This window comes from Tasmannia lanceolata, unplaced genomic scaffold, assembly GCF_043159265.1.
Source record: "Tasmannia lanceolata isolate RefF3 unplaced genomic scaffold, GAP_Taslan_0.1 ptg000004l, whole genome shotgun sequence".
Lineage (NCBI taxonomy): Eukaryota > Viridiplantae > Streptophyta > Magnoliopsida > Canellales > Winteraceae > Tasmannia > Tasmannia lanceolata.
Genome location: NW_027518681.1, coordinates 3789638 through 3933816, shown reverse-complemented (window position 1 = coordinate 3933816; position 144179 = coordinate 3789638). Strand labels below are relative to the sequence as shown.

The 144179-nt window shown below is 38.5% G+C and overlaps 4 protein-coding genes and 3 long non-coding RNA genes across 13 annotated transcripts in view; 2 read left to right on the top strand and 5 right to left on the bottom strand.

Moving 5' to 3' along the window:
- Nucleotides 1-21590, bottom strand: part of LOC143876067 (uncharacterized) — a 22033-nt gene extending 443 nt beyond the window's left edge. The window contains exons 1-6 of one of the 5 annotated variants that reach the window (XR_013250300.1): nt 21140-21301; nt 15950-16024; nt 15651-15702; nt 15481-15553; nt 15230-15295; nt 1-170 (exon numbers count right to left, since the gene is read on the bottom strand). The exon at nt 1-170 is cut by the window's left edge and continues 443 nt beyond it. This is a non-coding gene — a long non-coding RNA (uncharacterized LOC143876067). The other 4 variants (XR_013250304.1, XR_013250302.1, XR_013250301.1 and 1 more) reach the window with 4 other exon arrangements.
- A 7218-nt stretch (nt 21591-28808) lies between these two features.
- On the top strand, nt 28809-43553 carry LOC143876065 (vacuolar-sorting receptor 3-like). The gene is made up of 12 exons (XM_077377678.1): nt 28809-29395; nt 32377-33069; nt 33211-33299; nt 33526-33595; nt 33663-33746; nt 33862-33938; nt 34011-34092; nt 40474-40556; nt 40626-40692; nt 41196-41324; nt 41414-41523; nt 43124-43553. Exons 1-12 carry the CDS (start codon nt 29089-29091, stop codon nt 43220-43222), a joined length of 1890 nt encoding a protein of 629 aa, XP_077233793.1. The 5' UTR covers nt 28809-29088; the 3' UTR covers nt 43223-43553.
- Nucleotides 43554-46208: 2655 nt separating this feature from the next.
- On the bottom strand, nt 46209-48371 carry LOC143875934 (uncharacterized). The gene is made up of 5 exons (XM_077377515.1): nt 47679-48371; nt 46962-47213; nt 46772-46837; nt 46609-46674; nt 46209-46301 (listed from the first exon to the last, which is right to left on the bottom strand). Exons 1-5 carry the CDS (start codon nt 48369-48371, stop codon nt 46209-46211), a joined length of 1170 nt encoding a protein of 389 aa, XP_077233630.1.
- Nucleotides 48372-61787: 13416 nt separating this feature from the next.
- On the bottom strand, nt 61788-107340 carry LOC143876066 (RING/U-box superfamily protein). The gene is made up of 9 exons (XM_077377679.1): nt 107091-107340; nt 105482-105562; nt 100531-100651; nt 100318-100412; nt 90598-90669; nt 88393-88677; nt 88153-88261; nt 70608-70794; nt 61788-62190 (listed from the first exon to the last, which is right to left on the bottom strand). Exons 1-9 carry the CDS (start codon nt 107112-107114, stop codon nt 62103-62105), a joined length of 1062 nt encoding a protein of 353 aa, XP_077233794.1. The 5' UTR covers nt 107115-107340; the 3' UTR covers nt 61788-62102.
- LOC143875729 (putative mitochondrial protein AtMg00820) lies at nt 63013-67804 on the bottom strand. Its single transcript, XM_077377332.1, has 3 exons — nt 66219-67804; nt 64964-65983; nt 63013-64801 (listed from the first exon to the last, which is right to left on the bottom strand). Exons 2-3 carry the CDS (start codon nt 65145-65147, stop codon nt 64509-64511), a joined length of 477 nt encoding a protein of 158 aa, XP_077233447.1. The 5' UTR covers nt 65148-65983; nt 66219-67804; the 3' UTR covers nt 63013-64508.
- A 4802-nt stretch (nt 107341-112142) lies between the features above and the next one.
- Nucleotides 112143-140913, bottom strand: LOC143876063 (uncharacterized). Of its 3 annotated transcripts, XR_013250297.1 has the most exons (7): nt 140435-140913; nt 133680-133786; nt 131254-131402; nt 128860-129025; nt 128523-128768; nt 119128-119234; nt 112143-112676 (listed from the first exon to the last, which is right to left on the bottom strand). It is a non-coding gene; the product is annotated as an uncharacterized LOC143876063 (long non-coding RNA). The 3 variants fall into 3 exon arrangements; XR_013250296.1 differs by lacking the exons at nt 112143-112676; nt 119128-119234 and having other exon boundaries at nt 128327-128768; XR_013250298.1 differs by lacking the exons at nt 112143-112676; nt 119128-119234; nt 128860-129025 and having other exon boundaries at nt 128327-128768; nt 140435-140912.
- LOC143876064 (uncharacterized) lies at nt 125483-126964 on the top strand. Its single transcript, XR_013250299.1, has 3 exons — nt 125483-125687; nt 125830-126004; nt 126141-126964. It is a non-coding gene; the product is annotated as an uncharacterized LOC143876064 (long non-coding RNA).
- Nucleotides 140914-144179: the final 3266 nt, after the last annotated feature.

Below are 144179 nucleotides of genomic sequence, written 5' to 3'. Positions count from 1 at the left end.
CTAATATTTCCCCTTCAAAACTTCTTGGAACTAATCAGCTTTCTCTTTATATTATAAGCATAATATAACTTCTACTTTCCATTGCTTGAGACACAAATCAATGCACCTGAGGCCCCCTCCAGACCCTCCTAGTTGGCATCTTCATTTGATACATTTTTTCCATTCTTATCCTGCAAATGAGGAAGTAGATTAGGGGTTCAATCAGACAAAGCTGGATATGAGAGATTGATTGAAAAATGTCAAACCAATTCAAAAAGTTTATTTCTCTTTTACACAACAAGAATCCTTGTTTTGGGTTTAACCAATTCCAAAAGTTTATTTCTCTTTTATACAACATTTTTTTTTTGAAAGATAACAGAAATTTCATTGCTACTGTGAATGATACATTGGGGACCAGAGGTCCCGTCAAGTATTACATAGCATCAATAAAGATGGCCAGAAGTATACTTCTAGCCAAGGAGGTAAAAGGGTAACATATAAACAGCAAACAGACTGCATTATATTGAGCATCCCATCGCCCACATCCACTCCCCTATTTCTCTGATCTTCGCGATTAAGAACTTCTAACATCCATCGAGTCAATCCTATGATTAGATTACTAAAGCACTATCAAAACTCCATTAGGCCAACGACCATGGTCACTCAAGCCATAATGGGACTTGTACAATTGATTTTCCCCTCTGGAGTACTTCAAACTTCACCAAAAAAACATGGGGATCAGCAGCCCCTAGCAATTTACAGACGTGAGGGCTACCATCAAACCCAAAATAAACCTTATTACTGATCCCTCGGACCCCACTATAACAACCTCAAAAAATCTCTAAAGCATCTTTTCACACCAAAACCCCGAAGGGACAACCCACCACCTCAGAGATGAAAGCCTCACCATCAAGACTCAAGACTGAGAGCTCCTCATCCGATGGGGTTTGCTCTTCTGATGCTCTCTTTCTTAAGATCATATCATCTAATTTCTGAATCCCCATCTTCTTATCCTCCTCCCAACAAAGGCGCCTTGAGGTTTGTTCCTCCTCCAATAATTTGATGAAAAAGGGGTGCTTATGCAAAGGGGAATGAGATTCTTTAATGATCCACATACCAATCAACCTAAAAAGCGCTTCCGGCGACCTGCTAGCTTCCTCTTTTAATAACTTCCACTGTTGTTTTGAGAAATCCCTAGAAACTTCCCTTTGAGTAGGCAAGTGTTTGGATGCGACTTTCTTAAACAAATCCATTCTTTTCAGAACTTTTAGAGAGGTCTCCATCTCAAACAAATCCACCGGCAACTTTCTCTTTTTGCCATGGAGTGTAGAGGAAGAGCAAGGGGAAGCAGATACCGAATCGCTCTGATTTTCCATTTAAATCCAAGACCCTAAACCCAAAGGAAGCAGAGAAGATCACCCAAAAAAGAACGTATCGCCTCAGAGTGGATACAAAGGGAAGGCCTATAAACCAAATTTGTGAAGAAACTCCCACTATCATGAAGCAGCATTAATTGCGCGGAAGTGGTGCTTCCCAATTTCTTCATTAATTCTTCCTTCAGGTAATAAGATTATCCCTACTGCACTTAAACCATCCTCCAATCCTAAGAAAGCTAGTGTCCTTCATGCTTCTCAACGTGCTAGCCCCATTGCCATTGAGGGGTTGCACATTACAATAACCGCCAAAACCCAACAAACACAAAGACTTTTTAACTTCCCACGCCAGGAAAGTAGCTCCAGGATTAGGATTAGACAGATCTTTTCATTCTTCAAAGACATCCTTTAACATTTTTACATCAATTGGGACTTCTTCTTGATAGTTGCACAAACGGAGGAAGCCAGAATCATCCAAAATGTCCAATTGTTAGGAAGTAAGACAACCCAAGAAGCTTGCTCTTATACCGAGCATGCCACGTATGAGGGCCCACGCTCTTCTAAGTACTGACCATGATTTCCAGAATCCTGATTCAGCCTGGACATAGCTAGATTGCCCCACAAGCTATTATTCCAAGCTAAAACAGGGCCCTGATCTCACGACCCTGAATTGAAACTCAAATGTCCTTTCAGACCAGGCTTGGGAAGCGAGCCTTGCAAATTTCCAAATCTGACCCTTGGAAATTTGAAATTTGAATCCTGATGAGGGGGATTCAGAATGCTAACTGGCCGCCTGGCCTGAAACTCCAGGGGATGCACCGACGTCCTATTCACCAGTGGGGCAATCAACGAAGAATCTCTCTGACCATCTTCAGGGTCCAATTGGGGGCCTCTGGATCCCTGGATGGAGACTCCAAGTCTAACTATGTAACAATGGTTGGAAATCCATAGCTTCACAAAGGGAGAAAATTTTCAGCGAGGGGCATAGATTTTGGCTGATACAAAACACATACATTGATTATCGAGTCCCTCCATTTTAACTTCCATCACCTGCCCAAAAAGATTTCCTGAGGCTTCAACCGTCGAGGACCACACATGTAATGGGATACCATAAAAGTTGACCCATAGTGTCTCAGAGCCCTGAATGTAATCCGGAGACCAATGGGAAAGGGAAGATAAGGGTACTCCCCAGTTTCCGATTCCCAAATCCAGAATCCTAGAGGCCACCTCTTCGGAATAAAAAACAAAAGGATCTCATAATTGGAGAGTAAACACGGGCAAGCGAGGGAGGGAGAATTCCACGACTTTTTGGGCCACTCCCATAGATCCTGAAGGGATCCAGACAAGTCATTCCTTCTACCCACCAAGCATGCCTTTAAGGAATCCATTCTTGTTTCTACCTCCTTGCCAGAAATAGAGATCGACAGAGATCCATCTTCCACCATAGAGGACGAAATTACCTCAGAGTCAGGCCATGGATCAGATTCCGGAACTATTAGGCCTCCAGACCCTGATGTGGTGGGGGATGGATATGAAGGCTTTTGTTTTCGATCCAGGAGGCAACAACGACATTTACTCCGACGTTTAAAATTAAAATAATTGCAGGACGAGCAGGACCAATCCCCCTCCCTCCACCACTGATCAAGCTTTCTATTTCCGTCCTGAGCCACAACCACCGGGCGATAAGCTTTCTATTTCCATCCTGAGCCACAACCACCGGGCGATAGACTGAGGGTGATGAACTCTTCTTCCTCTAAAAGCACCATCGACACCTAGTCCTCCATTTGAAGTTGTAATAAGAACAGGAAGGGCAAAACCAATCCCCTTGTCTCTGATTTTTTGATTTCCAGCTCTTTTGATTCATCTTTTTTCCAAGAACAATAGCCGTGCCATTTGCATCACGCAGAACTCCCCCAATTCCCCCGAGACCAGCACTGCCAGATATGGGAGGGCCCTTTGTATTTTTGGGTTTCTCTTTTATACAACATGAATCCTTGTTCTGGGTTTAATACTAATGATGCAACCTATGGCAAACACATTGTGAGATCCCACATCAGAAAGGGAGAGAGTTTGTGGACTCTACTGGGTAGACGCGTTTTCAGCATCCCCAACGGGCGGGTCCCTGAGGGATGGGTCGGCCACAGTAGTGCTGCTGGAAAACAAAACTGGGGAGGGTAGAAGACCTAGAACCGGACAATATTTACACAGTGGGGTCGGAGCATGACAGTAACCCAATTCAATACTTTCCCCACCCATCATATAACCAACTTTCCATCCAAGTTCAACTTGTTCCCTACAAAACAGAGATTTTTTAACTACTTGTCATCATCCCCCCCCCCCCCCCCCCCACCGCGCCTGCATCCACTTCAATAAAATAAAGTTTCTTTAACATATAATGTTTCTCTACTTAATTTCTAGTTTTAACATATAAAGTTTCTCTACTTAATTTCTAGTGTAGTATATATTTGGGACCAGCTTCTTGATATTATATTAGATACTCTACTTTTTTAATAAATTATGAAGGTACCAGATTTGAAAATTTCCATACAGACTGTAATGCAGTAACCAAAATGAAAAGGAAGGGCAGTTGCAGACTCTGCACTGAATTTAAGAGCTACATTGTAATCTGCAATATTATCAACAATTCCTTAGAGGAAATAAAATTTCCACCAATGTACAAGTAGGTAAAATCCAAAGGGAAAAGAGAATGTATTCTAGATACAACAGCTGATTGAGCAGCACCAGTGGAGGGGTTTCATTCGAAAATTCACTCGTGAAATATGTGCCATATGGCTATATAGTGAAATATTAGTATTAGATCCATTCTGAAATGCTATTGAAAAAATCAACTCTCTCCCATCACACAAATTCTCCTCTGTCTAGATTTCTTACTAGTGACCAAAGAATTCCGTGTCAGGTGTATTCAAAGCTATCTCCAGATTCTTCCCACTTATCATCGGTATGATGCCTGATTCGATGATAACCACTTCTCAAATCAATCTTGCAGGACACATTCAAACCAACCAGCATGAATAACACATCATCTAACCTTGGAATTGGGACCTTGTACATAACGGTCATCTTATTAATTGTGTGGTTGTCTATACACATTATCCATGAAGAAAGACATGAAACTTCTTTCTTCTAAGGAAGGTACAACATCGGCTCTTACTCTCTCGCACCCACGGTTTCAAAATGCTGATGCGGGTCAAAACGCCGCCAAAACAAATCCTTATCAACTCGGCACGACGAGGTAGAGTACTCAAATGATGCGGCTGAGTGCTCGATTGATGCAGTCATAACTCAGGAAAATCAAAGGAGTTTTGATTGACTTTATAGGGCAAAATGCGGACTCGGACAAGAATGCAGGCAAGGTAAAAGTGAGTCGACTCAGAGGAGTTTAAAACTATGCTTGAACCAATCCTTTTGCAATCAAGTCTTCTACCTATCTTTTCATCTCAGCCCAATGGTTATGCAGCATATATGCTCTTTAATTTTAAGCCGCTCCGGATACCAAATCAATGGCGTGTTGTATACTCCTCATTCCGCAGTCCCCTTAGTATCTTCACTAACAAACTCTTGAAAATCCTTCAATAAATTTTGAATTTCTATTGAATAACTTTTGCTCTAAACATGTTCTACAATCCTCCCAATCAGCATATAAACCACTCTAGTTTTCTTACTTTCTTATCCAATTGGGGAGCTGAAAGGAACCCATAGAACTTGTCGTCCTTAGGTGCATTAAAACAGTCCTCCTTCATAGGTTAGCTTTTTTCCTTCTTTATGCATGGTTTTAAATTTCCACCGAAAAGACATGAAACAACCGAAATGTTTCTGTTACCATCCCCACCGAAATCAACACAACCGAAATGCACAAACCAAAATCTTAAGTGCAATTGTGGTATACTATATTAGTATGTATTACATAATTATATTTATATGAATTGCATGAAAAATGTGGTGCATGTATTATGTATAAATATTTTTATGAATTATATGTGAAATTTGGTATATGCTAAATTATTAGACATGCGTGACAATGCATGTCATTGTGTTCGACGTTTTTAAACCATTATGGATTGTTGCCTTGCTTATGTGATGGCTTCGAAGTGTGTATTTGTGCTTACTCTAGCATTTCTTGAAGTTTCGTTTTAAAATTATATCACTTGCACATGCTTCCATATGTTTCATTGATTTTACGGGATTTCCACCAAAATGACCAACCGAAACCGAAACATTTTCGTGGCGACCAAAAAAAAAAACAGAAACCAAAATTTAAAACATTGCCTTCATATTTTTTTTTGAAAGATGACATGTTTCATTAAGATTAGAATAGCATTAGGACCAGTAGTCCCCCCTGCATTACAAAAGATCAATGAGAACTAGATTGGGCATACCCAACCAGAGAAAAACCTAAAAACAAAGCAAAAACAGTCTTGTATGTTTTCTTCCCTTCGTCGTAACATTATCATGAACAGTTTTCTTTTCAAAATTCCAAACGATTCTTTCTACATCCTCGTTAGGCCCTTCAAAAAGTCCTATTAAATCTTCAGCCGGTTCTCCTATGCCGAGCACTTCTCCAATTCCTCCATGATGTGCTTGATTTGAAAATCCGGCATGTCAATGAGAAGGTGCTCCAGCAGCCGATTCAAGAAGACAGGGTTTTTTCTGCTGGCAATCCTCTCCTCCACCAGCCGGATACCTACGACCTTGTTGGCTTCCCAATTCGACCGTCTCACAGCCCTTTCCTCACTTAACAGCAGTTGGAAGACAGGGTGTTTGTACAACGGCAAATGGGTATCCTTGACAGAGTCCATCCCACAGAGCCTGTACATGGAAAAACATTGCCTTTATAGAATGTATAGGTGTTAAATGTAGTAAGGAAGATCAGATCACGATTAGATAACCAAGACCTACCTAACAGTGTCTAACATGCATCCATTGGTACGACACCACACCAAACCGCATCCTTATAATCATAACCCATAGAGAATTTAACCAAAATATACATAATAATAAGAACTTCAATATCTCTTGGGATCATGTCACCATACAGGAAGGTGGGTGTTTTCCATCTGTGAAGCACGGATGCTTCAAAATGGCTAAAGTACCTGTATTGGGTGCGTATCCGACACGGGTGCGCTCGGGTGCGTCCCGGGTGCGTGTCGGGTGCGCACCCGATCAAAAAACTTTTTTTTTCTAATTTTACGGTCGGGTGCGGTTGGGGTGCGCACCCCGACGCACCCGACACGTTTTTAAGTGTTTTTTTAAAACAAAAAACAAAAAAAAAGCTGCCAATAGCAATTTGGGGGGGGGGGGGGGTTAAGTTACATAAAAGGGTTTTAAAACCCAAAACCCACTCACGAACTCTCTCCCTCACCCTCTCTGTCTGCAACTCTCTCTCTCGTCTCTCGTCTCCCGTCTCTCTCTCTCTCTCTCTCTCTCTCTCTCTCTCTCTCTCTCCCCGCGTCTCCTCTCTCTCTGCGTCTCTCTCTCTCTCAACAACTCTCCTCTCTCACTCTCTCTCGGCCCGGGCTTCTCTCATTTTCTCCTCTCCCTCTCGGTTTCTCCTCTCTCTCCCTGCAACTACTACCGCCGCCTCCGCCACCGTCGGTCATCGGAGCCCTAACCTAACCCTACAAAGGTACTCTCTCTCTCTCTCTCTACTTCTCTCCTCTTTGTATCTCTCTCTACTCTCTTTTTTTATTATTATCTCTACTCTCTTTCTCTCTCTCTTTTATTTTTATTTGTGATTTGCATTATTCTATTTGTGATTTGCCCTAAAAAATAGCCTAAAGCCCTAACCGATTGTGAGTCACATAAAAATCAATTTGGAGCTCACAATCGGTTGGCATAATCTTAAAATGGATTGTGATTTTGAAGCCCTAAACTGATTTTCAGTTTGGAGGTCACAATTGGGAATTTGGGATTTAGGGCTTTGGGGCCTAAAGCCCTAAATCCCAAATTTCCAATTGTGAGCTTTCAGGCCATGTTAATTTGAGATTGTGACATTCAATTGGGAGCCCTTTAGGGCTCAATTAGAGGGGTTAGGTCATTAGGGCTTTGGCCTTTAGCCCTTTACCCTTTAGGGCCATGTTAATTTAAGATTGTGAGTTGTGACAATCGATTGGGAGCCCAAAACTGATTTTAGGAGTAAAAAATTATGTTTAATTTTGACCTCCAAAATCCGTTTTGGGCTCAATTAGAGGGGTTAGGTCGTTAGGGCTTTAGCCTTACCCTTTAGGGCCATGTTAATTTAAGATTGTGACAATCGATTGGGAGCCCAAAACTGATTTTAGGAGTAAAAAATTATGTTTAATTTTGACCCCAAAATCCGTTTTGGGCTCAATTAGAGGCCTTTACCCTTTAGGGCCATGTTAATTTAAGATTGTGACAATCGATTGGGAGCCCAAAACTGATTTTAGGAGTCAAAAATTATGTTTAATTTTGACCCCCAAAATCCGTTTTGGGCTCAATTAGAGGCCTTTACCCTTTAGGGCCATGTTAATTTAAGATTGTGACAATCGATTGGGAGCCCAAAACTGATTTTAGGAGTCAAAAATTATGTTTAATTTTGACTCCCAAAACTAAATTTGTGTTTGTTCTTTTAATAGAATGTCTTCATCCGGGGCTAGTAGCGCCGCCCAAGCCACAAATGCACCACCTTCTACTTCTACTGATGAAGACCTCTCGAAGCCCTTATGGAGGTATGCCACTAGATTTGATAAAGATCCTAAGGGTGGAGGGAATGTGAGATGGGAATGTAATTTTTGTCATAAGAGTTGGAATAGCTCCTCCACAAGGGTTAGAGCGCACTTGTTGAAGGTATCAGGACAAGGAATCGGAGCGTGTCCTAAGGTGAAAACAAATGACCTACTCGGAATGCAAAGGTTGGAGGAAGAATGCAAGGAGGCTATGAAGCAAAATGCTCCCAAGAGAGTGTCATTGCCGCCATCATCAAGTAGTGGATCATTGAGTTGCCCAAGTAGTATGTTTGTCCCTCCAAGTTTTGATCTAAAGAGGAGGAAGACAAGTGGTCCAAGTGGAAGTGTGAGTGCTATTGAAAAGGCATTTAACATGGCGGCCCGCGATCAAGTACATGGCGAGATTGCTCGGATGTTTTACTCCGGTGGCTTGCCATTTCACCTAGTAAGGAACCCACACTATGCGAGTTCATACTCTTGTGCGGCCAACAATCCAATTTCCGATTATTTGCCTCCGGGGTACAACTTGCTAAGAACGACTCTACTACAAAAAGAGAGGGCAAATGTTGATAGGTTGTTGCAACCCCTTAGAGAGACATGGAAGGATAAAGGGGTGAGCATTGTTAGTGATGGATGGAGTGACTCACAAAGGCGGCCCTCATTAACTTTATGGCGGTAACCGAGGGTAGGCCTATGTTTCTCAAGGCGGTATATTGTTCGGAGGAGACAAAGGACAAAAATTTCATTGCCAACTTGTTGAAGGAGGTAATTATGGAAGTTGGGCATGAAAATGTTGTCCAAGTAATTACCGACAACGCCGCAAATTGCAAGGCGGCCGGGCAACTTATTGAGGCACAGTTTTCTTCCATCTTTTGGACCCCATGTGTGGTGCACACCCTCAACCTTGCTTTGAAGAACATATGTGCGGCGAAGAATGTGGAAGCAAATCAAGTTACATATGACGAATGCAGTTGGATAACGGATGTTTCGGGAGATGCTAGCATCATTAAGAATTTCATAATGAATCATTCCATGAGACTAGCCATATTCAACGAGTTTAACACTTTGAAGTTGCTTGCCGTGGCGGAGACTCGATTTGCGAGTGTTATTGTTATGCTTAAGAGATTGAAACTCTTAAAGCAAGGTCTTCAAGCAATGGTTATTAGCGACAAATGGACTTGTTATAGGGAGGATGACATGGGAAAATCGAGGTTTGTAAAAGAGAAGGTGTTAGATGACATATGGTGGGATTCTATCGACTACATACTCGCATTTACATCCCCCATCTATGACATGCTTAGAGAGTGTGACACGGATACGCCTTGCCTTCACTTGGTTTATGATTTGTGGGATACCATGATAGAGAAAGTAAGGGCGGCAATATATAGGAAGGAAGGAAAAAGGAAAGAAGAGGAGTCCAAATTTTTTGACGTGGTGCACGAGATTCTTGTTGCTCGTTGGAATAAGAGCAACACTCCACTTCATTGCTTGGCTCATTCATTGAATCCAAGGTTAGGTGACTTTAAATTTATTTGGATTATTAATTATTTATGTTTATTTCTAAGTTCTAACTTTTGACTTGAAATTTGAAGCTAAATTAGTTTTTTCTTTCTTAAAGGTATTATAGTGAGCAATGGCTTAGTGAAAATGCAAGTCGGGTGCCTCCACATAAGGATGCAGAAATTTATACCGAGAGGATGAAGTGCTTCAAGAGGTACTTCACCAATTCCTCGGACCGCACAAGAGCTAATGTGGAGTTCGCGGAATTCTCCATGAAGTCCGGATTATTCAATGATGTTGATTCCATCAATGAACGGTTCACTATCAAGCCTCATGAGTGGTGGGCCATCCATGGTACATGTGCCCCTATGCTTCAAAGCATAGCTTTGAAGATTCTTATGCAACCTTCATCGTCATCTTGTGCCGAGAGGAATTGGAGCACTTCCTCTTTTGTGCATTCTCTCAAGAGGAACAAGATGACTCCACAACGAGCTGAAGATTTGGTTTTCGTTCATAGCAATCTTCGGCTTCTCTCAAGACAAACTCCACAATATAAGCAAGGAGAGACAAAGATGTGGGACATAGGTGGAGATACATTTGATTCCTTCGAGGATGTAGGGGTACTTGAAGTTGCTAGTCTTTCTTTGGATGAGCCGGAGTTGGAGTCCATTGTTTTTACCGACGGCGTAGAGGACGATGTTGTCGATATTGGAGCTGAAGCCTGAAGCGACTGACTTCTAGGATTGATGATGCATTGATGCTTTATGTTATTTTGGTGCTTTATGTTATTTTGGTGTTTTAATGATGAACTTAATCACGTATGAAATGAAGAGTAATATTAGAATTTTCCATTTTGGTGAATGGTGATGTTATTGTTATTTGATTGCTTTCCTTCTTTTTTTAAAATTTTAATAAAAAATATTATTATATTCAACGCACCCGAACGCACCCGCACCCAAGTTTTTTGGAAAATAACGTACCCGTGTCGTGTCGCACCCGCACCCGTGCTTCATAGTTTTCCATTGCTAACTTCAACTTCTCCATGACCTCGGATACTATGTTTTTGTTGTTGCCACCATCCAAAATGACATTACACCACTTTCCCCCATATATCTAAATCGTGGGCGAAATATGTTAACACGCCGCCAATCTGATGTCATCACTCTCTGAACTACCAAACTCTCATCTCGAACACATAACATAATATCGACTTCTTCTTCATATTGGTCATAAAGAACATCTGGTGGCTCATATTCGGTCAAGTTGACTCTTCTTTGCAGAAAAGCGTAAGACACATGCCCTCTCTCCCCACAAGAGAAACACTGAAATGTAGACCAGCTACGTTGTCGATTTCTTCCCCTTGTCAACCCTATCAAACTCCAACAAATCTAGAATATGTCCTACTTTAAATGACCACGCGATCATTCCTAGGGGTTGTCAGGTCACTCCATAACCCCCAAACAACAATAGAATTCCTTGTGTTTGTGAAGGTAGGTGAACAGTGAACACACTGGTAGAACATCTAGGGCCATAATGCATTACTTTTTCTTCTGCCTGAAGAATATAAAATGAGCATCTTCAAGATTACACAGTTGCATAACCCCCATCTAACCCTGAATTGACGGTTTGAACCCTGATAAGTATCAAGCTGTGAGTTGATAATTACTTTGTGGAAGACAAACCTTACGGACAAATTATTAAACTCCGGTGTGTTTTCTTTTCCACTCATGTCATGTTGCCTTACCCATAGAAATGATCATACAACACTATCATTTAATCCGCAAGGAGAACCATTTCCTCATTTTCATTTTCATATGTTCCCGGATGCAAATTTTTTGTTTCCCTTTTCTGGTTCGTCACTCTTTCACTATCTTCCACCATTGAAGTGCAAATTCCTTGCAAATTTAGTTTAACAAACATCACCTTCCTCTCTTCAGCCATCTATTTCCATTCAATATAAATCTCTAGAAGATTCTCAATCAAGGGAATCTCTGCATTAATCATCCTGTAAAGATCGGCAACCTCAATCTTAACCCCTCCAATGTTTAGATCAAGTAACCTCATTAATAAATCCCACAATCCACCTTGTTCGGGCTAATTAAGAGTTGTGGGACCATGGATAAGGTTTTTATTTTCCATATTACCTTTGTCATCTTCAGATCCACCACATTAAGTCAATTAAGCTTCAAAACGATTAAAACTGCAATGCTAATAACTCTTCCGCATCAACTAAACTTGTGCTCCTATTCAAAAAAAAAAAAAAAAAAACTAAACTTGTGCTCCTGCATTAGCAGATCACAACTAAATTTGCAAACAAAAACGATGCAGGTTGTAAGTGGTGTATAATTAAAACCACAAGGCAGATGGCACTATTACAAAGCCATACTAGATGTCAAGGATTATAATCTGCAATACAGGTTACATTATGACGAAAATTTTAATCCTGTAAAAAAATGATTGTGATGAGAATCATCTTGACTTTGGCTCTTGTATGGTTTTTAACCTCTACCAGATGGATGTTAAAAATGATTTTCAGCATGGACATTCAAAGGAAGATGCTTACATGGAATAGTTAGGGAGTTCTAAAGTTGCAAGTAGAAGACATTTTGTATATTGACTCAAGAAATCCATTTAGACTTAACCCAAGCACCAAGAGCTTGGCTCGACGTGTTTAGTCAAGCTCTTAAGGGGAGTGACTACAAGAGGAGTATGTCTGTTGCAGGGCCAATAGGGAATATACTACTAACTATTTCTTGTTGAACTAATTATCCAATATTGATTCATGCTTCTCAGATATCCAATGTGATGTAGAACTTATAGAAGAAAGTCAAATCAAATCTTCCACAAAATTCTCTGTAACAGAATGACAAAAGGCCTACATTATACAAAAGTGTGGGGAATGTGCTAGAGTGGGGAATGTGCTAGAGGATTCCAAACCCTTGCCCAGGCAACCAACTCTCTCTCTCTCTGAGGAAAATGAACTCCCCTTTTACAATCCCGTAATGCATGTCTGGGGTCCATTCTAAACACACTCAAACTCAAGTAACTCTACTGATTTAAGCGAGAAAAGACCCTAGTACCCCTATGACATAAAAACTTATAAAACACTCCAATCACTCGTTTAACTCTCTGATGGGGCTCATTCATTCAGTGAACCTCAAACAAAAGTTGGGGTTGATGTGGTTAACATTGGGTGTGTTGGAAATGATTGTTTTGCCCCTCATTGTTTTCATGAGGATGGCATATAACTCATTCTTTATTGATTTATTCAACACAACGAGTAGGTATAGTACTGGTTTTAGTCAATGTGGAGGACATTTTTTTTTGAATGGCTATGTGGAGGACATTATATTCACTGGTAATAAGGATGGAGAGATCAGAGGTTCACGGGGATTTATTGATTCAACACATACAATTAGGTATATTGCTAGCTTTAGTCTCTGTGGAGGACATTATAATCACTGGTAATATTGATGATGAGATTCAGAGGTTCAAGGTGAGCACGAGAAAGAAATTTAACATGAAAGATTGTGATGATTTAGATCATTTGGGAGGTCAGAGAATGCTTGAGCAAGATTTGGAATAATTCTTTCTTGAAGTAGGCTTCATGAAGGCATCTATCAAGCTGGACTGGGCTTTATTTATCAAGCACCAAGATAGTTGGCTTAAAATGTTCAGCGAATGCATAGAAGCAGCTAACGCAATGGGTTTTATCAATAACAGCCAAAAGCATTTCCACCCAAACCATAGACTTTCGAGACCCTCGATCTATGCATTTTGCTTTAGTGAAAGAAGCTTCACCAATGGGTTTCATTAATCTATTATAATCAAAGAAAAAGAATTTAATAATAAGAATTCGCCCGGGAAAGGAAAAGTAAGTTGATGAAAAGCAGCTCATGAATTAATTAGGCAGTCCCCATATATTGAATCAGCATAATTAGTGACAAGAAGCCAAAGGTTCAGAATGAAAAAAAGTGTAAAGGGTTCAACATTAATAAGTCCTCCTTCTCTATCCCTGATTTTATCAACTAATATATGGCAGAATTCACGTCTAATGCAAATGGACATCAAGAGCATCCAAATTTTCAAATATTCTATAGGAAGACGGTTTAAACATCAAGGAAGAGGAGACATTTGAATTGACTACTGGATAGCACTGAGAGAATTTCCTTCAAGCCATAATGAGGATGATACTTTCCAACAAGGAAAATTGAAAAGTTAAATATAACAAGTCCCACCACCCAAGCATCCATTCAACAATAAAATTGGTGTGCAAAAATTTTAATATATTATTACAATCTTGTGCAACCACACCCATACTAGGGGCCCTAAGTTCCTCTGCTTTTGCCATTTAAATCAAGCTTTTGTATAACAAAAGGTGGCAATCCCACAAATCTGATTAGCTCAAGGGTTTACTGGACTGTTCATGAAAGCTCAAACAGTTTGCTTGAAAACATAAAACTCCTAAGAAGGATAGGAGAAATGGCCCACTCAACCAAAATGTATTTCCGAGTAGTTCGATGCCACCCAAAGTTCTAGTCCTAAATGCTCTATAATTTTTTCAACCTAAATGTTCTATAACAGTTGAAAATCTAGAATCGCCTTTTTGCCCCTTCTACTCTCCAAATAACAGGTGAGAAAATAACACAAGTGCAAGTATAACCCACTTGTGCTTAGGCAAAAGGGTATAGCAAAAGTAGTTGACCATAATTTCAGTGTCAAAGATCCACACACACAACCCAGTACAATATCCCAACTTGAGGCAAGCTTCAGAGATCACTTAAATTTTTAAAAAAAAATCTACCCAGAGAAACAACAAAGCCTTAGCCGCAGAAAGAAAGGATAGAACCGATCCCACGGTGCTCACATTGCCCAACACGCATCAGGGAGTAGTGAAAAGACTGCCTTAGAAAAACACTGAAAGTCATTCATAATCATATCCCAATGAGAGTAATTCACCCATCTGTTAATGGTTGAAATTGATTAGACGTGGCTTCCACTATCTAAAAGCACAAGTTCACATGATGTAGCATACTAGAATCCACATAACCAACTAGTCATCACATCAGAGATACTAACCCCAGCTAGACCCAAAGGCTGATATGTCAATATAAATACATTGAATAACAAGCAATGCCCCCACCACTAGCCCCACCAAAATTTCAGAATTTTCTTATTTTAAATTGCTACATAAAGACAAAAATGGATTTACATCTAGAGCTATGTGGAAGGCATTACGGAACACGTCGTATGGGATTTTGGGAGAATCACATAATTAAAGCTCCTTTTACCAGCAAGAAGTATACATCCTTTATGCCTCTTTCTCTTCATGACCCCTCGCTCTCATTTGTGAGAGAATGCCAGAACGCATCTTTGATTTGATGAACCCCTCAGTCCAAAGGAACATCGATGCACTTACATTACCAGACAGAATCGCCTTGGTTGAAAGTGAAAACATCATGAAAATATGCAATATTTGCAGCTCCTCATATCAAAACATTAAATAAAGTTGATAATTTACTTGTTACAAGGAAAATGATAGCTTTATAAAAAGGTCAGACAACAATAAATAATAAAAGGTGGACAGCAAGTACACATTTTTTTTTATATCAACCGCAATAGGAATTGAAAATATGTGCATTCAACATTTGATACTAAAGCCAAATGGCATACCTTTTCAATTAGGCCTTGAGATGACATAAGTTCATAGAATTTGCGCATAAGCATCTCTTCTTCTACCTTCATATCAGAAAGTCTAAAATCAGCAAATTATAAAATTGATAAACCCACCCATAAATTCTCGAATGCATGACGAATAGAACTACCAGAATTGCATACCCCACCGTTCAAAAAAAAAAAAAGAACTACCAGAATTGGAACATACTAAATTCCACCAAAGATGTATAGGACTCCAAAAAAACAACCTGAAGTACATGCAGCTCATGTGATAATGACAGATGTGCTTCCATAAGAACTTCACTTTGCTTCTCTAAATGCCTGCATTATATAACACATTGAAATTAGTGTCCTTACTCAAGTAAAATACACAAGCCTCATTGCTTGGAAATACGAAAAGCAATATTTGCAAACTCACTTCAGCATTGCAGTTGAGTGTTTTGCCTCCATTTTCAAATGAAATTCTTCTCCTGCAATGTTAAAAACATATACCAATCATCAGAAAACTGTTAAAATCACTGTTGAGTTTAACAGTTTAAAGATATTTAAAGAAGCTACATATTTGAAGAAGCTACATATTTGAAAAGACTTAGTTTCTTGTATTCAAGAAAATCATTCAAAAACAAGTTACACGATTTTTTTTTCGTTTGTTTTTTTCTTAAAATGACTTAAACACCCTTCCATTAAAATTCAAACCCTAATTATTCACGGTTGTACCTATTTCCAAAACTCATCTCTCCCTATCCAAGGTCTTCCCTCAAAACCCCTTTTCTCCACAAAATATCTCCTCTCCTGTCCAATATTAATAAGGCTGCTCATCTTTACTATTGAACGATCTAATTAGCTGCTTATCAGCATTAAGAAGGTCAAACAAATCATGGAGTTACTTAAAACAAGTTACTTTGTACAATATAATCTTATCTAATCATCTAACTTGGAATCTAACAACTATATATGTATTTATCAAACTATGGGTGTATTGTTTTTTTTCTTTTCTTTTTTTGACCATCATCCAAACTATGGTGTATTGCATGTCGAAATAGCTGAACAATACCTGATCTAACTTAAACAAGCTACTTGGGACAATCTAATCACATCCAACCATCTAACTTAGAATCAAACAACTATATATTTACAGAACAAAGTACAAATGTGTGTGCATGCCAAAATAGTTGAACAATCCTAGACACATCAAAGAAATTTTTCTTCTTTAAATTGCTTGTGAAATTAGCAAGCCAATTAGCATGGTACTTGATATCAACTCTCCCTACTATTGGACCTAAGTAGGTTGCATATTAATGCGTGATACAACACATACAATAGTACACATTCATATCAGGCATCATTGCAATGACACATTTCATTTTCGTTAAATTGAGTTATGTGATCAAAAATAGGTTAGGGTGGGGTGGTGGGACAAGGAAGTCACAGTTTCTCTTTACCCACCAAAACCAACTAATCGCATAGTCCTTGAAGGTGCCTTATGTTTGTTGGAAAAATGGTCGCATTTAGACCCTTTTTCCTGCTAAGTAAATGTAACATATATTCTTAAGAGTAAAGACCACTTTTAGGAAATGGATCTATTCCTTCTTCAACTCTCTCTTTTTCTCGGTGGTGGGACATGGAAGTTACATTTTCTCTTTACTCACCAAAACCAGCTAATCACATAGTCCTTAAAGGTGCCATATGTTTGTTGTAAAAATGGTGGCATTTAGACCCTTTTTCCGGATAAAAAAATGTAAAATATGTGCATTAGACCTGTTTTAGGAAATGGATCTATTCCCTCTTCAACTCTCTCTCTTTCTACTTGAATGTTTTGGATTGAGAAAGCCCATGATTGCTAAATGGCAGGTCGGGACGGACTCTCAATGGAGCATGTACTATTTAAACTAGTTAATGCAGATAAAATATAATAAGAATTTTATTTATTATAAGAGTTTTATTTATAGATCTTTGAAAGAATCCCAGTAGCGGATTAGTGAGGCTGCAATGATATCATTCAAGGAAGAAGTCACTTTTCTCTGCCATTGCTACATGCGGCTACCTTGGTCAGGTTGTTGTGCAGATTGAAGGATCAACACAACGTTACCTTGCGGATTTCCTCTCATCCAAAGTTGTGCAAACATGATTAGATCGTGCACTTGGGAAGTCCTATGGGTCTTGTGGAAATACTAAGTGCAATGAGAGGGATCCATGCTAGACTTGGTGGGAAAATCCTAAGTGCGAGGAGGGGGATCCAAGATAGACCCATTCGTAAAATAAAGTCCATTGGCATGGGTTCTTCACATAATCTGGGTCAGGCTCACGCAGCTGGATCAAGCGACCCGGCATAGTATTTCTGGGTTTTTATTTTATTTTCCTAAATCTAAACACTTTGTAATTTTTTCAAATATGACTTTGGCTCTGACTTCGGCAATAAAGTTCCAAGAGGTCCCAGTTTGTTCATGTTTTGGTCTTATGTCAGCACTTTCAATAGCATCATCATCAATAAGAATTCTGGCATGTGCATCTGAGTGTCAAACACCCTATATCATTTGAATTTGCCTAAATTACTTCTTTAATGCACCAAGCCGCATTTGGATGTGTAACCCATTTAAAATGGACTAAGTTATGTAGTAAGTTTCGATTTTTGCTCTCCACTAGAAAAATCAAATCTCAGTTTTAAAAGTTTGGAAACTACACACACATTGGGGGAATTCTCAAAGGAAAATTTAGGTATAACTTTCGATATTTTGTACCCTTAATTTTGCATCCAACTTTGTTATTCAGATCTAGGTTGCAATACCGACCAATCTTTGGTTGGTTAAGCTTTGAAGGGCACTTTTCTTCTATCTTCTCTGATTAATGTTTGAAGTATTGTAAAGAAAAATTCAGGTATAACTTCCGATATTTTGTACCCTAGATTTTGCATCCAACTTTGTTATTCAGATCTAGGTTGCAATACCGATCGATCTTGGTTGCTTAAGCTGTGAAGGGTTCGTTTCTTCTATCTTCTCCAAGTAAAGTTTGATGTATTATACTTGAAATTCATGTTTGGCACCTCGGGGGATTACCAGTTTACCACCATCTTAAAACCTGGGTTTCTAACTGATGTTTTTATTTTTATTTTTATTTTTCATTTTTTGCTTATTTTTTCATTGACTAATTGCTGATTGCTTATGGTCCATATGCCTGTAAAAGTCTTGTCATTAAAGAAGTCGGAGGTTTTACGGTGAGCTTTTCGTGACAGCATCAAGCCAAGGTCGTTCAAGTGCATCTAAAAGTAGGTAACCTACAATACAATATAGAACTATAAGGAAGCTAAATGTCTAGCACCATGGTTGCTTTATGTCACTTATTTGTTTATTGTTTTGATCAGAATTCAGTGTGTTGGGTATTGGATTCAACAGGTGAGCATGCTGAGGGTGTAATGTTCCATGACATCAAAAGGACGGGACTTCACATTCTCATGGCATTCTTCATATAAGCTCATAGATGGTCAGTACCTTAAATACCCACATTTACTGTCTATGATTTCTTCAATCCATTCTGAACTTGCACCTGAACATAGTCTCAAAACTCCCCCACATCATCATCAACTAGCTCGAGTTGACTCCCTTTTACATAAGTATTTTGCCCTAAACAGCCAATCAAAACTCCTTTGATTCCCGAGCTAGGAACATGTCAACAGAGTATTCATCTGCGTCCACCGAGTACTCATTGACACCGCGCCGATTCGACTAGTGTTTGCTTTGGAGTTTTCGCCCACATCCGCATTTTGAAACATTGCGCATGAACTCGCTAAAGTCCTAAATTTACACAAGTCAAAAACAGCAATATGCTTAACCACAATGGGTTTAGTTTTCCACAGGCCCCTTTCTATTCATCCATACCAAAATCTGAGCCTCAAATCCAAAATCATAAATCCATGGAGTAAAGAGAATTCCAAGATTTAATGCTCTAAACAAAACTACAAGCTCAACTATGAGATGCTCATGAATAAGCCAACAAAAATTGATGCTTAAAAGTTATTGAAGAGGCAAAAATTGAAATGCTAAAGACTAAGACCTAGAGTAAAGAATATTAACCAAACAAAAGTACAAAATCAAATCAGATGCTTGTGAAAAAAAGCCAACATAAATTGATGCTTTAGATTAAAAGGTAAAAATTGAAATGATAATGACTAAGGCCTAGAGTAAAGAACATTAACCAAACACTATAGTCCTACATTCTGAACTAGCACCTGAGGTCCTGAACTTTGAAGCTAGAGTCTTAAATTTTAAAGTCATGAGCAAAAAACATCCATATGATTAACCCACAACGTCCTCAGCTTTCTACAGGCCCCTTTTCTATTCTTCCATCTCTAAAAAAATGATGCATACACAAACTTTAAAACCACTTCGATCAATCCAAAGAGCAAACATAAAATATCTAATATGGCAGTAGTGAATCCAATAAAATACTGAATATAACCAAAAAAAAAAAAAAAACCATGAATCAAAGCAATCTATCAATCAAAAAAAAAATCAAAGACAGATCAATGCCTTAAAACTCTATCAATTAAAAACAGAAAACTCCCCACCTTATGATGTTGCTAGCAAGGAGAGAGAGAGAGAGAGAGATGGGGGGTACACGAACCAGAGAAGATTGGAAGAGAGAGAGAGAGAGAGAGAGAGAGAGAGAGAGAGAGGGACCTCCATTTATAATGATATCCTTTAAAATAAGTCATAACCATATCAATTCTCTTTAAATCATGGAAATGAAAAAAAATCTTGTGAAAAATTTTCCACGAGAAATGTTTTTTCTTGCAATCCTAACAAGGACAAAGTTTTTCCCATATGTGTTCCAATGACAGTAAAACTGACATAAAATAAATTTCCAAGAAAACTTTTACATGGTTTCCTTTTTCACCATAAAGATTTTCTTTTTCGTTGATCCATTGCAGGCAGTAAAACAAGATGTAAAACAACTATAGTGATCCAATGACCACTGGTTTTACATTGTAAAACTTGAACTTCTCTAAGCTGTCTATTTTTATGACAATTAAATCAATGGGCTATGATCATCTTCTCTATAAGATTTTTGGGTTGTGGTTGTGGCCTATCCACAATGGGGAACACTTAATGAATGGTCTGGATCATGCTTATGGGTGGGCCCTACTGGACTTGACTATTTGTTGTCAATCCCTTTGCATGCACAAATGTGAAATTGAATCAGATGGTAAGGTTGCATGAAGCTCGGAGCAGAGAATCATAAAGTTTGGATAAATTTTCTATATATTTGTCAAGATAGAAAAAAATGAAAAGGGCGTATAGAACCCTATAGAATATCTATAAAGATTGAAAAGGAGTACGAGGAGAAATACAATCAATGTTCATAGAACCCAGAAGAGCAAGGAAAATGGCTTTTCTATATATCGGTAATGCTCACAACCCCTTAATTATCAAGATAATTAGCAATCTAAATTTCTTATCGATTAGTTTATGAGATTTTCACAAGATTCAATTAAAATTTTATCTAAAAGTTTATGAGATTTTCACAAGATTCAATTAAAATTTTATCTACAAAAATAATTCATTAACCCATAGCAGTTGAAGTAATAGGTGTAGAAGCAGCGAATCAAGGAGCTCTTGTTAGTGTCATGGTCAATGCAGCAAGCCCCCCAAAATCACCTTTAACTCAAAGCACACTTCATAAAGAGAAGAAAGTGAAAACGTAGCCTGGTTTTTTCTACAAATTCAAGAGGAACTTTTTTGGGAAGCTCTTAGAGGTACTTTTACGGACAGCCCACGCGAGTTTATAAGGTAATATACTGTAAAAGACAGCCGAATTTTGACATCTTGAATGTGGCAGATAGGTTTGAGAGATGAATTTTGACAGAGACTGACATGGGTTGTTGATCCTCTATATCTGTTTCTTAGAACTTACAGGCTTGAGTAGTTGAAGGCATTTTACATGTCTTGGAAATGGATTTCTCAGATTTTTGCTCAACAATCGGCGCCAATCTACTCCAGTATGTTACTCCCGTAGAGAGAGAGAGGCACAAAACCATGAAATAAACTATAAAAAGATACAGAATCAAAACCCTAAGCATCCAGTTTGGATTGCTCACACACACACACACACATACATATATATATATATATATATATATATATATATATATATATATATATATATATAGAGAGAGAGAGAGAGAGAGAGAGAGAGAGAGAGGAACTAGGGCATGAAAGAAACTATAATAAGATATAGAATCAAAACCCTAAGCATTCATAGACATCAAAACCCTAAGCATACCTGAGAGAGAGAGAGGTGGGAGATGGGTGGCTGTTTTAGAACATGGTAACGGGCTCTTACGAGTTTAACAAATCGGAAGATGAATAGTGATATGGTAACTGAGTAGGGGACCGAGTCTGGAACCGAACAAATAGGTTATTCCCGCAATCTTTCTTCAAATGGCAAACTACCTCTCTTGTGCAAGTGGCATGTGGGGGATTTGTTCGGTTCCGCTCCCGGTCTCCATAGCAGCACTCTTTGAATAAAGAATAATTAAAAAAGGGCAGTGATAAATTCACCCCCTTCTAGGATGAATTCACCATATATTTTTTCAAAATGGTGGGCTCATCCAACCTGCTCATTTGATGGGCCACAATGTAAATAGGTTATGCTCTAATAATCATTTCTATAGGATTATTCTTACCGTCCAATCTAAGAGGGATTCACGTTATGGAAACTTCAACAGATCTAGCGGTTGCGATCATCCTATGGAAATGACTTTTGGGGCACAGCCTATTTACAATATGGCCCATCAATGGACGGTTTGAATCATCCTATGGTGTGGGTTGTATAGTCCATTTTGAAAAATACAAAGAGAATTCATCCTAGAAGGAGGTGAATTTTCGCCACCCTTTTAAAAAAATAAGGGATTTCCTAGTGACCATCACAGTAAGGCATGTTATAGTTGGGTTGTTGCATGCGAAAGCAGCCACACAGGCTCAGATTTTGTCTTAGCCATTTAATTCATGTGATGTGGCTGCTCTCACTTGCTACAGCCAGCCATGAAATGCCTTCTACAATGGTCCCTAGCAAATCCCAAAAAATAAATAGGGTTTAGACTTCTTCTTCTTTTTTTGAATAAGGTAGCCAAACTTTATTGAAAAACAAAGCGACCAAGATGGTTAATACAACAAGGAAAGAGGGAAGGAGAAAGAGAGAAAGAAAAGACTAAATAAAAGAACTAAAATACAACAAAGCGAAGCCATTAAGGAGGAAGGTCATCATAAAGCGCAAATACCTCCAGCGGAACACCCGCTCTAGTCAAGCCATCCGCAACCTCATTAGCCGAGCGGCGGATATGCTCAAATTCAAACCACTTGCACTTAGCTAAATCATCCATCTCATCAAATAAATCATTAAATCTCCAAGGAGGTTTTTGAGGACCATTTAACCAACAGATAACATTGGTCGAGTCTCCCTCCACAATAACATTTTCCCAACCATCTCGAGCAACAAGTCTTAGACCTTGATGAACAACCCGCACTTCGGCTTCCGTGGCATCGGTTATGCCAAGGGGGCCCGCAAATGCCCACAAGGTGGACCCCTCAGCATCTCTAAGAACTCCCCCAATACCGGCAGGGCCCGAGTTCCCAAAACTTGATCCATCAAAGTTAAATTTAACAAAATGGGGAGGTGGTGGGGTCCAGGCTTGCAAGATTTTCTTCTTAGTTCCCTCACTATTACAAACCTCGCACCATCTTTCCCACAGATCATAGGCAGAGTTTATGGCAAAAGATGGGAGCGCTTTGGCCTAAGAGATCACCAAAGCGATGACTTTAATATAAAGAAATTGAACATTTTTTGCTTTTCCTTTAAAAATTCTAGCATTTCTTTCCTTTCATATCACCCAAGTAATAGCTAGGAAGCAAATCTTCTAGAGGATCCTGCCCTTACTCTTCCATGGAACCTTGCTCCACCCTAAGAACAAATTCGATAACTTATTTGGAAAAACCCAACAAATGCCGAACCTTTGAATCTATGGGTTAGAGTCGTTGAGGGAGAATGTGGGACTATCCCTGGGAGATGGAAATCGAATGATTCTTTTAAGCACAAAGGTCTCACAATGTGGAGAGAAATTATGGGGTTTTGTAATCTTTTCGAAGAAGGAATGTGATTCCGGGCATAGTCGGGTAATAGAATCCGCTTTTGGCTTTATTTATGGTGCGGGGAGCTTTGTCTCAAGGACTTATTCCCCAATCTGTTTCTGATGTCATCTAGGAAAGATAGTTTGGTTTGTGAAAACTTCGAACGGAGGGATGGAAATATTTGTTGGAAATCACTTTTTAGGAGAAATTTCTTTGACTATGAATTAGAATCTATTGGTAGGTTGTTGGAATTGCCGGAGAGTGTTTACATAAAGCGGGATGAGGTAGATAAAAGGGTTTGGATATGGAACACACATGGAACATTCTCTGTTAAATCTTTCTATAACCACTTGGTGACTAGTCCGGCGTCTTCCAAATTTGCTAGAGTGTGGACATTCCAGTCTCCTGCCACAGTATGTACCTTCGAATGGGCGGCTCTAAAAAAGCGAATCCAGACTGTTGATTTCTTAAGGAGGAGGAAAATTATGATTGTTAACCATTGTGTTATGTGTATGGAGGATGCGGAGTCAGTGGATCATCTCCTCATCCATTGCAAAGTAGCAAGAGAGGTAAATAGGGTTTAGACTTTGAGCAATTATTTGATCAAACTATTACATAGTGGCACCCAGCTTTGGTTGAACTAATGTCGTTTATCCGATAGGCCGTATGCTTGACCTCTAATATTCCAATCAAGTCAATTGGACCCCTCGTATCAACCAATAAAAAGTATTGAAGGGTAACATTGCCACCTAAAGCATACTTCTAGTTGTTAGTTAAATATGAGGAAGTGTAGTTATATCATTGGGATGTGGTTGAGGATAAAGATGGACACAAAAAATGATTTGGGCAACACTTCTCATTCTTGCTGAAAGAATCGGGCGGAGGCGGATTTTAAAGCACCTGCAGAAGCAACCCTAAGGGGCCGTTTGGATACGCTGATTTTAGAATCTTGGATTTCGTCAAAATTGTGGATGGGAGACGAGAGAAAAAAGAGACTAGGCGTCATTTTCTGATTTCTTGCCCTTCTTCCCGACAACAAGACTGCAGGAGATAGTCCCATACTCCCATGTTTCCAGATTTTAGAAATCTCAGCATGGCGGAGAGATTTCCAAAACTTGGATTTCTTACTTAAAATCCAAGAAACGCTATCAGGACAACACACAACAGCTTGATCATGAACCCTCTTTTACACTGTTTTCAAACTAAAACTGGATTCTAAAATCCGCGTATCCAAACGACTCGCTACACAGAATCCGATTATTTAGCCACACAAAACATAGAAAATTTAGAAATGGCTTTTCCGATTAACAAAACAGTTCACTCAATCACATATAAGATTAACAATTGTTACTTGCTTCCTTTAGACATTCGAGAAACAAAACTTCATGAGTTCTATAATACGATCTAGCAGAAAACAAATTGGCAAACCTAGATCTAAAAAATGCTAACAGAAAGAGGAACCAATGTTTAATGGAGAAGTGCTGAAGAATTCAACTACTTCAAGATCCTTCGTGCACAATCAAGGAAGGCAATCAGTATCTTGAGAAAGTTTAGAACTGAGTTCACTCTAGTCTAGCAATAGAACACATTCCTCACCTGTAGCTCCAAGGCTTGTAAACTTGATCTCGCTAAGAAATGATTGTCAGTCCACAATTGTTCGTTGTTTTATAATAGGAAATTATAGTTGTTGGTTTGTTTTGGACTGGATGAATAGATAACATGTGAAATTTCTTTGGACTATAGTTTGAGCAAGAGTTCTATGGGCGAGCTCTAAGAATGGTTGAGTTTTAAAGACCTTCAATGAAAGTTGAAACAAAACGAATGGCAAAATTTTATCTTCTCCAACGTTCTCTTATCATTCTGAAAATGCAAATTAACCGTGGTGAAGTTTACTTACAGAGATTGGATTTGAGGGGAGTTTCGATACTGAGTTCACCAAAGTTCTAGGGAATTCCAACAGTTCCAATAAATGATACAGAGAGAAAAGATGATCCACACTGGAATTCAAGGTTTAGGCATCTGATAAATGTTTCTTCTGAAGGGAATTTGTAGCATGTAAAATTCCAGGACAACACTGTATCTATTGTTCTTCTTTGTGGCTTGTCTTCAGCGAAAATGACTAGAATTCGGTGATGAGACACTAGATTGAGAATCTTCAATGGAACTCCTTGAGTCATAAGGAAAGGACAACCGAATTTTGACGAGAAAAAACTGATGATTTCAGCTTGCAATCTTTTCAAACTTCATGAAATTCTAGGAAGAGGAAATTCTTCTTTGCAAGATGGGAAAACTCCCTCAAAATTTGCAACTGGTGATCTACTTGAAATTCAAATTAAAAAAATGAAAAGCTAGCTTATGAAAGAGAGGGAAATGAACTTATATGTTAGGAATTAACAACGCAGCAGAATAACGATGCAAAGATAAAACGAAAGATCACACATAGATTTACGTGGTTCACCCAACCAGTTTGGTATGGGCTACGTCCACGGTAGAGCGACAAGCCAACGATTCCACTATTCCGAAGAAAAGATTAGAAACCCTCACACCTCTCTATGGCGTCTTCTGATATCACATCCCTTTTAAATGGCGTTCAGCCAACGATTCCACGGGACCGCCGCAGTCAGGGTAAAGTGTACAGTACTTTCCAGATTAAACTGAGATCAGGCTTCACCAGTAACATTATATAATGCTCTTATAATGGAAAATACTAAAATACCCCTACTAAAGGCTATATGACTAAAAAGCCATGAATAATTGAGTAAAAAAACCAAACTACCCGTAGTAACTTAAAATGATAAGAATAGAATTGGAAAATGGTAAAATGAATAAGCTACTCTACTCTTACACCACGGGTAATGAAAAAAACAATGGTAAACCTAGTCTAACGAGCAACCAAAAGGCCAGTATAGAGTTTCATGGGAATGTTGATGAGGGTTGAATGATTAGGGCAAATTAATACCAGAATTTAATTGGTAGAGAAGAATTAAGGTCGATTTCTTCAACACTTACTGTTTTTTGGGTGTTTAGAACGGGCGGAATAGAATCATGGAGAGTGATTAAACTTCTTTCACAGAATGGCCGCGAATTTATCGGCATCATTCTCATCACTTTCATCATCTTTTTTTATTTATTTTTGGTGAAAACCTAAATCCCATTTTAGAAGTCTTTTCCTTTCCTCATAATTTAAAAAGGCAACGGCAGTAACAAATTGGTATTCCATACTACCGAAGTTGGTACTCATCACCAATCCCTGTCTTGATTAAAATTGGTCATTATGTACCCTTCACCAATATCTATGTCTTGAATAAAATGGTCATTGCGGCCAAGCCCACTCACAAGAGGTTTAAGCTATAGCTCGAACCTAAATATTATAAAAAATAGGCTTCCCTACATTGAAAGTGAATTTTTAGTCAAAATTTAATTTTTAATTTGCCAACGAGGGTTGAATGGTTTTGAGATATCACCAAATTTTAATTGGTAGAGAAGAATTAAGGTTGCTTCCTCCAAATGCTGCTCTAAAGTCATAAATGGGAGAGTTGGGTAGAACAGCTTGACCAAAAGTCATCCTCCATTTTTTAGGGAAATGATATCGTCACTGCAATGTTTTGATATTTCCACCTAAGCTTCTTGTCTTTTAGTATTTAAAGGGCTTGTGAGAGTTTTTTGGTACTGTAATAAGTAATGACCCTCTGACAGCCCTTTAAATACCAAAAGACAAGACAAAGCTCCGTCGAAGTATCAAAACATTGCAGTGCTGATATCATTTTCCTTTTTTTATTCTCCATAATAAAAAAACACAGAAGAGTTGCCAAGAAGGGTTAAAGAATGCAACCTAAACTAATGCAGGAACTCAATCTAAGTGATAACATGAGCCAAAAGCAAATTCATGGAGGAAATTGAAGTCTTCTGGTGGACTTGATGACCACGACACTTATAAAAGAAAATGTTAAAACTATTGAAGAAAATCATTCACCATGATGTGGGAGAATTGATAGTAACACTAGTCTGACAATTTCAAGATAAAACAAATGAGGGAATCAACGGTAGCTCTTGTGGACTAGACTACATTTCTTAGACCTGAATGATATCCCACTCTTTTACCTTCCTTTAAACAACTATTATCTAATAATTAAATGTGGTGTTCAGTGATTATTTATATCTGTATTCCTTTATCCTATGCACTAGCTTAAAAAGGGAAGTGTTATTGTACGGGCAATTCCACCTATGTTTGTTCAACAAACATCTTTTACTTTTCTATACATACAGTGCCTAATTTTAACGGTGGCAATATCAACTCCATTCAAACCATTCACCTGTTGGGTCCCAATGCAAATAGGCCGAGCCCAAAAAATCATCTCCAATGTTCCTTACCCTCGGTCATCCGATATGAAGAAGCTTCTATAGTGTGTGTCATCTCTCTCTAGATTAGAGGGTTAGGATCAACCTACAAAGATGATTTACGGGGCACAACCACGAAGAGCTCAACAAATGAATGGTTTGGATCATCAAATAATATGGGCCCCAGTGTAATTTTTTTTTCGAAATTCCTATATGTACCTGCAGACCATATAATAACTACAGTAAAAAAAGGGTAGTTGGATGGTTGTGATTGTCCAATCATGTTATGAGCATGGTTTTAAATTTCGGACCGAAATTTTGGATTTCGGTGGAGACCAACACTGAAATGGACCAAAACCGAAACGGTCATTTATTTCGGTCGAAATTTTGGTTTTTCCGAAATTTGACCCAAAAAAACTGTTATTTTTATATTAATTTAATATTTTACCGAAATTTAATATTAAATAAAATATTTGTTTCAGGTTATGTACCGGATTTCGACCGAAATTTCAAAATTCCATGGTCCGAAACCGGTACCGAAACCGAAATTTTAAACCTTGGTTATGAGGGGTGTATCAATTAAGAAAGTGTTTGATAAAGTAAAATACGGAGTGACATTATCAAAGCAAGGGAGTGTGTATATTTTTGCATACTTTATTTGGAAGGAAAAACACTTACATTTGTTAAGATGCAATTGGATTTATAATAAAAAGGATTGGTCCTCATTCTGGAGAATATGGAGTCAACAACGGAGACCGACCTGATATGGGACACGTGTACGGTAGAGATTGAATGATATATCGTTCTTCTCGTATGCTTCGAGGAAGCTCCCTCTATTTATGACATTACTTATCCTTTCTATTGCATCTGCAACCCTTTAAAGTTTAAACCATTTATTCCCAAAATGACCCTACTCTCAAAATTGAGAATTTGTGACTAGTCCCACCCCTTCAGTGTATTTATGACCAATCTTTTTACACTGCAACGGGTGTCCTACTAGGGAAAAGAGGGGGGGGGGTATATCATTCCTCTTCATTAAAGGGGTGTACTAATAAACAAAGGGACGACATTTATCTTTGATTTTTTTGGGTGACTAATAAACAAGCACAGACCAACTCACCAAAGTCATCAACTCTTTCTAATCACAATTAACAAATGAAGAACAAGTAGAACTGCAAACCGTCATTCAGCTCTAAGACGAAGGCAAAGAAAGATAGCAGCCAAAATCCACCCTTTTCTTATCAAAGAAGAAATCAATACCCAATTCCCCATTCCTTCAATCCCACAAATTTTTTAGCTCTAGGGTTTTATCATCAACACCCCCATCTTGATTTGATTGATAAAAATCACACAATCTTTACTCATTTCCTTTCCTTTGTTGTGTATTTTGCTTTGGAGATGGAGAGCTCAGTTGGGTTTTCATTAGGGTTTCTGGGTCTATTTTTTGGGGCTTTAATTTCACCAATTTGGGCGAGATTCATTGTAGAGAAGAACAGTCTGACTGTGACTTCACCGGAAAACATTAAAGGGAATTACGATAGCGCCATCGGGAATTTCGGAATTCCTAAGTATGGTGGAAGCATGGGAGGGGCTGTTGTATACCCTAAGGAGAACAAAAATGGGTGTAAGGGTTATGAAGAATTAGGGATTTCGTTCAAGGCGAAAGCCGGAGCTCTTCCAAATTTCGTGTTGGTTGATCGAGGAGGTAAATGGGTTTTTATTATTTTGTGTAATTTTGATCTATTGATTACATGGGGTAGTGAAATTTTACTGGTTTTAGGTGGGTTTGGTACTTATTTCAGTTTGAAGGTGTGTAAATATCCTGTTTGGTTTTACAATGGCTGATGAATTCTGTGGCAATTTGCTATTTTTTCCCATTTGCATTTTATGTGTTATCTGTTTAATGCAATTTTTTTTGGGATTTTGATGTGATTCTAATGTTTCCTTTCTTTATTTTTTCATTTAGGCCCTGTTTGGATTGCAGGAATTTTTTTGGAAAAGTCGGGAAAAGAATCCCCACCCCCTCAAAATGTCATGCTTTTCTATTGAATTGAATCACAGTAGTTTAAGTTTAATTTACTGGGAACTTTAGTTTATATTGATATCCCTAAAATTTATCATTTCCCTTTAAATTGTGGAAATAAAATGATTTTCCAAGGGAAATTTTTATTCCTCTTATTTTTTTTTGCTGCAATCCAAACAGGGCCTTAAGGGAGAACTTTTGAAATTATTTTATGAACTTCATGGGCTCATCATTCCTAAAAGTATTACATTGTAAACACTGTACTTGAGAATTGAAATACAAAGCTAAGCTAAAAACAACCTCCAATGCCATTTTTCATTGACACACTTGCATCTTTGGTTGCTGAAAAATGTTACTTTCGTTATGTTTCTGTTGCTTCTGTTGCTTCTGTTGCGGAGTTTTATAGAGCAAGTTCTTTTGTATGTGGCCATTGAGTTTTTTTCATGGCTCTTCCGTAAGATTCTGCCTTCAATGATTGATGATCTTTCATTTCGGGTATTAAGTTGAGATGGAAATCACTACAGTGCGTATTGCACTCTTGGCCGTATCATCCCTTTTTCATAGTGAGGAGAACAGTCTAGTTAATGATCTGACCAATTGAGGGATCTCCATGGGGCTTTCTTTGGTTCCTATTTTGTTTGTTTTACTTTCCATGCAATGGATCTATTTTGGTATTCTTTTGGATTTTATGGATATGTATCCATCTTATCTTATAAATGATAAAGATGAAGTTCGATTTTTTGCTAATGATAAAGATGAGGTTGCATCCATTTATTACCTAAATAAGAAACTTAAATCAATTTTTTATAGCATCCATTAGCTAAAATTTATCATACTATACTTTTTATGCACATGCATGAAAGTCCTTATACTCTTCTTAATATAATTTTTTTGATATGGGCAGTATAACATTACATTTGTATATCCAATTATTTCACAAAAATATTAAGTTTTTAATATAGATCCTCATTTGCATTTGAAGTCTTTGAATTCTATGCTTTGGGTTGCTCAGTCTGGCACTCCATGGTAGATTCTTATTCATACCTCTACCCATGCTGCAACATAGCCAGGAATGTACAACTTTTGGTCTCAGTCTCTCTATTCTCAGACAAGAAAGTTACCTCCTCTCTGTTTTTCTTGATCTTTCTTTGCTTTTGTTGCTCCATGTACTGACCATCTCGGTCCTTCTTTTATGAATACAAGTGGCTACCATTCAAAAAATAAAAAATAAAAAGAAAATAAGAACTTTTATATGGATCTTGTGCAATATTATCATCAGACATCAGTCACTACACATACTTCTAGTGGACAGAAGAAGAGTTGTTCGAAGATTGCTGTCACATAGCACATTATCCAATTTCTCTGACTATTATGAGGACAATGAATTTGAGGCAACTGTATCTTTCATATCAGAATGATTTGCGACTGGGGCATCCTGTTCCTGATTTGCCACTGTCATTTTTTTGTCAGATGTGTTGTTTCTGTCTGATGCTATCAAGCACAATTAAGTGCTTTGATGGTTGGCATATCGACATCGGTAGAAAACCAAACTCTTGTTAGTTCCTAGGTTTATGAGCTCATGAATAGTGGACTTCTGATTTTAGATTGACCTTCTTCATGTTGTAAGCCTTGTCAACGTGACTTGGATTCATCAGGAAGGACAACCAGTCTTGCCCATGCTTGTGACTGAAGTTGCTTTTACTGATTTCACTTTGGAGTTTCTTTCCATTTTATAGACTTCAGGGACAATTGCCCATACCGTTATACCCCACAGAAATCTGTCCCTACTCATCATCCTTCGATTAATCTATATGTCTCTACCCATGACCCACACCCTGTGGCTATATGATAACCTGCAGTCTATAAAATCTACAGGTTTTAAAACCTGCTGTCCCTATCCAAATCCATGCCTTAAACCATGTTCCATCGACCTCAATTGTCCCTGAAGGCCTGAACAATCCAGAAACTACCCTTATGTCAGCCCCTTTCTTTGCCTGCCCAGAAATTCCAAAAAAGTTCCGAAAGGCCTGTAACCTTGCTTTTTTTGAATGATGAAGAATTTCATTAATAGATGAAGGGACGATGGAGATGGTCAATACAAGGAAAGGGAAAAAGGGAAAAGGGGGAAGAAAAGGCCTGTAACCTTGTTATCGACAGTCCCATCTTATCATCCAAACAATCTAGTTAAACCAGTACTCAGGCCCACTATTAATACTTCTAGTCCATTACAACCGGTCCCTAAAATCAGAACTATGAAAACCTGTTACAGATATGTTTGGTTCTGTTTTGTCGGCCCCATATTTTTGAAACTCCCCCTGCCCAATCGTTTACTTGCCCGAGTCGACTCCATTTTACCTTGCTGCATTCTTGTCCGATTCCGTATTTTGATCTACAATGTCCGCAATATTGAGATTGACATTTCTATCTAACCTCATGAGTGTCACATAGCTGCAAAGGAGTACTTTTTTTTTGCAAACTATGATGAAACTCCATTCACTTTCCTTGTATATTATTTTAGATTGTAGGGATATGTTATGAATTGTGCCTTTTTCCCCTTAAATATTGGAGCTATTGAATGCAGTCAATTATTGCTTCCAGTATTAGATCTTTTCTTCAAAGAGTACCAGCTCTAATGGGTTTGCGTGTTTTATGCTTCTTTACAGATTGTTTTTTCGCTCTAAAGGTTTGGAATGCGCAGAATTCTGGGGCTTCAGCAGTGCTTGTTGCAGATAACATTGAAGAACCACTGATAACCATGGATTCGCCTCGAGAGGATGAAGAGGCTGCAAAATATATTCAGAACATAACAATTCCATCTGCACTTATCGATAAAAACTTTGGTGAGAAACTAAAGAAAGCCATCAACAATGGGGAAATGGTCAATGTGAACCTCGACTGGAGGGAAGCGGTCCCACACCCTGACGATCGTGTGGAGTATGAGTTATGGACCAATAGCAATGATGAATGTGGGCCCAAGTGTGACATGCTGATGAACTTTCTGAATGATTTCAAAGGTGCAGCACAGATACTCGAGCGAGGTGGTTATTCGCAGTTTACACCCCATTATATAACTTGGTATTGTCCCCACGCATTCACGGCTAGCAGGCAGTGTAAATCCCAATGCATTAATCATGGAAGGTATTGTGCTCCAGATCCTGAACAGGATTTCAGCAAAGGTTATGAAGGGAAAGAAGTGGTTGTTGAGAATTTGAGACAATTGTGTGTGTTTAGAGTTGCAAATGAATCCAAAAAACCTTGGGTCTGGTGGGATTATGTAACTGATTTTAAAATAAGATGCCCTATGAGGGAGAAGAAATACAACAAAGAATGTGCCGAAACTGTTATCAAATCCCTAGGTATGCTAATCTTTAAAATGTGATCTTTTCTCAATAGGACATTATAATATAGTTCTTGCATTTGAGCAGGGCTGGAAAATAATTGAGGACATCAATTATTCTCAATAGGACAATTTTAATATAGTTCTTGCATTTGAGCAGGGCTGGACAGTAAGAAGATTGAAAAGTGCATGGGAGACCCAAATTCCGATTCTGACAATCCCGTTCTGAAAGAAGAGCAAGATGCCCAAGTAGGTGTCCCTTTATATATATATATATATATATATATATATATATATATATATATATATATATATATATATTATTTTTCTGTGTTTTCTTAAGAACTTTTGGTTGCTTCTTTTTTTTTTCTCCCAATTCTGGTGGATCTGTGGCTTTTAGCTACATCTAATTCTTCTAAGCTGGTATCTGTAACCTCTTTATATATTGCTGTCATATGATGGAATTTTTATCTAGGTTGGAAAAGGATCCAGGGGAGATGTCACTATATTACCTACCCTCATTATTAATAATCGACAGTATCGAGGTCAGTCTTGGAAAATTGTATTTCATTCCATGTCTAGGCGGTGTCTCTTTCTGACATGCAATTGCAGGAAAATTAGAGAAAGGTGCTATTTTGAAGGCTGTTTGTGCTGGTTTTGAGGAAACTACTGAACCAGCTGTTTGCTTAAGTGGTGGTGAGTTTGAGAAATAATATTGGGCATCTAGTTTTTTGAAACTTATAGCTCTTGCAATCTAATGTTTTTATTTGCAGAAAAGGTTTCTTCTGATCATAGAATCTTTTTCTTTCAGATATAGAGACAAATGAATGTCTGGAAAATAACGGTGGTTGTTGGCATGATAAGATTTCCAATATCACTGCTTGCAAGGTATTCTTGTAAATAATCAGCTTTATATGTGTCTGGCTGTTTCTTTTATTGATAGGTGAAGTATTTACTCAGGATACCTTCCGTGGAAGAGTATGTGAGTGTCCCCTGGTTCAAGGTGTACAGTTTAAGGGAGATGGTTACAGTGCTTGCGAAGGTATACTTCTTTTTTTCTCTCACTCTTACTCTCACTCTCACTATTTTGTGTGTGTAGCTCACCATTTTCTCTTCAAGAAACTTGTGAGATGTACCTAGTCATATTTACATGAAGTACATGTTTATCATTCCCAACCCAGCACGCGAGCATGGAAACTTGCTTTTTTTTAATGTTATCTTCTGAATCATGTAGTTTGAGAGAGATGGTTACAATACGTGTGAATGACTCATTTGTTTTTTACTGTTGTAGTCTTAGGAGGCTTTTTGTGCATACTGTTCAAAAGGATAAGAGAGTGTGGCCTTGTCATTCCAAAGCTTTCTTTCCAGTCAAGTCTTTCCCCATGAGACATTACTTCGTTGAAATCCATAATTAGTACCAATTGAGCTAAAGTTATTGAACCAAGCAAGAGGAGACTATTTCAATCCATAAATAGCCTTTTCATAATTTGCACACCTTACCAGACTCCCTGAGCGACATACCCTGGAGTTTGCTTCATGTAAACTTCTTCTTGTAAGTCACTATGAAGAAAAACATTGTTAGCATCTAGTTGCCACGATGGCCGGTCTTAGGTAGCGACTATCGGGATAATACATGCACAGAGTTGTGTTTGGCGATTGGATACCAATTGTTTGGGTGTAACCTTTAGCCACCAATCATGCCTTCATGCATTCAACAGTTACATTAGATAGATACTTAATATTAGTATACACCCATTGACACCCAACTTCACTTTTACTAGCTGGTAACTTGGTTGAATCCCTTGTATGATTTTGCTGAAATGCACTCATTTCACCATCCATTAGAATTAAGTGCATCCTGACAGGTTCGGGGGACGGCAATAGAAGAAATGAAGTTTGCAACAAGGTATTGATTGCACAACTGTTTACCTTTACGAATAGCAATATGGACACTCTAATGAGTATAATCAGCCGTGTAATCCGTAGACAAAGTTGACAGTCCAGTAGGAGGCTATCATGTTCTGTTATTTTCACCTCTTACAAACTTGTAATTGTTTCTTCGCGACAGTGCTTGGACTTGGTATCTCAGGAGAAGAGGCAACATTATCTAAAAGTTGAACCAGGGTTAGTAATGGTGGAGGAGACACAGGGGATGCACAGATTTATTTATTTTTGAATGCTCACAGGGGATGCAAGATTCGAGTTATAGAAGGTGTATCCCCAAAGAAAGTGACACCGATACAAACATATCTCTCCTTGGATATGGGATTGTAACATTGATAATGTTTATGAGTATGGGCCCGAAAAAAATACATTTGACTGCCCATGGATCAAATTTATCTAATCCTAGTCAAGAATGGACAAAACAAACACAACCAAAATCCTTAGGGATAGGAAACAAGTAACTGTTAGGAAAGAGCCCGAAATGAAGGGACTTCTCACATTAGATTGAGTAGGGCATATGAATGATCAAATAACACACAATTAGGTTAACATAGAAAGTCCAATTCATTCCCAAACCTATGTAGAAGTATCAAAAACTATGGTCTGAAGTGCCTTTTTACATAATTTTTAAAAATATATCAAATCTAATCCTCCAAAATATTTTGAAATTCTCATTTAGGGCTAGAATTAAAGATCCAAGTTGAATTCAATGGTTGAAATTGAGTCAATCTGACCATATGATTTTTGATCAGATGCATTCAGAATATTCCCTTTTACGTTTATAGAAAAAAACTCGTTTCAATGGAAATTTTGATCTGAAGGATCTACAAAAATAGGAAAGTTCACTTATCTGATGGTTGAGATCAACCAATTCGATAGTTGGATTCACGATCTGATTGGTTGCCCTAGTTGGTTAGCAAAACCCTTAAGTATAATTTGAACTTTGCAAAGTAAATTCAAAGATCTTAGAAAACTTCACTTTTTTCGGCAAATATCACAATTGATGGTTTAGAATCTTTAGACATCACCTCAATGGGAGAGAATATAGAACGTATAGATCCCAGAGCATCACACCAACTGGACTGAAGGCATCATATCGACGGGCAATTAAGAAATTATTTAAAGATCTAAAGGTGGTATCATAAACAATTTTATGGGAGCAAATTGGGCTCTCCTTTATTCTAATTCAGTTAATTGATGTGCCGACCCCAACTAGTTTGGGACAAAGGCTCAGTTGAGTTGAGTTGACTGAAATAAAGAGCGTACTAACGGTAATGATGGACCCCATTGTCCTAGCTAACTTTTTGACTTCTGTAAGGGATGCCCCCATAATTCTCTCCTACTTGAAAAAGACTTGGTACCGTTGAGTATGGGGAATGAAAGTGGTTGTAGGAGTCATGACCAGCTTGCTCGAACTCTTCTGCAGTGGTCTATGCTCAACAGAGAACGGTTTTCCATTCCATCAAATGAGTTATTTCCATCGAACAGTATTATCTGCCACTCACTTCTTCTAGTAGACATAATCTTATTGGTGAACACATCTTTGATGTATTCTTCGGTGCTGGTGGTAGACACAAAATTTTGTTCATTGGTCTTTGTTGCATCATTGGACTCGTCATTTTCTGTCTCGACCTTCTAGTAGAGATTCACAAGTTTCCCTTTCAATTCCACAGATTATTATCGATAACTTCTTTGAACATTTGTTGACCATTAAATGAATGGTATCCCAAACCTGTTCGGCTCTTCTTTTTCGCAGTCTCTGTCTTTCTCTTTTAGCAATGCTTTAATTTCTTGGACTGAAGTTGCACCTAAAGTAGATTGCATCATTGCATTTTCTTGTGTTAAGGTTTCATCCATATTGATCCTCATGCGCTTCCCTACGACTCTACGCATAGTTTCTAAAGTAAGTTCTTCAATTTATCCTTTCAGTTTAAATTTGACATCTTGGAAAGCATTGATTTCCTTCGCTGCCATATTAAGCTTTAGTAGCTCACTTTTAGCAACCTTTCCATTTCAGACGCATTGAGTAGTAATGCATTCTAAAAGCTTCGATATTGGTGGTAGACAAAATGTTTGTTTAATCCATCTCGATAGCATCATCAAACTCATCTTTCTTTCTCAATCTTGTAGTATAGATTCAAAAGTTGCCTTTTCAATTTGATAGATAGTGTCATCAGAGATTCCTTTGTCATGATAAAGTGTGGAAATTTCGTGGGAAAAGACTCATTTATTGAAGAGTCATTTCGAAATCCCATTCCAACTTAGATTCCATAAAAAAAACTCCGATTTTGTGGTTTACAATTCGGCTCCCGTTTTCCTTCCACGTCAGCAGACAAGGATCCAACAATCCCAGTAGTCAAATGTGCTTTTGGATGAAAAAAGCAACCAAACGTTGTATTGGATTTCAAATCCTGTCCAAATACTTCAAAAATTCCTACTTTTTTGGCAACCAAACAGGGGCTTAAGCAATTGTTATGCACAAAATGCATGGTATTTTGGACCTATTTGGCGCCCCCTTTTTGCAGCCTCTCGGTCCTTTATCAACAATGCTTTAATTTTTTGTTTGTTTTGGAACTGAAGTTGCACCTCAAGTAGATCGCAGTCTTGCCTTTTCTTGTCTGAAGGAATTCTCCTTATCAATCCTCACATGCACTTCTCCATACGTAGTTTCAAAGTAAGTTCTTCAATTTAGCTTTCTCGTTTAAATTTGGCAGCTTTTATTGCGTTGCCATTTTAAGCTTTTGTAGCTCCCTTTTAGCGACCTTAACTTTCCAGGTACTGTGACTAGTAATGTATTATGTAAACTTTGGTAGTGGTAGTAGACACGATTTTTGTTTATCCGTGATGCAAACCCAGGGATTGCAGGATTAATTTCTAGTAATTTAGGAGCAATAAAAGGGCTCTAATTCAGTAAAGCAGCTGACATGCATTCCCAAATCCACTTAAATATAACATAATAATCAACTTCAACTGAGGTTCTAGAAATTCTAAGCTCACTCCCAAATCCACATAAACATAACATAATATTCAACTTCAACTAAGGTTCTTCGTAGAAATTCTAAGCTCTGGATTTTATTCATCAAATTGAATTTAAATAACCTAGACAGCTTGCATGCAATAAATCCATAAACAAACGAGGTAGTTAAATGAAATACAACACACCTTAAATAATGTTTTGACAATAATCATATCTATGAAATAATCTAATCCATGGCTCAAATAATACTTACATGCGGATAGGGTGCGGTAATAGGCAATGAGGTTAGGCTTCTAATTCAAGATCGAGATCGAGAGGGATTTCTTTCTTGATTTTCCTAAACTAGGGTTTATGGGGCTATTGGGTTTTTATATGGAGAGGGTTTGGATTTAAGTGGTGGACAATGGGGTTGTGGTCTATAGGATAAAAGACTTCTTTTTAAAGGCTTTAGATGGATGCCTGTGCATCTTGCAGAGTCAATGTATAAACGTGGCATGTCTTGCGCGGTCTGCCACTCCTCTGGTGCCTTGGCCGACTCTGGATGGGCTGAGTCTGGCAGGGTCCGGGTGGCCTGAAACTGTTGACTAGCCTACTCGACTGCTGGCTGAACTGCTGAGACTGCCATCCTTTATAAGGGCATGCTACTTTCGGTGGAAGGGGACTCTTTAAATGTGATCTGTTGGCTGAAAAAAATCGCAACATCATCCATGGAGATTCGTCAAATATTTTGATGAGGTGATCTGCGAACTCGGTGGCGGATAGTTTGGATAGGGAGGGTGTATCTAAAGAATCTTTTGCTCTCTCTGATTCCCTCCCCCCTTGATTTGTTGTTTTTGTTTGGAATAGTTGTTTCCTTTTCTCTCTTATTCTGTAAGCTGACGATCTCAGTCTTTTCTTTTATAATAATATTTTGGCTACCATTAAAAAAAAAGGCATGCCAGACCCTAGTTCGTTAAATACAGGGAAATTACACACCACTAGCATAATCCACAAAAGTTTTTGATATCATCCTGATAGGCACCTGTTTCAAATCATCATTGTAAGAGCATGAACATACCTTAGCGTGTTTTAGGGGTTCAAACATTAAGGATCCGTCACATCACTTACCTCGATTGAATCAAAAGTCCCTCGGCTCCGATCCAAATCACCTAGCATTTAGAATCACATAAAAATCAAGGATGCAACGTAACATGAGCATGCATATAGGTACGGGCACAAAAAGCATGCAAAAAACCCTCAATTGGAAGAAACCCGGCTCGAAAAGAGGTCTCTTGAACGGTTGACCGGCCTAACTACAGTCGACCATGCAGTGCCTCAGTCACGGTCGAACGTGCTTAGCAATTTGGGGTTTTCCCTTGTGCGTGATTTCTTCCGGTTTCACAAACTTCGAAGGTTTATAACTCAATCACCGCTTGCCCGAATTGAATTAGGCTAGACTCGTTGGACCCTCGTGACGAGAGGATTCCGACAAGTCTAGTTCGCGTGCAAGAAACCCGCTGGACGACGATTGGCGGCGAGACATGGGCAAAAGCACCGAATCCTTACAACATCCTAATCGGTTGCCGGAAATGAACGCGGTTGGTCCCGATGGAAAGCTTAAGGTGCGAGGTTTCACCAGAAACTTGACGGGAATTCTCCGGGTGACGGAACAAAAAGGAAATCCCATTATTCCTTTAAAATAAGTTGTTCCAATGTAAATCAAAGAGAACACATGAGATACAACTTATGCTATGCTTGTTCATCTTCTTACCTCAATTTGATTCTCCGATTGTGAAATCTCCTCTAGGCTCCTCTCTCCCTTGAGTTAGGGTTTCTTCTCCTTGGTTTAGGGCTTCCTCTCTTTCTACGTCTATGATTTCCTCTAAGAGAAATAAAAGAGGAAAATAAATATTTATATGATATTTAGAAAATCTATGCTCCAAATGTAATTACGAAACCTATCCCTCCATTTTTTCAAAATGGCTAAATTGCCCACAGAAACTTCAAAATATTAAATAGGAATTTTAGGGGTATTTCATTTAGGGTCTCTAATAGGTGGGCTGGTGGGTTTTGGGTGACTAAAAGGATGGGGAATTAGGTTTTCTATTGGTGAAGTTTATGGGGAAGGGTTTTCAAAGATTTGGTTTTGGCGGATTAGGGTTTCAAGCGTAGGACTGATGCTTATGTTGCAAACCAATGGCTCACTAGTCATTTTCTTGGAAATTAGTAGGGTGTTGAATGCACCATTTTTTCATGTTTTAAAAGCGGCTAGTGATGTGCCAGGCATTTTTGTTAAGGAAGGTGCTCCGAGGAAGTTTTACTATTGGGCCATTCTCTGCCCCTCTAATTTTCGCTTATTTTTCTTGAAAATTTTTTGCTGTATCATTCCCCCAAAAAAAAAAAAAATTTACGGGAATACTATTAGATTAATTCTTCTCTGACTAGGATTCTCTTTTTGCATATTATTTTACAACACCTTATGACATGTAACACAATTCATTAAATCTTTCCATCATCAAGCAGCAAGTGGGCCTGGAAGGTGCAAGCTAAATAATGGGGGGTGTTGGCAGGCTACTCAAGCTGGAAACACCTTCTCTGCCTGTCAGGTTGGTGCACATTTCATAGTTTATTTTCTAAAAGACTTCGTTATACATTCTCATCTTTGCTGTCCACAGGATATTGGGGACAAGAAATGCCAGTGTCCTCCTGGATTCACAGGTGATGGTGTCAAAAGTTGCAAGGGTAAGTTATGCACTTAACAGTCATATTCATAGGCTATGTCAGGAAAAGATGTTCATGCCAATTTGTGGAAGTAAATAAATTGTATCAATATCAATCACGTAATATTAATCTCAATCGTCTTGGGTAGGTTTTCTGTTTGAGAAACCCCAACTGTGCTTGGAATTACCAATACACGGTTTTAAATTTCGACCGAAATGCTGAAATTTTGGATTTTGGACGGGGCTGACACCGAAAGTACAAATTTCGGTGTCGGCCCGCCCATATTTCAGCCAAAATTTCTGAAATTTTGGCTATATTATTATTATTATTTTTTCCCGTAATCCGAAATTTATGCTGAAATTTCGAATTTTAACGAAATTTGTTTTTTTACCGAATGTCAGCCGAAATTTCGGTTATAGCCAAAACCGAAACCGAAACCGAAATTTCAAACCTTGCCCATACTTACCTACCAATTCAAAATTTGGCAATATTTTCTTCTGGTTAACTGGTTTTGTTGTTGGCAGATATTAATGAATGCAAAGAAAAGAGAGCTTGCCAGTGCCCTGAGTGCAGTTGCAAGAATACCTGGGGTAGCTACGAGTGCACTTGCAGCGGGGGCCTTTTGTATATGAGGGACCATGACACCTGCATAAGTGGGTTCCGCTATTCCAATTTGTGATTATTTAATACAATCTTCCTGCCTATCACTGTTTTGCTTCATATGATTTGGATAATCATGCAGGTAAGAGGGCTAGCGAAACAAAGACGGCATGGGCTGCCATTTGGATCATTTTGATAGGATTGGCTGTCACTTCAGCTGGAGCATATATTATTTACAAATATAGATTACGAGTAAGTTTGCTATGTTTTCATTTTCCCTATCAGGGAATATTTGTTGTTTATTATGCCTCAGATTAAATTCATAGTTAGAATGGAATTTCCATGAGAGCCATTGTATCGTGCCCTTTTAGCAGTTGTTGATTGCAGACATTTTGAAAAGCATGCGTATTGTCCTCATTGAAATCCCAATTAAATAACTGATATGCATAAATGAAATTGGCAAAAAAAGTTTTCCGCCCTTATTTCCCTTTTTTATGTGAATGGCAATTTTATGCTTATGTTCCATTTTTTTACAACTCTGAGTTAATGCCATTGTATTTCATTTGTTTTGAAATTGAACAAGCTCATGTTATTGTGGTTCTTTGTTTTGAGTTTAAAACAATTTAATGTCATTGCATTAGAATGCAAAGGTTCATGATAAATAAAATCTTCTTTATGGATTTTAGTTTAATTTTTCGTGTATATTTGATCTGTCTTTTGTTTCATTTGGATTTTAGAAGGATAGTAAGGCACAAAGAATTCAGTAAACCTTTCATTTTGTCCCAAATTAAGCTATGATTACCTTGATCTATGTTAAGCGTAACACACTCAAATTATGATTAATTTTAAGACAGTTTTAGAAAGCGAAAAACAAAGCAGAGCAGTCAGCTGAAAAATGAAGCAAGGCATTAGTTTAGAACCCAAAGGCGTCTCAATTGAATTTTTTTTTCTTTTTTCAATAAAAAGAGTGAGATTATGGAATAAAAATTTGGGGGAATATAAGGAAAAAGAAAATAAGAAAAAGAAAAATCAGTGATAAATAGGAAAATTAAAAAACCGAGACAATTGCCATTCAAAAAAAACAAAAACAAAAACAAAAACAAACCGAGACAATAATAAAATTAAAAGATCAAGAAGGATCATCAACATTTATTCATGAGATCGTGTATCATAACAATATCTTTATAAAAAAAATCTTTATAACAATATCTTTATACCACACGTTAAAAATCTAATCATGACATTTAATGTTATACAGAAAGCAATTCATCATTCACTGGTTAAGTACATAACATGTAATATTATACAGAATGCAATTCATCATTCATGTATCGTCTAAAATATCCAGTTGATCTTTCACAAATAATTCATATAGAAGAAGCTTCTCGGGGATAGGAATACTCCATAACTTGATCTGAAATGGACCTTTTGTGTTGTGCTGATGAAAATAGTGATTCACGAAACCCTAGAATGAGAAACCAAATCACAATAACTTTGAGATTACAGGTTAGGGTATTTTCTGTTCCATTTTTTTTCCGTAGGGTTCTTTTAACCCTCCTCCCCATGGGTCGTGTGAAGCTTACACTTTGATGCTGGAGACAAATGCTTCACAAGCTTAAGCTTCACTGAAAGTCCTAATGGAAGGTTTTAACCCTACTCCCCACGGGTTCTGTGAAGCTTAAGCTTATTTTTTGTGTTATCTAACTTCAAAACTAAACTCATTAAGCTTCTGATAACTGTGTTTTAAGATACTTGTTCAGATACTTATCTTTTACCCATGCTAAAGGAATTCCAGATGCTGATGTGTTTCTTGCTTGTCTGAGATTTGTGTTTCTTGTATTGGTTTTTTCAGTCATACATGGATTCAGAGATCAAAGCTATAATGGCGCAGTACATGCCGCTGGACAACCAAGGAGAAGTCCCAAATCATGTCAATGAAGAGCATGCCTGAGAAGCAATTCGATTTAAGTCGTTCGATTCCCGTTGATGCAAAGAATATGGTTGTCTTACTATTCACCCATATTTCTCCCTTGAAACGAACTTCTCGTAAGAGTAGGGAGCCTTGCTCTGTAAACATATTGTGGACCAATAAACAAATTAAGCTAGATTAGATCCCCAGAGATTTATTAAGATTACAACCATGTTGTAGTAGAGAGACAGCGCGGTTTTGAACAGTTGGGTTTCAGAAATATCCAATTTCAGCAGTTGTGCAGTGAATGTATAGATTTTGTGGGCTGTGCTTGTATCATGTTTTCTTTCAATCATCTTTGTATTTCTCTTTATGGAAACTTTCTTGATGGGTATTTGATGGATATGCAAAATCAAAAGTATTTCTGTCTGTCTGGTCGAATTTTAAAGCTGTAAGATTAAAGCATCTCCAAATAAAGCAAAACTCAGTCTGAGGTGGACAAAAGTGTTCCTTTGGTACTTAGGCGTGCACTATAACTCCCTTATTGACTATCGTTTTAACACACACTATTTTTTCCTCTTTCTGGATGGCAAATATTTTTCACATGGATTGAATCAAACCAAATTATTTTTTTCTTGTGTGCTCAAACCACTAGGGTTTTATTAATGGTTCAACTCAGCTTTGATCCAGCAGACACGGATGAAGGGATTCCGAGTCAGATTAACTCAGCTGCTGAGGGTGTTGTCTTGACATTTCCCAAGCCTTGACAGGGGAAATAGCTATTTGATCCTACTTGAGAGTCAACTCAGGCAAGTAAGAAGCCTATTGCCATTGCCTTATTAGTGGAACAATGGTTTTGACAATTTTTCTGCATAAGATGTCAATTGAGATCCCATTATCACTAGGGTGCAAAACTTGGGTCCATTTTTTGGAAATCAGGTCGAGCTTTAACCATAAAATCAGGTCGGGTTTGAGTTGATTCCACTTCATTTTTAAGTAAAAGCTTAACCTGACCGAAATTGCGCCCCAAATTTTCACCTTTTTCATAGGTTTCCTTCTGCAAATCTAGGCGCAAAGGAGACCCCCTGGAGGCCTTCAAAATACAGTTGATACCGCGGTTACAGAGACAATGCATGGTGGTGCCTGCTTATTTTGGTAATAGCACTCGTCTCTTTAATTTACACTTCTGATTAGATGTTGATAGCTTTCCTCTCCTTATTTTACACTTTTCTGATTAGATGTTGATACCTTTGGGGGGATTATACAGCCTCTAACAACGGATTAGAAAAGTACAAACAGAGAACTGTCACTATTAAAACATGAGTACCAATATAGTTTTTATTCTAAGATAATGCTAATCCATATCCAACCCCGCCAAGGAAACATATTTTTGGATTCTTGCACAATGACTAGATAAACATTTATTACTCTGAATCTGTTCCATTTAATCCCTCTTTCATTGTGGCATATCTTTCTAGCTAAGGAATGAGAAATCTTTCTCCTGTTACATGAATCAAATGTTTCATTTCATTAGGGGAAAACCATCTCTTTCTCAACAATGCCTTTGTCATTTGATCCAACAGCATTCCATTAGGTAGGAAAAGATTTGATAAATACTGTTAACTTTCGGTTTTTTTGAACAAAACCTCAATCTACCTTTGAATTCCAATTACAGTTTTGATTCAATTGAGGAGTAAGCATATTTATTTCTGGTTTTAGGACCAGTAGTTCTAGAGGTTGACTTGGATCCAAAATTATTTGGCATTTCCCGGATCTAAAATTGACTCCTCCCCTGAAGTAGTTCAGGTTAACAACACGATATTTCTTTTGTCTAATCTAGGCGATATATTCAAGATTATTACATATATACAAAATACCACCTCAATGCATCCTATTTAATTAGATCCGGGATGTGATACGGGTCCGAAGGATGAACCATATATGGACTATTCCAATAAGATTTCATTCTTGAACAAAAATCCATTTATTTATTTATTTTATCTTTTTCATAATCCGAACAAAGGAGGTACACGTTGCACCACGATTTTGAATCAGAAGAGAGATTTCAAGAAATGACAGATCTATTCACTCTATCAATAACTGAAATGGATCTTGTGAAAGCCAGGGTAAGTGCTTGACCTAAGTAAATAATATAAACGGCTTTGACATGAATAATGTCTGTGGTGTAATGTGAATTACACAGCTTTCGTATAGAAGCCCAATAGTTATGATCAAGGTCCAATCCTTTTAACTATTAACTATAGAAGTGGTGAGTTCACTTCAACCACAAGTTCAGAAGTCAACTACATGTGACTGCATTATATTATTTTGGCATATCTTATGTTTTTCCTTTTCAATTATTTTAAAAACTATAAGATATTTCGAAGTATTCATTAAAATCAGGATTATTTTTAAAATACAAAAACTAACTTCTGTTATCCAATTACCATGCTTCCTTCAAGGTTTCATTAACTTTGGCAAGTCCATGGATTTGATTGATTTTGTCAGTCAAAACTCAGGCTCGGACAAGAACTTCGCCAAGGTAGAACTGAGTCGACTCAGGGAGTTTTTAAACAGTGATTTGTATGACTGCTCAATCAGTCCGATGCTGACATTGGATCAAGGTGCAGGATTGGACCCGAGTTGAGGTTTGCTAAAAATTGAATTGGAATCAACCAGAACTGGACCCAATTTTATGGTAAAAGCTAAACCCGAATTCCCAAAAAACAAACCCGAGTTGCGCCCCTAGCCTATTTCCAAACCATCATTCAATAACAATGTATATATTAAGCTTTGATTTCGGGTTAACAATGGCTACAACAGGACTTTATGTTCCAAAAAATGCAACAAATCATGTTAATTGGCCGTCAGATATGATTATTTAATCATGAAGCTTAGTCCTCACAGATTAAAAAATGAATTTATAGTAATTTATTTTGATGAACCCATTACAGATAGCAATGGATTTTTAGTAAAATAGGACTACTTATTAACACCATAATTCCACAACCATCTCTAGGATCCAAAGTCAAAGCATTGCCGAGATCTTCCGATCGAGTCCGATGTCCATTCCGTTGTAAGCAATTGGAGCATACATCCATAGTTCATCAGAGCTTAAGAGCTACAAAGAAAAAGAACAAAGAAATCATCAGATCAGACTTAGGTTTCTTGGTTAAATTACTAATAAAGTAACTGTAATGGTACCTTCCAATATAAAAAATGCGGCGATACGCCAAGTTAGGATTGATTATTTGTTTAAAATACAAACCATAGTTTAGCTCAAAAGAACAATTAAACAATCAATTTTGTTTTTTGAATATTTCAAAAGATCACAAGCTTTCAGGTTTATTTTAAAAGAAAAATCCACAAGACACACATAATTTTCATTTCCAAACAAACTCTAAATTTAAGCTCATACTGTACTTTACCTTAATTTGGAGTTGCAAGAATTTCACATACTGAACTGCTTCTTCAAGCATGGTACTAATGTCCACCTGTCATGTCAATATCAATACAGAAAAGAATAAGTTGGTGATAAAAAAAATCTGGTAATTGAGGAAGGAAAAAACACTTCTGAAGTAGTAAACTTACTTTAGTTCCATTAGGAACCAGTTTCTGTAAGATCCTCAAGCGCTCGTTTATCCTTTCTCTTCTTTTCTGCAGAGTAATTCATAAACCAAATGTGAATTTGCTGAAAGTCTATTGCAGTGGAATTAGATTAAACTTAGTAATGGAAAATTATCATTTTATTAATTTATGGTTATAGAAAGGAGGTAATTACCCTTGCATAGAGGCTTTGAGGATCGGTCGCGGACCCTCTACCAGCTCTTTCTTTCCCATTCAAGTTAAGAGCACTAGACCCTTTAGAGCTGGAACTTACTCCTCCATTTAGCTCTTGGGAAGCGTTCAAATCATCGTCTGAGTAACTGCTAGAGCTGTGCACATTCAAACCAGCATTGCTCTCTTCTTCCTCCTCTAACCTAACCATCTTCTGATTCTTCTTTGATTGTGCATTTTTTGCATTCCTTTGGACCTGCATTTGCATTTTGATGAGATTATAAATCTGTTGTGCAGATGTTTTGTATTCTAGCATTATATAGGATCCTGATGGACTAATGTGTGCGACACACATGCAGGTCAAGCTAGGCAGCTGTATTTTTTCATGATACACTCCATGGTATTTCGGTAAATTTCTTGAATGGTTACATTGATATATAAGCCACATGCGAGGGTTACGGGTAGCTAGATTTTCTTTGGATTTTATTGGCCAAGAAGAACAGAAGTTTTGTAACCCTAAACTGAAACAGTGAAAACTCTTCTCCTGTGGATGTAGGCACACTGCCTAACCGCATAAATCTTATGTTGTGAGATTGTGTTTCTCTGCATCTTGTCTTGATTTTTTTTTGTTTTTTTTTCGGGTTTTCTACAAAAACAAACCATCACTAGAAATGTCTCGAAAAACCAACAACATGAAAATTAAGAAACTTTGTATACTCACATCTCCTGAAGCCCGAGATTTCTTCTTAGGATTCTCAGATGGATTAGTACAGTTGCTATCTGACATGGGATTTTCTGATTCTGCCATCTTCAGTTTCCTTTTGGGTTGGGTTGCGCAATTTGTAGGAAGAACAGAAACAGCTTGTGACTGGTTCACACCGGGCTCTCCCAAATCATCGCCGCTCGTCTCTTCATTTAAGCAAGCAGTGTCTTCAAATAGATTGCTGATATTTTGCTTCTCCACCGTACAAAGATCAATGAACTCGGGCGTATCATTCATCACTGGAATCACATTAGTCGATTCGACCGGATAGTAGTTATTATAGTTGTAAGTGGGAACAAAGAAATCATTACTGTTCCCTAGAGCCCAACTATTTAAACTAGAATTCACACTATCCGAATAATTATAGTACGAATTCTCGTCTCCACCTGCCATGTTTGTAGCTTCATGACCAGACCAAAACATGGGAGGGATCACTAAACTTGGATCGGAATCTTGCTCGTTCGTTAAGGGATAGGAACCAAGCAATTGTGTTATGAATTCGGCTTCATCGGCCGATATCATTCCATTGAAAGAACTCCAATTCATTGCTCCGACAGATTCCATTTTCCTCAGTCGAAGCTTATAGTTAAGGAGATGGTGTAGGAGTGTTTGGCGAAGCTCAACCGTTGAGGAGAAGCTGAGATTAGACATATTTATACCAACTGATTCTAAGAATGTTACAGAGAATTGACTTCATTTCTGTTAACAAAAATGGGATTCTTAATGATCTATGTCTCAAATATCTCTGATAGTTTCAAAATATAGCGATTTTATCATGATATTTTGATGAAATGATAAAATCCCGAAATAATCCCGAGAATTTAAAAATATAGCGATATTTCCATTTGGAGCCGTAATATACTAATATCACAATAATATCACGACATTTTACGATATTCTGTTATTTTATATTTTTCTTCATTTATATATTTTAAAATTATTTTACTTTTAGTATTCATGTTCTGATATAAACCTGAAAATATATCAAAAAAATATATCTATCCCGAGATTTTCCTTTGCCAAGAAATTCCCGAGAACGATATTTGTGACTTAGTTAACGATCAAATGATGATGGGGGAGACCAGAAGAACGCGCAACTACAACTCACACAAGGGTCAGATTCAGGCAATAATAGACTAAAAAAAAGAAGGGCACCCCTTCACGGGACTTAAAAACATCTGACTTCTAAAAGCCTTAAAAAACAGAATCACAAGAGATATAATAATCAGTTAAAGGAAGTTGGATTCAAAGGGTCTTAAGTTAATGATTGAAAGGTGACTAATCCTATGATTAATCAGGGCTTAAACAAAGGTTTAGTGAAGAGAAAGAGAGAGTGAGAAGGAGATTCTACGTTCTGGCAATAGAGAGAACGTGGGGAGTTTAATTGAATATGAAAAGTTGAGGGAATTTTGTTGGGGGGGGGGGGGGGGGGGGGAGTTTTAAAATAGTATGGAAGGACGGTGAGATCGTGGAGAGGGGTCTGACATTCTTAAGTGATCCAACGGGGGACCGTATCCGCAGACTTCGATTCTTGTCTCCTGTTTTGTTAGAAACCTAACCCAGTGGTCCTTGCTCGGATCTTAGAAAAATACCGACTTCATAGAAGCTCTAATTTTTATGGCAAGACTTACAAATCTCTCTCTCTCTCTCTCTCTCTCTCTCTCTCTCTCTCTCTCTATATATATATATATATATATATATATATATATATATATATATGAGGAAAGTGTTTCTAGTCCGGCCGACTAGAGATCATTCTCTAGTCCGCCGACCAAAAACACATGGGTCCCACATATTTGGGTGATGCAAAGCATTCATTTGATGAGGCCTGACATAGAGACGGTGTCCACAAGAAATTAGCTTCATAGGATCATCCCAACCCTATGATTTGTGGAGCTTAAAATGGACGGCTATAAACCGCCACAAATCTGTCCATTTTTTAACTCCACAAATCGAAGGGTTAAGAAGATCCTATGAAGCTGAATTTTTGTGGACATCCTATCTATGATGAGGCCTATCAAATGAATGCTTTAGATCACCACAAAATATGTGGGGCCCATGTGTTTTTGGGTGGCAGACTAGAGAATGATCTCTAGTCGGCCGGACTAGAAACACTTTTCTCTCTCTCTCTCTCTCTCTCTCTATATATATATATATATATATATATATGAGAAAAGTGTAGCTACACATATGTGTAGCTAACTTAGCTACACCGATGGCTTAAAATACATTGGGCCCCACATTGTTTGGGTGATGCAAACCATTCATTTGATGGGCCCTCACATAGATAGGGTGTGCCCAAAAAATCAGCTCCATAGGATCATCCCAACCCTACGATTTGTGGAGGCAAAAATGGACGTGTAAAAACCTTCACAAATCTGTCCATTTTTGCCACCACAATTTGAAGGGTTGGGATCATCCAATGGAGCTGATTTTTTTAGCACACCCTATCAATGTGAGGGCCTATCAAATGAATGGTTCAGATCACCCAAACAATGTGGACCCACTGTATTTTAAGCCGTCGGTGTAGCTAAGTTAGCTACACGTATGTGTAGCTTCACTTATATATATATATATATATATATATATATATATATATATATATATGTGTGTGTGTGTGTGTGTGTGTGTGTGCGCGCGCGCGCGCGCGTTAACCGCGCAACTCGGGTCAGATTGAGGCCAATGCAAAACATTTGCACAAATTTCCATTCAAATTAGTTTAAATTTTAAAATTATATGATGGGTGGTTGTACAAACCTTTCAATTACATTTACACCCCCTCTAGTTTCTGACACATCCACTTCAACCCCTATAGTTTAAAAAGTGACAAAGACATCCCTCTAGTTTCATTTTGTTTAAGGTTTGCCCCCTCAGCTGAAGGTTCGTCCATAGATTGAAGGGTTAGGATGATCTGATGGAGCTGATTTTTTGGGCACACCCTATCTATGTCAGGACCCATCAAATGAACGCTTTGGATCATCCAAATAATGTGGGCCCATACCCGAATCCAAACACTACCAAACGCTTTGGATTCGGGTATGGGCTCACATTATTTGGATGATCCAAAGCGTTCATTTGATGGGTCCTGACATAGATAGGGTGTGTCCAAAAACTCAGCTCCATCGGATCATCCTAACCCTTCAATCTATGGACGAATCTTCAGCTGAGGGGGCAAACCTTAAACAAAACGAAACTAGAGGGGATGTCTTTGTCACTTTTTAAACTATAAGGGTTGAAGTGGGTGTGTCAGAAACTAGAGGGGGTACGGCCCACTCCATAAGATGATCCAAACAGTCCAATTGTTGGGCAAGAACATAAATATGTTGTGCCCAAAAAACTATTTCCGTAGGATGATCCTAACCCTCCAATCTATTGAAGTTTCCATATGTGCAGTCTCCCTTAGATTGAAGGGTTAGGATCATCCCATGGAAATGATTCTTTGGACACAACCGATTTACGTTGTGACCCAACGCATGGACGGTTTGGATCATCTTATGTAATGCACCGTACTGTACATTTTGAAATATATGAGTTTGTATGGCCACCCATCATATAATTTCTCGGTCAGAAGGTTATTAGTTTATTACATTTCCCAAAAAGCTCTCAAAAGCCTATTAAAGAAGAAAATAGAGCTAGTCTCCCTATAGATCGAAGGGCTAGGATCATCCCATGGAAATGAATTTTTTGGGCACAACCGATTTTACGTTGTGACCCAACACATGGACGGTTTGGATCATCGTATGGAATGCGCCGTACTGTACATTTTGAAAAATATGGGTTTGTATGGCCACCCATCGTATAATTTCTCGTCAAAAGGTTATTATATTTCCCGAAAAGCTCTCAAAAGCCTGTTAAAGAAGAAAATAGAGCTGGGTTTGTGGCTTTATGCAAATATCAAAATATGGTTGTGTTGATAACATTTCTCAAACTAGAAATATAATTTTCCTTGTATAAAAAATGGAAAGTAATGATCTATTTGGGACAGCCCCTCTAGTGCAATTATGACTCCTCTTTTACAATAAAGTGGGCTGTCCCAATTATTGAAAGGGTCGAGTATATCATTCCCTATATTTTATTTGGGAAACTTCTCGTTTAAGCGCAGCGAGTCCTCTTGTCACATTTCGATTTTGAACAATGAATGGGACCCACATAAAAAACCTTACCATTAGGTCCATTATGCTGTTGGCTTAAGTTTCGATGTTGAACAACGAATGGGACCCACATAAAAAACCCTACCACCATGCTGTTGGCTTTTCTTTAAGAGGAAAAAAAATTGGGCTTTCTAAAACCAGACCTACACAATATCCAATCCCCTCGGCTCTAAAATTTTCTGCAAAAATCGAGGGGTGGGGGTGTGCAATTGCCCCCCGGACCCCCTTTGGCTCCATCCCTGAGGCCAACCCTAGCCCAACCCGAGATAGCATCCCCTCAACCCTAACCCATTTCAGCCTGAACCTTGGGTCGAGGATGGTCAACCCTAACCCGACTCATACTCTAAATCTCTCAATCCTAACTCAACTCTTCTAACCTAGTTTTTCCAAATCGGGTTGGTTGGGCTAAGGTTAAGCTAGGGTCAAACAATAAGATACCGGCCTCAACCATAACTTGACCTGAAATTCAATTGGGTTGGCTTTTCCCCATCCTAACCCAACCCAACATGAGGAAATGCTAACCCAACTCGAGCCAAAATTGGTTGAACCGGTTGGGTCGTGGTATGTGCATGTTAGTGGTGTATATGGCGTTAGTTAGAATGTAGTTGTTATGTGATTGTTGGTTGTGTCTTAGAGTTGTGGATGTTAGTTATTGATGATGTGTCATGTAAGTGGGGAAGTAGATTGATGTTGTGTACTACCTTTGTGCTTGTATTAAGTACTTGTATTACAATGTAAATGTAGAGAAGAATTTTACAGCAAAGAAAGAAACTTTGACTTTAGGAGAGTCACGATTTCTCTCAGATTGAACCATTAGGAGGTCTGGTTGCATCAAATCGACTATTCCCGCTCTCTTTTTGTAAATTTTTTCTTGTATATTTGTGTTAAGCCACTTAGGCACGTAATGGGTTGAGCCCGACCCAAATTGCAACCCTATCACTCTTGAACTTAGAAAATACCCTGCAAGAAAACATCCCCTGGGAACATAGGAATGATAGATGCAAGGGCGCCCTTGCAATAAGAGACGGAAAAAAGGCGAATGAATGGATCCACGTCATTTTTAGTATCCGTTTGAGAAGGTAAATTCGGTTGGGCCCTTTTCCGTCTCTTTATGCAAGGGCGCCCTTGCATCTATCCTCCCTCCTCGGAAACAATATTAAAAAGTGGGGAAATGATAGAATGAAGGGCGCACTTGCAAAAATCAGCTCCAATGGTGGCTCATTGGTTGGTTTTTGCAAAGTCAACACGTTTTCCACATTTTTTAGGCGCATTCCACTTTTTTGGGCGCTCCACTTTACAAAAATCCACCAATAGGGGTGCCCTTCGAGCTGATTCTTGCAAGCACACCCTTCATTCTATCATTCCTCTAATAAGTGCCTTTCATAACTTTGAAACCTTTCAGAATTTCCTTTCAATTAAGACAAAAGAAGGGAGATTTTGGTGACTAACCCAATCAAGTAAAGAATCCCACACCAAACATCATAATCTAGCTCTTAAATCCGAATTAAGGTTTTTGTTATAAACCAAGATTTCGAAAATCATAACCCTAGATTCGCCCCCAAACCCTAGATTTAATTGGAAGAACAAATTTGATTTACTTGAGATATCACCCGATGATTTTTTATTTTGTCTAGCAGTGATTCAGGCGTGATTTTGGGTCGGATTTCCACGCGTGGGATATTCAGATTTGGGTTTCTCGTGCTCTTTTCTACCATGTTTTTTTTTACTCTCAATAATTTGGAGGATCATTGGAAGGTTAGCTGGCCATTGCACGATCTCTCGACAACTTAAACCCTGAAAATCCTAACGATAATGATATTTCCACCCTCCTTACTTAGGAACCTTCAAGTCTTCAACCCCTCGTTTTTTAAATCATTCATTGTTTACTTTACTTACTTACTAGCCTGTTTCATGTATGCCGTCTTGTTCTTTTCAGCCTTTTAAGTGTAGTGCTAGTTGGGGTGCAACTCATCAACCCGAAAAAAGTCATGTTGCTCGGGTTGATTTTTCCCAACCCGGGTTGAGTTCTTCGGGTTGGTTTCGGTTTAGGGCTCGTGCAATCATAGTGATACCCGACATTTGTCATCATTTTTTTAAAAGTAAGGTTAAAAACTCGGGTCGGGTCGGGTCGGGAAAAAGGGTTCCTCGGGTCATATTGGGTTGAACCTCATCAGGTTGGAACTCGGGTCGGGTTCGTATTAAGTAAATGGTTCCTCGGGTTGGGTTCTGGTTCGCCTCACCCAACCCGAGTTGCACCCCTAAGCTAGAATCTCATTAATTGTCACACGAGGATGCTTTTAAATATAATTATTTAATTCTATTGGCACCCGTAAGATAGGGATATAATGATAAAGGTAAGCAAAAATATATCGGCCCACATCTAGATGTTGACGTGATATACTCACCATTTTGATTTTGCGGAGATAATATATTAGCAATCACCCGAAGAGTTGGCCCCAGCATAGGTTGCTGTATTGCATATTGGATGATATATCCAATATATAGAGATTTTATATATGAGTGTGAGTGAAATACAATATTTCTAAGAAAGTACACTTCGTAGGATGATCCAAACCGTTAATCTGATGGCCACAAGCATAGATAGGCATACCTCGTAAATCATCTCCATAGGATGATCCTAACCTTCCGATTTGAAAAGGGACTGCACATTATAGAAACCACAATAGGGGTTAGATTTTATCCCATGGAGATGATTTATAGGGTATGGCTTATTTACGTTGTGGCCCATCAGATGAAAAGTTTCGATCATCCTAAGAAGTTGGCCCCACTGTACTTTCTGAAAAAATCTGATCTGATATGGGCGCTATATATTGATATCGGCACCCCTTTGATACAAGTGGAAGAATCTATATACAATTTTGATTTTTGACTTGTGGGATAGGGATCATGTGTGTTAGTGTCATGAGGATCCACTAAATCACTTGTCATGATCACACGTGTATACTACGTGGGACCCAAGGCTGATTTTTAAGATGATATCTTAATATTAATGGTTTTGTTATATGGGTGTCACGAGGCCAGATTTGGATTGGATCCACCCATATCTAAGACCCGATCCGCTCAGAGTCTACATTCAGTGTTTGAAATCCATGCCGGTTTGGACTTGGGTGGTCCGTCACATGGGCTCATGCACGTCTAAAGAGAAGCATGTGCAGTTTGGGTTCTAATATAAGTAATGCTCCACAAATTTATAATCTCTTACATCTTATTGATCAAACTTGGAATCTAACATTGTTCCTCTACTGATCAATTTTACTCTCATGTTTCTAATTCTTAATGTAAAAATCTATTGATATAAAGATAAAAGAGATTGACTTTTTTTTTTTTAATGGTATATAAGAGATTATATTCTTAAGAAACGTTGTTCAAAGTAATTTCAAATGAATACTAATTTCGTTTAAAGTATATATAAGTACATATATTGTATATAAGTGTATATAGTATGTAGGCGTATTGGAAACATTTTCCAGTCTCTTCAGTAGATTCCGTTGTGGTGGTCACAACAACCATGAACTTTGGTGTGACAATGACAATGGTACCTGTGGCAAATGTAGGCAGGATAGCAACACCGGCTCCGACCTGACAGTGCCAATAAGAGGGTGCCGAGTTTTCGTTTTGATAAACAGACCGACATACAAATGGTGCACCGAAAATGTGGTCAAGGCAATGAAAAAGGGTTAGACGAGGGGAAGTGCCATGTGGCTAGAGGCCGGGGTGGTGGTGGTGGTGGTGGTGGTGGACGATACATATCTAATATCAACTTGGGTTGATTTTTGGGAATTTTGATTGAACTTTTACCATAAAATCAGGTACGGATTCGAGTAAACAAAGGCGATAAATTTATCAATTTCGTAAATATATTAACTCAATAAAGAAGAATTAATAAATAATGTTTAATTGGAATTGGTAAGAATGCATTACTTGTACATAAGTAATAGAATAAAAAGAGGAATGCTAGATTGAAGGGCACTATATCGGACCATCTCACTAAAGTGCATTTATTATTCCTTTAATTCTATAATTTTTTGTGCCATTATAAAGGCTCTTTGGTGATATGGTATAATGGGTGTGTCTTTCTAGCTGATTTTTGCAAAGGGTGCCTTCAATTTAGCATTCCTCTAATAAAAAATATTTTAATTATATTAAATTATATACAAAACCTTGTGATTATGAGTGGTCCACCCGTTGCAACGTGTCATAGCAAAAACGAGTTTTCAGTGTCGACCCACGTTTACAAGACTATAAACACTGGCATTGAGAAAGGAAAAAAAAAGCCTATTACACGATACTCTTCTCGCTAGCAAATGCTTAAACAAATACATGAGTTGAAAAGACCAAAATAAGGGGGGTGAAAATATCAATCTCACGATGGAACAAAAGCTCAATCTAGCCTGCCTGCACGTTTGGGTTTCTTTGTTTTTTATTTTATTTTATGTTCCATTTTGAGAGCTGTCTCCTGCTTTGCATTGAGAAAAGGCAAAATGAGGGCTTTTAGTATTCTGTATTTTTAATTAATTTTAACATTGCTTTGCAAACAGACACGTGTTTCTTAATTATGAAGAATTCTAGACTGAAGGGAGCCCCTGCAAAAAAGAGGTGAAAGTGCTCTCCTGCTGGCTACACATCACGATCATGCATTAATAACGTCTGAAAAGTCAAACATGGTGGTGATCTGCAGCCAATGGGGGAGCCGTTTCACCTCTTTTTTGCAAGGGCTCCCTTCAGTTTAGACTTCCTCTCTTATTATTTAGCCCTCGTGAAAAATATTTGCAATCTCAAATAAATTTGTGATGGGAGATCTCAAATATTTTTGGGATCTCAAGTAATCAGAACATAATTTTATGATCTTAAAATAATTTTGCTATCACCTTCGTGACGCTCATTACAATTGCGGTCCGCGGGTCCGTTTGTGTAATGGGTAATTTTTGTGTTTTCAGTCTATGTAATGGTGGAATAATTTTGTATCATATCCTTTAATCTATGAGATCTTTGTATAGTTTTTGGACGGCTATGATGCTTTCGAATTTCTTTTTCAATTTGTCTTGGGTCTTCAAAATAGTCTAAAGTGGTATCATATCAGCATTTGTGACTGGATCGATTTGAAAAAATGACGCGTTTTGTAGTTTTTTCAAGACATTAATGGATGCATATCATATTGCTTCTCTATACTTCTTCAATGATATTATTCACTTAAAAAGGAGCATCAAATTCTATTAATTTGGATTGTGGTCACAAATTTATTTGTCACTATTAGAAAATTCTTTGGAATGTGTTGGTAACCATTCCTTCTTTTAGTAGTGCTTATCACCCACAAACCAATTGGCAAACTAAAGTGTTGGCGATTTTCATAGCCTTGTTTGAGCTAATCCTAAGTAGGATCATGCACTACACCAAGATAAATTTGCTTTCAATAGATCCATAGATAGAGGTGGTACAAGTTTAACCCTAAGGTCATCCTTGATCTTGATCCATTATCGAATATAAAAGTGCATCCATTGTCGAACATAGAGGGTAATTTAGTCCGCTTTGATTGCGTTAAACGGTCACCAATGGAGAGGCAGACTGCCTTGCTCGTGCAGGACAACAATGGAAAGAGGTTGTTGCTAACTTTCCTAAGATCATTCTCATGTTCAAGATCGGTTAAGAGTGTGCTACAAAAAGGTATAAGTTCCACGCGGAGAAGCATCACACAAAGGTAATATTTGAGGTTAGAGACTTTGTTTGGGTTGTCCTCACCAAAGACTGCTTCCCGAGTGGCGAGTATGGCAAGTTAATTAAGCCTTGGAAAGATTGGTCTTTGCGAGATACTTGCAAATATCAATAATAATGGCCATCGACTAAAGCTTCCAAGCTATATTCTTACTTGTAATGTATTAAACGTAATATCTTGCTTCATACCATTGTGACGCAATGAAAGAAATAAGTAGACTTGACCGTTGTATCATGACCAATCGCTAAACTATGGTTTGGATCGTACCTGATCGAGTTTTGATTGATGGTATGTGTCTCGATGTGCATGTACAAAGTGCACCAAAAAGTGCCACTAGCGGCTTACAGCTATTTGCACGTGCGTGTGTGCGTCCTATTGCCCTACCATTTGTAAAAGGCAAGTGCTTTTAAATGCTAGTGGAAAGAGTGGAGGGATACTTATTAACCCCTCTCCAATCTTCTCACTTTCGAATGTAGGACTAAACTTTTAGTAATCACACAAGCATTTTTTTCATCCCTTTCACTCATTTTCTAAAATATCATATTTTTGGTTAGAGTTGAATCTAAATGTTGTATATAGTAATCAGAAGTGGGCCCAATTCTCATTGCAATTCGATATCAACCATTGAATCATAATCACTTTGAGGGTATGTGGTTCCTAATAATGCAATCGGGTTGTCTTAACTTTTTACTAAGAGAGATAAGTTTGAGTGTTAGTCTCTTCACTACTCTTTGGAAGCGAATTTCATATTATTAATCCATTCTCAAAATCATTTGGCAGCTATTCCTTCTGTTGTGTTGTTCGTACTAAAAACATGATTAGAGAATATTAGAGATAAGTTTAGTCTTTATTGGTAGATAAGTAATTATTATTTTGTTCATCACACCCCAGTCTCCATGGAAAAACCTGTATGTATATTTAAATAGCGCAAAACTATTGAAATATTTTATATAATATAAAAAAAAAATGAGATTAGTGTTTTTTAATGTTTGACTTTTGAGTTATTATGGGACCATGGACTAATTCCATGTCCGTCTTTTCTATTTTTATCAAATTAAAAAAAAAAAGGCTATTTTCTCAACTTAAAAAATAGGGAAAATTACATTTACACCCCCTCTAGTTCCTGACACATCCACTTCTACCCCTATAGTTTAAAACGTGACAACTAGACCCCCTGTAGTTTAAATTTGTATAAGGTAGGCCCCCTCAGTTGACGGTTCGTCCACAGATTGAAGGGTTAGGATGATCCGATGGAGCTGATTTTTTGGGCACACCCTGTCTATGTTAGGACCCATCAAATGAAAGCTTTGGATCATCCAAACAATGTGGGCCCATACCCGAATCCAAACACTACCAAAAAACACAGTGGACCCACATTGTTTGGATGATCCAAAGCGTTCATTTGATGGGGCCCTGACATAGATAGGGTGTGCCTAAAAACTCAGCTCCATCGGATCATCCTAACCCTTCAATATGTGGACGAAGTGGATGGGGGTGTAGTTGTCACGTTTTAAACTATAGGAGTAGAAGTGGATGTGTCAGAAACTAGAGGGGGGTGTAAATGTAATTTTCCCTAAAAAGTATATGTGGGGTTGCTTATGAGTTGACACTGTTAATTTATTTGAGATCATGTTGTGAAATAAATTAAAATAACGAAATTGGCATAATGTGGGCTACCACATTGTCAGTGATGCGTAAAATGACCACCGATCAAATGATCCTAACCGTCCAATCTGGCAGTTTTTATCAGAAGTGAGACCATCAGATGCCCTGATGTTCAAATCCCACCAACATTCTATCAATCAAATCCGGCCAGTATCCGATCAAATCAAACCACCCATGGGAGATCCAAAGCAATGCCTATCAAGTGAACTGTTACGATCAACCAAGGGTAGGACCCACTATGCCTTTGTGGGCACACCAAATTATATTTCAATTGGACCCACCTGACATTTCTATTGTTTAAAAATGCAGTCCCAACTTTGGTGGGGTGGGCTACAAGTTTGTTATCAGAATACCCAATTCACACATTTGAATTGGAATGCTTGAGCTGTTTGAAAAAGTCTGCTTGGATACAAGGATTTTGTAATCCAGGTTTGTAAAATCCTGGATTTTATAAAGCTAAAAGCTGGATTGTACAATTTTAGGGTTGTAAAATCCAGGTTTTAGCTTGTAAAATTCAGGATTCCCTCATGTTTTAGCTTAAAAAATCCAGGATTTTACAAACCTGGATTATAAAATCCAAGGTCTTCAGTGCCCTCATAGTTTTAAGCTGTTTAGTTAGTTCTCTTTTTAAAGCTACACTACATGGTCTCTACTTGAAAAATAGTAAACAATTACATAAATTAATAGAGGTCAAGCTGATTAATTATTCAGCTAAAAGAACCATAAACAACAATTGAAAACCAATTCCTTTGGATCAAGAAGTGAGTCAAATCACTATATTAATGCATGATACATTCCTGATTATAGATAATACATTTCCGAAAACGGCATTCCTTTGACGTGGCGTTCTACCGAACACTCGCCTGGCTAATATTAATACGGGCACGTTGAAAATCACTAATTATTAGACTAATCATGTTCTTATTTCGCTTCGACAGAGAGGCGAGGATGAACCTGCATGTCAAATGTATGTCAATATATAGACATTTCCAAGCTGTTTTATCAAAATATATTCTCCAATTTCAAGTAAGAATTCACTAAACTACTCTCTTAATTCCTTGAAATTATTATATTAATATATTTGCCTATTTTTACTGTTAATTACTTACATATTATCTATAAATTACTGATAAATAAGGGGGTTTTGCAAAATAAGTTGTCTACTTTGCCTAATTTGCAAAAGAAGTCTTCTAGTTTGACAATTTACATAATTTGTAAAAACACTTGATATAATTTGGGAAATGAAAAAGCTCTTCCCGCCCTTTGACCAATTTTGAAACCCAACCGGAGGGTAAAATTTGTGGGACTCGCCTTATCAAAACAAGATGATGGTAGGACCACTGATGGGCCCCACCATATGCATGTATTTGGTTGGAGATAGTGGGCCCGAATATATCAAAACATGGTGTAAAATGGTTGGCCTCACCCATGCTATGCATGGGAGTAAAATGTTGGCCATATCAAAACATGTGTTGTAAAATGATGAGCCCCACTCGCCCATGCTATCCAGAGGTGTAAAAAATCTACTACAGAAATAATTCAAATTAAAAATTTTCCATTAGAAAGAGTTTCTACTGAAAATATAAATGTTGCCGATGAATTCTCAATAAACTTTCGGGAAATGATATTTCCACACCCTTGATTCAATAATGGCACGACACCCTTTACTTTAGATTTTTCTAATTCGCATTTAAAGGTTGTTACAATTTCCAAAAGGGAAATGATAAATGCGCCCCTTTTCATTACACGGTACAGCCAACTGCAGTGTATGGGGCAATCAAATCTGTTGAATCCGTCCCATGTGACGTACAGCCGTCCCTTTGCAATTATGAGATACATTGCAGCTGGGTGTCCCAAGTAATGAAAAGGGGCGGATTTATCAGTTCCCTTTCCAAAATGCTCCCGACGAACAATTTAAAATTGTAAATGGTAGTGCCATTATTGAAACAAGAGTGGTAATATCATTTCCCTAACTTTTTTGCAAGCATGATCCCAAGAGCTGCCACAACTTGGACTTGGCCGCGACCAATTGCTTCTTGCTTCTCCACGAAACCATCTCACCAACAAGGATACAATAATCAGAAGTAGATCAACGATGTATGACTTATCCAGACCCGGACCAATCCGCATTTGTAAAGGCTTCAATCTTGACATGCCCACACTTTTTGAACAATACTCGTCGGTATTCACCAATCACAAATCATCTGGTGGTAATGTAGTCAAACCAATTGTCCATTGTGTTTAGGCATATGAAGATCTGCTAATAGTGAGGCGGACATATTAGCCATGGACGGGGCGGGGAAATTGGGTTTGGAGTGGTTTGATTATCTACCACCTTGATTTTGTCTTGTTTCAAATCTTGTACACTTATTCTTCATAATTTTTGGTGGACCATCTCAGTCTTCCTCCTCTTTGAATGAAATTTGGATACCATTCAGCCAAAAAAAAAAAAATTGTAGTCAAACCAATTTAGCCTGATTTTATTTTCTAATGATATGTCAACGTTTAAGAAGAAGAAAATCAAAGGAACTAGCTCGTATTTTAGAAATACGACATATTGCTTGTACGAGCATGTATACTTTCAATTACAACAGTAGCACATGCGAGAAGTAAATAAAGTGCGATGGCCGAAGGATAATACCATGATTTATAAGTAATCCTTTTGTAACAGACATTGGATTAAGCTCTACAGCAACAAAATAAAGACGCTGGATGTTCCACTGTACCTCAAGTGGTACACATGAGGGGATGGGGGCGGAAACAAAAGCTTGGTAACCAGTAGTCTCCAGAAAAAGGATAACATGCAAACCCAGATTGAACAAAAGCATCAGATATTCACTGTTGCTCATCTTCCGGTCGATTTGTACCAAGACTGCGTTGTGCCAGTCTGTAATACAAGATACCCATAGTCGCCATACATGCCCTGCACAGAAAAAGGATTCCGTAAATGAGTTTACACGATTTTCTGCTTTTGGATTGATTAAATGATGCTCAAGAAGACCCAAAACCCATGATAATGGGAGAACAAATACTCTAACCAAGACTGCTGGAATCCGCATTGTTAGATCTACATGATGGTTAATAGAAGGGAGAAGAAGTAAGAGAGAGAGAGAGAGAGAGAGAGAGAGACAAACGATGGAGGGAGAAAGTTACATCTGTTGGGAGAGAGAATGCGTTAAGCAATCTCTCCCCCGAAATGCATAATATATAAATATATATATATATATATATATATATATATATATATATATATATATATATATATATAGAGGAAAAGGATTGTGAGCTTGAGCGTTGGAACCTTTTGGTGAGCTTGAGCTCTCAAACCAATGAGGCACACATTGTTAGGATGATCCAAAGCATTCACTAGAAAGGGCCTTACATAGATAGGGTGTGTACAAAAAATCAGCTCCATAGGATCATCCTAACCCATCCATTTGTGGAGGTCAAAATGGACAGACCATTTTTGCCCTTCACTTTTGGAGGGGTTAGGATGATTCAATGGAGCTGATTTTTGGTACACACCCTATCTATGATAGGCCCTTGCAAATGAATGGTTTGGATCCTCACAGAAATTGTGGGACCCATGTGATTGGTGCACTCAAGCGCACCATTCCTTATTAGAGCTTGAGCGCACGAACATATTCCTCATATATATATATATATATATATATAGAAAAGAGAAGGTACTCCCTGCAGTAGATAACTTATCTACCCCCTACCTTAAAATAATAGTTGAGGCCACATTGTTTGGGTGATCCAAAACATTCATTTGATGGGCCCTCACATAGATAGGGTGTGCCCAAAAAATCAGCTCGATAGGATCCTCCTAACCCTATGAACTGTGGAGGCAAAATATGGACAGATTTGTGTAGGCTTATACACGTCCATTTTTGCCTTCATAGTTCATAGGGTTAGGATGATCCTATCGAGCTGATTTTTTGGGCACACCCTATCTATGTGAGGGCCCATCAAATGAATGCTTTGGATCACCCAAACAATGTGGCCCCAACTGTTATTTTAAGGTAGGGAGTAGATAAGTTATCTACTCCAGGGAGTACCTTCTCTTCTCTCATATATATATATATATATATATGTGTGTGTGTGTGTGTGTGTGTGTGTGTGAGAGAGAGAGAGAGAGAGAGAGAGAGAGAGAGAGAGAGTGTGTGTGTGTGTGGAAATGTCACAAATGCCCTTACTGGGGCGACAGTACATTTAACACTCCCCCTCAAGCTGGAATGTATATATCATACATTCCAAGCTTGTTACACAAGTCTTTCAATTTGGCACATCTCAATGGTTTGGTAAACATATCTGCAGATAGGGTAAACACCGTGCAAATTTCACCACTTTGAATTCGATGATGAACGAAGTGACAATCAACTTCAATATGCTTGGTTCGTTCATGAAACACTGGATTCGTTGCAATATGAATTTCCGCTCTATTGTCACAATACAATTGCGCTGGAGATGTCGATGCGAACCCAATCTCTGATAAGAATGAGCGAAGCCATATTAGCTCCCCACTCGTATATGACATAGCTCTATACTCGGCTTCTGCACTTGACTTGGACACAACATCTTGCTTTTTATTTCTCCACGACACCAGATTACCTCCGACAAATGTGCAATATCCTGTCGTTGATCTCCTGTCAGCAGGAGATCGTGCCCAATTTGCATCACTGAATCCTTCTACCTTTTCATGTCCATATTTTCTGAAGCATAGACCTTTGCCCGGCGTACCCTTTAAATATTTGATGATCTGGATGACAGTGGCCCAGTGGAAGGTACGTAGAGCACTCATAAAGCGATTAACCATACCAACTGCAAATGATATGTCTGGACGGGTGACAATAAAATAGATTAGTTTTCCAACCAATCTTCTATATCGATCAGGATCATTCAGCAACTCTCCTTGATCAGGAAGAAGTTTAACATTTGGATCTATAGGGATAGCTGCAGGTTTCACCCCCATTGAGCCCATCTCTTTTAAAATGTCCAACACATATTTCTTTTGTGACAATGAGAGGCCATGACGAGAGCAAGCAACCTCAATACCAAGAAAGTATCTGAGCTGACCCAGATCTTTAGTAGAAAATTCACCTTGGAGAAAGGACTTCAGATTGTGTATGCCAGACTTGCCATCTCCTGTAATTACAATGTCATCAACATACACTATTGGGAGAATAGATCCAGAACTAGATTTGTGGTTGAACACAGAATGATCAACAGCACACTACTTCAACCACGATTTACTGCCAGAGAAATCAATATACGAACCAATGGAATCTTAGCAACTAGCAAAAACGTCTCCTGATAATCGACACTGAACGTTTGAGTGTACCCTTTAGCGACAAGGCGGGCTTTGAGACGCTCAATAGACTCATCTGGAAGGTACTTAATGGCAAATACCCAACGACACCTAACAGTTTGTGCACCAGAAGGAAGGGGAACCAGCCACCACGTTTTATTTGAGTGAAGGGCAACCATCTCAGCATCCATAGCAGCCCTCCAACCCGGATGATTCAAGGCATCTGTAACAGACTTAGGCAAACTAATCGAAGGCATACTAGAAATAAATGACTGAAAGGAATGTGAGAGATGGGCATAAGAAACAAAATTAGATATAGGATGAGCAATAGTACGAGATCGAGTACGAGATGCAATTAGGGAATCATGAATAGGAGAACAAGTACCTGAAAGCTGACAATTCGACTGCGGAGGAGGATCAGTGGGCGGAGATGGCGCTTTTTCAATCGTAGAATGAACGACCTGGCGAGGTCCTCGAGTATAAGTTTGAAGTTCAAAACCCTTAGAAGCCATAGGAAGACCCGTTGGAAGATCAGGAACAGCCACAGGGGCTGGCAGATGAGGATCCATTAGAATAGGAACATGCAGGCTAGTGATGTCAGCAGATAATGGAGACCCTGTGGAAGGCAAATAAGGCTGGTCCTCAAAGAACGTGACATCCGTAGAGACATAAGTCTTTCTAAGACGAGGACTATAACATTTATAACCTTTTTGGGTACGAGAGTAACCTAAGAAGACACTTTTCTGCCCTTGGTTCCAACTTGTCAAGTCCTAGAGATAGATTATGAACAAAGCATGCACATTCAAAGACACATGGCACTAATGAAAATGGATCACCGAGAGGGTACAAGATCGAAAAAGGCGTTTTTGCCAAATAAAGTTGACGAAGGGAGACAGTTACCTAGGAAGCATGCCGTGAGGACTGCATCACCCCAATGAATTTTAGGAACCTTCATCTGAAACATAAGTGTACGAGTCATATCCAGTAAATAACGAAGTTTTCTTTCAGCCATCCCATTTTGTTGTAATGTGTGAGCACAAGATGACTGATGAATAATACCACGGGAGGAAAGAAAATCATGAAAGCCATTAGATACAGAGAAATATTCCTTAGCATTATCAGTACGTAAACAGTTAAATGGACGAGACACTCTACTACTAAGACGAGAAGGGAAGGACACACGATGGTGTTTCCCTAACTCACACGACTCGCAATGAAAAGATGGAACAGGCTGCGAAACAAAAGAAGACTTCCTAAGTGTATCTGCAGGTAGATGTCCCAAACGACAATGCCATTGATAAGCATCCACAGAGGAACGAAGAGCTACACCAGCACCGGCCTGGTAAAGGTAGTAAAGACCATCAATCTCACGGCCCTCCCCAATCCTCGTCCCAGTCTTCATATCCTGAAAAACACAATAAGAAGAAAAAAAAGGAAAAAGTACAATTCAGTGATTTCGTTAGCTGGCGAACAGATAACAAGTTAACAGGAAAGGACGAAACATAAATAACAGAAGACAATTGAAGTCCTGTCGAGATGGAGACAGCACCCATCCCAGAAACAGGGGATGTAGTCCCATCTGCCAGTACGAGGTCCCATAGAAGGGAGAGGTTGGAGAGAAGAAAGAATTGTAGGATTACCAGTCATATGGTGGGATGCTCCTGAATCAATGAGCCATGTCCCAGAAGAAGTACCAGAGAGAAAACATGAAGGATTACGTTTATGGGCAAACGTGGCAACTGGCTCTTTTCCCTTATCCTGAAGACGGATAAGCTCCTCATATTCTGCACGAGGGATAACAAGGGACTCAGATGTAGATAGAGCCACAGGAGAAGAAATACCATCAGAAGTAGCAGTAGAGGCATTCGCAGGCCTGTATGGACGAAGCTCAGGATGCAAATCATAGCAATAATCAACAGTATGGCCATCTAATCGACAATGAGTGCAATGGCGGCCCCCACGACCACGGTCGCCAACATCTCTGCCTCCCCCTGACTCACGACCAAGGTTTTAAATTTTGGTTTCGGTACCTATTTCGGACCCCACCAAGATATGAAATTTGGTATTAAGCTTCGAAATTTGGGTATGAAATTCCGAAATTTAGGCCGACATTTTGTAACATTTATTTATTTTTATTTTTTTAAATGCCATTTTTGAAATTTCCGAAATTTGGTTTTTCGCGAAATATCAAATTTCGTGGAATTTCAGTTTCGGTCCCCACTGAAATCCGAAATTTAGGTTCGAAATTTAAAACCATGCTCACGACCACCACCACAGCCCCGACCACGACTACACCAACCACCATCACGGCCACGCCCAAAGCGACACCACCACGATCACGATCACCTCCACCATATGAAACATGAGTACATCCACCCACTAGAGGCTCACCAGACTGAGGTACCCGCATACGCTGAACACGGGAGAAGGCCTCTGCGAGGGTGGGAAGTGAACCAGAACCAACCATCTGCTGACGGATCTGGAGATAGTCAAGACTCAAAGAATCAAGAAACCGAACCACCCGCATTTCTTCCTGATGTTTTTTGAGAACATCAGGATCAACAGTAAAGGGCAACAATAAGTCAAGTTCCTGAATTAGTACAAGGTAATCACTGTAGTGGGATCCTACAGGTTTATCTCCTGAATACATCGTAGCCACATGTTCCCATATTTCCTTCGAGGACTGCAGATACATCATGTACGTAGCGATATGAGGTCCAATACAGCTCCAAAGAAAGGAGCGAGCCACAACATCATCCTCTCGCAACTAATCATATGTCGAGTCAGTGCTAATCGGAGGAGAGCGCTCAAGAAAACTAGTTTTTCTACGGCCAAGATAAGTGTAGACTGCCATCTTCCACGGGGGGTAATTTGTTCCATCTAGTTTTATTGAAGTCATCTGAAGAGGAGGCTCAACATGGGAATAGCTAGACTGAGCAATACTCGATGAAGAACGACCTTCATCAACCTGGAGAGTAGTAAGTTGCTGAGCGGAGGTCTCCACAGATTCCATAACAAAAGCCGACAAACAGAACAACCAATAGGAATATCCCAATCACCAACGAAAAATAATAAAGAACCTCCACAAGGCACTCAACAACCTCCTGCAATGTCATAGTAACAATAGCAACAAACACCACGAGGCCACAATACCTCAGCCAACAACCAAAAGAAGACAATCACCAACAATAACCACCACAACACTCCCAAGAAGAAACAACCAACACGAGGCTATAACACAGCCAACCATCCACAAATAAATCACCACATATGCGCCAACACAACCATCACCGACACATGCAATAGATGTACCATCCAACCTCATCAAATCACCAACAATATACTAGGTTGCTGATTTAGATCATAGATAACAGCCTGAACCACGCATACCGTGAACCACAAGTTTCGTAATAAGAGATAAAATATGGTTTAGATCATGGGTAAAAGAAGTCTAAGGATTGGAATCACAAACGAAGGGAACACACAAGAAAAAAAGGATTCAGGGCTTGGAGAAGGGAGGCAGAAGATGCTGATTTATGAATAGGACAAAAACAAGGGTTTTGTGAATAGGACAAAAAAATAAAAAAAATTTGGGAAATGGTTGGGCGAAAAAGGAGACTATAGGGTATGGAGGATTTCGTAAAATTTGGGTTGAAAATTCCAAACGGTTAGGGCTGAAATAAAAAACCCAATAAAGGTTGAAAAAAAGAAGGCACGAAGGAGAATAACGAATCTTTATTGTTGATGTGGATCTCTCACACCTTTAGCTCTGATACCATATTAGATCTACATGATGGTTAATAGAAGGGCGAAGAAGTATGAGAGAGAGAGAGAGAGAGAGAGAGAGAGAGAGAGAGAGAAGATGTAGGGAGAAAGTTACGTCTGTCAGGAGAGAGAATGCGTTAAGCAATCTCTCCCCCAAAACGCATAATATATATATATATATATATATATATATATATATATTTTTATATATATTGCGTGTGTGTGTGGAAATGCCACAAATGCCCTTACTAGGGCGACAGTACATTTAACACGCACTCTGTTGGTTCAAATTGAAATCTTACAATTATGTAAGCTCTGATACCTGAACACTTGTGCAAGCGAACATATCATGTCCAACAGAGTAAGGATAATTTTCAGCAGATTATGATCTGGTAACAATCATGTTTTAAACATATGCGCCTCTTTTCAAATGAACTGTCATGCTTTCTTCTTGTTATGGTTGCATGTAAGTATGTAACTAATATGTTCTTTTTTGAAAATCAAGCAGTATGTTATTAATTTCCATCATAGGTCGAATTCTAAAATAGCCCCCCTCTCCTACCGGGATGTACAAAAGACAACTTGTTTCACGTAAAAAGAAAACTTGCTGTCAAGTTCATAACAAAAACCCGAACGAAGGGGTCTTTAACTTAGAAAGTGACAAATCTACCCTTAATATGGTAGACAAGATAGCCATTGAAAGAAAAAAATATGGTAGACAAGATTAAAATAGACCTAATTTATACCTCTGTTATAAAAATCAAAACCTAAACCATTCTTCTTTGTTTCTCTCCTATTTCTATTATTCTTGTTTTGTGAAGCTTAACGTAAAAAGATCACTTGCCGTCAATTTCATGATGAAAACCCAAAGGGGTCTTTGACTTAGAAAGTGACAAATTATACCTCTGTTACAAAATCAAAACCTGAAAAATTCTTCCTTTTTTTCTCTCATATTCTCCTCCCTGCCCCCTCTCAATCTGCAACTAAAAGCGGAAGCCCTAATAGAATTAAAAACAAATATTTATGCCTACATAGGAAGAAATGGGGAAAAATGAAAAGAATTACCATTTATAATAAAACTCTAATAGAATTCAAAACAAATTTAAGGACATTTCAGGGTTTTTTGAAAAAGTTTTTTCCTGTTTTGTTTCCATCTGTCACAAATACTGCCATTTTTTTTTTTTTGAAAAAATTTGTGAGATTTTATTAAAAGTCAAAATCCTATAATAATTACGCAAATGTCGCCAAAAGTAGTCTTCCCCTTTTTTTTCTCTTCTTCCTCTTTTCCCCTGCTTCCTTTTTGTGCCGCTTAGTTGAGGAGGGAGAGTGGAATTAGGGGTATGTGCGCAATTAGCGGTATTTTAGTCTTCTTATCATAAGAAGGGTTACTTTGTCAGTCAGAGACCCTTGCTGTTCTAATTTCCGTCACGAACTTGAGGGAATGCGGAGTTTTGACATTTAACTTCAAATAGTAAGTGGTCTTTTATATACTCATAGGAGAGGTACCGTTTACGAATTCACCAAACGATAAAAGGTCTTTTGTAATAAAAAAAACACCTATATTGTTGTACTTATCCATCCCTTGTGTCTTATCTCATGATATAGGATACCCATATATTTTGGAAAATCCCAAGTCGCATTTCTATTCCGGTGTTCATACTGTACTTGTATTTTCTTCTAACTTGTATTCTCTATGTTTTTAGTTCATTATTTTCATATGAAAACATTTCATCCCTTGATTCAAGTCATAATCATATAATTATGAATCTATATCCATCAAACAAGATGCATTTATAAGCAAGTATCTATCTTTTTCCTTGGCCTGTAATCTATATCCTCTTCTAGCCAATGAGCTGGTTGAAAACTCAGATAAAACGCATCCGTAACAAAAGAGAGATAGATACATGTATGTGTATGCAGGAGAGCATGAGAGAATTTGATATAGTGTCAGCCATCATGCAAACATGGGAAATTCCCCAAATTTCAGCCGAAATTTCGGGAAAATGACATTTTTTTTTCTTCAAAAATATACTATTTTCCAAAATTTTGAAATAAAAAATTAATTCTTTTTTTTTCCTGGATTTCGACCGAAATTTTGGTTGCCGAAACCGAAACCGAGATTTAAAACCTTGATCATAACTAAGCAATGTGAAATTAATGAAGCAGAAGACTCTTCATAGGATGGACACGAGCATGCATCAAGGTTTTTTCTCTGACAAAAAAATATGAAAAGGAAAGAAACTTGAGAGAGAGAGAGAGAGTACATGATTGCCATGGTGAGGAGGATTTTCCTTGGATCCATCCTTGAAGATCTGTGATGGCGCACACGACCTTCTGGAACATCATCTGTAGTAGCTCCATCTTTGCGTGGGGGAGCAGTCACTGGTAGAGTTGGTAGCGCATTAGACCAGAAAGGTAGCAAAAGCCTCAGAAATTTATGACGGAAAGGCCCTGCAATGAAAAAGCCCAATTAGATTTAGTAGAATGATGCATGATTCTGACGAAAGTACCTAAGAAGCCTAAATTCGCAGGTACAAACAAATAAGCTCAGTAGATGATTTATAATAAATTATTCATGATTTTGGTCAGTCCACTAGACAGATCCCTTCTCTAAATCACTTGCATAAATTATGACATCGCACCAAATGTTTTCAGCAGTCTAGACCAAGTTGATGTCTGAATAAATTCTAACAAACTAGATAGATACAATATATTGATATATTTCTCATTCTAGGTCCAAATTATGCATGCGAAAGTAACTGTTCATACAGCAAATTGCAATTTGGGACCCAAGAGGTAGATCCAAGAAGCTTCTAGGAGCTGGATATTTTATTTACCTTTTCAAAGAAAATATGCATATAAACCTTCATGACGGAAGAATATATAAGCATGAAATTCGCTTACATAAAAGGTAACGCAATAAAGTGTGAGCAACTGATTCTACTGATTCTCAAGAAATTAATGAGCAATTGAGCAACTGATTCTCAAGAAATTAATTGCTTTAAAATGCTTACAACAAAAGGCAAATTCATCATACATGAAAAATATTCGCACTTTAAATAGACTACAAAACAAACATGCTGTTAATGTTATCCTATCTTCCATGAGAGAGATGAGGAGAAGAGGAGAAAACATGAGAGAGAGAGAGAGTTATGTTACTCCCCCACACAAAACTAATAATATGTGTGTGTGTGTGTGTGTTGGGGGGGGGGGGGGGAGTATGGTTACATAGAAAAGACAGAAATACCCCCATAAGCAATACGTCCACACTCAACACTCCCCCTCAAGCTAGAGTGTATATATCACACGTCCCCAGCTTATTACGTAAGTCACTCAACCTTGCTTTGCTTAGGGATTTGGTAAACATATCTGCTATGTGATCATTTGACCTCATGAACACTATGCAAATCTCCCCTTTTTGAATCTTGCGACAGATAAAGTGGCAGTCCACCTCCATTTTTTTTGTCCTCTCATGAAAATAGGATTATGTGCTATATTAAGGCGGGCTTATTATCACAGTGGTGTGAAGCAGGTTATGAGTAGGGTAGCCCAATCTCTAATATAAATGACCTCAACCAGATCAAATCGCACCTTGTATATGCCATGGCTCTATATTCTACCTCTGCACTCGACCTGGACACACCATCTTGTTTCTTGCTCTTCCAAATCACCAAATGTACAATAGCAGGTAGTAGATCTCCTACATTTCAACACCCCTCGATCCTCATATGGCTATGTTTCCTGAAGACCAGTCCTTTACTAGAAGCTTTCTTCAGGTATCTCACTATCTGGGTGATTGCTGACTAGTGAGACATTTGTGGTGTACTCATGAATTGACTAACCACACTAACTGCATAGGAAATGTCTGGGCGTGTGACAGTGAGGTAGATCAGCTTCTCAACTAAGCATCTGTATCGGCCTAGATCCTCCAAAAGCTTCCCTTGATCAGGACAAAGCTTGACGTTTGGGTCCATAGGTGCCTCAGCCGGCTTTGCTCCCAGTGGGCCTGTCTCTTCCAACATATCTAGTGCGTACTTTCTTTGTGACAGAGATAGCCTCCCACATGAATATGCTACCTCTATCCCTAGAAAGTATCTGAGGCGACCAATGTATTTGGTGCTGAACTTTCTAAAGGAAATCCTTCAGCCTCTGTATACCTGCACTATCACTCCTTGTAGTAATGATGTCATTTACGTAAAACAGGAAGATCCGACCATCCTTAGACTGAGATATGAATACGGAATGGTCCACAGCACTCTGAGTCATGCCAAATTATAATACTACCTCACTGAATCTCCCAAACCAGGCAGGGTAGACTGCCTTAATGAATCTCATTGAAGATCAAAAGCAAGAAAGTGTGGTGCGGGGGTAGGCGGCAATGGGGAAAATGATGGTGGTAGATGGAAACCAGAGAAAATGATGGTTTGGGTGGGTGGGGGGGCTAGAATTAGGGTCAATGAAAAACTGAAAAGAAAAGAAAATCGAAAAGAAAATAAGAGAAAGAAATAAAAATATGATCTTGATCTTCAATGTTGATGTAGACACATTAATCCTTTGGCTCTGATACCATGCTAATATTATCCTATCTTCCATGAGAGAGATGGAGGAGAAGAGAAGATGGAGAAAACGTGAGAGAGAGAGAGAGTAATGTTACTCTCCCACACGAAACTACTATATATATATATATATATATATATATATATATATATATATATATATATATATATATATATATATATATATATATAGAGAGAGAGAGAGAGAGAGACAGAGGTGTTTCTAAGCACGTGCTTAGATAAACTTATCTAAGCACATGCTCAAAAACACATGTGGCCCACATTTTTGGGGGGATCCAAAGCATACATTTGGAAGGCCCTTCCATGGATAGGGTGTGTACCAAAAATCAGCCCTATAGGATCATCTTAACCCAATGAAAGTTGGAGTGGAAAATGGACAGACACTGTGTGTCCATGTTTCTGCCCATTTCCCCCTCTACAAATGGCAGGGTTAGGATGATCCCATAGGGCTGATTTTTGGTACACACCCTATCCATGGAAGGGCCTTCCAAATGAATGCTTTGGACCCCCCAAAAAATGTGGGCCACATGTAGAGAGAGAGAGAGAGAGAGAGAGAGAGAGAGAAATGAATGCTTTGGATCACCCAAACAATGCGCCCCCACTGCATTTTAAGCCAAGGGAGTAGATAAGTTATCTACTCCGAGGAGTAGGAACTCTTCTCTCATATAAGCTTATCTGAGCTCGAGCTCAAAAACTCATGTGGACCCACATTTTTGGGGTGATCCAAAGCATTCATTTGAAAGGCCCTTACATGGATAGGGTGCCTACAAAAAATCAGGTCCATAGGATCATCCTAACCCTTCCATTTGTGGAGGGAAAATGGGGAGATATGTTGAGAAACAATATCTGTCCATTTTCCCTCCACTTTTGGATGGGTTAGGATGATCCTATGGACCTGAGTTTTTGTAGGCACCTTATCCATGGAAAGGCCTTTCAAATGAATGCTTTGGATCAATGAAGCATGGATACGGGCATGGGGTGCGAGTACGAGTCGTACGACACGATATGGGTACGTGGATACATGATTTTTTTTAAAAGTTGGATACGGGTACGTTGGGAGTACGCTGAATATAATATATTTTTATATTTTATCATATATTTATAAAAATAAAAAATTAAATATTTTGTTAAAGAATTCAAACAATTTAATTGGAGAACAATCAAATAAAAATAACATCATCAAAATCTAATATTACTTCACCAAAATCTAATATTACTTCTAAGCAAGGTTTTAAATGTCGGTTTCGGTGGAAATTTTGGCCGAAATCATGTAAAAATTTGACAAAAATTTCGGGTGGAAATTTCGGTTAAACTTTAGGCCGAAATTTCGAGGAAATCATGTAAAAATCCGATTCAATGTAATTTCGCTTTCGGTCCAAACCGAAACCGAAATATTTCGGCCGAAATTTAAAACTATGCTTCTAAGTTGTTAGGTTTTTAACTACGAGATATATATTATAGATATTTTGATATATTCAACCCCCCTTTTGTTAATTGGCACGACCCCTCTATTGTAAATCTGTAATTTTCGATTTCATTTGAACTGGGTGCGCACCTGATACGTACACAAATATGCACCCGACACGGGTACGTGGGCCTCCGGAGAGTACCCGTGCTTCTTAGCTTTAGATCGCCCCAAAAATGTGGGACCACATGAGTTTTGACGCTCGAGCTCAGAAACACTTTACTCTGTGTGTGTGTGTGTGGAAGAATAGGGTTACATAGAAAAGAAAGAAATACCCATAAGTAATAAGCATAAGTAATAATTATGCCCACTCTCAACCAAGGAAGCAGGATTCGTTCCTCTAGGCGGGGAATCGCGATTCCCCGGAACGCGAAACCGATTCGGGATTCGATTTGAATCCCCGAAAATTGGGAACGCAACCCCGATTCCCAGGTGATTCCCTGCGAATCCCCAGCAAATCCCAACTCTCCAGTGACTCCCGGCGATTCCCCAGCGAATCTCCATCGACTCTCCGGCAAACCCACGATTCCCGCTTCCAACTATCCCCGGAGCCTTCGATTCCCACTTTCGAATCCCGAATCGAATCCCGCTTTCGATTCCCGCCCTGGCAACCTTGCTCTCAACACATGCAATTTAATAGAATATGCTGACTTCATAGAAAAAAGAAAACTGCATATAACTATATCACAAGCACTGTGCTCTGCATGCATCACAGTAGTCAAAAACATCGAAATGCAATTCAACTTAAGACAATGAATCATTGAAACATAATCATTGTCAATTTATTTTTTGATAACTCTAATCATTGTGGATGAAAGAAAATCTTCCCACCAAAAACAAAGGGCGGCCCAGTGCACGAGGCTCCCGCCATTGCAGGGTCTGGGGAGGGCTAGATGCACACAGCCTTACCCCTGCTTTGCAGAGAGGCTGTTTCCATGACTCGAACCCATGACCACCAGGTCACAATGGAGCAACCTTACTGTTGGGGCGTACTCAGCTAGTGGGGACACTAAATGTAGGGCTGTCATCGGACTGGGTGCTCTGACAGATCCAAAGGATTTGAGAATCTAAATGGGTGAGTGATAGACATGTTGTGAGTCCATTGGAGTGTCCCAGGTAGGACATAGACAACCAAACTCTAGTTTGATGGAAATAGACACAAGTAGTGGGTCCATCGAAGTGTCCTAGGTCCAATTGGATAGTAAAAAATGCAAAAAGTACCCATCATGTTTCCATAACCACAGTTATATACGATAGCCTTCATGGTTCAGCACGTATCAGCAGTTTGTCCCTTCAGTAGAAGCTGTCATACATCATTAGTCAACGTAGAGTAGAACCTAGGATACTCCGATGAACGGTCTAATTCAAAATGGATCTTGAACTAAACAGCAAGATTAGGATCCAAGGAATTCTCCGATTAGGATTCGACCAATAAGGATCTGAAAAGATTGTGACCCAAATTTAGGTGGATCCAATCTGACTTCGATCCATTGACCCTCCTAGCTACATGTCTATCAGGAACCTAAATTTCAAGTTCCCTTCAATAGAAGGAAGAAGAAAGAAGGAAGAGAGTAAGAAGTGAAGAACAGAGAAGAGGGCACCCAAGCCCCACGAAATCGGGGATTTGGAGTTCAAGTCTTGCCTCATGACTGTCTCCTCCGCTCATTATATTAATCATAACTTGAGTTACTGAAATATCCTTAAGTGATATACAATGGTGGATGTGTACACGAGGAAATCTACCCAAACTATAGTGATATGAACAAATACAACAGGAACATAAGATACAAAGTCAACTATCTTCCGCACTCCCCCTCAAATTGATGCTTAGGATCAGATAGCATCAATTTGAGAACCAAAGAGTTATGTTGTGCGCCTGTTATAATCTTCACAAAAATATCCGCTAGCTAGTATGAAATCTGAACATATGGAAGGGTGATTCAACCACGTCCACGAGTGTAACACCGGCGTATATAGTGACAATCCACCTCAATAAGCTTTGCCCACTCAACAAAAAAAGGATTAATGGAAATCGGATGGCATTCTTGTTATCTCCATAAAGTGGAACTCAGTGAAGAAACAAGAATGCCAAAATTTGAAAGGTGCACGAAGCCACACGATCTCGCCGGAAGCTAGAGACAGAGATCAATATATTAATTCTGTTGTTGACTTAGAAGCCACATTGTTTCTTGCACTTCTATGAAATCAAGCAATCTCCAAGAAACACACACCATCTTATAGCAGAGCAAGAAGTGCCAGAGTACCCTGCCCAATCGGCATTCAAATAAACAACCAAGTCAAGTGATGATGAGGATGGAAAAAGGAGACACAAGTTGATCATCCCATGTAAATATATGATGATATGATGACATATTTAAGATGCGGTGCATGGACTAAAAAAGCAATGAAAATGAGATTACGGAAGGTAGAAGCAACGGCAACAAGAGTATGGAAGATAGTCATGTTTTGGCAAAATAGTCTCTCATTTTTACTTATACCTTCCTTGGCTCTGAGAACATGCCAAATTCCCTTCAATCGAAGAGGTAAGAAGAGAAAATATGTCACAAATCAATCCACACGAGATCTGGGAATGTGAGTTCAAGTTTTGCCTCACGGTTTGTGTCCACCCCTCTTTATATTAACCATAACTCCATTACCGAAACACCCTTAAGTGATATACAATGATATAAAATGACCATAGGGCACAATTCCCTCTTCTTCTTCTTTTAATGGTAAAGGGCACAATTCCTTAGACCTTACTTAAGTGTTGTCAACAAATTACCAAAAAGACATAAGACACAAGGTCTACTATCTTTCACACTAAAGACAGCTTGAGGTGGATTCAATCTTCCTAACAATGACAAAACTATGCCAGACTCAGTCAAAATGAAAATAGGATTCCAAAACCTCCTTGAGAGTTGGAGATGAAGATCCAAGGACAGTGTTTCAAGCGGAGAACACGATCACAAGGAAACCTCTACCAGTTACAGGAACTTGTGAAAAACAAGCATAAATTTGTAGAAAAAAAATACTGGAAGAGCCGATTCTTTAGGCTTTGGTTGGATGCATGAGCTTGTGATTTGGGTTATATGGTGCACCGGCAAGCTGTGTGCATGCGTCTTCACATCCTTTTTCATAACTCTTAATACTTCTAATATGATAATTATATCTCCAAGTGTCATAATAATTATTTCCCTTGAGGCTAGACTATTGCCCCAAATCCACATTCATTTATTTTCCTTGAGGCTATCGTTGGGGGGACTGCTTGCCCCCCTACTTGTAATTTCATCTGGGTAATAAACGTCAGTTTTTTAAAAAAAAAATCCACATTCATTTAATTTTCAAGTAGAGTCTCCCAAGTTTTAACTTGTCCTTGAGATAAAGTTCTACTTGTAGTAATCTCTCAAACTAAAGAAGGCTGCTATCATATTTTCTAGGGCATAAATTTCCATTGACCTGGAAACATTGTTCTTGAATAATGAAGTGACTTTCCTACTTCTACACTGCAACAATTTTGTGCCGGCTCAAAGAGAAAGTACATGGGAAATAGATCCTTTCAACCAGAAAGCGGACAGGTTAAATTACCAAAGGGAGAGAATTGTTGAGACCAGCATAACTCAATTCATTATTTCCTATTTAAATTAAAAAAGTATCAATTTGGTTAAGAAAGATAAGGTGAAATCTAACAAGTAAAAAGCAGTCTCCATGAGTCTCTCTATCGCCCTTCACCTAGGATCGATCGGTAACAATATATTCAGACTACATTCCAACTCACACCATAAAAAATTCAGTGAGTCTGAATCTCTACCAATGTCCAATGGAAGTAGGAAAGATCAGGCCACAGCGAACCCTAGGAAATCAAATGAACCTCCGTAAATAACAACGGTTGACAAGTTTCAAATTTTTTGGATTCTGTAGATGGAACTATAACGCTATGTCACAAAAATCGTTCTCGGAAATTTCTTGGCAAGGGAAATCTTGGGAAATATATATATTTTTTTAAATCTTTTTAGGGTTGATATCAGGGAAAACAATAAAAATAAAATTATTTAAAAAACATTTAAATATATAAATTTAATGAAGTAGTAAATATGTTGATGTGATTAAGGATATGTATGATGAAGCAGTAACTAGTGTCGGAACTACGGATGGCACCTCTAGTGAGTTTCCAATTACAATAGGGCAACACTAAGGATCATCTCTAAGTCCTTATCTTTATACGCTAGTTATGGATGAACTTACGGTTACGGGGGTATCCAGGATGAGGCATGGTTTTAAATTTCGACCGAGGAGACCGACACCGAAATCGATTAAAACCGAAACGGTCATTTATTTCGGTCGAAATTTCGGTTTTTCCGAAATTTGACCCAAAAAATCTGTTTTTTTAATATTAACTTAATATTAATTACCGAAATTTCGGTAATTTCGACCGAAATTTAATATTGAATAAAATATTAGATCCAGGTTTTGTACCAGATTTCGGTCGAAAATTTGAAATTTCAGGGTCCGAAACAGGTACCGAAACCGAAATTTTAAACCTTGGGATGAGGCGCCGTGGTGTATGTTATTTGCAAACGACAAAGTATTAATTGACGAAACCAAAGCAGGAGTTAATGCTAAGTTAGAGTTATGGAGAACTACTTTGGAATCCAAAGGTTTTAAACTGAGTAGGACTAAGACAGAGTATATGGAGTGCAACTTTAGTAATGTGAGGAGACGGGGTGAGGATGTAGTAGATATGATTGGACAGGAGATACCTAAGAGGGATATCTTTCGCTATCTTGGTTCAATCCTACATAAGGCAGGAGAGATTGAAGAGGATATTAACCACAGAATAAGAGCAGGTTGGTTGAAGTGGAAGCATGCTTCAGAAGTTCTGTGCGACCGTAAAATACCTACCAAGTTGAAGGGAAAGTTTTATAAGACAGTTGTGAGGCCAGCCATGCTGTACGGCTCACCAAAAAGCAACATGTGCATAAGATGATTGTAGCGGAGATGTGAATACTTAGATGAATGTGCGGCCACACGATTAGATAGAATTAAAAAATGAAGACATCCGTAAAAAGGTGGGGGTGGGAGATGCGAATGATTAGATGGATGTGCGGCCACACAAGGTTAGATAGAATTAAAAAATGAAGACATATGAAAAAAGGTGGGGGTGGCACCAATTGAGGAGAAGATGAGAGAGCATCACTTGAGACGGTTTGGGTCGGAGAAGATAAAAGAGGTATACACAATATTCAATAATAAAATAGAATGTCACACTTGACACGGTATAAAAACATGTCCAGGCACCCACATTGAGTCTAACACTTCTTTCTTTTTTTTTGAAAGATGACAGAATTATATTATAAATCATATGAAGCTTACATAAAGTAGGGTACAGGAGTCCCCCCCTTGATTACAACGTATGAGGGCTGCCACGAAAGAGAAAACAAAAAAGTGTTCCTTGTATCAATCCCTTATACCCCCAACCTTCGAGCCTGTCTAACAGGCCGACCAACATCCATTTTCAAAAAACTTTATAAACCTTTCAGAAACCCCTGATTAAAACTTATCAAAAAACTTCTAAAAAAACTTTGTCATCTTCCATCGAAGATATTGAATATGGATTCCCCTTCAAGATGAACATTTTCCAAGATCCGTCAAAAGACCCTCAATCCCAAGCGCAAAAACCTCCCCATCCGACACGATAGGCAAGTCATCCTCAGCAATCGGATCCCTTCTTGCCAAAGCCTTTGTTCTGTCAATCATATCCTCCAACTTCTGAATCCCTACCTCCCTATCCGCTTCCCATCGGAGACGTCTCAGCTTCTTCTCGTCCGCCAGAGACTGGTTGAAGAAAGGATGTTTGTGCATTGGCGAATGGGTATTTTTGACATTGTAGGTCCCTGTTATGCTGAAGAAAGCTTCAGCCCTTCGATTTGCTTCTTCCTTGAAAAGTTTTCATTACCTCTTACGAAATTCCTTAATTACTTCCCTATAAGTTGGTGAGAACCTGGACGCCATCTCTTCATTATAAACCAAGGATTCTAAATTATAGAGAGCCTCCTCCATATCCGCAAGGTCCATGGGTCGTTTTCTTTTTTGCCTGGAAACCAGAGCCTGAGAGGAGGAGGAAGTGGTTGAGGAACTTTGATGCTCCATTTTTATCTTTTTCAATGAGCAGGTAGAGGGTCAAGAGTATAAGAAGTCCTCTGAAAAATCCCGAAACCACCTTCTAATCTTTTTATATATAAATCAGCGCCTAATTATGGCCAATGACCAGAGACCCACCCCCCCTACATCCAGATAGCATGTTGGAAAATCGCTTCTTTCAAATCGAGAGCATTTATGAAGCCGAAATACTCATTCACTCTAGCCTAATAAAAAAGACTCCTTCGACTCCCAATAACTCGAAATAGTAAAATATTCGATAATGCACGCAAAGGCTAAATAATTTTTTTGGTGGATCGGATCCATTTCTGACAAGCCTCTAATCTTCCACATGAAATAATGATTAGCAACACTTGACGAGGGGGATGCCATCTTTGTCCCATCCAAAACAGAGCCTTATTCTGTGAGATCTTCCATTCAATATCATATGAACCGAAACTTAGCACCAGCCACCCCTTTCATCTATTGCCTCTCAATAGACCCTCATGTCTTAGATTTCAATTCTTTATCAATAAAATCCCTCGCTCCCCCAACCCGAGCCTTTGCTTTGACCTAGAGAGACCCCTAGCGATTAATCGTAAAGATTAATCACCCAAGGGCAGCGCATACCCTGGGAAGAGGGAGGGGAAGATTATGGCTATTTGGGATTCGCCTGGGATTTTTATCCTTCAGCTTTTCTGGAAGCATTTTTGTGGAATTTTCCATCTTCCTTTTAGGTAATTTCCATGTGGGTGCCTCCTTAAATGGATTCCGGTAGGATCCAAAGCAGATCCTTGCTTCCGAAACAAGCTAGAGTTGAACTTTTGAGTATTGAATATTTAATCCAGCAGGGCCTAGCCCAGACACCCGAAATTTGAGGATTCCCAAAAGCTTCCTTGAGACCGAACGCCTACTTATTGATTTAATAATTTTTTTGGGCTCAGAGATCCCAAAGCGTAGTCAGTAGCAACTAGGGGAGGCAAAAAAAGAGCATTCTTGGGAGAGGCACCCTGGACATTGTCTTCTATTACTTTTGGATGTTGAAATTTGAATTTTGAATTCAAAGTAACGGGTAACGGGCCCCAGATAATCGTCCCCTCTCCTGCCCAGGCTCCCCAAGATGACCCTCAACAATGGTCGCCAGCGGCCTTCCCAAATCCGGAAGATCCTTTGAGCCAGCGCCGGTAAAGGCACCAGCCCGTCGATCTTAGGCTAGAGTTACGGGGCGACTCATATTTAGGCGAGACAGAGCGAGATCTAAATCTTTCTTGGAGTTCGATTCCAATGGTATCATAATAGTCAGAAATCCAGAGACTAGCAAAGGAACCGACCAGTTTCCATCGGGGAGAAAGAATCTTGGCCGATACAAAACTCATACATTGATTGTGATTCCCTTCTATCTTCACCTCTAGTACCGGACCAAAAAGACTTCCCAAGGCTTCAACCGTTGAAATTGCCTAAGCATGAAGTGGGATGCCATAAAAATTAACCCATAGAACTTCCGCACCCCGAGAATTGTTCTGATTTCAGGCAAAGAGAGAGAATAATTGGTTCCCCCAGGCCTCTTCGCCCTTGGCCAGGATTTTGAAGTCAAGTCCTCCGATTCAAACAAAAAAAGAAATTCATTTTTTGCCGGGGGGCAGGGACAAGGAAGGGAAGGGATATCCCAAAAACTTTTAGCCCAAAGCCATAAATCGTCTAAGGTCCCATTCATGTCTTTCTTCCTATCAGACATGCTTTTAGGGTATTCATCTGCACTTCCACCTCCTTACCCGAGATAGTTAGTGTCTGAATCCCTCCCTCAATAGCTGAATTGATCTCCTTGGAAGCAGGCCACCGATCGCCCTCATTTATGACATTCGTCGCTGAGACTTCTGGGTTAACAGGATTCACAACATTTGCGGATTTCCTGCCCTGGTGACACCAACGGCATCTAACTCGCAAGTTGAGCAAAACCAATCCCCAAGCCACCAACTCGTTACTTCCTTACCTCTCCCTTTGGGATCACCCCCCCACCGAAGTTGTTTATGCATGGAAACTAACATGTGTGAAGCCGGTTGGAGGAAATGATTTCCTTTTCTTTAGTTGACATCGTCGGCATCTGCTCCGCCATTTGAAGTTGCAATAGTCACATGATGTACATAACCAGTCCCCCAACCGCCTTTTTCCAGCCATGGCAACCTTCTTCTCCTAAGTCTAACACTTCTAGAAGTACATTTAAAAGTGTCCAAAGGAGTATCAACACGTGTGGACATGTGTCTCGTGTCGGACATGGCAGGACACATGTGTCGGCAATAAATTCAAAGTGTCGACAAAATTACAGGCCTACGGTGATGATAGGACAATGACGCCAATCTCTTGACACCCATGGCAACCGTCTTCTCCTAAGTCTAACACTTCTAGAAGAACATTTAAAAGTGTCCAAAGGAGTATTGACACGTGTGGACATGTGTCTCGTGTCGGACATGGCAGGACACATGTGTCGGCAATAAATTTAAAGTGTCAACAAAATCATAGGCCTACGGTGATGATAGGACAACGACGCCAATCTCTTGACACCCATCTAGTTGGCTCTCCCATTATCACACACACACAAAGAGAGAGAGAGAGAGAGAGAGAGAGAGAGATGCTCCGTCCCCCACTATGTTCAACCACCTCTCTTCACCTCACCTCTCTTTCATTGGAATCCTTTGACTCCACCGCCAACCTAACCCAAATTGGTTCGATCTTACCACCACCAGCCTCTCCTTGACCATCTCCTCCTCGTCTTTTTTTTTTTTTTTTTGAAATGGTCAATCCCCTCTTTTAATGTACAATTTTTGTGTTGAACATGAGATTTTTACATTTTTATTCTAACTGATTTGCAAGCAGATTATCAGACAATTAAGATCATCACGTTCATGTAATTTCTGCATTTGGCCCATCTATAACGAACAATTAGATAGACAACCCAAGCCACTGAACACGCATACAACAAAGATGACGCAATGCAAGGATAGACTAGGAGAGAAAATAAACATAGTAACATAGCTAAGAGACTCTCTCTCCCCGCAATCCTTCTTCCATTTTTCCTTCGTTTCTTTCCACCATCTTACTGATCCAAGAAAGAGAAACCATAACCCTCTCTCTCTCTATATATATATATAGAGAGAGAGAGAGAGAAAGAGAGAAAAGGGTTGGTGCGTTTAAGCGCACCATTTTTTTGGTGCGCTTAAGTGGTTATAACGCCTCCCATTGGTTCGCTTAAGCGGGACCCAAACATTTAAACGAATGCGAGGCGTTATAACCACTCAAGCGCACCCAAAAAATGGTGCGCTCAACATATTCCTCTCTCTCTCTCTCTCTCTCTCTCTCTCTCTCTCTCTCTCTCTCTCTATATATATATATATATATATATATACACACACACACACACACACACACTAGTAAAAACCCTGTGCGATGCACGGGCCGACAAAGAACTGTACGGACCACATCATAGGTTGATCCAAATCGTCCATGTGATGGAACACAACTGAAATAGGTTGTGCCCGTAAAATCATTTCCATAGGCTGATCCTAGCCCTCCAATCTATAGAGGTTTCCATAATATGTTGTTCCTCTTAAGGTGCCCGGAATTCGTCAATATTTTGAAAGGCATCCTGAATCCGTAGTATTATGTAATATGTTCACAAAAAGCAGTAGTATTATGTAGCATTTGTACCCAATCCGTAATTTTGCAAAGAAAAAACGTCACTATGTTGACTTTGTCCACTTTTTTTATTACAAAAGCATAAAGGAAGGGGGACGGATTGAAATTATGTGGCTTTAGTGGGTGCCTTTGTTAAAAAGCATAAAGGAGGGGGTAGGATTGAAAATATGTGGGTTGAATGGGTGCCTTTGTTAAAAAAAGTGATGTGTAATTCTATTATACTTTTGGGAGAAATTCAAATAATTCTCTCCTTTTCTCTTCTGCTATATATATATATATATATATATATATATATATAGAGAGAGAGAGAGAGAGAGAGAGAGAGAGAACATTTCCTACACACTTGTGTAGGTAAGTTACCTACACACTACCTTAAAATACAGTGGGGGCCCACATTGTTTGGGTGATCCAAACCATTCATTTGAATGGTCCTCACATAGATAGGGTGTCCACAAAAAATCAGATCCATAGGATCATCCTAACCATTCAAACTGTCGAGGCAAAAAATGGACTAATTTGTGAAGGTTTATACACGTCCATTTTACCTCCAAAAATCGTAGGGTTGGGATGATCCTATGGATCTGATTTTTTGTGGACACCCTATCTCACCGTTCAAATGAATTGTTTGGATCACCCAAACAATGTGGGCCCTCACTGTATTTTAAGGTAGTGTGTAGGTAACTTACCTACACAAGTGTGTAGGAAATGTTCTCTCATATATATATATATATATATATATATATATATATATATATATATATGCTTGGATCCCAAAAAGGCGAAGAACAGAGTGCAAGAAAAGGTCTCGCCCTTCAAAGGATTTCTACACAAATATCAAGGTCACCCTTCACATGAGTCACCACCTTCTGCTGCTAGTCTGGCACCACCGCCGCTCTTCCCATGAGCCACCACCTTCTTGGCAAGTAGTCTCTTCCTCCGACCTCTCCGCCCATGTCCAAATGAAACTGGAGAAATTGTTGAGGGAAGACGGTCACATCATGCTGTCCAATTTTGACTAGTGTTTAAGGGGTGATGAGCCCAAAAGGCCAGGAGGTGAACCCCTCGTTGCTGGTGCTTCAGACGGAGATAAGGTCAAGAGCAGGAGAAGAAGAATGAATCAACCTCATGAAGCAATGAAAATTTTCTCCCCTTGATTCTTTTTTTAGGCATTAAATATAGGTTATAATCCAAGACAGAAACAAAAGATCCTAATAAGACCTAAATCCAAACACCAAAACATGCATGAAAACATCTCGGTGTTAAAAAAAGTTAAGCAACCCAAATTAATTGTTGAATTATGCAATGTGTTTTTAATATATTGGTATATGAAGTAGCTCTTTTATAAAGATGTCTCTAGATACACCAAGAAACTAGAGACCACATCCCTTCATCATTTCATCTCTAGCAGACCTCAACTTTTAGAGAACATTGGCCATTTACTCACACTTCTTTTTCACTCTTTTGTGTTACTCAATTTTCTCTTTGCTACTTTCAGCGCACGTTTTTCCTTTCCAACTTTCAGAAGCTCAATAATCCCCTTTTGATACGGAGCAAACCCATCAACTTCCCAATAAGGTTCCTCACAAAATGGACTCTCTTGCTGTTTTTTCCAAGGTTGCCAGAGCGGGAATCGAAAGCGGGAATCGAAGGCTCCCAGGGAAGAATCCTACTCAAGGTTGCCAGAGCGGGAATCGAAAGCGGGAATTGAAACGGGAATCGAAGCAGGAGGCTCCCAAGGAAGAATCCTGCTTCCTTGGGCTTTTTTCTTTCCAGTCAGAAATTTTAGGAGCCAATCACCTTCCGTGATGACATGACCTTTGTTCAACCAAACAAATAGCAAGGACTTCTGCTGCAAAGGAGCCATTTTCAGCTCCCAACTGACTCGGGCTTCTATTTGGAGCCAAAACCCAAATCACTGGAAAACCCTAGTTGGAGGTAGAAAAAACCCTAATGGCAGAAACTCCACCCTCCCTGTTCTACATCTCAAGTATCTTGTACGGCTCCAATTAGTGAGTGTTATATTGCAGCCTGTTGGAAGCCACACAACAAACAGAGTTTGTGGGCTTACTGGTGAGAGGGAATGGGAATATCATTCCCTTAAGAGAAATATGCTACTGATCGTGGCACTAGAGGCTGACGAAGTGGAGATCAGTATTGTCTTTCCACTCTGTAAGTAAATCCATACGTACATCTGAAGAAGCGAATAAATCAGCATTGTCTTTCCACTCCACAAATAAAGTCATACGTACGTATATATTCTTCTAGAATCTAGCATATGAATGTACAAGGTGGTAGACACAATTCAACCATGAGCAAACGCCTCTCAAGACCATTTAATCATAAATTAAAAGGTGGAAGTCTCAAATCAAAACTAGAATCCAATGGCTTTGATAGTACTAGATGGTTCAATTTTTACTTCATTAATAAAATTTCTGTTACCTTTTAAAAAAATAAAAAAAATAAACCAGAAATCTGTCTCCACTCCCCAATGTAGCCAAGGAATATTATAACTTAAGTCAACTCCAAAAAAAAAAAAAAATCAATTCAACAAAAAGGCCGGACAAATCCAACCGCTTACATCTGCTACTCTGAAACACAGCATAGACATGTAGGTATAATGCACAAAAACATTTGCAACTCTAGAACACAGCAGCTCTACATGCATGCATACAATTTGATCATAACACAAGGAGAAAAAACTATGATTGTATGACTAGTAAGGTTATTAACTCGAGGATGTATCATTAAACTACTTTGTAGAATATTGCCCTCTCTGTTTATACGCTGGCGAAACAATTGATCACCTTTTCATCCACTGCAAGGTTGCTCAAGTTCTTTGGGGTCTTATTTTCACACGCTTTGGATTCTCCTGGGTTCCTCCCAAATCTTTGGCTGATTTCATTCGGAGCTGGGAATCAAGTCCTTGGAGAAAGAAAGGCAAGATCCTTTGGAAGATGTGTCTTCTAGCTGTGTGGTGGTTCTTGTGGAAAGAGAGGAATGCGCGAGTCTTTGAAGGAAAGTCTAGATCTTCTTATGGAATTTATGTAAAGCTTATCGCTGCGGTTATATCTTGGGCTCGAAGTCTACCTTTGTTTCGTTTTGTCTCAGCTTTTGATCTCTGGGAAGGGTGGGCAATCATCTGTATGGAAGGGGTCAGCAAAGTGACAATCAGGCAATCCTGGATTCCGCCTTCTCAGGAGCTAATGAAGCTTAATTTCGATGGTTCGTCTCTTGGTAACCCGGGCGAGGCCGGAATTGGGGGTCTATGTAGGAACAACAAAGGGGAAGTCCTTTGGGCTTTCTCGGGTCCTATCGGAGTCGCAGACTCGAATGAAGCAGAGGTTAGAGCCGTACATCGAGGGATTAAGTTAATGGATTCTCAGGCTTTCGACAAAACTATAGTTGAAGGGGATTCCTTAAATGTTATTCGATGGCTTTCGGGTGAGGCGATTCCTCCCTCGAGATTTTTGCCTTTCTTCGAGGAAATTGAGGATCTGACTCGGGGCTCTTCCATTGTGTTCGGTCATGTTAGGAGGTCAGCCAACGCTGAAGCAGATGCTCTAGCCAGAGGAGGTGTCTATGGGACAGCTTTAGAATTTTTTGATTACCTCCCTCCTTGATTGTAATTTTTTCTTTCTTTCCTTGTTTCTTCAGGACCACCTCGGTTCTGTTTATTCAATATCATTCTGCCCTTTTCAAAAAAAAATAACTCCTCCAAACAAGACAAAGAAGTCAAAACAATTATATGGGTTTAAAACAAAGAAAAGTAAGAATAGTCAATCTATAAATGCAGCAAGAGAAATGTAAGCATTCTCATTTAATTTTCATAAGCAGTTAACTCGATTTATTGATCACCCACTTTAATGATTCAACCTTTAGATGTCACAAATATGGGCAGAAAATTAAACATGACTATCAATAGCAGTTCCAACATCAACTCACCCCTTCGAGCATACTTCTTATGGTTTCCATCTTCATCATCTGCATAGTATGAAATTTCAGAATTTTGTCGATCAACAGGGTATGGACCCTTTCTTGTTGTAGCACCGGGCTGCATTGTGTTATTACCATAAAAGGTCAATACCATTAGATGGCTTATTTGCCTTCTTACAAATAGTACAAAGAAGAGGCTTTGAAAAACAATACTTATTTAAACAAATATAGATACAAAAATGCACTTACCCCAGTAGGACTCACACTTTTAATAAACTGAGGCTCATGATCAGATGCGAATTGATTTCCCAAGGAAATGGGACCATCTATCTCCACAATATCTGGTGATGAAACTTTTAAAGTAGAAATTGGATCTTTGATGAATGCAGATGAATTTGAGTTACTTCTGTCCATGCCTTCCGTAGTGGTTACATGCACAAGGGGGTCTGAAGCAAAAGCAGGAGGAGGTGGGCGGGGCTCCGCCGCTGGCATTGAAACCAGATGGTTTCCAAATATACTTTTTTCCATGCCAGTCTGCATGGATGTCAAAAATGAACTTTTAGGGTATAGTTTCAAGAATAACGGCAACTATTAGCAAGACAACTGTCCCATTGTATCAATCAAAACTCAAAAGTACAGTATATCACTGAGATCCACACGGTGTTAAGAAATGGCTCCACAAGGAAAAATTTGATCATCCATAACTCAAACACAATCAAGAAATGAACTATAAGTAGTTGACTTCAAGGTTTTGAAAAGTCACAAGAATGCAGTGGATAGTCATTGGAGTTACTTTACACAAAAAAGCTTTATAAGTTCAATTAGTACACGAGATATCTTAAAATGTCGTCTGCCACAAATTAGGGCAAAGACTGAGATGCATCTCAGAAGATTTAGACAAAGACTTACAGGAGCCGACAACACTCATCAGCAACTCAAAATAAATGTCATCTGCCACAAATTAGGGCACTGCCTTTGTGAGTGTTAGCAAGTTAATTTTCAAACTTCAAATATGGAAAAGTTATTTCCTTCATAGACATCTCCCTAACAAAGTGGCAAGTGACCTCGATATGATTCATCCTCTCTTGAAGCATTGGATTAGAGGCAATGTGTATGACCATGCCTATGCAACATATAACTGCATAGGCATAGTCATATATTTGGCGTCGGCACGTTATCTTCGAACAATTGTTTGATTCTACTCATCGTATGCTTGCACTTCCAAATGTCCTTAATGAGATACCTTTCCTAGAAGACGACTTGAATTCAAGGAGTGTACATGAATTGACAAATTGAAGTAGTGTAAAATCAAATTGGAGCCAAGTCCACAAAGTTGGCCTTATACATGGCACAACTTTGGGCTGAGTATCCATCTTAAGGAATTTATATCTTGTTTGAAAGATCTTTTGAGACCTATTATTGGAATTTCAACATCTCAAGATCTGATCATTTCAAGCCTCAAAAAGTAGCCCCAAGTTCAAAAGCAAGGTGAAATTAGAGCTTTGATTGTTCTAGTTTCTAATTTCAGTTTTATAAGCCTGTATCTCTAGGAAAGTGTTAGTATGTTTGTATTGGATGATATTAAAGGTGGGTGTGTGTGTGTGTGTGTGTGTGTGTGTGTGTGTGTGTGTGTGTTAAGATATTCTATTATAATGTTTTGAGAATTAAAGAATTCTTGCTTATTATTTGTGATGATCATTACTATTGTTCCATTAATTTCTATGCTTGGTTTTCATCTAAACCCAAAGTTTTTGCATCATTTGGTATTACAGCTAAATTGCATCAGAGCTAGAAAAGAATTTGGAGGGAGGGCCCCAAGTGCCAACAGTCCAAGACCTTGATAGGAAGTGGGAAATCTAGACTATGATAGTCATGAGGGAGAAACGAAGTGCCATATTTGGACTTCCTCCTAACATGATTGAGATCAAATCACCATTTCAAAAAATGATTGAGATCAAATCTAATTATAATTCTTTGGGGAAAATGAAGTTGTGGGGAGTGGGTGTGGTCCTCAAGGATTATAAAAGTAAAAGCTTGAAGGTTTTTCCAGTCCGTTAGGAGTGATGGGCATGAACAAAGCTGAAAGTGAGAACTTTACTTACCTGTGTACATATCCACTTTACTTACTGTGTACATATCTTCCATGGTGAAATGGATCATAGGCTATAGGTTAAGTGGTTTCTTCAAATTCATATGGTCATTATATCAAAGCCGGGGTCCTTGGAGATAAATTGACATTATTGGCAAAATTACGAATGTTAATAGAGGGGTTGACATCACACCATTTTTCATGCGAGGAGAGCAACTATTGAGATTTGGACTTTTTAGTTAGAGATTTACAAATAGAGATGTATAATGTGTGGCGCAATCTCAGCCCCTTCCATAATCTTTGATTTCTTTTCTTAATATATTTTGTTGTTAATTGTTCAGAAGAGATTAAAAAAAAAACATAACCTGAAGTATAGCTTCCTTTAGTTTTGAGTGAAGGCGTGATCCTGAATCTTTAACACTTTTAGGAGGCCATATCTGCACCAAAAATCACCAACAAAAATGAACTAATTTATACAAAAACATCCCATGATAATGTGTTGAAGAAACACCACAAACGTAATGAAAAAACAATGTCACATTCGACATTAAGTTAAAGAATCACAACAGGAATGCAAAATGAGGTGCCCTTGTTTGCATGAGATGAAAGCAGTATATTTCTGCGGGGTCTGAACTTCAATCATTTGAAAATTAAGCGATAAGAATGGATTCAAATTTCAGTTTCTGTTTCGGACATAGCTGAAACCGAAATTTCGGCTTAAATAAATCTCAGCTGAAATTTGGAAAACAATCAAAGCAAATTTATTTATTTTTTCGAAATTTGGTACTCTGGCCGAAATTTCGGGTTTCGGTGATTTCGGTTTCGGTCCCAACCAAAATCCGAAATTTCGGTATTTTGGCCGAAATTTAAAACCATGGCAATAATCATTTAATATCGCTACAACATAACAAAAGTGTTTGCGTGAAATGGGCTGTAATCCTATTCAAATTAATTAATGCCAGCCCTCAGCTCAAATCAAATTATAAGGAAACAGAGTTAATTTATGGTTGTTGGATTCTACATGTTGAATATGAACATCTAGGAGCTAATCGCACCCTATAAAAGTCACACAGCATTTTACTGGCTTGAAATGTAATAGCAACTAAGGCAATCTAGATGATGCAGTTCACATTTTAAACCAAGAAACATATATCCCTGCCATGTTAGAGCCTCTGTGGCATGCTCATCTTTATTAAACACCCAAAAACCCCTATGTCAATAGATCATTAGGCCAGATGTAAAAATTAGAAAGTTGAATAATATTCCATCACGGATGCCAAAACACTTCATAGTTGTTTAAATCTATCTCTACAAAGATTAAAATCATATTAGAGCCAATTGGATGGCATATACTACAGATATGTTTTGAAGGTTATAAATAATAAAGAAAACCACATTAATAACATAAAAGAAGGGTTTGGAAATGTTTGATATTAACAACATATAAAAGTTCGCTAATAGTGTAGCTGACAAGATCGCGAGGGATGGTGTATCTAAAGAGGGTTTGGAAATGTTTGATTTCCTCCCACCTTGATTTCTTTGCTGTTAACCCGGACTTGGGGTTGCCATTTAAAGTTGGCATGTATTTCTTTTTCTTTTTCTGCAATTATTTGGACCACCTCAGTCTTTTCCTTTTAATGAATATCTTTGCCATTAAAAAAACAAACATATCAAAGGAAAATGTAAGAAAGAAGCATAGGAATCACAACAAATTTAATCTCCTTGATTCTAGATAGAAGCTAATTTTCCTCTCCACGAATTCGGTTTTGGAAGGATATACGATGCTCGGTTAGGCCACTTCAAGAAATGTTTACCGATTTGTCCAAGGACAGGATAAAAGGAATGGTACAGTTGTTTGGAGTCCGCAATTCAGAAGGAATTTCTTTGATCGTGAGCTCCCATCTGTTGTGGGACTTTTTCAGGTGTTGGAGGAGGTTTATATTAAACACGATGGAGAGGACAAGAGAGTTTGGATCTGGAATACTTCAGGCAATTTCTCAGTCAAATCATTTTATCATCAACTAGTGACTAGTCCAATGTCTTCCAAGGTAGCTAGAGTGTGGACTGTCCATAAGCCTCCTAGGTTGGTGTATTTGGATGGGCGGCTCTAAGGGAGAGAATTCAAACAGTGGATTTCCTTAAAAAAAAGGATGATGCTTATTATTGATCATTGTGCATTATGTCTTGAATCAAGGGAATTGGTTAACCACATCTTTATCCACAATAAATTCGTGACAGCCATTGGGAGTAAGTTACTTGTCAGATTTGGTATGTCCTGGGTCTTTCCAGCTTCTCTTATTGACCTCTCTGGATGGTTGGCTGATCCATGGAAGGAGAGAGGAAAAGTTCTGTGGAAAGTTTCCTTCCTAGCAATAATATCGTTCATCTAGAGGGAGAGAAATGCCAAGGTCTTTAAAGGCAAATATAAGAGCCCACCTTACCTTTTCATCAAGATGATTGCCCTAGTGATCTCTTGGGTAAAAGCGCTACCCAATTTAAGTTTGAGCCGGACTAAGATTTATGGGAAAGGGGGAGGGATATTTGCGATAGTGGTGAGAGCAAGCAAAAACCTTCACAAGAATGGGAGCCTCCTCCACAAGAGTTTGTAAAGCTCAATTTTGATGGGTCTAGTTTGGGGAATCCTGGTCCTACAGGAGTGGAGGATGTTCATAGAAATGCAGGTGGTGAGGTTCTTTGGGCTTTTGCGGGGCTTATTGGGATAGCAAATGCCTCTGAAGCGGGGTTCCGTGCAGTTCATCAAGATTTGGAGCTTATTATGAAATATCAACATAACAAAGTTGTGATAGAAGGTGATGCTCTGAATGCCATTCGATGGCTTAGATATCCTCAAAACCCGCCATGGAGATTTGACAGATGGTTTGATGAAATGAAAGATTGGGTGAAGTCTTCGAAATTTGATTTCCACCATGTTCGACGCTCGGCTAATCAATTAGCGGATGGGTTAGCTAGAGAGGTGTATTGAAGCAATCTTTAGCTCTTTTCAATTCTCTATCCCCGTGATTTCTGATTTTATCTTGTACTTTGATTTGTTGTTGTATTGTTCGCTCTTTCTTGTATCTTGACCATCTCGGTCCTTTTTTCAATATATTTGGTTATCATTTTCAAAAAACGAATCACAAAATTATCTAAAAAATAAGATAATTGATGACCAATTCAAAACTAATATTAAATTTTTTTTATGACATTAAAATTATTTCAGGCAATAATAATGTATAATACAGTTTTTTTTTGAAATGGCAATATAGTATATTGATGAACAGAAAAAAGGAAGTCCTCAAAGATTACATGGAAGAAGAAACAAAAATTACAATGATCTCAAGGAGGGAGGAAATTAAACTATTCTAAAGCCACCTACTGATCTAGCTAGAGAATCTGCATCACTAATTGCAGATCTCCTTACATGTTTAAAAATAATTGAGGAGCCGAGAGTGAAATCTGAAATCTCCTACGCAAAGGATAAAAACCTTCATGGAGGGGCTACCAACCCCAAAAGCCAACTAATTACATTTGAAGAATCACCTTCCACAATCACCTTATCATAAAGATTCTTGTCTAAACGCTTGATACCCTGATAAGCCACTCTAACCTCCGCTTCGCTTGAGTCGTAAACACCAATAGGGCCTGAATATGCCCACATAACCCAGCCGAAAGAATCTCTACACAGACCTCCAATACCTGCCGACCCTAGATTGCCCAAACTAAACCTGTCAAAATTAAGTTTTATAACATCTTCTGGTAGCGCCTCCCAACGCTAAACAATCTGATTATTCCTCCCTTTATCATTGCAAACAAACTGCCACCCCTCCCATAAATCAAAGGTCGAAACAAATCTAAACAAAGGAATACCTCGTGCCCACGAAATGGATAATGCTATGAATTTAATATAAAGCCAATATGTAGATTTAGTTGCCCCATCAAACACCCTAGAATTCCTATTTTTCCAAATAACCCGCCAAGAGACAAGAAGACAAATTCTCCATAAGACCTTACCTTTCTTCTTCCATGGAACCCACTCCCAACACTTGATTAACTCAAAGATTGATTTTGGGAAAACCCAAGAGATCCCAAACCGAACTAGAATCAGACCCCAAATCTCTCTCGCAATTCTGCAATGTATAAATAAGTGATCAATGGATTCTCCGTCTTCCAAGCACATCGGACAATGATCCACTAACCACATACCCCTTCTCCTAAGGAATTCCATTGCCTGTATACGACCACGACTCACTGCCCAACTAAAGAAACTCACCCTTGGAGGGCAGTGAAAATTCCAGACCGTTGCTGAGATAGCAGATGGAAGACTAGGTACTAAAGAGGAATAGAAAGATTTGACGGAAAAAATGCCGGATGTGTCCTGAAACGGCAAAATCAAACTCTTTTATCTGACCCGCTCATCTTAATGTAACAACTTTCAATCAAGTGAAGCAGCTGAGTGATTGAAGCCAACTCTCTATCGAAGAAATTTCTCCTAAAGCTCGGCTTCCAAACCACCCTCATACCTTCCCTATCAAAGCATTCACATACTAAGACTTCCTTATTAGAGGCTACCATGTACAAATCAGGAAATCACTCCCTAAGAGGTTCAATCGAACACCACGCGTCCATCCAGAATCTACCGTATTATAATACAGTTTTTAAAGGTTAAAAAATAACAAAAAATTACTGAAAATAATAAATAGAATAAAGTTTTTTGAAATGACAAGACATTGATTAAAATTAAGTAACAAAGATAAAAATTAAAGAAAATAAAAGGACAGAACAACATGATCGTTCAACGGTCATGAAAAAGACCTCCAAAAGAAAGCAAAATTCCTAGATTACTTATGTTATCCACAAATCTCATTAGCTAAAATGTCCTTACAAATCCATAAATCTCATCGCTTTATGATACAGCTAAAGTTTTAAGTTTGTCATCTAATACATGGAAGTTTAGGGTGTGGTAGGACCATCATTAGTACAGGAAATTATGAAAAAACTTTTTCAAAAACCTATAAAAAAATACTAACTTAAGATGATATTTGGCTAAAATTTTGGCCAGTATAAACTATAAAGAACACATGACCTTTCCTACTTCTTATCTAACAACCAGAGCGTAGTTTCATAGTTTAACCCAAACTCTAATATTTATTTTTTTGAATGGCAAACTCTATATCTATTTCCTATAATAAAATGAAATAGCGTAAGTCTTTATTCCATCAGCGGGGTTAGATATGAGGGTTGGGTTGTGTGATAGTCAAGGTATCTTCTCTAAAAGGTTTTCTTTAGAGTTCTTACATTACCATGGTTCCCTATCACCGTGTGCTAAGGTGAGAAGTGCTTTTGCTCTGCTGGAGTTGAAACCTTTAGTTGAACATGTGCAACAAATAAGATCCTCACTTCTGATAATGTAGAGACATTAGGTAGTCTTTCTATGTGATGTGTTGTGTGGAAGGTGGAAGAGAACATGAATTATGTTTTTTCCATCTTTTCAGTATGTGATGGGTCTTCTCGACAGTTGTAAATCTTTGAAGGATGAACTGGGAGGCATCTCGGTAATAAGGGGGCAAAGAAAAAGAAAAAAAGACCGGCCATAACAAAGCTAATAGAGAAATAGAAGGGACCAAGAGGTAGTTAAATTTTCTAAGTAATGGGAACGCTGAAATTTAGGGGCATATTCATTCCACGAATTGAATCGCTGATTAGGAAGAATTCAAAAAGAGGTTACAAATAGAGAACACAGTCTTTGGTGCAGCATCCAGAAAGTTCCAATAAGATTCATTTTGATGAAAGTCCTTTGACAATCTGGGGGTAGCAAGTACGAATGGGGTATTTAGAGATTTGTACACGAAGTTTGAAGCAAATAGAAGGGTGACTTTGGCTCAGTGAATGGTATGCAGATATCCCATTCGCGAAGCACTTTATAACTCTATAAAGTTTTTATGATAATATTGTGGATTTTTTTCCTCAAAATAAATAACATTGTGGAAGTTTAAGGAGCATAAATGACCTATACATCTGTTTCAGAGATTGAAGTAGTTCCTTACAGTCTAAGAGGTCATCCAATCCATTTATGTCGCAAGGAGATTGAAAATGGACAACCTATTTGAACCAAAAAGATTGAGGGACCTTCTTTATTCACGAATCTAAATATCCTTAATGGGAGCAGATAACTCTTAGAATTGGTGTCAAAGCCGTTAGGGCACCATGAACAAGCCTTCTACATGGAGAGCTAATGAGATTCTCACTAAATTTTGTCTCTCTCGATGGATCTTTGGGAGAAGTTTCATCTTGTGATGAGCAGATTTCAGTTTCAATACGTGCTCGGTTGTGAATCACGTGATGGAAATGGAAAAATGTCAGTTTTAGATGGAATTTTCCGTAGAAATCCTAAATATTACAGAAACGTATGGAAACATATGCAAATTATTGAGATTTAAGATAAAACTTCAGGGAGTTCTAGAATAAGCACAAATACACGTTTAAAACCCATCATATAAGCAAAAGAACCACTCAACCACAAACAATGGTTTAACAACGTCAAACACCTAGTGACATACGTCGTTTCGCATGTCTTATAATTCAGCACATACCACATTTTACATGTAACTTATATAAATATTAATACTTAATACATACACCAAATTTCACATGCAATTTATATAAACATAATTATGTAACACATTGTTATAGTATCCTACTAATACACTTTTGGTTTTGATTTCGATAAGCATTATGATTTCAGCATGCATTTAGGTGTTGATGGAAAAAGAAACAGTGCGATCTTTTCATGTGAATTTCAGTGGAAAGTTTCACCTATGGTGGTAGCTAGGGGGAACTTCGATCCACCCACTCAACTTGTGTCTCTTGGCTCACCATGTATGATTGTTTGCAAGTATCTTAGAAGCAGGAATCTTCCCTCATGGGTGCTGCTCCCGCCTTGGAACCGCGATTCGGCGCTCCTTAGAAAGGAGCATCCAGGAAGCGCGACCCAAAGAGACAGAAACCACTCCCATGACACTCCCAATTTGCTCCTATTACTCCATCAGTCCTACCATCACCAACTTCCTTGAATCAAACTCCTCTAATTCTTCAAAGTACTTATTGGAGCAAGCACAAAGTCATCTTCAAATGGCATGAGGAAAGAAGGCATGAAAATGAAGATGGTTAGAAATCAGTCAAATTACTGCTTTTTGACGCACTTAAATTTTGCAGCATGTGCATAAGATGAGTGTAGCGGAGATGCGAATGCTTAGATGGATGTGCGGCCACACAAGGTTAGATCGAATTAAAAATGAAGGCATCTGTAAAAAGGTGGGGGTGGACCAATTGAGGAGAAGATGAGAGAGCACCGCCTAAGATGGTTTGGGCATATCCAACGTAGGCCTTTGGATGCTCCAGTGAGAAGAAGTGACTTGTGCCAAGTTGATGGAGTAAAAGGAGGTAGGGGAAGACCGAAAACAACTTGGGTAGAAACAGTGAGGAAAGAATTGAGGGCTAGGAACATAACAGAGAACATGACCTTGGATAGCATAGAATGGAAGAAAATGATCCATGTAGACGAACCCAACTAGTGTCAGGAGTAGATTTAATCATTTTGAACCGGGTAGATCCTTTCACCTTCTTCTTGAAATTTTTCTAAAGGATTCATTAGCCGACCCCAACTAGTTTGGGACAAAGGCTTAGTTGAGTTGAGTTGAGTTGAGTTAGAAAAAAAAAAAATAGGGTGGCCCAATGCATGAGGCTCCCGCCATTGCGGGGTCTAGAGAGGGCTAGATGTAAGCAGCCTTACCCCTGCTTTGCAGAGAGGCTGTTTCTGTGACTCAAACCCGTGACCACGAGGTCACAATGGTTAGAAATTACTATTTTTTGACGTACTTGAATTTTGAAAAATATATAAGGAAAATATTACATACACGCTCCCCCATGGCACTCCCAAACTTAAGACTCTTCTAGACCCCTACGCTTCCCCGCCCCTGCTCCCGCCTTCGATTGGAAGGGAAAATCCATGTCTTTATACATAATTACATTTCCCCACCTTCTAGAGAATCAGGATGTTAAGGAATTCAGTTGGCTTCCAAGTACGTATCAAGGATCGAGGAATTCAGTTGGCTTCCAAGTGTGTTTGCTGCCTCCGAAGTAAAGAAGAATCGTCGGATCACCTATTCGTTTATGGTGAGCTTGCTAAAGCGATTTGGTCTGTTTTTGCCAGAATATGGGGGATAGAGCTCATTCCTTTACAGCCTCTTAAAAGCAGGATGAAGGTTTGGTATGAATGGGGAAAGAAAAAGAAATCCTTAGCTGGAATTCTCATGGGCAGCACCCCTCTCTTTATTGCATGGGAAATTTGGAAAGAAAGGTGTGCTAGGAGGATGGAAGGGCGTTTTAACTCAATCCGCTGGGTTCAGTCTAAGATAGTAGAGAATTTAAGAATATTGAGCGCTTCTATAGAGATTCCTCGAGCTCCGAATATGGAGGAAATTCTAGCGCTAGATCTGTTGAAAATCCAGAATCTGGCCCCAAAGCCCCAAAAAGACTCTTGGGTTTGGTGGAAAAGGCCAGAAAAAGGCTTCTTGAAGTTAAACATTGACGGGGCTGCCAAAGGAAATCCGGGTGAGGCTGGAGGGGGTGGGGTTCTTAGGGATGAGAAGGCTTCAGTGATTTTCGCATTCTCATCCTACTATGGTTCAACTTCGAACATGGTTGCCGAAGCAAGAGCTTTACTAGATGGGCTACGTTTATGTTTGGCTTTCAAGGTACGTAACCTCATCATCGAATCTGATAGCAAGGTTCTTGTGGATTTTACCCGCAAGAAAGACTCGTGCCCGTGGTCGATCACCTACTTTTGGAAGGAAATCCTTGCTCATATTGATTATATGCGTCCGGATGTCCTTCATCAGTTCAGAGAAGGCAATTCAGTTGCCGATGCGTTGGCGAACGCTGCTTGTGCTTCCAAAGATTTTTCCTTATTTGGCTCTTGGTCAGAAATGCCTTGCAAAGCTCGAGGAGCCGCTCGCTGCGATGCTTTGGGTCTTCCCAATATTCGGTCCGCAAAGCTATAAGGTGGAGTGTGGGTAGGATCTGCTCTTGTTAGATCTAAGTAATTAGGGTCTGTCCCCTTCTCTCTGTTGTGGCATGGTTTATGTCCCCCTTTTTCTTATTCAATATATTAAGAAGGTGCTTTCTGGAAAAAAAAAAAAAAAAAAGGATGTTAAGGAATGGCCAAATATTCCAAACGGGCAGTAGCAAGAGCTATGATTGAAGAAGCATACGCAGATTTGGGCCTTTTGGCATAATGTTTTTATATGGTGTGCCTATCAACCACAGCTACGAACTAATAGGATCAAATACCTAATGGAAGTTTTCGGAATCTCAAGGACTCCAAACATTTGAAAGCATCTAATCTATTAATAAATGATGGTAGAAGCAAAGGGAACTTTTGACCATCCAGCTTCCCAATGTTCTCTCTGACAATACAGGATCTATGGATTGCAAGAATGCCATCATGGCCAAGGAAAGCACCAATAGGAATGACATTACAGATAGAAAGACAAATCAAGTTTCTGATCCTCCTTGGCCGCCCATACACATCTATCGGATGAAATCAATGACACAATAAGGGGCCTCAATGTATTTAATATTGGCTGATGGTTGCATAACAATGACACTGGAATATACATCGTGTAAAAAAAGATATATTCGCCCCTTTTTTAACTTGGGACAGCCCCTCTATCTAAGAGAGTAGTCATAAATACACTAGAGGGGGCTGTCCCAAGTAAAAAAGGGGGAGTGAATATATCACTTCCCCAAAAGAACTTTTTACCAAAATATTGGCATGTTTGAGGAATCTTGGCTCTACTTTCCAGATTTATAAGCCATACATTTTCCAAATTTGTGCTGCCGATTGTAAATGAAAAGATATGATGTGGGTAGAAAATGTTGTGGAGGCTAGCAAATGAATACATGCTTTTGTACAACCTCAGCACCAGATAAGAAAAGTCAATAGTAAGAGCTAATGATTCATCAACAAGAACAAGAAATGGAAATCGAATGAATAAGATTAAACACAACTTCTAGTTTGAGCTTACAGGAGAGGAACATGTAGGGCACACATATCCTGCAGGTGCAGTGTGAGGAGGAAAACTTTGAATATGTGACACCAAGCAATTTGTGTGCATAATATCTGAACAAAGCAATCAAAAAGAAAAATGTTACATGATACAGTTTGAGTCCACAAAGCTGTCGAGAAACAAAATAATTACAAGTAAGAGATGATCAATTAGATATGAAGAGTCACATACGCAAGCAACCCAATCGAGTTGTTAGAGTATCATTTCCAGCCTCAAGCACCGCCTGACAAGAACAGCAATTAGGAGGCCAATCATACTCTCCATCTATTACCCATTCCGAATAGGTGCGGACCTAAAAACAAAGAAAAAAAAAGTACATCAATATTGATTCCGCAGTATACTGCCCATGAGAAGTGATTCTATTGCAGAACAATGTGTTTGTGCATGTTCATTCAAGTTGTCAGGTGTAAGCAAAATAGCCCATCATAAATAAAGGGCAGTGATAAATCGACCCCATCTCTCTCTCTCTCTCCTCTCTCCCTATCTCTCTCTCTCTCTCTCTCTCTCTCTCTCTCTCTCTCTCTCTCTCTCTCTCTCTAAGCACTGCCCTATATGGGGGTCGATTTATCACTGCCCTAAAAAAACTAATACCAAATTATGTTATCTGAGAGTGAATCTATACATATATTTTGCAATAATCAATAAACTTCCATTAGACTCAATAAGAGAATAAATACAGGGAAATGTTATACGCACTACTGTATTTTGATGAGGGCACTCCTCACTTTATTAAAAGTAAGGTATGGCCCGCACCATAGGATGATCCAAACCGTCCATTAGATGGGCTAAAGCCTTAATAGGGTGTGCCCCAAAAATTATTTCCATAGGTTGATCCTAACCCTCCAATCTATAGAGGGTTAGGATCAATCCTCTAACATTCAGATCGGAGGGTTAGGATTAACCTATGGAAGTGATTTTTGGGGCACAACGTATTTAGGCTGTGGTCCATCTAATGGACGGTTTGGATCATCCTATGGTGCGGTCCATACTCCATACCGTACTTTTAATCAAGGTTTCAAATTTCAGTTTCGGAATGCGTTTTGGTCCTCACCGAAGCCGAAATTTCACGAAATCTATTCAACGGCCATTTTTTCTCCAAATTTATTTCGCCCGAAATTTCGGTAATTTCGGCTGAAATTTTGGGATATTATTAAATGATAGACCATTTCAAGTGAATGGTCCTGATTAAAAGTTACAAAACCCCATATAAAAGCTTGCCGGTAACCCTCTTCTTCTTTTCCGATTTTTTTTTGGGAGAAAATCGCACCCTGCTCTTCCTCTCCGTTCCAAAAAACCAGAGTTAGAGTCTGTTTCACCTACAATGCTCTTCGTCTCGATTTCTGCTCATCCCTTTCTCCTCTTAGTAATATTATGAGAAACTGTCCTCTCTAACAATTTGGAAAGCAAGATTCCCCTTCCACAAACACCACCAATCCAGTTTTTCTTCAAGAGGAAGAGGATGAACAGAGAACAGAAAGGGCCCAACTTTCGTCCCAAAAAATCCGGAAAAGTAGGGAAGAGGGTAACGGGCTACCTAATTATCAAAAATCCAGATTTTTTGGTCAAATCCCTTAAATTTCGGACAAAATTTCGGGACAAACGAAATTTCAACCGAAATTCCCAAAATAAACTACTGTTTTGGGTATATACGATTTCGGTTTCGTTATCAACCGAAACCCGAAATTTCGGATTTCGGTCGAAATTTAAAACCATGCTTTTAATAAAGTGAGGAGTGCCCTCATCAAAATATAGTAGTGCTAATAATATTTCCCTAAATAAAAGCGCCTGATATTTGCAATACCATGTTTTGATAATGGAGCGAACTCGCCATGTCTTTTATTATTAAACCAGCAGTCAAAGGTTATTGCAATTCCTAAAAAACCCTCACAGGCCAATTAAAAAAGAAAACACAAAATGAGTTCGCCCCATTATCAAAACATCGTAGTGAAAGTATTAGTAGGCAGTGACAGTGTGCCACTGAGGAGCTACATATACGCATAACATAATCTTTTATAGAATCTACCACTAAAAAAATGAAAGATTGAATCAACACAGTCAGTTCAGATACAAAGAAGATAAAAAAAATTAGAAACCAAGTTAAACAGAAAATTTACAATAATTTGAACTCTAAAGAAACAAACCTTGAGCCTAGCACTGGATGTCAACACGAAAAGATCGGGAAGCAAACAAATGTGCTATTAGAATCAGAAGTAGATTCCTTTGGATAATAGATGTCTACAAGGATATGAATCAGCAAAAAACAAGCATATAATTGGAGGTTAGATGTTTTCCAGTTTCATAAGTTTTCTGCTCTTGAGCAATCTGATCTAGAAGGAAGGCTTGAGGAAAAGGAGATTAAGGCAGGTGTCATCCACTTAGGAGGGGTAGACCTGACAGCATAGTTTGGGTTTGCCCTGAGTTAATAAGGAGGATTTGACAGAGGTCATCAATTTGGAATTCTGTGTAACAGAATGCGTGAGTAAAAATAAAATGAATGCGTGAGTAAATAATTAACTGCAACCTTTGTTACTCTCCCGATGAGCTAAGAAGTTCAGACCAGTAATTTAGGTAGGCATTCGCGAAGGTGCTTTGCATTAGGATTGGTAAGGTGCTTGATAGTGTAGTCTCCACTCACAAAAAAACTTATTGAGGGTCGTCAGATTTTGGATGGGGCTTAGGCAGACCATGAATACATCGATGCCCAACTAGAGAGAAGACTAAGCGGATTAACTTGCAGTTTGCCCATGAGAATGCTCAGAACTGTGTTGGCTGGAATTCCATGTAAAATGTGTTAGCCTGTAAGGGGCTTTGGGGAAAGGTCAAAAAGTGGGCAGATGCTTCTCCGCAGAAGAGTAAAGCGACATAATGTAAGAGACAACCTCGAACAATATGATTCCTTGGTCTTCGAGCCCCATTTACCACCAGCGAATGAATTTCTTGCTTCACCTTCCAATGCTAGGAATACTATGAAAATATGTAGCATTCTTGTCCCTGTTTCAACCACTTGGATCTAGATCTTGTTTCCATTCCAGCTCCTCCTAAAGTATGATTCCGTTATACTCTTCCTGGAGCAGAGACCTTTTCATGGTTTCAGCAGCTGATAACTCCCTTTCATCATTGATGCACTTGATCTTTTTTATGTCATCTTGGATTACCGCTTTCCTCATATCGACATTTCCAAACACTTCCTTTGCCCTAATTTTGAGTTTTGACTCGACAAATTTGAGTTTAGACCAATCCTCGGGATAGCCGAACCAGTCCCTTCAACTTCGTGCCATCACTCCCGAAGTTTATTTGGGTACGATGGCCAATCGAATTGGAATAGGGATGGACCACACCACCGGAGCTTTGGATCCACGAGAAGGGGGACGGTAATCCGAAATAAGCCTCGGAAATGCAATATGAATAGTTCTAGGCAAGGCCTTAGACCAGATGGGGCAAATAAGAAAACGATCAATGCGGCTTTTACTATCATTCCTCTCCCAAGCAAAATGAGCTCCAGTCAGAGGTAAATCAATTAGAGAATTCCTTCCAATGAACTTTGAAAAGTCAAGCATATCGTGAGAAATCCTAAACCTCCCTATTCTATCTTCTAGACAGTGAGTGACATTGAAATCTCCCCCAAGCACCAGAGGTCAACCATCTGGAACAAATTTGGTTCAGTTCAATCCAGAGATTTGACTGAAGGAAGGCTGTCGACGGCCTATACAGCACAGGAAAGTCTCAAAATCAGTTACCTTCTAGTCTTCTAAGCCTAACTGACACCGAATTTAAAGGTGTTGTTTAGATTAGGAGTTTTAATGTTTTGGTTCAAAATAAAAATCTATGGCTTGTTTAGAAAGTTATTGGTAGGGTTTTACTTTTATTTTATTTTTTTGAAATGGAACTGCTAGGATTTTATTTCCACGATGTTTTGATGGATTTCGTTTTAATGAAACGTTGACGAAATCCCGAAATTTCAGGCAAAATTTGGCATTTTTCCGAATCCAAGTGGATTTTGTTTCGATAACAATAGAAATCAAAATAGTTCGGCCGAAACAAAATATTTCAGTCTAAATTTAAAACCATGGGCATGGTGGTGGGAGGTTATAGTAATAATGACTAAAATGCCCACGATAGAGGGGTGGTGGAATGGTGGGTTAGAGAAATGCAGTGGAGATGAAGAGGGCTAGAACATAGAAGACAACCAAGGGAAAAGACAAAAAAAAAGTTTAAGACCAAACTACCCTTCTCATGTAATTTTTCAAATCGGACATATAAGGTCATTCTTAGACCAATAATGTTTGACAAATTGATACTATATCCATGAAGAGGACGCATTTTTTTGAATGGTCAAGAAGAGGACACATTAGCATATATTTACCTATATATATATATATATATATATATATATATATATATATATATATCATGGTTTTAAATTTCGGCCTTCGGATTTCGGAAGTGACCGAAATTCAAAACCGAAACCGAAATTTAAAAATTTCAGCTTAAATTATAAGTTTCACACCGAAATTTCAAATGTAAACGCATCACCACCATCCAATATGAAGCAACAATAAACATGGAGGAGACCTCAAATGCAGCAGCACAATACTAACACGATACTTCAACCATGGAGCAATTAGAGCATTATGAGCATGGCAGGTCACATGTCCGAAGCAAACCACTAAAATGAAGCATACAGTGCAGCCAGGAAAGTAAACAAGCATTAAATACATTAAATAAAGAAATGTTTGATGGAAGACGTAATGACCTCATGGGTACAAGAAGTAGCCTTTTAAGCATGGAATGAAGGAAAAGTGTAAAAGATTAGAAATCATAATGTATAGGAATGTTTACTGCATGGATATAGACATGAAAAGACCCACATAAAAATAAAGTTCTCCTTAAAGACAATATAGGGATTCCAGCATACGCATGCTAATAAAAAGATGATATTTTAATGTGAAATGCAGATATGAAGTTACATGTTTCCAATTTATGTTGGTATACGCAGTCACTTGTGTCCAATTTATGTTTGGTATATGCAGTCATGTGTTTCCAATTTATGTTTCGTATACTTGTCCAGGAAAGATAGTACATGCATATGCTTATACAAGAAGAATAAAGTTCAGATAGTTACCACACATATTTGGTGCTCCGGGAAACAAATACACTCTCCACAAACAGGAACTTTATCCACAAAGCAATACAGCTTAGTCGCCTGAACCCAAAACCTCCCCAAATATTAGTAATTAACAGAAGTACAAAATCACTATTAGTGATCTAGGAATCAAAACAAATGGGTGCAAGTGATAAATATTTAAACATCAATGTCTGCCACTCCAAGAGCTCCAAAGAAAAATTCAGTGCAACTGCAAACTACGTTCATATGCAATACCAGTATGCATTTTATACCATACTAAGAGGAATGCTAGACTAAAGGGCACCCTTGCAAAAATCTGGTGAAAAGGCCCCCCCATTGGTTGAATGTAACCAAAGTGCATTTAATATACGGCCTTTCATCATCTAATAAGTCAATTAGAATTAAATACACTTAGCTTACATTCCAATTCAACCACTGGGGGCGCCATTTCACCAGATTTTTGCAAGGGCACCCTTCAGTCTAGAATTCCTCTCCTAAACAATACTTTTCCTTTTGAGATTCACAGTTAGAGTTATCAAATATTGACTTAGTAATGACAGCTTAAAGAATATAAATCATATAAAATCCACCACTCCATTCACCCTATTTTCTTCACTCTTCACCGTTGAAAAGGTAAATAAGAGGGTACAGTGATCGCTAGAAGAACAAATACAAACACAAAATGTACTACAATTAGATGGTTTCTGATAACATCAGAATGCCCCTTCAATTGAAACTAATAAGGATGGGACTTGAATGAAAATGAATAGCAGAGAAGTAAAGAAGAATAAGAAGAAAATTACAGCACCCATCTGCATTAGCTGATGATAAGAGTAATTTAAACTTCAAAACCATCATATACGAGTGAAGTTGTAGACAATAAATTCCATAAATCCTTAGATATTCTTAGACTATTATGAATTTTTAAATGCAGATTACATATTGGGCATGAACAAAAAAGTTCGAGTAAAAAATGTTTCCCAAATGGAATGATCGAAACACCATAATAATGTTTCCCATCAATACAATGTAATTAAGCATGATTTGTGACTTTTAGTAGGGTTGGTTCAAAACTTCAAATTATCCTTTTTAGTGCATAAAATAGTAATAAATTTTAGAAATACTTTTCCTCTTGAACCTTTCCACAAAATTCATGCAATCCAAACATGGCCTAAAGAAATTCTACATTCCCTCCCTTATCACCATTGAAATTAAAGCTTAATCAAGCCTCTTATTGGGGCACTTAGCATTCTCATCTATCTAAACTCTAAACTCTAAACAATTGAAATGTCTGATCGGATCAGCGCTGAAACAAATCGGTTTATCTGTGAAAGATACAAATCCTTTCTCTTTGTTTTCCTTCATTACAAGCAACAATACAATTTGAGAAAACACCTAATGATCCATACAAAACAAACACATCTATTCAAAACAAAACAAAAAACCCAATTCAACAATTCCCAATTCCCAATTAAAGACCCACAAAACAGAAATGCAAAATCAGACAAATGGGAAATGAGAGGGGCAAAGGGTTCTGATTTTGACAGTGTTTATTGGAATTACAAAAGGGGGGGAAATTATATAGGAATGGTGAGATTAGGCTTACCTTGCGACATTTGCAGACCACCATCGAATCGAACAGAGATGTTGATAGTTTGAGAAATGGGTTTTGAAGGAAATAAGAAATGGAGAGAGATTTGGACGTAGATGGAGACGATTTAGATGGGTTTGTTAGTGTTCTCGGAGTTTGCCGTGAAAACCCCGAATTTGTTTGATGAATGATAAAATGAAGGGCGCCCTTGCAAAAATAAGCTTCAAGGGCGCCCTTGCTATCCTGATTCGCGCTTGGGATAAGAAAACGGTGGCTTTCTCAGCTCTAATTTAACTATGAGTCTATGACATCATTAATGTGATCATGACCGTTGATTTAGTGTGCATGGAGCAGATCAACTATTTTCGTATCAATGTAACCATACGCTCATGCGTATGGTGAGGCCCACGATTTTACATGTCATGTTTTGTTTTGATGGGGTGGGCCCAATTTTTTGCACCCATGAATAAGAATGTAAGTGTATATAGAAATGAGGGAATTGCTAGCGTCCACTGCAGAAGGCATTTCGCGGATGGTATGTTGCATGTCAGACCACCCACCTCGTGAATGGAGACAAAAGCTGTTGTCTTTATTCATAAGGTGGCTGGCTGGCCTGACATGCGACAGAACAAACGTGAAATACCTTTTGCGATGAACCCTATCAAATCCCTATAAATGATATCCTCATAATCTTGATTCAAAACTTATCATTGATTGTCGTGTGCGTTTTGGTCTTTTACAACGTAATATGTCTTTTCACGTATAAGAGGGGTGTCAATGGATCCTCTTCCTATCAGATCCACCTTTGTGTTAGCCCCAATCCTTTCAAATCTCTTGCACTGTGTCTGTTTGGTTGCCAGTAAAATGTTTGTCCTAGGAAGTTTTTAGTAAAATTTTGTCCCATTGGATCCAGATTCAGAGTGCTGTTTGATTACTACTTAATGTGTCTCAGTCGCGAATCATTTGAAATCGGACCCTAGAAGGTCCTACTCACATTTTACAAAGTTAAAATTCTCATTAGAGGGCAATTGCAAGCAGGACAGGTAGCTGCGAGGAGTGAGCTGCAGTGGCAACAACGTAGTGGTTTAGGGACTTAGGATCAATGGATAGAAAAGGAACAGAAGAGAGTGACTCCAGATTTGAGAGAAGGGTGAATAGGAAAATACCAAAATTAGGAATAGTATAAAAAATGCATATGGCTTATTTTTACTAAAATGCCCCTGAAATAGCAAATAAAGTTATGAAAAATTAGAGGGTATTTTCATAAAATAGTACAATAGAATCGGATTTAGGACTGCCGACGGGCTTTTCTTAGTTGCCTGGATCCGGTAGACTATAATTTCGGATCCTATAATAGAGTTACTCCATGTATCCTAGTACCATGTCTAGATCCTTCACGAGGGTCCATTGACACCCCTACATATAAGGACATTTTGGTCATTTACAACTAGTCCAAAAAATAAACTAGCATGGGTATTTTGGTCGCAAATTGATGGTAATTTGCAAAATTTACTCAAACGTGATGACTCTATTTGCAATTTCTCAAAGTAAATTCTTTTTGCAAATAGAGCAAAGTAGAAGACTTCTTTCACAAAAACCCCATTTTTCGGGAAATGATAAATGCGCCCCTTTTCCATCACTTGGGACGCCCAGCTACAGTGTATCTATGACTGCAAAGGGGCTGATGTACTTAACATTTGAAAGTGAACTGATTGTCACGTACAATGCAGCTGGGTGTCTCAAGTGATGAAAAAGGGCGCATTTATCATTTCCCTTTTTTTCCCGTGGGTGCGTTTGGATTCCCAAGATCAGGAGGTGGACAAAGCATGTTACTCCGATTCCACCCAATTCCGGTGTTCAGTTCAAAAAAAATGAATGGAATCGGTAATGGAAATGGGTAGAAATAAAAACTGGGTGGAATAATAAACGGGGGAATGAGAACAATCACAAGAGATGTATTCTGATTCCACCCTAATCAGAGTGAAATTTTTATGGGATTTTTTATTTTAATTTTTTCCATCATGGGGAATAAAAAAGGAATTAGAATGCCAATTCATATTCTCAATATCGGGAATCCAAACACAGCATCGATAATAGATTCATCTTGCCTAGGAGTGCAACTCCATCTTGCCTAGGAGTGCAACTCGGGTCGGGTTCAACCAGATTTTTGGGCGGGTAAATTGGGTTGAATTTTTTCGGGTTGCGGTATCGGGCAACCTGACCTGAATGGCAACCCGACCATTTTCTGCAAGATTGTAAGCTTTTTTTCACATTTTAGTACTAATTCTAAAATTTTAAATTTTAGAATGCTACTTGCGCTCTCAGTAGTGTTCAATCTACATGGATGCACCTAATTGTTATGTCTGATACACATAGCAATTTGCTCTGTGGGCCAACTCTGAAACTAAAGCATCACTATATCATTGACCATTTCTGAATTTCTATATTGGACGCATTAGTGTCTCAACTAGATGAATTATATGACATCCATGCATATTTTTTTGAGGAAATTGGGTCAGGTCCAGTTGGGTTGGGTCGGGTGGGATTGAGGAAACTGTTCCTTGGGTTAGGTCAGGTTGAACCCCATCGGGTTAGAACTCGGGTCGGGTCGGGTTGGGATAGAAAATGGGTTCATCGGGTGCCCAGAGGCCATATTTTCTGCTGTATTTTTTAAGTGCTGAATCCTAAAGAGAGAAAGCTCGACATTACTTGCTGCAAGAAGTGGAAAACATTTGACACCTAAGAAGATCAAAACCCCACAATTTATTGTTTTCACAATTCCCCTATATGAATCTAAAGAGATACATTGCAACCGCAATTTTATTAAGGGCTTTGCTAACGCATGCCCTAAGGGCACCCGTTAAGTTGCATTGGAAATGATATTTTACACATCTTTTGATAATAAATTCACACAATATGAGTATTTTTATCAAACAACGTGTAAAATGATTGTAAAATATCATTTCCAATGCACGTCAACGGGTGCCCTATAGGCACTAGTTAGCAAAACCCTTTTATTAATACTGCCACATATGGATGCCCTTGGTTCTCTTATGAAATGCCATAAAGCATTTTTATTTTGGGAAATGATATATTATCCCTTTTTTTTTACTTGGGACAGCCTCCGCTTGTGCACAAGAGTAGTCATAATTCATAAATACACTTCAGGGGGCTGTCCCAAGTAAAATAAGTCATGAATGTATCACTTCATTTTTTATTTTTTTTAAAATCATGAATATATCACTTCCCTTTTATTTTAAGCTGGAATGAGTTTGTAGTTGTTAGAGACTACAAACTACAAAACTTGGGTTCCTTTTTACGTATCACTCCCCCTATTTCCTTGCTATTAAGTTCATTCAATTATGTAAGTGAACGTTGGAGTTATTAATCTAAAGAAAGGTTGTTAGTGAATAAAGATTATCTCTGGCTAGTAAAAATTACATTGTGTTAAACAGTAAGACTTGGGTTCCATCCAAGTAACCCAAACATTTATTTTCTTTCTTAAGGCCCTTACTGCAAGAAAAATATTTCTCGCGAATTTTGTTCTTGAGAAAATTTTTTATCTCCACAATTTATAGGGAAATAATATGATTATGGTTAATTTAGAAGGATACTAGGTAAAAGTTGAATAGGGTTAGTTAAAGTTATCTTTTTTTTGTTAGTTGAAAAAGGTAGGAACTTTTAAAAACAATTTCCTTTCAAAACTTTTCCAGAAGTTCCTGCAATCCAAACACTGCCTGATTGCTAACAAGAAGTTAGTGTGTTCGTGTACTAGCTTAAATTGGGAGGGAACTGTATAGATTTTTTTTTTTTTTCTATATGAATTATGGAAAATTTACCGAGTGTGGTATGACACTGACTTTTAAGGCACATTTCGCTACCATGATTTTTTTTTTTCCTAGAATATTAGCTTACCCAATGGTGAGAAAGGGAGGGTGGGTAGGAGAGGGACCGGGTGAGGAGAGGATAAGAAAACCCTCAAGAACAAGGAAACAAAACACCCAACTCAAAATATGATTGATTTTTACCTTCTGTTTTAGCCACTTCTCACTCTCTACTTATTCATGCCTCCTTAAGCTGTCCTCCCACCCGCCCTAAGCCTCTCTCACCATTTGATAAACTAATTTATCATGAGATTAAAAATTCATACGTGCCAAACATGGCCAGAGTGGATAACATTTGGGAACATTATTAGTTCTTTATTATGTATTCAATAAACCATAGTATTTTGACATAGTTAGCAAAACGTTTGTTTCAAGGGATTTGCTAGGGTCCATCGCAAAAGGCATCTCGCGGTTGGTCTGTTGTATGTCAGACCAGATCTCATGAATGCAGACAACAGCTTTTGTCTCCATTCACGAGGTGGCTTGTCTGACGTGCACCACAAAATGACTTTTGCTATGGCCGCTAGCAATTCCCTTGTTTCAAACCATGTTTTTTTTCCTTAGAAAAAAATACACGTTTTGAAAAGGAGCCGTATTTTGCAGTGTTTATCGGTTTATAGCTTTCTTTTGTAACCGTGGTTTAAAATTTCAGTTTCGGTACCGGTTTCGGACACCACCGAAATCAAAATTTCGACCGAAATACAGCGAAACCAATAAAAGACTATTTTATTTGACATAAGATTCGGCCGAAATTACCAAAATTTCAGTAGCTTAGGTCAAAATTTTGATAAAATATTAATTTAATTAAAAAAACAGATTTTTGGGTGAAATTTTAGGTAAAAGCGAAATTTTGACCACCGAAATTTCGACCAAAATAAAGTACCATTTCGGGTATTACTGATTTCGGTGTCGTCTCCAGAAATCCAAAATTGGTGATTTCAGAGTACATTCAAAATTTAAAACCATGGTCTTAACCAATCTGTCAGTTCCATTTTGCCCTCTTGCAATCCCTTGTGATGCATCGGGTTGCGGTTCTAATGCATAGATGGAAATGTATGATAGGGCCCCCTCAATATATTTGCTCAAGAAATAGAAATTGAATAATGAAAGGTGGTGATTGTGTGTGGTAACTACATTGTTCAAACAGAGTAACTTTCTCAAACTCGAGCGATAAGTCACATGGGGGGAAAATAGTAACCCTCTTAAAAGTTTCATTCCGTTTTGTTCATCTTAGACAGTGAGATGTCCTGTTTTGTTTGAAACCACAATCTATATCAATCTATCTATCAATGAGATTTGCTAGGGTACATCGCAACAATTTATATCTATCTATCTATCAATGGGATTTGCTAGGGTGGTCTGTCGCATGTCACGAACACAGTCAGCCCGAATCTAACGAGCAACGACCTGTTCCGGAAAACAAACGAAGCACTACAAATATCACTGACTTACAATTGGCGTAGCCATATTGAGCTGAAGACATCGAATTGTCTTTCTCTTTCGCCCATCAGACCATGAGCACCAAGTGCTCCTCTCGTGTAATAGGGACAAAAATCTTACGAAAAGCACCCACATTGCTCATTGCGCGCAAGAGGAACAAAAATCTTGCAGTATATCCCGGGATCCTGCGTCAACGTGGTAAAATTTGCGAGTGACTCATACTTAGCGTGGTCCGGCTGATGCTGCATAGAGATCAAATCAAGCCCCTTGGACAAACCTAAGAAGAGAGAAATTACAGCATCATCAATTTCAAAACACTTGCTTATTAATAAGAAAACATAATACCATCCACAAAAATAAAAAATAAATAAGAAAACATAATATTTTCCACTCCCCAACACAGATTACAATTCAAAGTTGTAGAAGTTCTAAAAATACAGGATGAATATGGAATGTTGATTGAATGGAATGCTCATATTCAAGTGGGACCTAACAATCTCATAGTAGAATGTTTCTCAAACACTAAAGTACTCTAGATTGCGGTTAAATCCAAATGGTTCCCATCAGTTCCACTAACAAACTATCAGGCGTAGCCAAACCCAAATGGTCCCTACCATAGTAGGATGCTTCTTAAACACCTGCCAGGTCACAGTATCCAATATGCATGCTTGATAGTGGTAATGTCTCCATAGAGAGTACCACATCAAATTCATTATTCATAGGCAGGTTGCTTCACAGTTCCCAAACATCATCAAATGTGGGCCTGATATATCACATGCAGTTTTACCCCATCATACGAAGGCTTCTACCATAACAGATGTGGCTTAGAATTCACCCTAGTTGTGAAAAAATCTATTACACCCACATTCAACCCTCCCAGCTAATAACCTCTACATACAAAGTAGGACATAGCTATAAGATGTCATTCCATTATGAAACTCATATTTAAAAGTCTGAATCTATAAGCCTTTTACAGACGAACCAATGAATGCTAGAAGTGGAGCACCACTATAGTGGGCCATAACATCAGCCTAGCAATTCTAAACAATAAAATGACCTCATCATGAATAGTGTCTCTATCCTTTTTTAAATGAGGGATCCATCATGATATAGCAAGCTCAATTGCAAACACCATAGGATTTAATATGTAAGGAGCATTCATTCAAATTCTAGATGTGATAAACTTACTGTTAAAACTAACTATTATCTTCTCTGTATTTAATACAGAATCATCTATAGCAATCAGTCTAGATGTTGAAATCTGATTTCAAAGCATCTTCAGGACATATGGATAGGAGTTTTTATATGGTGTAAAGCCTTAACAACTATATGGTGGAGGTACCACCTTTGATATTTTATCGAACAGCAGCTCAGGAGCTGCTGTTGGGTGAAGCTGCTGCTGGATCAAATACCAAGGGTTGTACCTCCACGGTACAAGGGCCTTATTGTTGTAAGGCCTTACACCATATAATTTCTCTATGGATAGTACTGCACGAGTAAAAGCCTTTCTGTTGACAAAATTGAATTAGATGCTTCCATTGTGACAAACTGACAACAACTCTTGCTTCTATTTCATTCATAGACACAACTCTCATTAGAGAGCCATCTGCTCTCTTGGAGACCTTGCAATCATATTGCAAACATCACAGTTCACAATTGAAGCCTTAGATCTCTAGCGGAAACAATTTTCAATATGATTGCCCTTATAATAGTAAAAAAAAATTGCGATTGCCCTAATGAAATTTAATAACGAAATAGGGGGCGAAAAAATAGATATTCATGGGTTTGATCAAGAGGGCGAGCCTTGGAGCAACGGTAATGTTGCTCCATTATCACCTGTTGGTCACGGGTTCCAGTCACGGAAACAGCCTCCCTCCAAAGCAGGGGTACGGCTGCATACATCTAGCCCTCCCTAGACCCCCGCAATGGCGGGAGCCTAGTGCACTGGGCCGCTCTTTTTATGGGTTTGATCAAATCAAATTTGTTAGGTTCACAACTAAAATAAATTTCTAATATTTATCCACGATACAGTTTTCAAAATATGTAACTGACCAATTATCAAACACTCATGCACAAAATATATATTTACCATGGATATTTGATAGAGGATAAAAACTCCCATTTGAATCTTTAAACAAAGAGGAAGGAACTAATCTAGACGTAAATTAATAATTTTACCTATGGTCCCAACTATAAAAAATAGTAATTTCACCTATATGCCACATTATAAACATGGACCCTTTCTCATAGGGTCCCGTTTGGTTGCCCCGGTGGTCAAATGGTTTTAGGTAGTCATCAATTACACTTTAAAAATGTTGTTTGGTTGTTCTGTAAAGAGATAGTAAAATGCAGGAAAAGTGAGAGATGTTGCATTTTGTTGCATGTAAAACACTAGTAGAATACTAATCAACCAATGTATGCGATTGAAAATCTAACAAATGAAACCGTCACATGCCCATGAAAAGAAAACAAGAACAAAAATTGATCGTTGAACCACTCACTAACAAAGACTAAAAAATGAAACTTCAGATTACAGATAATGAAGAAATACACATCGAAATTCAATCAAAATTCCGAAAATTCAATCGAAATGGTCAAAACGACAAAAAATGGAAAGATGTAATGATTTGCATTTAATTTCATTTCATTAATGTAGAGAATAATATTTGGTAGGCAATAACATTGAATTGGAAATCCTGGGGGATGGATTCGTGGGTGCAATTTGTGATCACAAAGGAAACATTATTATGTCTTGCTCCGGTCAGGCAGGGATTTGCAATGCACGAATGAAGCGGCGGCTACGGCGTTACTCGTTGGTTTACGATGGTACGCAAAACATAACTTGAGGCCCTTGATTGTGGAAGGCGATTCCACTAAAGTGACTGCATGGGCGGTGATTCGAAGTGGCGGACTGTGGCGTTTGGTACCATCCATTAGACCTCCACAAACGGGGATCTGCGAACGCTTTGGCAGATGGGTTGGCAAAAGCAGGTGTCAATTGGGATGAGATCCTTATCATGAACGGAGATATTTGCGTGGATAATATGTAAAACAGATTACTATTGTATTTTCGTGGGTGACTGCTATTAGATTTCATTTGCGGGGACTACTTGTCCCCTGTAACTGTTATCTATTTTGAATAAAATTTTCGTTACCTTCTCAAAAAAAAAATCATTGAATTGCATATCAAAGTAACTGTATCTTATGCATGGGATGTCAAATCGGCAAGGGATCAATAATACCTCCTAACTTTGTGGTATCGACATGGAGTTCGGGTTCTTAGAGAGAAGACTAGTCATTGTACTTGATTACAATATGACTGGTATTCATATTGAGTTGGAGTTCTTAGAGAGAATGCTAGTCATTGTACTTGCTTACACTTACATAGTACTTCAATATTGGCATTACTGTACCAGACATGTGCGTAAGGGTGTCAATTTTGGCTCGGGCTCGGAAGCTCGCTTGAGCTCGGCTCGGTAAAAGTTCGACTCAAATCCTTAACGAGCCGAGCCGAGCCCGAGCTAGGCCAGGCTCGGCTCGGCTTGGATTTAATATATTTAAATATATATATATATATATATATATAGACACACACACACACACACACTAAAAAGGCTGTCCAGGGAGTGAAAGGGGGAGGCAAAATATGTCACTTCTTTTTTGGAACCCCATTTGTTACTTGGACCACCCCCCATGGTGTAAAAAGAGTAGTCAAATTACACTAGATAGGGCTGTCCAGGGAAGATGAGGGATTGAGGGGTGTGAATATATCATTGTCCTTAATATAACCCGAGCTAGGTAAGGCTCGCGACCCTGGCAGAGCCGAGCTTTTGAGCTTAACGAGCCGAGCCGAGCCGGGCCAAGCTCAGCTCGTTTACACCCCTACATGTGGGGCAACGGATGCCACTAGGTGTACGATGTGATTAAGTGATTATAGATGACTTTCTTGCGTATACGATGGTTTCTAAGTATGTTTTTGTACTTATTCTAGCATTTCCTAAAGTTTCATCTTAAAATTTTATCATTGGCATCTGTTTCCTTGTGTTTCCGTGATTTTACAACATTTCCACCAAAATTTTCACAAACCGAAATATTTCCATTTTTGTGCCGACTGAAACCAAAATCGAAATTTAAAACCTTGGTACCCGAGCTGGACACAATGCGACAAATATATAAGAGGGCATCTCTCACCTTGCCTTTAGACCAATATAGAATAATAAAACAAAACCTTCTCATTTAGCACAAATACAAGGTATCCCTAATGCATCACACTTAGCAGCACCTACACGCCCCAACTCCAAAAAGAGGTTAGTATGAAAGGATCATCCAGGGGCTGCACTCTCATATCCATCCCATGATGCAACAAAAAGTGTGACTCACATCAGCTCAGGCGAAAACCAGGAACGCCTCTGAAGCAGTCAAAGCATCCATCGATATCTCTTATGAATTAGTCCAATCTGAACCAAACTAAGGTCCCACCCAATCCGTCAATCTTCCTAAAGTCACAGCAACACCTCAACCCACTTTCATCAATCTGTGTGGAGCTTAGCATTATGCGGATGAAACTAAAGATCCAGTAGCCAAAGTGACAGAGCAATCTACCCCACCTTATTAGATGAAATGAAGAAGTTGAAGGCCGCGATGATGCAGGTGCAAGGAGTGAACAATCTATTTCTAGATATGGAGGTTGTGTCTTTACTCTGAATCCGGTCTTCCAAGTTTTGTATTTAGAGTTTTAGACCTTCCCAAGTTCAATGATCATAGATGTCCCACATCCCATGTTGGGAACTATGCCAACCTACTAAAGCTACATGGAACATATGATAATGTATTGTCTCAACTTTTTTCAAATGAGTTAACTGATGGCACCAGAGATTGGTTCCACATTATCAACTTGATAATTTATTGTCTCAACTGCTTCAAATGAGCTAACTGATGGCACAAGAGATTGGTTCCACATTACCGACTTGTCAAAGATGATGTGCACGAGTTTGTTAAACACTAAAAATTCAACACCCAACTTGAGATCACCCTGAGAGACCAGGAAATGACTAACCAGATACCCAAGAACATTTCACTGCCTTCATTTCTCGGTGAAGGGAAAAGAGCGCCAAGCTCGGAACCAAACCAAGTGAAGAAGAGCATAGCAGACTTGTAGTAAAGAGCAAAGTACCTCAACACTCTAGGTAACTACCAAAGTGTTCCCTAACATCAAGGCTTTGATATAAGCAGGGCCCCAAGAAAAAGACAGCATCCTCAACAACATTGTGAGGGAGACACCTGATGTAATAGTCCCACGCCAGAAGCGGAGAGAGAGAGAGTTCCTAGGTTATATGTGTAGACCCCCCCATTCCCTGTGTAGACGCACTTTCTGCAGAAAAACAAAACCGGGGAGGGCCAATGATTCCAAAAGCTTAAGCTGTTGGAGAAGGCGTTATTAATCTTTTATACTTTAACACTCCCCCTCACGTGTGGCCCCTCTTTTGGTTTTGGCTACTGCATGTGGATTTTTGCTATCAAGGAGGTTTGAACCAAGGTATTTGCTCAGATACCATGTATTGTAATAGTCCCACATCAGAAGCGGAGAGAGAAAGTTCCTGGGTTATATGTGTAGACCCCCATTCCTTGTGTAAACGCATTTTTAGCGGAAAAACAAAACCGAGGTGGCTGATACCATATTAGAGGAGATACAAGTATGGTGTGCCAGCGTCCTCGGTGGCACACCATACTAGAGGAGATACGGCTCTAATACCATATTTGTAACGCTCCGGCCACGGTGTAGATATTGTCCGGTTCTAGGTCGCAGCCCTCCCCGGTTTGTTTTCTACAGGAAAAACAAAACCGGGGAGGGCTGCGGCCTAGAACCGGACAATATCTACACGGTGGCCGGGGCGTTACACCCAAGTTTAGAAACAAGAATCCCAACAATGGAGCCAAGAACCACACAAACGAGGTGCAGTTAGCCTCGCATGTTGTCACCGTGGTTGAACTGAAAACACCTACTCAAGGGAAACATAACCCTAAGAGAATTCATTAGCTTAGGAATGACTTTAAGCGGCTTAGGAATTCACAACATTAACACCCATTCTTGAAAAAACAAAATACAACTCCCAGAGATTGGGCCACCTCCTGAACCTTTCCCAAGAAGTTACGGTGCCAATGAATTTTGTTTGTTCCATCAGAGATCGGGTCACACTACATATTGCTGCATTAGCTTAAGGCACTCCCTTCAAAAACTTCAAGAGGCCAAAAAGTAGCCCCTCCAACAAAACCCAGTGTTACCCGCAATCTCTTACCACTCCATGTCATCCCTCCACCAGCTTATAAAAATATGGTAGAGCAAACCCAGAACTAAACAGACCCAGTCGCCCTCATTTACTTTTATCAATGAAGGTGTCCCAAAGTCATGCACATCTCCATCTGCACCTTTAACCCTATCATTTCTACCCTCCATGTACGGCCTAAGACACATATTGTCATGTCCCTAGTTATCTTGTCCCAAAGAATTATAATAAAATATATCCAGGAGGTGTGTGACCTATATATAGAATTTACATACAGAACTAACATCAATTCTTAATGCATGTTCTGAAAAACATTTAAAACTACTTACTCCAACTGTTAATGCATGTTCCAAAAAAATCTGAAATGCACAATCTACACTCCAAAGTATAATAACATACATGGTTTTTAAAATGATAAATAGCATCTTCGGCGTAAGAATTCACCTTTAATTTTCCTATATCACCTATTCCATCGATGTAGCAATTGCAATTCACTTCCTTCATCTTCACTCTTGGCACATATGACTTCATCGCACTATTGTCTCCTGTACCTTTTGAGTTGTGAAATTGAAAACAATACAATCGTATGAGCTTCCTAGTTTAGGTTGTTCAAAAATATTAAAATCATGCAAACAAGCAACCAAAAAGAAAGACAATAAACATAAATCAGAAAGCATGAGGAAAAGAAAGGGAGAGATATGAACCAAAAAATGAATTAAGAGGTAATCCAAATTAATTGTCAGAAAAATAGCAATCAACATAGAATAGTCCATAATTAAAAAAAAAAAAAAAAACATGCAATAGTCCATCAGCATAAGGCAAAAGGCAAAAGAGAGATACTTAGAAACAAAGGATAGATAATCAACATAAAAAATTGCAAGAAGAAGAAGCCATATAGAATATATAATTGACAAAAACTATAAAGAGACAGAATAAGAGGTAAATATAATCAACCTCCCACTTCTTGCTAAAAACCATGCCTAACTAATGTTGGAAATTGTCCACTGCTTTACACGAGGTTACATGCCACACAAGTGATAAAGATTGCAGGTAAAGCTAAGAGGGAGATACAGGAAGAAAATTTAAAACAATTGTAAGGATAAAAGGCAAATATAAAGGAGGAATGAGGACAGACACAGCGTCTCTCCCTTTCACTTCCTCCTCTCCACATATATACAAGACAAGGGCCGGGGATAGCTATAAATATTGGTGAAAGTTGGGTTGGGCCAAATGAAAACCATGAGAAGTAACCCACCTATCACCTATGGCCAGCAGTTTATTCAAATAAAAATAAAACATACTCAACTTGGGCTTGGTCCTACATCAAGAAGCCTACAAGCCTAGTTGAACTGAAAAAACAATAAGAAAAAATATTTCAACGTACAAATTTATTTCAATAATAAAAGCTACAATTAAAATGACAATAGAACCCTTACATCAGTGTTAAATTTTCAAAAAACAAATGTCGGAACAACAGGCTGTCAACAATGGCTGCTTGAGACAGTTGATCAGTCATCAAACCTATCGGTAGAGAGTGACCGCTGAAGATTGCTAACTATGTTGAAATTTTATTCCTAAAATAAGTGTGGTCTGACAATGTTGTCAAATGCAAATTTTGCATGACAAACTCACTATATCTTTCAAACCCATCTCCTTTGAACTCTCATCCTTCTTCCTTGACCAATTTCTAGACGCATGTCTTCTCTCTTCTTCTATGGACTGGGTTTCCACACCACGACGATGAAGAAACAACACGATGAAATGGATAGTAGTATGTCTGGTAAAATTCTTGGTTTTCTCACTATAAAGGGCTTTTATTACTAATGACTAGGGATTGATTGTAGGTGTCATGATCACGTATTTCTAGGCAAAACATGTAACAAGCTAGGAATGTATGATATATATATATATATATATATATATATATAGAGAGAGAGAGAGAGAGAGAGAGAGAATTTATATGATGGGTGGCCGTGAAAACACGTGAAGACTAAATATGATCCAAACCGTTCATCTGTTTGTGCCCCAAAAAACATTTCCATAGGATGATCCTAACCCTCCGATCTAAAGAAGATTCCATAAATGATTTTTGAAAATCTCCATATTCAGTTCAGATCGGAGGGTTAGGATCAACCTATGGAAATGATTTTTGGGGCACAACCTATTTATGTTGTGCCCAAACAGATGAACAGTTTGGATCATCCAAAAAAGTGGGTTGTACCTACTTTTTTAGACTTCACGTGTTTTCACGGCCACCCATCATATATATATATATATATATATATATATATATATATATATATATATATATATATATATATATATATTAGTTAACTGTTGGTGAGCTTAAGCGCATGAAAACATTGGTGCGCTGAAGTGTTTCTATTGGCTGGTTTGAAGTGGGTCCCACTATCTAAAGCAAGAAGAAAAAACCCCTTCCATGCCTTTCCTCGTTCTGTAAAAAACCCAAATCCATCGCAGACTCTCTCTCTCTCTCTCTCTCTCTCTCTCTCTCTCTCTCTCTCTCTAAGTATCTCTTCTCTGCTGGGGGCTGAAGCAAACCATCGAGGTGAGTTTTCCACATAAATCTCCGACGGCTACGGAGCATCGATCGATTTGGATTTTTTACAAATCGTCTCTCTTCTCTTCTCCCCCACGGCTACGGAGCATCGATCGAGGGATTTGGGTTTTTTACAAATCGATCGATTTGGGTTTTTTACGGAGCATCGATCGATTTGGATTTTTTACGAAGCATCAAATCGCCTCTCTTCTCTTCTCCCCCACGGCTACACGGAGCATCGATCGAGGTGAGTTTTCCACAGAAATCTCTCCTTCGAGGTGAGGTTTTTTTTTTTTTTTTTTTTATTCTCTACCAATCACAGCAAGAAGAAAAACCCAAGTTTCGTTTTGAAAAAACTAGGGGTTTGCTGATTTCTGAAGCTTAAATTTTTTTTACGGTTTCTCTACGCTTCTTGGTTGGATTTTTTTTTTTTACATTTTCGTTTTTTCTTAAGCTTAAAAAACTAGGGGTTTGCTGATTTCTTTGTAGGGGAAAAAAATAGGGGTTTTGTGTGTTTGAAAAATAGGAGGTTTCTGTTTTGTGTGGGAAAATCAGAGGTTTACTGATTTGGGGTTCGTTACCCACAGAAAACCCCTAGATAAGGGCTTCTAAATATAGTTTCTGGTTTATTATGTGGGCAGTTTAATTGTTTATGGTGTTTTCCTGTGTGAAAAAATTGGGCTTTTCTTTGTGAAAAAATTGGGGTTTTCTGATTTGTGAAAAAAATGGGATTTTCTATGTGTGAAATAAATAGCTCAATCATGGTCTATGAAATGCCCACAATCTGTTTGATGAAATGCCTAGAAGAATTGAAAAAAAATCACGGTTTTCTGTCTTGTTTCATTTTATTCCTTGACTGTGTTTTTTTGTGTTCTTTTCTTGTTTCAGGAAATTTATTTATGGAATGCCCACAATCTGTTTGATGAAATGCCTAGAAGAAGAGGGAAAATATAGGGGTTTACTGATTTCTATGTAGGGAAAGTATGGGTTTTGTGTGTAAAAAATAATAGGAGGTTACTGTTTTTTTGTGGAAAAATCAGAGGTTTACTGATTCTGTGTATGAGAGAAAATAGTTTTACTTAGTTTTATGTTGTTTTATGTTGTTTTATGTTGTTTGGGACTATGTGAAAGAACATAGCTTTAACTCTCTTTCAACATGTTCATGAAAATATCACTGCCTTTTTTTTTCTCTTCTTTCAATTACTAGGAAAATGGAACCAACCTCTTCGCAACCGTGTGGGTTACGTATCGAGGATAACGACCATGCACAGTCTGCTTTTGTTGATGATGCTTTCTCGCAAGCCTCCAGGTTAGGTATTGAAGAAGTTGACGCCCATGGTCTTATTGTGGTTGATGATGGGGTTAATCTGATTGAAGATAATATAGAATGGGCAGATACTGATATGAATGACGAAGATGAGGGTGGTAGTACACCCAATAAGGCTACTAGTGAGAATAATAGTGTGAATAAGCCGTTTCTGAACCAAGTGTTTGATGATTGGATGTCTGCGTTTGAATTCTACAATTCTTATGCCCTGGCTACTGGTTTTGGATTACGGAAATCCAGTACAAATAGTTCTAAAAAAACAAATAATGTGAACTCAAGGAAAGTGGATGATGGTAAGGAAAAGAGGGAACGACGAGCTGTCAGATTGAATTGCAAAGCTAAGATGATCATAAAACTAAGAGATGGGATGTGGGTAGTGACCACCTTTGACGACATTCATTCTCACATTCTGACCTCCCCACTTAAGAGGCAAATGCACCGTTCCCATAATAGATTCAGTAAGAGTGAAAGTGTTAAGACGTTGATTGACTGTCTCGATGAGACTCAGATGCCGGCTGCGAGGATTGCAAAGGCCATTAATTCAACAAACGATGGAATATCAGGTGTGGTAACACCTGATCAAGTTGCTTCCCATTTGAGAAAAAAGAGGGTGAACAATATAGGCCAAGAAGCTGTCTTAGTGGCCAATCATCTCCAAAACAAGAGATCAGAAGACCCGAATTTCTTTTTCTCGATGGAATTAGATACGGATGGGACCTTCCGATCTATGTTCTGGGCTGACGCTAGGGCTAGAGATGCTTATATGACATTCAGCGATGTCATTGTATTTGATGTCACTTACAAAACCAATAGGTTATCTCTGCCATTTGCACCGTTTACGGGAGTGAACCATCATAGACAGTTGACCCTATTCGGATGTGCCCTGTTAGCTGATGAGACAGAGAAAACCTTCAGTTGGTTATTTGAACAGTGGTTGACGTGCATGCATGGCAAAGCACCTGATGCAATAATAACTGATATGGATCCGGCCATGAAAAATGCAATTGGAAGAGTTTTTCCAGACACCCAGCATAGATTTTGTTCGTGGCACATACACAGGCATTTGCTTGAGCATGTTGCAGAGATGAGGGATTCGATTAGTAATTTCTGCCTCGATTATAATCGGTGGTTTTTTTCAAAAAACATGGAGATTGTGTGCAGTTGTGAGAAGATTTGGTTTGTAAATATGAAATCGGGGAAAGTGATTGGTTATCTAGGATGTGGGAGCAGCGAGAGCATTGGGTTCCGGCATATTGGCGAAACACATTTACTGCAGGAATGACTTCAAGACAACGTAGCGAAAGCATGAATGCATTCTTTGATGGATATGTGAATAGCAAAACTAGCTTGCATGAGTTCTTAGATGCATGTGATAGGGCACTGGTTCAACGTCGTAAAACGGAAGCCGAAGAAGATTTCAAGTCGAAATATTCGAAAGCAAGTATGAAAACGAATAGCCCATTGAAAGAAGAGGCGGGGATATTCTATACAAGGAATATGTTTAACATTTTTCAGGATGAGTTGAGGGACAGTACTGGTTGTTGGTACGACCACTTGAGCAAGGATGGGGCCGTGGAAAGATATTTGGTAGGTCCCAGAAATGATGTCAAGAGTAGATGGTTTAGGGTATTTTATGATGATTCCGATGGTGTGACTGTAAAATGCGATTGTGCTAAGTTTGAAAGGGAGGGGATCTTATGCAAACATATCATTCGTATTATGGATACGAAACAATTGAAGAAGGTCCCCGACCATTACATGTTGAGGAGATGGTCTATTCAGGCAATGTATCAAGTAGAGGGTACGATATCTACAAGGCCACAAGTAGGTAGTAGCATGAATCCGTTTCAGAGGTGGTGCCTAATCTCAAGATGGCAACGACTGGTTGATGGACCCGGAAGAGATGACAAAATTTTCAACAGGATGACTGAATTTTGTGATCTTCTTTTCGCTGAAGAAGAACAAAAGCAGAAAGAAAAGCAAGTTACATTGGAGGGTAGTGAGTTACCAATCGTTGGTAGCGAAGTATATTCAAACATTGCTGTGAGTCAAATACCTGAAATCACAATTCGAGACCCACCCATTGCGAAGACCAAGGGCCGTCCAAAGAATCCAACACGCTTGAAATCTGGCATAGAGACATCTGTATCCCAACCAAAGAAACGGACATGCAAATTATGTGGCTAAAAAGGACATTATAAGTCCACATGTAAAAAGAAAGGCGAGGTTTGTTTTCTTCCCTATTTATTCATTTGTATGTGTATATGGAATGATATTTTTAATGTTTATATATTGATTCTGTTATGGTTAATGCTAATAGAAGTTGCCTAAAAGAAAGCGGCAAGAGGAAGGTGACGTAGAGGAAGAGGAAGAGTCATAGGAGGAGTACGTATATATATTCGAACCACTTTTAGTTTCTTACTTTCTGAGCATAAGTAATTACTCTGTTCATAAACTTTCATACAGAGGAAGAAGAATATGTTGCGTCCATTGGGCTCGTTTCTTCAAACATTTATATGGGATCACTTCATGTTAAAGACGTTGCGCTAGCTCATATTCTACTTTATGAGAATCCATCAGCATCAGGAAGGTAATAAGGACCATGCAAACCCAATTCAAATTAGACCTTTTGTAGTGGTTCTTTTGGTTGTTTCTCTGTGGAATAGTGAAAATTAGACCTTTTGTATCAAACCCAATTCAAATTTGGAGGAATTTTGAGGCATAGATTGATAAAACAATTTTTTTTTTTCGCTACTTTTCTGTTGCTCTCCCTAAGCAATAAAAATACAGCTAATTTGTCATAATAGTAGTTCTTTTGGTTGTTTTTCTGTGGAATAGTGAAAATTAGGCCTCTTATTGATCCAAGCCTATTTGAATTTTAGACAGTTTTCACTTTTGGTTTCAGAAAGATCAAGATGGTATTTCAAGCTATGGATTATGGTTCTGTTCCTACCGAAAGAGAAGGTCGTATCGAATTGCCTCCTGGCTTTCGATTTCATCCAACTGATGAAGAGCTTATCACTCACTATCTTTCAAAAAAGGTTATTGATATCAGCTTCAATGCAAGAGCAATAGGAAAAGTGGATTTGAATAAGTGTGAGCCTTGGGATTTGCCATGTAAGCCTTCCATAGCTTATTTTTCTCTATTAAAATTTATTTGCCCATGTATTGGTTACTGTTTAATTGAATTCTAGTCCTAATTAGTGTTTTTTTTCTTTTCATATCATTTTCTTATGTTCTGTTTTCTATGGTTATGAAGGGAGAGCAAAAATGGGAGAAAAAGAGTGGTATTTTTTCTGTGTAAGAGATAGGAAATACCCAACTGATTTGAGAACAAATAGGGCTACTGAGGCAAAGACATTGGTTGGGATGAAGAAAACACTTGTTAGACAAATTCTGAGATATTGACTCAATTGGCTATGTAGTACATTTTTGTAAGAATTTTGTATAATTTTTTTTTTAAATGGAAGAATTTTGTATAATTAATAGGTCATAATCATTCAGAAAAAAAGGTCATAAATTATTGCTCTTACATGTATAAACATACAAGAATTTATTCATTTGTTTCAGGGGGTAAATACCGAGTGGGTGACTTTGCAGTTTACTTATCAAAACCCATCAAATGATGATTGGATTGGAGTTTTCTCTCCTGCAAATTTCAGGTAACAAAAGCGTTTTCTATCAGAAACAGATGATCTTCATTGTCAGAAGCCCATCTCCTCTGATCCACCAGTGGATTGACTTTTGTTTGCAGACTGCGAGAGCTTTGCCCTTCCGGCAGGAAGTTATACCTGGGGCAACACGCTTGGACCTTCAATATAGTCCCTTCAAAGAAGTGCCTCAAGTGCACAATAAGGGAAAGCCGAAGCTCGACACTAATCTCATTGCTGGGATACCACCACCTGATATTTTAGCCAGATGCGAGTTTCTGGAGCCCTTATCAGAGGAAGCATTGGTGGATTACCAGTGGTTGATTGCTGGTATGCGGGAACCAGGTCCAGGATGGATCAAAAGTTCCCTGGATTACATCACATCAATAATCCAAACATTTAGACTTAAGCCGTGGTTATCATAACCTCAAAAGATCTGAGTGTAGAATGTTGGGTTTTGGGAAACCTATGCTAAAATTTTGAAGAATAGTTCTACAAGCTTCTGCAAATTTGGGATGTAAGTCTGTACTACAGTCTAACTCAAGCAAATTTAAATTATGTGGTAACCTTTCTTTCTTATAGTGGTTTCGAGTTGACCCTGTTGCTGCATATTGTCTTGTTGTATTACTAGAGTGTCCTACCTAAGTTAGGAATCATGTTTGGCTTTGCTTTTCTTGCTGTAAACCTAATTGATGCTTGAAATAATTACATAAATGTCTGTTTGGTACAGGCCTTATCTGTTCACAGGGGCATTACCAGCTGCTAAGATATTACTTTCTGCTTTTCTTATTATAATTGTATGGAAAATTCTTTTCCAGCCGCATCTACTAGTAAGAATTGACTTGATAAATGTGATTCTACCTCCCAACGATAGCAGTCTTCTTCCAAAGCGATAGATTCTTTATCACTATCAATATCAGGGTCTCATAAGCTCTTAGGATCAGTGTTTAGAAACTCAAATTTGAAGAGAATTTGCCCAAGGCAAGAGAGTCAACTCGGGCAGAGTCAGTGTCCAGAAAAGAACATGGCAAGTGATCTATGTTAAGACTTAAGAAAATAAAAAGATCAAATAAAGCCGTCTCTTTTCCAACAGCTTAAGCTTTTGGAGTAATTGGTTGTTTCACATGATATTTAGAGCAAAAGGTCTTGGCTTCAAACCTCCTTGTTAATAAAAATCCACATGCAATGGGTAATCCAAAAGTGGGGCCACATGTGCCACGTGTAGGCCAACCCAAAAAAATAAGGGGCCATGTGAGGTAGAGTATTAAAGATTAAATAATGCCTTCTCTAACAGCTTAAGCTTTTGGAGTAACCGGTAGTTTCACAATCTTTAGGGGGGGGGGGGAGTATAAAAGATTAAATAACGCCTTCTCCAGTAGCTTAAGCTTATGGAGTGAATCTTACGACATTTAGTGGCCTATGCATACATGAGCCTTAATGGAAAATTCAACACAATTGAAACTCCACAAATCAGGCTTTCTTTTGTGCAAAACTCTAGAACCTTCCCCTATTAAAGTCCCAATCCAATCAGACCCATTGGTTTTTTATCATTTTATCTTGTGCAGTTTTCCAAAGGACACCCAACCAGGGTTCTTAAGGGCTCAGAATCCATGCAAGAAGCTGATTGATCTGGGTCTCCATTTCAGCTCTATGGAGCAAATCAACAAGGATTCTATAGAAAGCTTAAAGAGCAAAGGTTACATATCCTGAAAGTTTTGTTGCAGATGTACTAAAATAGTGTATTGGTTAATCTTTTTACAATAGAAGAGGGTGGCCGAGGGAAGGGAAGGGAAGGGGACAAATATATCACTTCCCATGTTTTGATAATTGGACGAACTCACCTTGCTTTACATTGTTTAACAAGCTGTGAAAAGATTTCAAACAGCCATTTTAAAAAAAAAATTAAATGATTTAGACCTACGTTGTTTGAACTCTAATCTATGGAGTTTGGGCTCACTGAGTTGGGCTGAAGCCCCAATCTGACATGCATTATTACTCCACATTTTGTACCTTTTTTTCCCTCCTTATTTGAGTAGTACAAAATGACTAGCATGTCATAAGAGAAATCATAAAGATGGGGAAATTGCACAACAGTTTTAGCCAAAATAACAAGAATGTCTTGAACAATGTTTCAACTCCAACCATGAAAATAACTACATTGTAAACAACCCCATCATGTTTCAACCCAATTTACAACTGTCATTTCCAGAAAAAGATGAAAAAAAAAACCTACCAAGACTAATACTTAAAGCATCGAAATTTCATACTTTAACATGAACAAGGTACAAGAAGAACAAAATACCTATAGCTGCTAAGACTTTAAGCAAGCTATTTTCATTCTTCAGGAAGACAATCTCATTCCTGAGGAAGGCGATCTCATGCGTTACGAAGGCGATCTCATTCTTGAGGAAGGCAATCTCCTTCTCAACTGCTTTGATATGTTCTTCGTTTATCCCTTCTCGCCATCATCTGCGCATCCGGTGTTGAACCTTTCCTCCCTACCTGACCCGGCCTCATCATCCCATCGAAAATATTTGCAATTGTGGCCCTGCATGTTATTTAAACATTACATTCCCATAAGTTTTCCAACAACTATTTCAAAAAACAAAATAGATAACAAGTATTGCAAGTTTACTCACAGGATAATCAGCACATGCCAAAAACGAACGGCCTTGGTTATTGTTTTTGTTGGTCCGAGTGATTCTTCGAACTAGTGGGTTTTTACAATAACATAAGTTCGAGTCCAATTCATCGCATACCGTACCACTATTATTGGTTGAAGATGCCATTATGTTTCAATGCATACTGCAAGATAATTGGTATTACAAAAATTCACATAGTCTCAAACAACATAAAACAACATAAAACTAAGTAACACTATTTTCTCTCATACACAGAATCAGAAAACCTCTGATTTTTCCACAAAAAAACAGTAACCTCCTATTATTTTTTAGACACAAAACCCATACTTTTCCCTACATAGAAATCAGTAAACCCCTATATTTTCCCTCTTCTTCTAGGCATTTCATCAAACAGATTGTGGGCATTCCACAAATAAATTTCCCGAAACAAGAAAAGAACACAAAAAAACACAGTCAAGGAAGAAAATGAAACAAGACAGAAAACCGTGATTTTTTCCCAATTCTTCTAGGCATTTCATCAAACAGATTGTGGGCATTTCACAGACCATGATTGAGCTATTTATTTCACACATAGAAAATCCCATTTTTTTCACAAATCAAAAAATCCCAATTTTTTCACAAAGAAAACCCAAATTTTTTCACACAGGAAAACACCATAAACAATTAAACTGCCCACATAATAAACCAGAAACTATATTTAGAAGCCCTTATCTAGGGGTTTTCTGTGGGTAACGAACCCCAAATCAGTAAACCTCTGATTTTCCCACACAAAACAAAAACCTCCTATTTTTCAAACACACAAAACCCCTATTTTTTTCCCCTACAAAGAAATCAGCAAACCCCTAGTTTTTTAAGCTTCAGAAAAAACGAAAATGTAAAAAAAAAAATCCAACCAAAAAGGGTAGAGAAACCGTAAAAACAATTTAATCTTCAGAAATCAGCAAACAATAGAAGAGAGGCGATTTGATGCTCCGTAAAAAACCCAAATCCCTCGATCGATACTCCGTAGCCGTGGGGGAGAAGAGAAGAGAGGCGATTTGTAAAAAACCCAAATCGATCAATGCTCCGTAGCCGTCGGAGATTTCTGTGGAAAACTCACCTCGATGGTTTGCTTCAGCCCAACGCAGAGAAGAGATACTTAGAGAGAGAGAGAGAGAGATACTTAGAGAGAGAGAGTCTGCGATGGATTTGGGATTTTTACAGAACAAGGAGAGGATCGATTTGGGTGGAAAACTCACCTCGATAGTTTTCAAACCCACTTGCAGCAGAGAAGAGATACTTAGAGAGAGAGAGGGAGAGTCTGCGATGGATTTGGGTTTTTTACAGAATGAGGAAAGGCATGGAAGGGGGTTTTTCTTCTTGCTTTAGATAGTGGGACCCACTTCAAACCAGCCAATAGAAACGCTTCAGCGCACCAATGTTTTCATGCACTTAAGCTCACCAACAGTTAACTCTCTCTCTCTCTCTCTCTCTCTCTCTCTCTCTCTATATATATATATATATATATATATATATATATAGAGGAATATGTTCGTGCGCTTGAGCGTTGGAACCAAATGGTGCGCTTGAGTGCACCATTCACATGGGTCCCACAATTTCTGTGAGGATCCAAACCATTCATTTGCAAGGCTCTATCATAGATAGGGTGTGTACCAAAAATCAGCTCCATTGAATCATCCTAACCCCTCCAAAAGTGGAGGGCAAAAATGGGCAGATTTGTGGTCTGTCCATTTTGACCTCCACAAATGGATGGGTTAGGATGATCCTATGGAGCTGATTTTTTGTACACACCCTATCTATGTAAGGCCCTTTCTAGTGAATGCTTTGGATCATCCTAACAATGTGGGCCTCATTGGTTTGAGAGCTCAAGCTCACCATAAGGTTCCAACGCTCAAGCTCACAATCTTTTCCTCATATATATATTCCAGTTTGAGGGGGAGTGTTAGATGAATAGGGGTATTTCAGTAATTTTCTTATTCTTAAGCATATATATAATTGGGGCGTGAGTTAGAGGAGTCTAACGACTCTCTTCTCTCGTGGATACCCACGTTCTCTCTTTTTACTTCTTCTTCTCCATTCTCCATGTGGCTCTCTAACAGTTACATAGAAGAATAAAAAAGTTAAGAACTTAGAAATTCCGTATAGCACAAGAGAATGTGGCTCCTGCTAAGACAACAAATGCAATTTGAGACGTGTTATACATGTATTGATGTATACACAAAAGTTACTCCCTATGAGAGTAATGCTAGTTGCAGATGCAAGGTCTTCAATGAAACTCACACATGTAGATAACTGAATGCAGAACTGTTTGGATGTAATCAACCTAACAATTTAGTAGTGGGTCTACAGAACTGTTTGGATGTAATTAAGAATCCGGAAGTTGGAACTTACCATGAGAGTGATAGTCACAATTCTTTCAAAAATATTTCTCAAAGCATTGCTCTCCCGTGCAGCTTTTAGATAAAGCATTACAAACTTCAATTAGTAGTCCTGGGCTTTGTTATACAATCATTAAACCCATCAGGAATTGGGATAAGGTCCTAAGATAGCAACAATAAGCTGTACTCAGTATTCGGTATGAAACAGAACAAAAGAAAATAACTTTGTTAAGAGCGAAAACAGTATAAATCATAGAATACAAATCTTTAGAATGTATCCCTTGAACTAAAAGAATATAGAGATATAAATAAAAATAAATAAGTACCACTTTAAGAATATAATATTGGGAGATGATAAATACACCCCCTCTCCTGATAAATGCGCCTCATTTTCAAGGAAAAGTTTATAGTTGTCCTCGAAAAGGGGGCGCATTTATCATCTCCCTATGATATTTGGTGCCTTAAATGGTATATAATCAACTACCATCATAACTTTATCAATAAGGTGAAATAAAACAGAAATCATATAATTATTGTGGTTAGAAACAAACCCTGAATCCTGCATAATGTTCCATATGATGATTTGTTATGTTTCTAATCGCTCTCAATAGATCAATGGTGTTTTTACAGTCACACATTTTATAACTGTTAAGTACTGTCATACATGCAACTCCCAACTTCTTATCCCAGGCTTTATACAACCCCACTTTCTTTATACAGCCAGGAACGCCTCTGAAGCAGCCAAAGCATCCATTGATATCTCTTATGATTTAGTCCAATCTGAACCAAACTGAGATTCCACCCAATCCGTCAGTCTTCCTAAAGTCCAGCAACACATCAACCCACTTTCGTCGATCTGTGTGAAGCTGAGCAATATGCGGATGAAACCAAAGATCCAGTAGCCAAAGTGACACAGCAATCTACCCCCCCCCCCCCCCCCCCCCCCTTTATTAGATGAAATGAAGAAGTTGTAAGCCGTGATGATGCAGGTGCAAGGAACGAACAATCTATTTCTAGATATGGAGGTTGTGTCTTTACTCTGAATCCGGGCTTCCTCCCAAGTTTTGTATTTAGACCTTCCCAAGTTCAATGGTCCCAGATGTTCCACATCCCATGTCTGGATCTATGCCAGCCTACTAAAGCTACATGGAGCATATGATAATTTATTGTCTCAACTTTTTCAAATGAGCTAACTGATGGCACCAGAGATTGGTTCCATGTTATCGACTTGCAAAGATGCATTCTTGACCAGAGATCATGCACGAGTTTGATAAACACTAAAAATTCAACAACCAACATGAGATCACCCTGAGAGACCAGGAAATGACTAGACAGAAACCCAAAAAACATTTCATTGCCTTCATTTCTCGGTGGAGGGAAAAGAGCGCCAAGCTCGAAACCAAGCCAAGTGAAGAAGAGCATATCAGACTTGTAGTAAAGAGCCAAGTGCCTCAATACTCTGGGAAACTATTTGCCCAAGTGTTCCCTAGCATCAAGGCTTTGATATAAGCAGGGCCCCAAGTCAACGACAGCATCCTCAACAACATTGTGAGGGAGACAGACGAGTTTAGAAACAAGAAGCCCAATAATGGAGCCAAGAACATAACAAACGAGGTGCAGTTATCCTCGCATGCTGTCACCATGGTGGAACTGAAAGCACCTACTCAAGGGAAACATCGCCCTAAGAGAATTCATTAGCTTAGGAATGACTTTAAGTGGCTTGGAAATTCACAACATTAACACCCATTCTCGAAAAAACGCAGTACAACTCCCAGAAATTGGGCCACCTAGTGAACCTTTACCAAGAAGTTACGGCGCCAATGAATTTTGTTTGTTCCATCGGAGATCGGGTCACGCTACAGAGTACAGATTGTTCCATTAGCTTGAGGCACACCGTTCAAAACCTTCAAGAGGCCAAAAAATGGCCCCGCCAACAAAGCCCAGTGTTACCCGTAATCTCATACCACTCCATGCCATCCCTCGACCAGGTTATAAAAATATGGTACAGCAACCCCAGAACTAAATAGAACCAGTCACCCTCATTTACTTTTATCAATGAAGGTGTCCCAAAGTCATGCAGATCTCAATTTGCACCTTGAACACTATCATCTTGTATTCTTCTACTAATTAACTCCAAGTACGACCTAAGACACCTATTGTCATGTCCCCAGTTATCTTGTCCCAAGGAATTGTAATACATTTTATCCAGGAGGTGTGTGACCGATATATAGAATTTACAGAACTAACATCAATTCTTAATGCAAGTACCAAAAAACATTTAAAACTAATTACTCGAATTGTTAACGCATGCACCAAAAAAATCTAAAATGCACAATCTATACTCCCAAGTATAATGACATACATAGTTTCTAAAATACCATTCGAAAAAAATACATAGTTTCTAAAATGATAGATTGCATCTTCGGCGTAAGAATTCACCTTTAATTTTCCTATATCACCTGGTCCATCGATGTAGCAATTGCAATTCACTTGCTTCATCTTCACTCTTGGCACATATGACTTCATCGCGCTATCGTCTCCTGTACCTTTGAGTTGTGAAATCGAAAACAATACAATCTTATGAGCTTCCCAGTTTAGGTTGTTCAAAAATATTAAAATAATGCAAACAAGCAACCCAAATGAAAGACAATACACATAAATCAGAAAGCATGAGAGAGAGAAAGGGAGAGATATGAACAAAAAAATGATTGAAGAGGGAATGCAAATACATTGTCAAAAAAATAGCAATCAGCGTAGAATAGTCCATCAGCATAAGGCAAAAGGCAAAAGAGAGATATGTAGAAACAAAGGATAGATAATCAACATAAACAATTGCACGAAGAACAAGCCATATAGAATATATAATTGACAAAAACTAGAAAGAGACAATAAGAGGTAAATATAATCAACCTCCCACTTCTTTCTAAAAACGCTTCCTAACTAAGAAATTGTCCACCGCTTTGCGCAAGGTTACATGGCAAACATGTGATAAGGATTGCAAGTAAAGCTAAGAGGGAGATACAGAAAAGGTAACAGTAAATCCCAATGTAAGACAATTGTTAGGATAAAAGGCAAATATAAAGGAGGAATGAGGACAAACAAAACGTCTCTCCCTTTCACTTCTCTCCACATCTTCCTCCTCATAGACACAAGACAAGGGTCGGGAATAGCTATAAATATTGGTGAAAGTTGGGTCGGGCGAAATGAAAACCATGAGACGCACCCACCTTTGGCCAGGAGTTTATTTAAATAAAAATATACTCAACTTGGGCATGATCCTACATTAAGAATCCTAAAAGATTTCAACGTACAAATTTATTTCGATAATAAAAGCTACAATTAAAATGACAATAGAACCCTTACATCAGTGTTAAATTTTCAAAAAAAAAATGTCACCACAACAGGCCGTCAACAATTGCAATTTGAGACAGTTGATCAATCACGAAACCTATCTGTAGAGAGTGGCCAGCAAAGATTGCTATCTATGTTGAAATTATATTCCTAAAATATGTGCTCTAAAAGGCAGGCCTTGGCGCAATGGTAAGGTTGCTCCATTGTAACCTGGTGGTCACGGGTTCGAGTCACGAAAACAGCCTCTCTACAAAGCAGGGGTAAGGCTGCGTACATCTAGCCCTCACCAGAACCCGCAATGGCAGGAGCCTCGTGCACTGGGCCGCCCTTTTTTTATGTGGTCTGATCATTTTGTCAGATGCAAATTTTGAACGACGAATATCGGTCTCACTATATCTTTCAAATCCATCTCCTTGAACTCTCATCCTTCTTCCTTGACCAATTTCTAAATGTATGTCCTCTCTCTTCTTGTATGGACTGGGTTTCCACACCACGGTGATGAAGAAACAACACAACGAAGACTATCTAAGGACAACACAAGTTCATCGCAAATGCATAAATACAAGTGATGACAATGGAAGAATAGTGGACAAAGATAATGGGCTAAAGGTCCTTTATAGATGTACCAAATGGATAGTGGTAAGTCTAGTAAAATTATTAGTTTTCTTATTATAAAGGGCTTTTATTACTAAGGACTAGGTATTGATTGTAGGTTTCACGAACATAGTTGCAAGAAACTTCTAGTTGCCGGAAACTTCCTAGTTGGATGGGAAGCTCGCTTGCCCGAAAACTCGCTTTGGAAACGAAGTTCTTCTCACTTCCCAAATTTATGGGAAGCGCGCTTCACAAATGCTTCCCATGCGTCTTTTCTCTTAATACACATCGGAAGCTAAGTTCTTTTCCTAAAGGAGTGTTTTCGCATTTTTATAATGCCAGACGAGCGGTTTTTTTTTTTTTTTTTTGAAAATACCGGAGTGTCTTTAAAAAATGAGTATATATAAAATTTAAAAACTCATCTTCAGTTTCAAATGAACCTCATATGAGCCTAAATCTATATGAATAAAACATGCAAAACTATAAATCCCTAAAACTTGTAATTCTAATTAGTTGCAAAGTCTACTCTACTAATTGTAACCCTTACCTTCATTAACCCTTACTCCCTAACCTGTTACAATCCTACTCCTTCTATGCACTTATTGTTTGCTTCAAATGAGCTTTATGTTGCATTTCAATGAAACTTTACACACATTTTCTCTGTGCTTTCTTTAAAACTTTTCCCTACCGCCCTTTTTTTCCAAACCCCTCCCTTCCCGCTTTCGCTTCCTACATTGCTTCTAGCAGTCGCTTCCTCCCTAACTTATTATGGGATTTGCTAGGGTCCATCTTAAAAGCATTTCGCGGCTGGTCTGTCACACGTCAGACCATCCACCTCGTGAATGAAGACAACAGCTTTTGTATCCATTCATGAGGTGGCTGTTCTGAAGTGCGAGAGACCAGCCGCGAAATGCCTTTTGCGATGGACGCTAGCAATTCCCACTTATTATAACCCTACTCCTTTTATACACTTCTTGTTTGCTTCCAATGAGGCTTATTACATGCTTTATGTTGCCTTTCAATGAAACTTCGCACACGTTTTGTCTTTACTTTCTTTACAACTTTTCACTCAACGCCTTTTCTCTTTTCCAAATCCCTCGCTTCCCACTTTCGCTTCCTGCATCACTTCTCTCAGTAGCTTCCCACTAACTATGGTCACGAATTTCAAGGCTAATAAATGTGGCAAATTTTTATGACTTCTTATTCCTCACAGGAAAGAGGGCGAGCCTTGGCGCAACGATAAAGTTGCTCCATTGTGACCTGGTGGTTACTGGTTTGAGTCACGGAAACAGCCTCTCTGCAAAGCAGGGGTAAGGCTACCTACATCTAGCCCTCCCCAGACCTCACAATGGCGGGAGCCTCGTGCACTGGGCCGCTCTTTTTTATAATTAATCCTCACAGGAAGTCACATTTTGATTGGCATTTTTTTGTTTGATTGGTTGTGTTATTTTGAAAATACGCTTATAGATTAGATTTTGTTTGCTGGCTACTAATTTTAGAGTTTTGGGTCTTAAATATTCATTAATTTATATTTTTATATATTGTGTGCACTTTCTTTGTGAAGAGGGCTTTGCATAGCATCAAAGTTTTGATTGTAAAGTTTGTTTCATTAATTGTAGATAATTTAATACAAAAATAGGCTTCTAAGTTTGCTAGCATGGCATTGTCTTGATTTCGATGTAAATCTTTTTTATTAGTTGTAGATAATTTAATATGAAAAAGAACTTCTATGTTTGCTCATTTGGGTTTTGTTCTGCTATAATCAACTTTTATTTTAATGTTTTTATGAGACATGATTGGTGTGAGTCTTCTAAATTTCACTACTAAAATTATCATTAATTAGTGTCACAGTTTTGATTTGGTTGTAAAGCATGTTTCATTAGTTGTAGCTAATTTAATACAAAAATATGCTACTAAGTTTTCTCGTATGGCATTGTTTTGATTTGGTTGTAAAGTTTGTTTCATTAAAGGCAGTATTTATTTGGTCAACCGACCAGATAACTTATCTGATCCGTCGACCAGAAACAGAGTAGGGCCCACATTGTTTGCGTGATCCAAACCATTCATTTGATGGTCCCTGACATAGATAGGGTGTGCCCAAAAAATCATCTCCATTGATCGTCCTACCCCTTCAATTTGTGGAGGTTTAAAATGTACAAATTTGTCGAAGTTAAAAACCGTCCATTTTAAACCTCCACAAATCGAAGGGTTAGGATGATCAATGGAGATGATTTTTTGGGCACACCCTATCTCATCAAATGAATGGTTTGCATCACCCAAACAACGTGGGCCCCACTCTATTTCTGGTCGACGGACTAGATAAGTTATCTGGTAGATCAATCAGAAACACTTTTTCCTTTAATTAGTTGTCTAATATGAAAATAGGCTTCTATGTGTATTCGTATAAGTAGTATAGGGTTCCAAAATGGGTTAAAGGTTTATAGAATTTCTAGTTTTTATTCAAAAAAGATTATTGTAAAGATATGAGTTGGTAGGACGACAATTCTTTCTACGTTCACCTCTACTAGAGAAAGGGATTCCAACTAATCTCCCCTATCACTAAACATGAATAACAAATTCCCTATGATCATGCTTCTTTGAGAAAGGATAATGAAATCTACAAACCCTAAACTCAGAGATTTCCAAATCCACAAACGTACAAAGATTTTCAACGCAAAAATCACTCTCGTTTATTATCTCAAAACATATCCAAATCAATGAAAGGAAAGTCAAATTCTTCGAAACCGGAAATCTAAACACGTCTAGAAAATAAACTTAAACCCAAGATAACATAACAACCAGTCATCAAATTCCGGGGCTCGAATTCCTGACAAACTACTTGGAATTCCGGAGCTCGAATTCCTTCTCAAAACTAACTCATAACACATCAAAGAACCAAGTAGATTAACTTACAAAACAATGAACCATACAAGTCTAACAGCCGCACTGAAATGCTATGCAAGGCCCACAATTCCGAAATTCCTTATCGCCTCTGCCTCTTAGAACATATCAAAGCATCCAATCATCAACCTCAGGAATTGATGATAAACTACATGAACCTAACATCCATGCTGAAATAAGTAGATGCTAAAGACTTGCAATGGCACTTGAGCTTCATTTTCCAAACCATAACCAAACATAAATTTAAAAGAAGAGCGTCTAGCAAAATCGACTAGTAAGAGCCTTTTAATTCCTCCAAACCACCTCACAGATGAATGAGATCAAGGTTGCTGTGAAAAGTTGTTGGCCAAACTTCAACTTGTGAACAATGAAAACTACAGTTATTGAAATTTATGAAATTTTCAAAAGAAAAAAACAATGAATAATATGAATGTAAAAACAAGAGCAGAGAAGAACTTGGAATGAAACTCATCATTTAGTGACCAAACACTGTGAGCTCATATTAATTGAAAACCAAAACAATATAAGTTTTCATCATTTGATAATCCAAATAGAATGAGATCACTTAAGAGCCACTACATGCACTTGCTATTTTCAAAAAGATCTCACGACCTAATTAAAGTAGAAAACCTAAGTCAAAGAGATGTAAATTGCAGATATAACTGTAATGACCTGGGAAATGATATCAACACTAGTTAATTCCTCCAAACCACCTCACAGATGAATGAGATCAAGGTTGCTGTGAAAAGTTGTTGGCCCAACTTCAACTTGTGAACAATGAAAACTACAGTTATTGAAATTTATGAAATTTTCGAAAGGAAAAAACAATGAATCATATGAATGTAAAAACAAGAGCAGAGAAGAACTTGGAATGAAACTCATCATTTAATGACCAAACACTGTGAGCTCATATTAATTGAAAACCAAAACAATATAAGTTTTCATCATTTGATAATCCAAATAGAATGAGATCACTTAAGAGCCACTACATGCACTTGCTATTTTCAAAAAGATCTCACGACCTAATTAAAGTAGAAAACCTAAGTCAAAGAGATGTAAATTGCAGATATAACTGTAATGACCTGGGGCTGGGAAATGATATCAACACTAGCATGTTTAGTTAGCCGCACCAATTCACTCTGTATTTTGATGTCTAAAGAGTTGCCAAAATTCCAACAGTACTCGTAAAGGCAATTCTCATGAACCAAATTGAGAAATGATGTCTATACATTAATGCTTTGATACACTCACTGAATCAGCTTGCCTTATAATAATTAAAAGCTTGTAAAAAAATTTCATTTTAGTCACCCGAGAGGGTCTCACAAACCAATTAAGGAAGGGAAGCTGCAATCATGCAACTACCAAAACATGGCTGGGTGGATATCATTTTTCATCAGACAAACAAGAGGGCTATGCCAATATAATCACCCAAGGGTCAGGTTTGTGATTTATGGGTCAAATATTGGAATCAATTTATGAGACAAGGTATTACCAGATTCCTCTTCCATCACCAAAACACCAAAACTAAGATCAGTTTATACTCAATGCATGGTGACATCAATATAAGTGACCAAATTGATACTATAGGTGATGACTTATTTCATTAATCATACAGCTCTATCTTAGCTCCATAAGAAAAACTGAAATATCTTTTACATATCAACATTTTGAAATATAATCTAACTGAAACATCATGCACTCTCAACATTAGACAATCCTCAATATTCCTAGGTTTACTCAATAAACCAAAAGAACATCCAGTTACAAGAAAAGACTAGGAGAATTTTTGCTATTCAAGGAAAACCAAAGTATTTTTTGCAAGAAATGCTATTCAAGGAAAACCAAACCATCTGAAAATGCATGACCTTAAATGTATCTGATCATACAAACCATAAAAAAAAGCAGCTATTTTATGAACTAAAAGCAAAGAAAGGGATAAAAGACTTCAAACTTCATCACTCTATAACCCAGATATTCACCGAGATCAAAACCAAAATTAGAACTTAGGATTCAACTCTATCACCCATTGAATACTATTTGCCAATAGTGGAATAATACTGACATTATCACCATTTTCTCTTTTGAAATGGAGACTTGCAATCACAGCACAGTAAACAAAACCTATTTAAAAGAAAATTTACTCACTCTTGCTCAATTTCACCCAATGTAGGCTGAATAGAGACTGGAATTAAAACATGTAAACCAAACCCACTGATCAAAATCTTATGAAATCAGCTCAAAGTAAGTTGAAATAGATGGGGCAATCAATTCATTCACAACCCAAGCGAGGCATCTCAAATGATAATTGCACACAGGAAGAATAAAAGATGAATTAAAAGGATACTTACAGAGAAGATAGCTGAAAATGATCCAAGTATTTTTATTTATTTTTTTACTTTAAGCTTCTTCTTCTCTTTGCTAAGCCCTAACCAGAGGTTTGCTCTTCTCCCAAAACAGAAAATGGATCTGTGGGAGATCAGAGGTGGTGATTGCAAATGGATAAAGATCGTGGGGTTCTTGCCAAATCTGATAGATCTGAGATGAGAAAAGGTTGCTAGAGCTCAGATCTGGGTTTTGATTAAAGAGTTAGGTTAGATCTGGATCTGCCAAAAGAGGTCGAACTAGGGTTTACCGGGGTAGAAGAGGGTTTCTAAAGTCTTATGGGGTAAATGAGTAATGGCTAGAGGTTTAGATCTTGGTAATGGTTAGGGTTTTGTGGAGAGGTGAATATGGTTAGTGTTTGCAGAGATAGAGTTAGGCTTTCAATGGAGAGGTGAAACCCTAGCACCAGCTTCTCAAAAGAGACCAAATGAAAAGCAAACTCATTTTAATTTTATACAACCCTAAATGAGGGAAATGATCTAAGCCATTCATTTGGTTGAAACCCTCAATGGCCAAGATTAACAATTTGGCTTTGTTCCCCATGATAGCATGATCTAGACCCTTCAACCGGAGGCCTCCTACTTGTAGACTTGTAGGTACAGGTTGCATTGTTGTTGTTGTCGTCTGATGGGGAGAAATTATATGATGAAGCGTGCTATGAAGCATTATTTTTCAAAAAGTACTGTACGGCCCACTTCATTGGGTGATCCAAACCGTTCATTTGTGGGGTCACAACGTCAATAGGTTGTGCCCCAGGCTTGGATATTTAAATTTGAAGTAAATGAATGACCAAACGATCCTAGCAATAAGACAAAGCAAGTCTTAGAAGTTAGAAGAGAAGACTCTTTTGGCTTGATGATGAAATAGAGCGGTGGTGGCCACCCAAATGTGTTTTCTTCTTTACTCAATTTTAAGAGTAATTTGGAACATGTAATACCCTTTAAAAATTATTTTAAACATATTAAAATGAATCCGGATGTCCGAATTCGAATGTGAACCATGATATCCGAATTCAAATGCGAATCTGGATGTCCGAATCCGGATATCCGAATTTGAATACGAATCCGGATATTTAGATATATGGATATGTATGCAGATATTTGGAATAAACGGATGTACTTCTCGGATTCGGATGTTAAACAGATCGGATGTACCATTTACCAGATTCGCATCCGGATGTTAAACAAATTGGATGTGCTTTAGGTATTTAGATCTTATGGTCTTCTTCAGGATAATGTTCTGGTGGACGCCACATGCCCAATGTGATCGTCATTTAACTATATTGCATGAGATTGCAATGGGGCCAAGGTCTTATAGGAACGACCATTTGATCCCTGCGACAATCCCACTCACAAATCTCTATACCCTCGAGGATTCAATGGAAGGTGGGTCCCGCCCTTTGCACTTTCTAGTAATGATGGATTTTTTTCTCCCACTGGTAGAGAAAGAGATAAGAACATAATGTCTTTTTAAAGGGTAAAGAATACCCATGTGAATAGAAGATGGGTATGTGTAAATGTGTAATTATTGGAGGGTGGGTCCCACTATTTCCACTTTCTAAAAGTAAAGAAACCAAACAGGGAACAACCGTTCTTTTCTTCTCTTCTTTACCCAGATGAAGAGGGGTTTTCTCACAGAGACGAAAGAAGATTGCAGTTGCTGTGAGAAGAAAAGTTGATGGACGGCTACGATGAAGGGTTCTAAATCATCAGTGAATCTCTGCTTGGGCTCTCGTAGGCGATGGGACAGAAGTGAGTAGTGATCGGACAACACAAGAATACAGAAGCCATGAACCAGAGGGTTATAGGGGTTTTTGTGCGGGAGGCCGCCGGAAATGATCATAGTGACGAATCGCCGACGATTCGATGGAAGCTTAGAGAAGAAATCTTTCTCTGTGATCAAATGCTCTGATAGCACTGATGAATCACAGAGATGAAATCAGGGTTTCTAAAATAAAAAAACATATGCCAAGGAAGGAATGGTAATGGAGAGGAAGAAGGCTTTAGAATGCTCGACTGAATACTTCAAAGAGGAGAGAAGGGTCGTTCTTATAGAACCCCATGTGACCATTCATCATGATCATTCAACTTAGCCATTGATGATGTCCCTCCCCATTCCCACCATTTCAAACTAAACGATCACATTACCGGTCACTCGGTTACATCTTTATGCACCTCGAGCATATGGGTTGCAACTCGGGTCGTTTTTTAGGAATTCGGGCTGAGGTTTTACCAAAGATTCGGGTCTGGTTGGAGTTGATTCCGATTCATTTCTAGCAAAAGCCACCCCTAAAACGCGGTTAAGAGTTGTACGTGTGTTTATAATGTGCATGCAATTGAACCCATTGATCTTGCAGAACTTCATTATGTGGCCCCACATTTTTCTTGGCCCCATGCCGTGTAGATATCTCATGCATAATCAAGAACTGCAAAAATCAACGATTTTAGCCTTTTTGACAGAACCCTAGACGAGGCTAAGTGGATCAAGGGCCTAAGATTATTTGATCAAGGTGTTCTCAAAAGCATCTGTGTGGGTTTAAGGTCTATAGTTGGATCAACGAACCATATCATATAAGAGGGAATAAAGCCAAATCCAAAATGTTTGTGTTTGGAGAGAGTAGCAAACTTAGTCTCATCAACATTTTCAATTCAACAATTCATTCTACTTCCAAGTTCCAATCCCATAACGGTTAAAGGCATGCACTACCATACTTTGATAATGACACCACACTCACTTTAGCACCACTATATGCTGACAATGTCACTACAACAACGTATGGATGATTGTAACAAAGTTCTAGAATCTACAACATCATATGGAGGCAGGGCTCTTATCCCGCAAAAGTGGTCACCGGATTTGCCCTCAAGAAACTATAACTTTCCTCAATTCCTATTTGGATTAGATTTCTAGCATTGCACCTCGAATTTTGGACCACAACAGGGATGGGAAAACTGGCTAGCATCATTGGTAGACCCCTCTACATGGATTCCCAAACTGCAGAGGCATCTAGGCTAAGTTATGCTCGAGCGTGTTAGAAATCTCCGCTGAGAATTCGCTGCCAGACATTGTCCATATTGAAACACCCTCCCGGGACCAAACTCAAGCAGTGGAATATGAATGGAACCCAGAGCTTGCTCCCATTGCAAGGATTTCAGTCATACTGCTGAAAGATGTGCCCAAAGATCTCAAAAAGATGGTATCATCCCCATCCAAAATCAGAAACCAAAGCAAGAATGGGTCAGGAAAAAGATTGAAGAAGCCCCGATTGAAAGTACATACCAGGGTACCGTGAAGGTTGATTGCTCAATGAAGCCCACCAACAAAGGTGCAAACACTCCCCCCGGATCCAAGACAGAAAATCCTTTCAACATTCATCAAGACATGGACTCAAAAGCCGTCCAAGACAATGATAATCAAGACTCAGATCCAAGATGATGATGAAAAGAGTGAAGAGGACACTGGATGGAACATATGACTTCTCCGACCTTGAAGAGGTTTCCTCATTAGAATCCTCCTCGGAAAAGGAGGACGATCAAACAAACACAAAAGGTCCCAAAGAATCTCCAAAAAATAATGAATCATTGGCGGATGAACGTAACAACTCCACCTGATTCCAATCGAGCATGAGGATACTGATGAAGAAGATATCTAAAACTTGAAGAATCAAATGAATCATGGCAGGTAGTTCATAAGAAAATTTGGCCGAAACGC

Bases quoted from the DNA above. Each gene is read 5' to 3' on its own strand.
- LOC143875934 (XM_077377515.1), bottom strand. From the start codon at position 48,371: ATGTCTAATCTCAGCTTCTCCTCAACGGTTGAGCTTCGCCAAACACTC. The intron at 46,838-46,961 runs GTAATTACCTCC...ATTACTCTGCAG, and splicing joins CTCAAAGCCTCTATGCAAGG to AAAAGAAGAGAAAGGATAAA. The intron at 46,302-46,608 runs GTAAAGTACAGT...TTTTCTTTGTAG, and splicing joins TCTTGCAACTCCAAATTAAG to CTCTTAAGCTCTGATGAACT.
- LOC143876066 (XM_077377679.1), bottom strand. From the start codon at position 107,114: ATGGTGGTCTGCAAATGTCGCAAG. The intron at 105,563-107,090 runs GTAAGCCTAATC...TTTTGGGTTCAG, and splicing joins TGGTCTGCAAATGTCGCAAG to GCGACTAAGCTGTATTGCTT. The intron at 62,191-70,607 runs GTACTCTCTCTC...TTTTCTGTGCAG, and splicing joins CTCCTCACCATGGCAATCAT to GGCATGTATGGCGACTATGG.
- LOC143875729 (XM_077377332.1), bottom strand. From the start codon at position 65,147: ATGGATCCTCATCTGCCAGCCCCTGTGGCTGTTCCTGATCTTCCAACG. The intron at 64,802-64,963 runs GTACTTGTTCTC...AGTCTGTTACAG, and splicing joins GTCGAATTGTCAGCTTTCAG to ATGCCTTGAATCATCCGGGT.
- LOC143876065 (XM_077377678.1), top strand. From the start codon at position 29,089: ATGGAGAGCTCAGTTGGGTTTTCATTAGGGTTTCTGGGTCTATTTTTT. The intron at 40,557-40,625 runs GTTGGTGCACAT...TGCTGTCCACAG, and splicing joins ACACCTTCTCTGCCTGTCAG to GATATTGGGGACAAGAAATG. The intron at 40,693-41,195 runs GTAAGTTATGCA...TGTTGTTGGCAG, and splicing joins TGGTGTCAAAAGTTGCAAGG to ATATTAATGAATGCAAAGAA.